The sequence below is a fragment of the Homo sapiens genome, chromosome 7, assembly GCF_000001405.40.
Source record: "Homo sapiens chromosome 7, GRCh38.p14 Primary Assembly".
Taxonomy (NCBI): Eukaryota; Metazoa; Chordata; class Mammalia; order Primates; family Hominidae; genus Homo; species Homo sapiens.
The window spans coordinates 56313164-56455326 of NC_000007.14; the positions used below are offsets into that span (position 1 = coordinate 56313164).

The 142163-nt window shown below is 45.4% G+C and overlaps 1 protein-coding gene, 2 long non-coding RNA genes and 10 pseudogenes across 6 annotated transcripts, besides 8 other annotated features; 1 reads left to right on the top strand and 12 right to left on the bottom strand.

Moving 5' to 3' along the window:
- Window positions 27068-27174, bottom strand: RNU6-1335P (RNA, U6 small nuclear 1335, pseudogene; annotated as a pseudogene).
- SEPTIN14P24 (septin 14 pseudogene 24) lies at window positions 47000-47377 on the bottom strand (annotated as a pseudogene).
- On the top strand, window positions 49253-51080 carry CICP8 (capicua transcriptional repressor pseudogene 8; annotated as a pseudogene).
- Window positions 52945-54186, bottom strand: LOC731631 (putative uncharacterized protein FLJ44672; annotated as a pseudogene).
- Window positions 56951-57558: an enhancer, noted in NCBI's record as "OCT4-H3K27ac-H3K4me1 hESC enhancer chr7:56437807-56438414 (GRCh37/hg19 assembly coordinates)". NCBI's record gives its function as "activates a minimal SCP1, AML or CMV promoter by ChIP-STARR-seq in primed H9 embryonic stem cells {active_cell/tissue: H9 hESC(primed)}" and the evidence as "EXISTENCE:reporter gene assay evidence [ECO:0000049][PMID:30033119]".
- On the bottom strand, window positions 57475-58588 carry LOC100419985 (uncharacterized; annotated as a pseudogene).
- Window positions 57559-58164: an enhancer, noted in NCBI's record as "OCT4-H3K27ac-H3K4me1 hESC enhancer chr7:56438415-56439020 (GRCh37/hg19 assembly coordinates)". NCBI's record gives its function as "activates a minimal SCP1, AML or CMV promoter by ChIP-STARR-seq in primed H9 embryonic stem cells {active_cell/tissue: H9 hESC(primed)}" and the evidence as "EXISTENCE:reporter gene assay evidence [ECO:0000049][PMID:30033119]".
- Window positions 58165-58770: an enhancer, noted in NCBI's record as "OCT4-H3K27ac-H3K4me1 hESC enhancer chr7:56439021-56439626 (GRCh37/hg19 assembly coordinates)". NCBI's record gives its function as "activates a minimal SCP1, AML or CMV promoter by ChIP-STARR-seq in naive and primed H9 embryonic stem cells {active_cell/tissue: H9 hESC(naive and primed)}" and the evidence as "EXISTENCE:reporter gene assay evidence [ECO:0000049][PMID:30033119]".
- Window positions 58771-59376: an enhancer, noted in NCBI's record as "OCT4-H3K27ac-H3K4me1 hESC enhancer chr7:56439627-56440232 (GRCh37/hg19 assembly coordinates)". NCBI's record gives its function as "activates a minimal SCP1, AML or CMV promoter by ChIP-STARR-seq in primed H9 embryonic stem cells {active_cell/tissue: H9 hESC(primed)}" and the evidence as "EXISTENCE:reporter gene assay evidence [ECO:0000049][PMID:30033119]".
- LOC100533648 (uncharacterized) lies at window positions 58773-59886 on the bottom strand (annotated as a pseudogene).
- Window positions 59377-59984: an enhancer, noted in NCBI's record as "OCT4-H3K27ac-H3K4me1 hESC enhancer chr7:56440233-56440840 (GRCh37/hg19 assembly coordinates)". NCBI's record gives its function as "activates a minimal SCP1, AML or CMV promoter by ChIP-STARR-seq in naive and primed H9 embryonic stem cells {active_cell/tissue: H9 hESC(naive and primed)}" and the evidence as "EXISTENCE:reporter gene assay evidence [ECO:0000049][PMID:30033119]".
- Window positions 59985-60590: an enhancer, noted in NCBI's record as "OCT4-H3K27ac-H3K4me1 hESC enhancer chr7:56440841-56441446 (GRCh37/hg19 assembly coordinates)". NCBI's record gives its function as "activates a minimal SCP1, AML or CMV promoter by ChIP-STARR-seq in naive and primed H9 embryonic stem cells {active_cell/tissue: H9 hESC(naive and primed)}" and the evidence as "EXISTENCE:reporter gene assay evidence [ECO:0000049][PMID:30033119]".
- On the bottom strand, window positions 60068-60722 carry LOC100419986 (uncharacterized; annotated as a pseudogene).
- Window positions 60591-61196: an enhancer, noted in NCBI's record as "OCT4-H3K27ac-H3K4me1 hESC enhancer chr7:56441447-56442052 (GRCh37/hg19 assembly coordinates)". NCBI's record gives its function as "activates a minimal SCP1, AML or CMV promoter by ChIP-STARR-seq in naive and primed H9 embryonic stem cells {active_cell/tissue: H9 hESC(naive and primed)}" and the evidence as "EXISTENCE:reporter gene assay evidence [ECO:0000049][PMID:30033119]".
- Window positions 61197-61802: an enhancer, noted in NCBI's record as "OCT4-H3K27ac-H3K4me1 hESC enhancer chr7:56442053-56442658 (GRCh37/hg19 assembly coordinates)". NCBI's record gives its function as "activates a minimal SCP1, AML or CMV promoter by ChIP-STARR-seq in naive and primed H9 embryonic stem cells {active_cell/tissue: H9 hESC(naive and primed)}" and the evidence as "EXISTENCE:reporter gene assay evidence [ECO:0000049][PMID:30033119]".
- Window positions 61364-62490, bottom strand: LOC100533649 (uncharacterized; annotated as a pseudogene).
- LOC107986800 (putative uncharacterized protein FLJ44672) lies at window positions 62517-67662 on the bottom strand. Of its 3 annotated transcripts, none has more exons than XM_017012928.3 (3): window positions 67577-67662; window positions 65466-65523; window positions 62517-65356 (listed from the first exon to the last, which is right to left on the bottom strand). In XM_017012928.3, the coding sequence occupies exons 1-3, from the start codon at window positions 67602-67604 to the stop codon at window positions 64159-64161; spliced, it is 1284 nt and encodes a 427-aa protein (XP_016868417.1). In that variant the 5' UTR covers window positions 67605-67662; the 3' UTR covers window positions 62517-64158. The 3 variants fall into 3 exon arrangements, 2 of the variants coding, with proteins under 2 accessions (XP_016868417.1, XP_016868418.1); XR_001745215.2 differs by lacking the exon at window positions 62517-65356 and adding an exon at window positions 65750-65949 and having other exon boundaries at window positions 65495-65523; window positions 67577-67658; XM_017012929.3 differs by lacking the exon at window positions 67577-67662 and having other exon boundaries at window positions 62518-65373; window positions 65466-65575.
- Window positions 67663-68601: 939 nt separating this feature from the next.
- LOC105375292 (uncharacterized) lies at window positions 68602-75310 on the bottom strand. Its single transcript, XR_927290.2, has 3 exons — window positions 75167-75310; window positions 74244-74308; window positions 68602-68641 (listed from the first exon to the last, which is right to left on the bottom strand). It is a non-coding gene; the product is annotated as an uncharacterized LOC105375292 (long non-coding RNA).
- Window positions 75311-78062: 2752 nt separating this feature from the next.
- LOC101930109 (uncharacterized) lies at window positions 78063-95639 on the bottom strand. Its single transcript, XR_927288.2, has 4 exons — window positions 95531-95639; window positions 89788-89948; window positions 86263-86349; window positions 78063-78103 (listed from the first exon to the last, which is right to left on the bottom strand). It is a non-coding gene; the product is annotated as an uncharacterized LOC101930109 (long non-coding RNA).
- On the bottom strand, window positions 88907-89010 carry RNU6-1052P (RNA, U6 small nuclear 1052, pseudogene; annotated as a pseudogene).
- A 14901-nt stretch (window positions 95640-110540) lies between the features above and the next one.
- On the bottom strand, window positions 110541-135212 carry LOC650226 (ankyrin repeat domain containing 26 pseudogene; annotated as a pseudogene). Its single transcript, NR_029420.1, has 6 exons — window positions 135056-135212; window positions 119325-119538; window positions 115222-115278; window positions 113672-113847; window positions 112972-113100; window positions 110541-111474 (listed from the first exon to the last, which is right to left on the bottom strand). The product of NR_029420.1 is annotated as an ankyrin repeat domain containing 26 pseudogene (transcript).
- Between the last annotated feature and the right edge of the window lie 6951 nt (window positions 135213-142163).

Below are 142163 nucleotides of genomic sequence, written 5' to 3' on the forward strand. Positions count from 1 at the left end.
TGTCACTTTCAGGTACACCAGTCAGACATAGAATTGGTCTTTTCACATAGTCCCATATTTCTTGGAGGCTTTGTTCATTTCTTTTTATTCTTTTTTCTCTAAACTTCTCTTCTTGCTTCATTTCATTCATTTGATCTTCCATCACTGCTACCCTTTCTTCCAGTTGATCAAATCGGCTACTGAGGTTTGTGCATTCGTCACGTAGTTCTCGTGCCATGGTTTTCAGCTCCATCAGGTCCTTTAAGAACTTCTCTGCATTAGTTATTCTAGTTAGCCATTCGTCTAATTTTTTTTCAAGGTTTTAAACTTCTTTGCCATGGGTTCGAACTTCCTCCTTTAGCTCAGCGTAGTTTGATCATCTGAAGACTTCTTCTCTCAACTCATCAAAGTCATTCTCCATCCAGCTTTGTTGCATTGCTGGTGAGGAGCTGCATTCCTTTGGAGGAGGAGAGGCGCTCTGATTTTTAGAGTTTCCAGTTTTTCTGCTCTGTTTTTTCCCCATCTTTGTGGTTTTATCTACCTTTGGTCTTTGATGATGGTGACGTACAGATGGGGTGTTGGTGTGGATGTCCTTTCTGTTTGTTAGTTTTCCTTCTAACAGTCAGGACCCTCCACTGCAGCTCTGTTCGAGTTTGCTGGAGGTCCACTCCAGACCCTGTTTGCCTGGGTATCAGCAGTGGTGGCTGCAGAACTGCGGATATTGGTGAACCACAAATGCTGCTGCCTGATCGTTCCTCTGGAAGTTTTGTCTCAGAGGAGTTCCCAGGCATGTGAGGTGTCAGTCTGCCCCTACTAGGGGTGCCTCCCAGTTAGGCTACTTGGGGGTCAGGGACCCACTTGAGGAGGCAGTCTGCCCATTCTCAGATCTCAAGCTGCGTGCTGGGAGAACCACTACTCTCTTTAAAGCTGTCAGACAGGTACATTTAAGTCTGCAGAGGTTACTGCTGCCTTTTGTTTGTCTGTGCCCTGTCCCCAGAGGTGGAGCCTACAGAGGCAGGCAGGCCTCCTTGAGCTGTGGTGGGCTCCACCCAGTTCGAGATTCCCGGCCGCTTTGTTTACCTACTCAAGCCTCAGCAATGGCGGGCACCCCTCCCCAAGCCTCGCTGCCGCCTTGCAGTTTGATCTCAGACTGCTGTGCTAGCAATGAGCGAGACTGTGGGCATAGGACCAGATGCGGGATATAATCTCCTGGCGTGCTGTTTGTTAAGCCCGTTGGAAAAGCGCAGTATTAGGGTGGGAGTGACCCTATTTTCCAGGTGCTGTCTGTCACCCCTTTCTTTGAGTAGGAAAGGGAATTCCCTGACTCCTTGAGCTTCCCTGGTGAAGCGATGCCTCACCCTGCTTCAGCTCACACATGTTGCGCTGCACCCACTGTCCTGCACCCACTGTCCGGCACTCCCCAGTGAGATGAACCTGGTACCTCAGTTGGAAATGCAGAAATCACCTGTCTTGTGTGTCACTCATGCTGGGAACTGTAGACTGGAGCTGTTCCTATTTGGCCTTCTTGGCTCCTCCCCTGCTCCAGAAGTTTTTTTAAATTTATTTTACTCTAAGTTCTGGGATACATGTGTGGAACATGCAGGTGTGTTACATAGGTATACATGTGCCATGGTGGTTTGCTGCACCTATCAACCCATCATCTAGGTTTTAAGCCCTGCATGCATTAGGTATTTGTCCTAATGCTCTCCCTCACCTTGCCTCCCACCCCCCAACAGGCCCTGATGAATGATGTTCCTCTCCCTGTGTCCATGTGTTCTCATTGTTCAACTCCCACTTATGAGTAAGAACATGCAGTGTTTGGTTTTCTGAGTTCATGTCCTTTACAGGGACATGGATGAAGCTGGAAGCCATCATTCTCAGCAAACTTATCAGAACTTTTTATCTCCTACCTCCTAGTTGCTGATATTTCTTGAGCTCTGAATCCCAAGCTGAAGAATCATTTCTTATTTTTATTCTTTGTTATAGTTATTTGTGCACAAAGCTTATTTAACATTTTGGACTGTAAGCATCTCAAAGCTTAGATTTTATAGCTTTATCATCTCTTCTATTTCTACCACAGAACAAGCTGCAGAGTAGGTCCAGGCTACTAGTTAACATTTAGGGAGCACTTCTTATGTGCTAATGTGCAAGTGGTTTGCAAACATGGTTGTGCTAATTTCCCTCCCTGTATGCATTTTCCTTTGCAGTATGAATCTACAGTGTTTTCCTCAAGTAATGGAGTCAGTTTCCCCAACCATGGCATCTAGGCTGGCCTTGTGGCTTAGTCTGACCAAGAGCATGTGACAGACATTATGCCTAGACCTCAAGAATCCTTGCATATTTATTTTCTTTTTCTTTTCTTTCTTTTTTTTTTTTTTTGAGATGGAGTTAAGCTCTTCTTGCCCAGGTTGGAGTGTGGTTGTGCTATCTCAGTTCACTGCAAACTCTGCCTCCCAGGTACAAGAAATTCTCCTGCCTCGGCCTCCCCAGTAGCTGAGATTACAGGTGCCCACCACCCTGCCTGGCTAATTTTTTATATTTTTAGTAGAGACGGGGTTTCACCATGTTGGCCAGGCTGGTCTCGAACTCCTGATCTCAGGTGATCCACCTGCCTCGGCCTCCCAAAGTGCTGGGATTACAGGCATGAGCCACCATGCCTAGCCCTGAAACCTAGCATATTTCTACACAGTTTCCTGGAGCCCTGTCTGGTCTCCATTTTAGCAAGCCCGAACTAGCCTGCTGGAGGATGAAAGAAACATGGAGCCTAGTCATGTCCTCCCAGCTGAGGTCATCTTAGATTAACCAAACCAGCTGGCCCAGCAGCTGACTTCAGACACATAAGCAAGCCTAGCTGAGCCTCATCCAAATTATAAACCAACAAAAGGCAAATAAATAGTTGTTTTAAGTCAGGAGTTGGCAAACTACGGCCTGTGGACCAAATCTGGTCTGTCTCCTGTTTTGTGAATATTATTTTGTTGGAACACAGCCTCACTCCTTCCTTTATGTATTATCTATAGCTGCTTTCATATGATAACAGAGTTGAATAGTTGCAGCAAACACCGTATGGCCTGCAAAGCTTAAAATATTGCCTCTCTCTCTCTTCACAAAAACAACTTGCAAACCTTGCTTTAAGTCACTAAGTGTGGGAGTGGCTTGTAATATCCATGAACTAAACCATACACCTTAAATTATTATCTGTTTTATTATTATTATTATTATTTTGAGATGGATCTCACTCTGTCTCCTAGGCTGGAGTGCTGTGGAGTGATCTCAGCTCACCACAACCTCTACCTCCCGGGTTCAAGCAATTCTCCTGCCTCTGCCTCTCAAGTAGCTGAGATTATAGGCACATGACACCATGCCCAGCTAATTTTTATGTATTCAGTATGGATAGGGCTTCGCCATGTTGGCAAGGCTGGTCTGGAACTCCTAACCTCAGATGATCCACCCGCCTCGGCCTCCCAAAATGCTGGGATTACAGGCGTGAGCCACCGCACCTACCCTATTATCTGTTTTAATCATCAGTTTAACTCACTGAGGGTTGATCATGCCCATTTTACAGATAGAAAACTGAGGCATAGTGAAGGCAAAAAATTTTTATACAGTGGGATCAGGCGAAAACCCAAATACCCTGCTTACAGTCTTATGACATTGGTATTAATGCTGTGTTAAATAATGTTTAGTAGATGAGTACCTGTCTGAGTGAATATAGAGCTGAATAACCACTCAGGTCAGGTCAGTTCTTATGAGGAAGGAACATGGATAGTAACAATCCTTGAGTCAGTGGCGTGTACTTCTGGATACAAGCCCCCCAAAATCTGGCCATAAACTGGCCCCAAAATTGGCCATAAACAAAATCTCTGCAGCACTGTGACATGTTCATGATGGCCATAAAGCCCATGCTGGAAGGTTGTGGGTTTACCGGAATGAGGGCAAGGAACACCTGGCCCATCAGGGCAGAAAGCCGCTTAAAGGTGTTCTTAAACCACAAACAATAGCATGAGTGATCTGTGCCTTAAGAGCATGTTCCTCTGCAGATAACTAGCCAGACCTACCCCTTTATTTCAGCCCATCCCTTTGTTTCTCATAAGGGATACTTTTAGTTAATCGAATATCTATAGAAACAATGCTAATGACTGGCTTGCTGTTCATAAATACGTGGGTAAATCTCTGTTCGGGGCTCTCAGCTCTGAAGGCTGTGAGACCCCTGATTTCCCACTTTACACCTCTATATTTCTGTGTGTGTCTTTAATTCCTCTAGTGCCGCTGGGTTAGGGTCTCCCCGACTGAGATGGTCTTGGCAAGTGGCGTCCATCGTGGGGGCTCGAATCCAGGTTGAAGGGTCACCAGAGCAACAGTTGGAGAATGTGGAACTAGCTGGAGGACCCCCGAGTACTCTTAAAGCAATCCCTGTGGTGAGTAAGAAGGGGAGCTCGGAAGCATCAGGGTAACAATGGGACAAGTGTGGGGTCTGGTTCGTTCCACGCTGGAACTTTTTCACACTGATGATGAGGAGGAAGGAGAGTATAATGAAGTAACAGAAGAGGTTACAGAGCAGGTTTATTTGCCATCTAAAGCTAAAGCGGCAAAGGGGGGAGAGGTTCATATCTACCCTTCTGCACCACCTCATTATTATTTTGAAGAAAAAGGCCCTCCAGATCTTTCTTTTCCGGAGGACGCTGGGCGAAAATAGTTGCCCCAGTGACTGACTGAGCAGCGCGTTGAGCGACCACTCTCAGTTCTATTCAGGCAGGAATTCAGCAAGCTAGATGAGAGAGTGATTTAGAGGCTTGGCAGTTCCCTGTTAAAATACGCCCCCCAGATCAACAGGGAAATATTATAGCTACATTTGAGCCTTTTCCTTTTAAATTTGAGAAAGCACATTTAGTTGATTATATCAAGGCCTGTGATGGTATCGGAGGTAATCTGCATAAAGCTACCTTGTTGGCACAGGCAATGGCAGGACTGAGAGTGGATGAAGGAAATACTCCATTTCCTGGAGCTTGTTTTAACTGTGGGAAGCATGGTCATACTAAAAAAGAACGTAGAAAAAATCAGCGAGTCAGGCCACCAGATAGGGGAAAAAAGAAAACTGCTGAGCCAGAAATATGTCCAAAATGTAAAAAAGGAAAACACTGAGCTAATCAATGCCACTCTAAGTTTGATAAAGATGGGAACCCCATTTCGAGAAATGCCATGAGGGGCCTGTCGTGGGCCCCATTCCAAACCGAGGCATTTCCGGCTCAGGCCGTTCCCTCACCCCTGTACAATGTCTGTCCTCTGCCACAGCCAGTAGTGCCACAGTAGATTTATGCTGCACAAAAGCTGTGAGCCTTCTGCCTGGGGAATCCCCACAAAAGGTCCCAACAGGAGTCTGTGGACCCTTGCCAGCAGGGACAATAGGATTACTTCTAGGAAGGTCTAGTTTAAATTTAAAAGGGGTGCAAATACATACAGGAGTCATTGATTCAGATTACAATGGGGAAATTCAAATTGTTGTACCTAGTTCTGTTCCCTGGAAAGCAGAGCCAGGAGAGTGCATAGCACAGCTCCTGATTGTGCCGTATGTAGGAATGGGAAAAAGTGAAATTAAACGAACAGGAGGATTTGGAAGCACAAATAAACAAGGCAAAGCAGCTTATTGGGTGAATCGAATTACTGATAAACGTCCTACCTGTGAAATAACTATTCAAGGAAAGAAATTTAAAGGTTTGGTGGATACAGGAGCGGACCTTTCAATCATTTCTCTACAGCACTGGTTGTCCACGTGGCCAATTCAACCCACTCAATTTAACATAGTTGGAGTTGGTAAAGCCCCTGAAGTATATCAAAGTAGTTATATTTTGCATTGTGAAGGGCCCAATGGACAACCTGGGACTATTCAACCAATTATAACTTCTGTACCTATAAATTTATAGGGAAGAGATTTATTATAACAATGGAGAGCACAAGTTCTAATTCCAGAACAATTATATAGCCCTCAAAGTCAACATACAATGCATGAAATGGGGTATGTCCCTGGTATGGGACTAGAAAAAAATTTCCAAGGTTAGAAAAAACCTCTTCAAGTGAAAAGACAAAGTTCCCGCCAAAGATTAGGATATGATTTTTGATGGTGGTCATTGTTAAGCCTCCAGAACCTATACCTTTAAAATGGTTAACAGATAAGCCAATTTGGATAGAACAATGGCCACTAAGTAAAGAGAAACTGGAGGCTTTAGAGGAATTAGTTACTGAACAATTAGAAAATGGGCACATAACTCCAACATTTTCCCCTTGGAATTCTCCAGTTTTCATAATTAAGAAAAAATCAGGTAAATGGAGAACGTTAACTGACTTAAGAGCCATCAATTCAGTTATACAACGTATGGGAGCATTACAGCCAGGATTACCTTCTGCTATAATTCCAAAAATTGGCCTTTAATAGTCATAGATTTAAAAGACTGTTTATTTACTATCCCTTTAGCTGAGTAAGACTGTGAACGGTTTGCATTTACAATTCCTGCAGTAAATAACCTGCAGCCTACTAAGCATTATCACTGGAAAGTATTGCCACGAGGCATGTCAAACAGTCCAACAATTTGCCAGACATATGTAGGGCAAGCAATTGAACCTACTCATAAAAAATTTTCAGTGTTACATTATTCATTATATGGATGATATATTTTGTGTTGTCCCCACTCGAGAAATATTACTCCAATGTTATGATCACTTGCAAAATTCTATTTCTCATGCTGGTTTAATTGTAGCTCCTGACAAAATTCAGACTACTACTCCTTACTCCTACTTGGGGACCTTAGTAAATGACACTACCATTGTGCCACAGAAAGTAACCATGTGTAGGGATCAATTGAAAACATTAAATGACTTTCAAAAATTACTAGGGGACATTAATTGGATATGATCTGCTCTAGGCATTCCTACCTATGCCATGAGTAATCTGTTTTCTATCCTTAGAGGAAATCCTAGTCTCACTAGCCCTCAGCAATTAACAAAGGAGGCTGAGGCAGAGTTACAACTAATTGAGAAGCAAGTCCATAAAGCTCAGATAAATGGAATAGATCCAGAGAAGGCTCTAGATTTGCTAATTTTTTTCAACTCAGCATTCATCTACTGGTGTTATTGTCCAAGAACAGGACTTAGTAGAGTGGCTTTTTCTTCCATATAATAATTCACGGACTCTAACTCCTTATTTAGATAAAATCGCTACTATGATAGGGATTGGGAGAACTCGGATTGTTAAATTACATGGATATGATCCTGGAAAAATTATTGTCCCTCTCACAAAGGCACAAATACAGCAAGCTTTTATAAGTAGTCTTATTTGGCAAACCCATTTAGCTGACTTTCTGGGTATTCTTGATAATCATTTTCCTAAAATGAAACTGTTTCAGTTTTTGAAATTAGCTAATTGGATTCTCCCTAAAATAACTAAATTTAAACCAATTGAAGGTGCTGAGAATGTTTTTACAGATGGGTCTAGTAATGGTAAAGCTTCTTATTCTGGAACAAAAACTAAAGTTTTCCAGATGCCCTATACTTCAGCTCAAAAAGCGGAGCTTGTAGCTGTAATTGAGGTATTGACTGCTTTTAATATACCTATTAATGTGATTTCTGATTCTTCATATGTGGTTCATTCCACACAGTTAATTAAAAATGCTCAGTTACAATGTCAAACAGATGAATAACTGATGACAAAAACAAAAAAGGGGGAGAAACAGGGATTACAGGACAGCCCATACACAACTGAATCTAGCATTATTAACTTTAAATTTTTTGAGCCTGCCGAAAAGCCAGATGTTATCAGCAGCTGAACAGCATCTACAGAAACCAGCTGCAAAGACAGAAGCAGAACAACTGGTTTGGTGGAGAGATCCGATAACAAAAAGTTGGGAAATAGGTAAAATAATAACTTGGGGTACAGGCTATGCTTGTGTTTCTCCAGGCCAGAACCAGCAGCTGATTTGGAGACCATCAAGACACCTGAAACCTTATCATGAACCAGATGCCAAGGAAGAGATTCTGGAAGGATCCTGAGGACCCCCCTGGTTGCAGCCATGTTAAGGCTGATGCTGAGGAGGACCCCAACTGTCACGAGCAACACCCAACAAACACAGCCACCCACCTGGGGACAGACCAAGAAGCTGCCACAGATGGCAGAAGAAAACCTGAAGAAAGCAGGACAACCAGTCACAATGAGTAATTTAATGGTAGCTATGATAGCGGTTATCACCACTGCTGTGAGTATTCCTTCAATAAGGGCTGACACAGGGAACAATTATACTTATTGGGCATATTTATCAATCTTCGCTGGCAATAATGCCTGGATGTAATCACTCTATGATGCAGTTACACATGTTTTCTGATCTCAGTATTTACCATAACAAATCTGCTCCTATAATTGAGGCATACCGCCCTCAAAAACCTATCCGTAAACAGAACTGGACCTGGCCAGAGAAAATGAACGTACTTGTTTAGGAAGATTGCATTGCAGAACATGCAGAGATGCTGCACAATGATTCCTATGGAATCATTATTAATTGATCCCCTAAGGGGATGTTTAGCTTAAATTGCACCTCTCAGTCCATGTGCCACAGCCACACTATATTCAGCTGATCTGAACAAAATGATCAGATGGTAGATATAATAAGTATGGCAAGAGTTCCTATTATCTGGAACCGTGGCAGTATAGTGGCACCTCAACCTCAAATGATATGGCCCACTGTAGGAGCTAAACATTAAGGATTTGTGGAAACTATTAATAGCTCTTAATAAGATCAAAATTTGGGAAAGAATAAAAAAGCATCTAGAAAGACACTCTATGAATTTGTTTTTGGATATTGCAAAATTAAAAGAACAAATATTTAAAGCATCCCAGGCACACCTGACCTTAATGCCAGGAACTGGAGTGCTTAAAGGAGCTGCAGACAGATTAGCAGCTAGTAACCCATTAAAATGGATAAAAACACTTGGAAGCTCTGTGATTTCAATGATGATTGTGCTTTTAATCTGTGTTGTTTGTCTTTGTGTAGTCTGCAGATGTGGATCCTGACTCCTGAGAGAAGTAGCTCACCATGACAAAGCTGCCTTTGCTTGTATTGATTTGCAAATCAAAGAATGGGGACATATTGGGAGCAGGCCCCCCAAAATCTGGCCATAAACTGGCCCCAAAACTGGCCATAAACAAAATCTCTGCAGCACTGTGACATGCTCATGATGGCCATAACGCCCATGCTGGAAGGTTGTGAGTTTACTGGAATGAAAGCAAGGAACACCTGGCCTGCCCAGGACAGAAAACCACTTAAAGGCATTCTTAAACCATAAACAATAGCATGAGTGATCTGTGCCTTAAGGGCATGTTCCTGCTGCAGATAACTAGCCAGACCCATCCCTTTATTTCGGGCCATCCCTTCATTTCCCATAAGGGATACTTTTAGTTAATTGAATATCTATAGAAACAATGCTAATGACTGGTTTGCTGTTAATAAATACATGGGTAAATCTCTGTTCGGGGCTCTCAGCTCTGAAGGCTGTGAGACCCCTGATTTCCCACTTTACACCTCTATATTTCTGTGTGTGTGTCTTTAATTCCTCTAGCACCACTCGGTTAGGGTCTCCCTGACTGAGCTGGTCTCGGCACTTCTCTTTGCCTTGAAAGCAAGTACAGCGGACCTTCCTGGCATCAGAAAAAGGCCTCCAGAAAAAGAGACACAGGTACTAGCAATTGCAAATTATCCAGAGCCCTTCTAAGTTGTAAGATCTGAAGGAAATGTCTGCCATCTATATTCTCAGCCACACTTAGTTTCTTAATCTGCAAGATAGAATTAATAATAGTACTTACTTTATGACGCTGTTGCAGAAATTCATTGAGTTGCTACACGCCAAACACTGAGAACCCAGCTGGGCATATAATAAGCATTCTATTGCATGGCATTATTGCCATCATTTTTACTTCTATTACTGCTACTGCTTGTAACTGCTTGTGCTTTTTTGATATGAAAGTCCACCATCAGGGAGCACTGTAGTGGAAAATGTATTAGGCCAGGCATAGCCTTTAGTTGTCTGGCCTTGGGTCCTTCATCTGTGATATTCAGTTAACAATACCTAGCCAGTAGGGGTGTTAAAGATTAAATAAATGTGAGAATGTGCCTGTTGCTTAATCTTCCTCAAAGGGTTATGGACTCTCAGAGCCAGAAGAAGGTCCTCTCTCCTTTGCTCCTCGTATGCTGGGATCCGCCACATCAACGGCAACAGGTGGGCCTCCAGAATTTGCTCCAGGGTGTTTGGAAGTCCTGACACCCTCCTGATCTTCTCTGTAACATGCACACTTTGGCCTGTGTCAGTTTGCTGGAACCACATCAAGCCGGCCCTCTTCCTGGGACAAAATTCTTTCTTTTTCTCTTTTTCTCTTTTTCTTTCTTTCTTTCTTTCTTTCTTTCTTTCTTTCTTTCTTTCTTTCTTTCTTTCTTTTTCTTTCTTTCTTTCTTTCTTTTTTCTTTCTTTCTTTTTCTCTCTCTTTCTCTTTCTCTCTTTTTTCTTTTTCTCTCTCTCTCTTTCTTTCTCTTTCTCTCTTTCTTTCATTTTTCTTTCTTCCCCTTCCTTCCTTTCCTTCTTTCCTTCCCTTCCTTCCTTCCTTCCCTTCCATCCTTCCTTCTTTCTTTATTTCCCTCCTTCCTTCCTTCCTTCTTTCCTTCTTTCCTTCCTTCCTTCCTTCCTTCCTTCCTTCCTTCCTTCCTTCCTTCCTTCCTCTCACTCCAGTGTCCAGGCTGAAGTGCAGTGCACTGAACATGGCTCACTGCAGCCTTCACCTCTTCAGCTCAAGTGATCCTCCAAACTCAGCCTCCCAGTAGCTGGGACTACAGATGCATGCCACCATGCCCAGCTAATTTGTGTATTTTTTGTAGTAACAGGATTTCACCACATTGCCTAGTCCGGTCTCAAACTCCTGGCCTAAAGTGAGCCTTACACCTTGGCCTCCCAAAGTGCTGGGATTACAGGCATGAGCCACCGCACCTGCCCAGGAACAGAATATTGACCTCCATTTTAAAAGAATTCAAGAAGTTTGCTTGAATTCATGATCAAGCAGCTCACCAGCTGGGAATAATATAATGCCAATTCTTAGAGTAATGGCTAAATAAATCAGGATATAGCCATAGAACAGAATATGATGTAGAAAGCGAGGATGAAGTATTTCTTTATTTCTTCTTAAGAAAATAACTCTAAGCATAACATTGAGAAAGAATGAGGTATTCCTTTATTTCCTATTAAAGAAAGAACTCTAATCATAACTTTGAGTGATAAAAGCAGGTCGTATGCTATAATAACATTTAAATAATGCACACAAAATATAGCATATTTTAATTATATAGGAATGTTTATATGCATTCCATATTGCGACAGTTAATTTTAAATACCGCATGGCTAGGCATGGCCGAAGAGTATCTTAGATGTTTTTGTAAAGGTATTATTTAGGTAAGATTAACATTTAGATCAGTGTACTTTGAATAAAACAGATTACTCTCCATAGCGGGATGGGCCTCACTTAATCAGTTGAAGGCCTTAAAAGAAATAAGGCTGACCTCCCCCAAGGAAGAAGGAATTACGCCTCCAGGCTTTCTTTGGACTCAGGGTGCAACATCACTTCTTCCCTGGGTCTCCACACTGATGGCTGGAGTTACCCTGTCTGCATATTTTGGACTTGCCAGCTTCCACAATTGTGTGACCCAATTCCTTATAATAAATCTCTCTTCTCTCTCTTTCTGTCTCTCTCTCTCTCTCTCTCTCTCTATATATATATATATATACACACACACACAAATATATATAGATATATACACTTATGTATATATACATAAACCTATGTATACATACCTATTCCTTACCAATTCCTTACAATAAATCTCTATTCTCTCTCTTTCATTTTCTCTCTCTCTCTCTATATATATATGCATACACGTGTATAGATATATACGTGTATGTATATATACATAAATATATGTATACATAGATATGTGTACATAGATATGTATGTGTACATAGATATGTGTATATAGATATATATTTGCACATATGTATATGCACACGTATCTATGCATACCTACATATATTTATGTACACATATGCATGTGTATGTACACATATATGTATATATGCATATATACACAGATGCATGTACACATATATGTATATATGCATATATACACAGATGCATGTATACATGTGTACATATACATGCATATACACATGTATACATGTGTACATCATATATACACACATATACATATATGTGTATATATATGCACACACATATATATACACACACACACACATGCAAATGCTCACCCATGCACCTGCTCATACACACACACTTCTGGAATTGGGTAGGGAAGGAAGGACAGTAGGGACAGGGACATTTTAGACTTATCTGAATTGTTTTCATTTTTTAACAAAGAAAACTTATGCAAGCATTAATTTTGCAATTAAAAGGCATTCAAACATTTTGCTGCAGGCACTGACCAATATCCCCTGTGAAATATCACTAATGTCATGTTACTTACCCCTGTTAATGTTACAAAATTACACTATTTCTGTTTTCTGCTTTCCTAGTTTCCTGTTGCACCGTTTTTGATCTCTGCATGGTTTCACTGTCATCTAGCTTTTTGAAAAACTCATTTTGTTTGCTCTCCTTCCAGGTCCTGGCTTCCTGTCCTGGCCATCCAATCATATCCACCGCAAACAGGCCTTGTTTCTCTTTGTCACTGCAGGCCAGCTCTGAACCGTCTATTTTCTTCCACTGACATAGAAAGATGAGATGCGTCAGCGCCCTTGCAAACATGAAAGCCTAGCCAGTGAAGTGCTGAGTGCTGGAAGCTTTGCCTGGGCATGAACAGGTAGAGAAACTGGAGATTCTGTATCAGATGAAGTGACTCAAAGGGACAGAATGGCCATCTTTGGACAGTTTAAGAGCTTTCATAAGGAAGAGGAATCAGAACTCACTTCATGTGGCGCATGGTGCCGAATCAACAAGATAAGTGTTCCCAGGAAGCAGATTTCAGCCCATCTCAGCTCACTTCAACCTCTGCCTCCCGGGTTCAAGTGATTCTCCCACCTCAGCCTCCCGAGTAGCTGGGATTACAGGCATGTGCCACCATACCCAGCTAATTTTTGTATTTTTAGTAGAAATGGGGTTTCACCATATTGCCCAGGCTGATCTTAAACTCCTGAGCTCAAGGGATCCACCCACCTCGGCCTCCCAAAGTGCTGGGATTACAGGCTTGAGCCACAGCGCCTGACCTATATGCGTATTTTATGTCCAAAGAAAAAAGGACTATAAATAAATATGAGAGTCTTGTTATGTGTGCTGAAGTGTTTAGGGGTGAAATGTACTAATGCCGCAATTCATTTTGAAATGCCTCCAAATAGGATGGTTTGAGGGATGGATAGTTGAATAGATTTTATGATAAACTGAGCATAATGAAATGATAATTGTAGACTTCAGAGGTGGGTATGGTTGTTCACTGAAAAATTCTTTCAACTTTTCATTAAGTTTGAACATTTCTTATAAGTGTTAATTCATTTATTTTTTAGAGACAGGGTCTTGCTTTGTTTCCCGGGCTGGAGTGCAGTGATGTGATCCTAGCTCACTGCAGCCTCCAACTCCTGGGCTCAAGGGACGCTCCCTTCTCAGCCTCCCAAGAAGCTGAAACTACAAGTGCACTTCACTGCATTTGGCTAATTACCCAGGCTGGTCTCAAACTCTTGTCCTCAAGTGATCCTCCCACCTCGGCCTCCCAAAGTGTTAGGATTACAGGTGTAAGCCCCACACCCCAAACGTTTTTATAATGAAACACTGAAGAGAAATTCTGATGCTGAGACCCTGGACTTACATCTGTTAATGAGATCTTTCCTCAATTAAATATGCTGCCATTGGAAACTGGTACATTTCTTCATCAAGGGCAACAGTTTGTCAAGGGCAACATACACATATTCCTGGGAGAAGTGACACTGTGGGAGATTGTTGAGCTTTTTTACCCCTGAAAATGAACTTATCGGGGAATACGTTCATGATCTCTCCACAGGTTCTAATAATGAGGGGAGACCTGGGTTCTGCACCTGGCCTTGTTGTCGTGGTTACTGTTGCTTTCAGGTGATGGCACCTGTTCTCCAGGTGTGTCTGGACTTGTACTTGCTTTAGCCATATATGGCCACCAGTGGGCGCAGTTACCCCACAGTTGCCTGGAGCATCCACACTCTTCAAACTCACAGCTTGAAATGTCACCTGCAGCCGTCTGAGGTCATCCACGGTTATTTTCTTTTTCTTTTCTTTCCTTCCTTCCTTCCTTCCTTCCTTCTTCCTTCCTTCCTTCCTTCCTTCCTTTCTTTCTTTCTTTCTTTCTTTCTTTCTTTCTTTCTTTCTTTTCTTTCTTTCTTTCCTTCTTTCTTTCTTTCTCCCTTCTTTTCTTCTCCTTTCTTTCTTTTTTCTTCCTTTTTCTTTTTCTTTCTTTTTCTTTCTTTCTTCTCTCTCTTTCTTCTTTCTCTCTCTCTCACTCCCTTCCTTCCTGCTTTCCGTCTTTCCTTCTATCCTTCCTTCCTTCTCCCCTCCTCTCCCCTCCCCTCTTCTCCCCTTCCCGACAGAGTTTCGCTCTTGTTGCCCAGGCTGGAGTGCTGTGGCGTGCTCTCGGCTCACTGCAACCACTGCCTCCTGGGTTTAAGTGATTCTCCTGCCTCAGCCTCCCAGGTAGCTGGGATTACAGGTGCCCGCCATCATGCCCAGCTAATTTTTGTATTTTTAGTAGAGATGGGGCTTCCCCATGTTGGCCAGGCTAATCTTGAACTCCCGACCTCAGGTGATCCACCCTCCTTGGCCTCCCAAAGTGCTGGGATGACAGGTGTAAGCCACTGCGGCTGGACATCCACGGCTGTTTTCGTCATGCCTCACCTTCCCCTGTTGGTTCAGTGACCTTCAAAGGACAGAGACTCTGTTCAGGACCCCAATTCCGCTGGCACCGTCTGGTGCAGGGAGTCTTTTTTTTCTCCTATACCCCACATACTGCAGAATCTAAAGTAGGGTCTGTATCCTCCATGCTTCCTGTGGTTGCGTCCAAGACATTTCTCTTCCAAAGGCAGCAGAGTCACCTGCTGTCCCTCTCGGTGACTGCTGTCTGCTGGTCTTCCGCTTACACCTCCTCATCCACTGAGGACTTGGGCTGTCAGTTGACAGTGTTCTCCATCATTCTTGTCATCTCGTTAGAGGGGTTGCTGCCTGGCAACCCGTCTACATTCCCCAGGAGGTTTGCAACAGTGATTTCATACAAGACGTTGGCATTGTCACCCACGTGGACATGCCAGGCTACTCCCTGAGGGCGTCATCACCCACGTGGACAGGCCAGGCTACTCCCTGAGGGTGACGTCACCCACGTGGACAGGCCAGGCTACTCCCTGTCTCTCTGGGCACCAGGACTGCTGCAGCTCCAGTGACCTTTTCGAGTGTGCCTCTCAGCCACTTCTCCCTGCCTGTGGTCACACCTGGGACCCTCCATCACCCAGAAAGGAGACTTCAGACAGTTCCCCACTGACCTCTCCTCTCTCGTTCCAGAACTCTCCATTTGGCCTCATCACCTCACTGTCACTCTCTATGTGTCCACTGCCTTCCTTAATCATCGTTCATAATTAAAATCAACTCCTGCAGGGCGAGGTGGTTCACGCCTGTAATCCCAGCACTTTGGGAGGCCGAAGTGGACGGATCACTTGAGGTCAGGAGTTTGAGATCAGCCTGGCCAACATGGCGAAACACCCATCTCTACTGAAAATACAAAAATTAGCCAGGTGTGGCGGTGGGCACCTGTAATCCCAGCTACTGGGGAGGCTGAGGCAGGAGAATCACTTGAATCCGGGAGGTAGAGGTTGCAGTGAGCTGAGATCACACCACTGCCCTCCAGCCTGGGTGACAGAGGGAGACTCCATCTCAAAAAAAAAAAAAATCAACTCCTTTGTCTCTCTCTCTCCTGACATTGTTCCCCTCAACAAGGGTGACATGAACGGGCTAGATGTCTTGCGTCTGCACCTGGACAGCCAAGCATCACTGGGAAAGCACACACTCAGCTGAACTTTTACTTTATTTATTCATCTATTTATTCATTTATTTATTTTAGAGACAGCTTCTCACTCTGTCACACAGGCTGGAGTGCGATGGTGTGATCAGAGCTCGCTGGAGCCTCCACCTCCTGGGCTCAAGCGATCCTCCCACCTCAGCCTCCCTGGGAGCTGGGATTATAGACGTGCACCACACCATGCCCAGCTGACTTTCTAATTTTCTGTAGAGATGAGGTCTCATCATGTTGCCCAGGCTGCTGTTGAGCTCCTGGCCTCAAGCAATCCTCCTCACCTCAACCCCTCAATGTGCCGGGATTACAGGTGTGAGCCACCATGTCTGGCTGTACTGCCCAGGCTGGAGTGCAGTGGAGCGATCTCGGCTCACTGCAATCTCTGCCTCCTGGGTTCAAGCGATTCTCCCACCTCAGCCTTCTGAGTAGCTGGGATTACAGGTGCCCACAACCATGCCTGGCCAGCTTTTATATTTTAAGTAGAGATGGGGTTTCACCATGTTGGTCAGGCTGGTCTCAAATTCCTGGCCTCAGGTGATCCACCTACCTCGGCCTCTCAAAGTGCTGGGATTACAGGAGTAAGCCACTGAGCTCGGCCTGGCCAGACTTTCACTTTAAATTCACAGATTTCAAGTGGGCTGCCTGGCAACCCCTTTACATTCCCCCAGGAGGTTTGCAACAGTGATTTCATACTTCCTCTCTCTCTCCTCAAACCTCCTGTGCTTCCTTCCCTCCCTCTCTTCTGCTCAGCTGATGCTCACTTCTCTAACGTTATTAGAAGCCATCAGAATGAATACTCTTTTTTTTTTCTCTTTTTTGAGACAAAGTCTTGCTCTGTCACCCAGGCTGGAGTGCAGTGGTGCAATCTCCCTCCAAGCTCCGCCTCCTGGGTTCACGCCATTCTCCTGCCTCAGCCTCCCTAGTAGCTGGAACTACAGGCGCCCGCCACCATGCCCGGCTAATTTTTTGTATTTTTAGTAGAGACGGGGTTTCACTGTGTTAGCCAGGATGGTCTCAATATCCTGACCTCGTGATCCGCCCACCTTGGCCTCCCAAAGTGCTGGGATTACAGGCGTGGACCGCGCCTGGCCCAGAGTGAATATTCTTATCTTCCCACCACCCACCGACTGTGTCTCTGTTCCTTCCACTGTCACTGTGTAATAATTGCCCTTCTGGGGCTGGGCATGGTGGCTCATGCCTGTAATCCTAGCACTTTGGGCGGCTGAGGTGAGAGGACTGCTTGAGGCCAAGGGCTTGAGACCAGCCTGGGCAACATAGTGAGACTCTATCTCTACAAAAAGTTTAAAAATTAGCAAGGGTCTGGGTGCGGTGGCTCCCGCCTGTAATCCTAGCACTTTGAGAGGCTGATGCAGGCGGATCACCTGAGGTCAGGAGTTCAAGACCAGCCTGGCCAACATGGTGAATCCCTGTCTCTACAAAAATACAAAAAGTAGCAGGGCCTGGTGGCATGTGTCTGTAATTCCAGCTACTTGGGAGGCTGAGGCAAAAGGATCACTTGAACTCGGGAGGCAGAGGTTGCAGTGGACCGAGATCATGCCATTGCACTCCAGCGTGGGTGACAGAGCAAGACTGCATCTCAAAAAATTAAAAAAAATAAAAATAAAAGTTAGCAAGCCATGGTGGTGTGCACCTGTGGTCCCAGCTACTCAGGAGGAGCTGGGAGGATCGCTTGAGCCCAGGAGTTCAAGGCTGCAGTGAGCTGTGATTGGGTCACTGCACACCAGCCTGGGCGATGGAGTGAGACCTTATCTCTTAAAAAAAAAAAAAAAAAAAGAATTATCCTTTTGATTGATGAAGCCGCGGACCACCCTGAGCTGTGCTTCCTATTCCTTCTGGCTTTCCCAAGCTTTTCTTGTCCACCGGAAGCTTTCACTAGAAGGTAGAGGACTGGCTCTGTAGTTGGGAACTACAGTTGGGAACATTCAAGAATATTCTATTAACATATTTACATTTTTTAAATATTTGGTTTTAAGAATATCAGCCCCCTTGGCCAGGCACAGTGGCTCACGCCTGTAATCCCAGCACTTTGGGAGACTGCGGTGGGCGGATCACCTGAGGTCAGGAGTTCAACGCCAGCCTGACGAACATGGTGAAACCCTGAATCTACTTAAAAAATACAAAAATTAGCCAGGTGTGGTGGTGGGTGCCTGTAATCCCAGCTACTCGAGAGGTTGAGGCAGGAGAATTGCTTGAACCCGGGTGGCAGAGGTTGCAGTGAGCCGAGAGCAAGCCACTGCACTCCAGCCACAGATGCTATCTCCAAAAAAAAAAAAAAAAAAAAAAGAATATTACTATCAGTCACTCCTTGCACTCCTTGATATAACTGGAGATCTGAGATAACATAACAGCTGTGGCACCGCTATGGACCAGAGAGGGGACAGGAGGCTTCCCCAAGGGCAGCTATAGTTCAGTAATCCGTTAACAAAATTCTCCCTTCTAAAGTCTCCACCATTTTTTTTTAAGACAAAGTCTCACTCTGTCACCCAGGCTGGAAATGCAGTGGCGAGATCTCAGCTCACTATAGCCTCTGCCTCCCAGCTTCAAGTGATTCTCCTGCTTCAGCCTCCCAAGTAGCTGGGACTAAAGGCATGTGCCAACACACCCAGCTGATTTTTGTATTTTTGTATATATATATATATTTTTTTTTTCTTTTTTTTTTTTGCAGAGTTGGGGTTTCACCATGTTGGCCAGGCTGGTCTCAAACTCCTGACCTCAGGTGATCCTCCCACCTCGGCCTCCCAAAGTCCTGGGATTACAGGTGTGAGCCACCGTGCCCGGCCTAATTTTTGTATTTTTAATAGAGACGGGGTTTCACCATGTTAGTCAGGCTGATCTTGAACTCCTGACCTCAAGATCCACCCATCTCGGCCTCCCAAAGTGCTGGGATTGCAAGCATGAGCCACCACGCCAGGCCTTATATGTGTTTTTCTAAATGCACTTAGAAATCAATGGGTAGGGCTTGGCTGCTTTAGGAAACCGTTCCAGAACTCTACTCTGCCCATAGACCCAGAAAAACACAAATGAGGACAAACAAGGAAAGCTTAGGTTTTCCCTGGAGAAACAGGAAAGGTAGAAACAGACAGGACCAGACAACCGGCCAGACAAGACCACGTGTAAGTGCCAAAAGAACCACACAGGCCACGCCTTTAATTCCAGCACTTTGGGAGGCCAAGGTACAAAATCACTTGAGGCCAGGAGCTTGAGGACAGTTTGAGAACAGCTTGGGCAATATAGCAAGACCCCATCTCTACAAAAAATTTTTTAAAGTCTGGGTATAGTGGCTCGTACCTATAATGCCAACACTTTGGGAGGCTGAGGTGGAAAATTGATCACTTGAGCCCACAAGTTCAAGATCAGCCTGAGCAACATAGCGAGACTCTGTGTCTATAAATTTTTTTTTTAATTAGGCATGGTGGCCTACATCTGTAGTCCCAGCTACTTAGGAAGCTGAGGCAGGAGGATCCCTTGAACCCAGGTTGATGCTGCAGTGAGCTGTGTTCATGCCACTGCACTCCAGCTTGGGCGACAAAGCGAGACCCTGTCTCTCAAGACAAAAATGTTTTTTTAATTAGCTGGGCATGGTGGCATGCCAAGAGCAGAAATTTGTCAGGGTATTAAGTTGAAACAATAACAGTCCTTTAAAGCTTTTATATGCTTAAAAAAAATGACCTTATGCCCCCACCCACTCCATTCTCTCCTGGTTTAACTGCTGCTTATGTTTTATTTTTATTTTTTTGTTGAGACAGGGTCTCGCTCTGTCGCCCAGGCAGGAGTGCAGTGGCACGATGATAGCTCAATGCAGCCTGGAACTCCTGGGCTCAAGCAGACCATCTGTTTCTGGTCAAAAAAGGAAAAAAAAAAATCGTTTGTTTCTGGTCAGAAGTCAGGTAGCTCAGTCCTTCATGAAGAGGAATGCCTTGCATGAGCTAGATTACTCAAAGGGTCCCAGTATAAAAGATACCCCCTCCCACCTCTTAGAAACCTTCAAATGCTAGAAAGAATGTTCCAAAAGGCCGGCTGTGACTAGGAGCTGAATAGAGGCTGCTCCCTCTGAAAAATAACATCATGTCAAGCTGGGCAAATCTGAGAGCTATGAACCTTCCTAAATGTCAAAATTGCTAAGGTATTTTTAAAACTCAGAGACTTATATTAACAACTGAGAAGAGAAAGCGGTGGAAAACATGAAGAAATCACACTTTTGTTAGGTGTTGAATTACTGGAGACGTATGTGTGTCATGAATTGCGTCTCCCAAATTTGTATGTTAAAGTCCTAACCTCCAGGACCTTAGAATGTGACTATATTTAGAGATAGGGTCTTTAAAGAAGTTAAGTTAGAATGAGGTCATTGGGGTGGGCCCCAACCCAATCTGACTGGTGTCCTTATAAGAAGGGGAGATGGGGCCATGCATGGTGGCTCATGCCTGTAATCCCAGCAATTTGAGAGGCCAAGGCAGGCAGATCACCTGAGGTCGGGAGTTCGAGACCAGCCTAACATGGAGAAACCCCGTCTCTACTAAAAATACAAAATTAGCCGGGTGTCCTGGCGCATGCCTGTAATCCCAGCTACTTGGGAGGCTGAGGCAGGAGAATCGCTTGAACCCGGGAGGTGGAGATCATGCCATTGCACTCCAGCCTGGGCAACAAGAGTGAAACTCCATCTCAAAAAAAAAGTCAGCTAGCTCATGTCTTTTTATTTTTATTTTTGAGACAGGGTCTTGTTCTGTTGATCAGTTTGGAGGGCAGTGGTACAATCATAGTTTACTGCAGCCTTGACCTCCTGGGTTCAAGGGATCCTCCCATCTCAGCCTCCAGAGTAGCTGGGTCCACAGGCATGCACCACCATGCCTGGCTAATTTTTATATTTTTTGTAGAGATGGGGTCTCTTCATGTTTCCTAGGCTGGTCTCCAGCTCCTGGCCTCAAACAATCCTCCTGCCTCAGCCTCCCAAATTGCTGGGATTACAGGCATGAGCCACCACGCCCAGCCTCTTTTTATAATGTACTGAAACACTCTTTCAAAGTACTGGTGAGTGCACAATACAATTTTCCTTTAGGTTCAGTTTTTCTATCCCAGAACTTGCTGAATCTGAATCCCAGCCTTGTGCATTCCTGTACTCTGTTTCTGCCATTCACTCTGAGTGTGGGATGCAGAAACAGCTTTTTAGATACTGGTGCTTAATTAACTCCCAAAGGCATGAAGAAAAAGGTCTTTGGGCCAGGCGCAGTGGCTCACACCTGTAATCCCAGCACTTTGGGAGGCTGAGGCAGGTGGATCACTTGAGGTCAAAAGTTCGAGACCAACCTGGCCAACATGGCAAAACTTCGTCTCTACTAAAAATACAAGAATTAGCCTGGCATGATGGTGGGTGCCTGTAATCCCAGCTATTTGGGAGGCTGAGGCAGGAGAATCTCTGGAACCCAGGAGGCGGAGGTTGCAGTGAGCAGAGATCACACCACTGCAATACAGCCTGGGCGACAGAGTGAGACTGTCTCAAAAAAAAAAAAAAGAAAGAAAAAAGAAAAAGGTATTTGCACATTTCTGATCACAGAGGCCCTGAAGATGGGTCTGCTGGCCTTTTACTCTTCTCAGAAACCTGCTTGGTGTTTGGGAGGAGGGTTGAGAAGGGGGCAAGAGCTGACTTTCCTCGCCCTGCAACTGCACGCGGGGGTGGCTGTTCTGTGTTCAGTGACGCGCTAAACTCCAGACCTGTGAGCCCTCACATGTTTTCCTCCCTTTCTCTGGCCGGGCGCCGGTTGGCCCACATGCCCTTAGCTTTCAGAACATCCAGCTCTGCCAACCTTGCAGGAAGGTCTGGGGGTAGGGGGTTCGGGGAAGAATCTTTATTGGGGCCATACACACTGCAGCCTCATAGGATGGGTGGGGCAGGAGCCAGGGCCCAGTTGACCCTGATGAAAAGCTTAATAGAGATACGTAGCCCAGCTCTGGCCGGGCACAGTGGCTCTCATGCCTGTAATCCCAGCACTTTGGGAGGCTGAGGCGGGTGGATCACTTGAGCCCAGAAATACTAGACTAGCCTAGGCAACATGACAAGACACCCCTCTTTATTTTATTATTTTTTATTTATTTACTTTTTTGAGACAAAGTTTCGCTCGTTTCGCAGACTGGAGTGCAACCGCACGATCTCGGCTCACTGCAACCGCCTCCTGAATTCAAGCGATTCTCCTGCCGCAGCCTCCTGAGTAGCTGGGATTATAGGCATGTGGCACCATGCCCAGCTAATTTTTGTATTTTTAGTAGAAATGGGGTTTCACCATGTTGTCCAGGCTGGTCTGGAACTCCTGACCTTAGGTGATTCACCCGCCTCGGCCCCCCAAAGTGCTGAGATTACCGGCGTAAGCCAGGGTGCCTGGCCAATGCCCCTCTTTATAAAAAAATATATAAAATTTGCAGGGTGTGGTGGCTCTTGCCTGTAATCCCAGCACTTTGGAGGCTGAGGTGGGCGGATCACAAGATCAGGAGACCGAGAGCATCCTGGCTAACATGGTGAAACCCCATCTCTACTAAAAATACAAAAAATTAGTAGTCCCGGCTACTCGGGAGGCTGAGGCAGGAGAATGGTGTGAATCCGGGAGGCGGAGCTTGCAGTGAGCCGAGATTGCGCCACTGCACTCCAACCTGTGCAACCGAGCGAGACTCCGTCTCAAACAAAACAAAACAAAACAAAATACAGAAAAAAAAATTATAAAATTAGCCGGGTGTGATGGTGCATGCCTGTAGTCCCAGCTACCGAGGAGGCTGGGGTGGAGAATTTCTTGAGCCTGGGAGGTTGAGATTGCAGTGAATTGTGATCGTGCCACTGCACTCCAGCCTGGGGGACAGAGCAAGATGAAAGAAAGAAAGAAACAAAGGGGGGGGGGGTGGGAGGGAGGGAGGAAGGAAGGAAAGAAGGAAGGAAGGAAGGAAAGAAGGGAGGAAGGAAGGGAGGGAGGAAGGCAGGGGAGAAAAAAGAGAGAGAGGGAAAGAAAGAAAGAAAGAGAGAGAGAAAGCAATTATTATAATATGATGGTCAAAGTGTTCTTATTCAGTTAGCCTCTCACCGGAGCTTAGCGGAGGGGTCTTCAACTCTAGACTACAAGTTAAGGCAAAGTTTTCAGAATTGAGTTTTTTTCTGTTTTTGTTTTTTTGTTTGTTTTTGAGACAGGATCTTGCTGTGTTCCCGAGGCTGGAGTGCAGTGTTGCAATCATAGATCACTGCAGCCTGGAACTCCTGGGCTCATGTGATCCTCCCATCTCAGCCTCCCAAGTACCTGGGATTACAGTAGAGATGCACCACCATGCCCAGCTAATTTTTAAATTTTTTTGTAGAGACAGGGTCTTGCTATTTGCCCAGGCTGGTCTCAAACTCTTGGGCTCAAGCAATCCTTTCTCCTTGGCCTCCCACAATGTTGAGATTACAGGTGCGAGCCACCATGCCCACCCAGAGTGATCTTTTTCTTTTTGAGATGGAGTTTCACTCTTGTCATCCAGGTTGGAGTGCAGTGGTGCAGTGGTGCAGTGGCATGATCTCAGCTCACTGCAACCTCCACCTCCTGGGTTCAAGTGATTCTCGGGATTACAGGTGTGAGCCACCGTGCCTAGAGTCCATATTTTGGAATATTTTCGATCTGTGGTTGGCTGAATCCATGGATGGGGAACCTGCAGTTATAAGGGTCAACTGTACTGGCCTCGTCAGTCTGGAAGTGCCCCTTCTTCTGTTTTCTGGAGATTACGTGTAATTGGTGTTGCTATTTCTTTAGCTATGAGCAGACTTCTCCAGTGAAACTATCTGGGTCTGGAGATACCTTTTTCAAGAGTGGGAGGAAAGAGTTAACACAACAGGTCTGATTCACTCATTTCTCACTTATTTCTGTAGCCAAAGCGTGGCCATTGGTCAAACTCTGAAAACCAAACTCCTGGAATATTCACATAGCTACCAGGTCAGATGTTATTCTCCACGTCCAAAACAGTGAGCCCAGATGAACCAGGCTGTCAGCAGGTTTAAAGTAAACATACAGATTCATGATGCTTGGCCAGGCACAGTGGCTCACGCCTGTAATCCCAGAATTTGGCGAGGCCAAGGCAGGCGGAATCGCTTGAGGTCAGGAGTTCAAGATCAGCCTGGCCAGCATGGCAAAAACCTGTCTCTACTGAAAATACAAAAAATTAGCTGGATGTGGTGGTGAGTGCCTGTAATCTCAGCTACTTGGGAGGCTGAGGCAGGAGGATCATGTGAACCCAGGAGACAGAGGTCGCAGTGAGCCAAGATCACACCACTGCACTCCAGCCTGGGTGACAGAATGAGACTCTGTCTCAAAAAAAAAAAAAGCCACAGTGAGCTATGATCATGCCACTGCACTCCAGCCTAGGCAACATAGTAAGACCCCATTTTTGAAAAAAAAAAAAGAATAAAAGATTCATGATGCCCAACCTGGTGGTTTAGGGCTGTGTTTGGTCACATGGCAGGAATGTCACCCAGGCTGGAGTGCAATGGTGTGATCTCAGCTCACTGCAACCTCCGCCTCCTGGGTTCAAGTGATCCTCCTGCCTCAGCCTCCCAAGTAGCTGGGATTGCAGGTGTGTGCCACCATAGCCGGCTAATTTTTTTACATTTTTAGTAGAGATGGGGTTTTACCATGTTGGCCAGGCTGCTCTTGACCTCCTGACCGCAGGTGATCCGCCCCCGTCAGCCTCCCAAAGTGCTAGGATTACAGCCATGAGCCAGATGGAGTCTTGCTCTTGTCTCCTAGGCTGGAGTGCAGTGGCATGACCTAGGCTCACTGCAACCTCCGCCTCCCGGGTTCATGCGATTCTCCTGCCTCAGCCTCCAGAGTAGCTGGGATTACAGGTGCCTGCCAACATGCCCAGCTAATATTTTTGTATTTTTGGTAGAGACGGGGTTTCACCATGTTGCCTAGGCTGGTCTTGAACTCCTGACCTCAGGTGATCCGCCCGCCTTGGTCTCCCAAAGTGCTGGGATGACAGGCATGAGCCACCACGCCCAGCCTTTTTTTTTTTTTTTAAATAAAGACGAGATCTCACCGTGCTGCCCAGGCTGGTCTCAAACTCCTGGACTCAAGCAATTCTCCCATCTCGGCCTCCCAAAGTGCTGGGATTACAGGGGTGAGCCACTGTGCCTGGCCTAACCACACAAATTTTGACTCCAGAACTCAAGTGGGATTTCCTGGGCAAGGACATCTCACACAAGTCCTTGCAGTTTGCTCCTGGAAAAGATAAGTCTGTGCTGTCCCTGCAGAGGATAAGTATGCATTTGACCTTCCAGCCTTCATCTATTAATATCCTTTTTCCTGCTGTCTTTGTATTGTATCCTCCACTGTAATAAACCTTCACCTAGAGTATAACTTGATCTAGAGTCACATGGGTCCTTCCAGGGAATCACCAAACTAGTTGTATGCCACCACGAAGACAAGAAATTATTTTATTAAAACTATGAATTCAAGGACAGGCATGGTGGCTCACGCCTGTAATCCTAACACTTTGGGAGGTTGAGGTGGGTGGATCGCATGAGGTCGGGAGTTCGAGACCAGCCTGGCCAACATAGTAAAACTCTGTCTCTTCTGAAAATACAAAAAATTAGCCGGGTGTGGTGGTGGGCACCTGTAGTCCCAGCTACTTGGGAGGCTGAGGCAAAAGAATTGCTTGAACCCAGGAGGCAAAGGTTGCAGTGAGCCAAGATTGTGCCACTGCACTCCAGCCTGGGTGACAGACTGAGACACCATCTCAAAAAAAAAAAAAAAAAAAAAAGGATTCAGCTGGGCCTAGTGGCTCATGCCTGTAATCTTAACACTTTGGGAGGCTGAGGCAGGTGGATTGCTTGAGCCCCAGTAGTTGAAGACCAGCCTGGGCAACTTGGCAAAACCCCGTCTCTACAAAAAATAAAAAACTAGCTGTGTGTGGTGGCGGGCGCCCATAGTCCTAACTACTCAGGAGGCTGAGGTGGGAGGATCACCTGAGCCCAGGAAGTCAAGGCTGCGGTGAGCCGTGATTGTGCCACTGCACTCCAGTATGGGTGACAGAGTGAGATGCAGTGTCACAATAAAATAAAATAAAAATAAAAAACCATGAGTTCAATTTTTAAAATTGTTACAAGATTTTAAAAATTATGTTTCATATTGAGTGTTTTTTGGTAGTTTGTAGTTTTCAAGGAATTGGTCCATTTCATCCAACTTGTTGGATTTATATGGGTAGAGTTGCTTAGTATTCCCTTATTATCCTTTTGTTAGTTTTGTTTTGTTTTTTGAGACGGGGTCTAACTCTGTCACCCAGGCTAGAGTGCAATGGCACAATCTTAGTTCACTGCAACCTCTGCCTCCCTGGTTCAAGTGATTCTAGTGCCTTGGCCTTCCAAGTACCTGGGATTACAGGCGCCCGCCACCACGCCTGGCTAATTTTTCTTTTTTTTTTTTCTTTTGAGACAGAGTCTTGCTCTGTCGCCCAGGCTGGAGTGCAGTGACCTGATCTCAGCTCACTGCAACCTCCACCTCCTGGGTTCAAGCAATTCTCCTGCCTCAGCCTCCTGAGTAGCTGGCACTACAGGCACCCACAACCATGCCCAGCAAATTTTTTGTATTTTTAGTAGAGACAAGGTTTCACCGTGTTAGCCAGGATGGTCTCGATCTCCTGACCTTGTGATCTGCCCACCTCGGCCTCCCAAAGTGCTGGGAATACAGGCATGAGCCACCATGCCTGGCCTAATTTTTGTATTTTTAGTAGAGACGGGGGTTTCACCATGTTGCCCAGGCTGGTCTTGAACCCCTTACCTCAGGTGATCCACCTGCCTCCGCCTCCCAAAGTGCCGGGATTACAGGCATCAGCCACTACACCCGGCCTTGTTTTGTTGTTTTGTTTTGTTTTGAGGTTTTGAGATGGAGTTTCGCTCTTGTTGCCCAGGCTGGAGTGCCCTGGCACGATCTCGGCTCACTGCAACCTCCTTGTCCCAGGTTCAAGCGAATATGGAACGCAACACAAATTTGCACGTCATCTTTGTGCAGAGGCCATGCTAATCTTCTCTGTATCTTTCCAATTTTAGTATACGTGCTACCAAAGCGTGCACAATTTTTGTATTTTTTATAGAGATAGGGTCTTGCCATGTCACCCAGGCTGGTCGCAAACTCCTGAATTGAAGTGATTCGACCACCTCGGGCCTCCCAGAGTGCTGGGATTACAGGTATGAGCCACAACACCTAGCCTCAAATGGAAATTTTAAAACAAAAATACAATAACAAAAATTTAAAACTCACTAGATGGACTCAATTAACAATATGAAGGTGAGGAAGAGTCAGTAGACAAACATGGATTGATAGAAAGCACTCAAACTGGCCAGTCAAGGTGGCTCATGCCTGCAATCCCAGCACTTTGGGAGGCTGAGGTGGTGGATCATTTGAGGTCAGAGTTCAAGACCAGCCTGGCCAACACGGCAAAGCCCCGTCTCTACTAAAAATACAAAATTAGCCAGGCATGGTGGCACACGCCTGTAATCCCAGCTACTCAGGAGGCTGAGGCGGGAAATTGCTTCAACCCGGGAGGCAGAGGTTGCAGTGAGCTGAGATCGTGCCATGGCACTCCAGCCTGGGCAACAAGAGCAAAACTCCATCACAAAAAAAAAAAAAAAAAAAAAGTGCTGAAACTGAGGCCGGGCGTGGTGGCTCATGTCTGTAATCCCAGCACTTTGGGAGGCCAAGGTGGGTGGATCACCTGAGGTCATGAGTTTGAGAGCAGCCTGGCCAGCATGGTGGAACCCTGTCTCTACTAAAAATACAAAAATTAGCCAGGCTTGGTGTTGACTGCCTGTAATTCCAGCTACTCAGGAGGCTGAGGCAGGAGAATCACTTGAACCTGGGAGGCGGAGGTTGCAGTGGAGCCGGGATCGTGTCACTGCACAACAGCTGAAATGACAGAGCAAGATTGCATCTCAGAAAAAAAAAAAAAGAAAAAAAAAGATCAATGGGATTACTTGGTGTGTTTCTGTTTCTTTCAGGGAAATTTATCAGAAGAAAGAGAAAGGATATTTCAGTTTTCTCTGAAAAGCTGATTTTGAAAAGAGCCCTATATCTGATACATAATTTCCCCATGATTCTCCAGAATTCTAAAAAGGGAAGCACATTGTTAATGTTAAAAGTTTTTTTCCTAGGGCTATTTTTGGACTGGACAGAAAAGCAGAATAGTTTGTGTTTTGTGTGGACTTCAGAGTGCATTGAAGGCTGTAAAATAACCAATCTTGTTAAACATCTGTATCCAAAGTCACAGCATTCCAAGCATAGTATAACCCTTGTATATTACTAAAGACTACCCCATTGTTATGTTTTTGCCTTTTTTTTATAAACTGGCTTTACTGAGACATAATTTACGGACAATAAGTTCTACATATTTGAAATATCAAGTAGGTGACTTTTATCAAAGGTATAAAACATTTTCACCTCCTTCATTCCCCTTTACAGTCAATCTCCCTTTCACTCCCCACTCCAGGCAACCACTCATCTGATGGCTCTCTCTATAGGTCAACTTTGCCTGTTCTAGAATTTCATGTAATTAAAATCACGCAGTATGTGCCCTTTTGTGTTTAACACGTCTCACTGAGCAAAATGTGAGATTCACGCACACTGCATGCATCAGTAGGTTCCTTTTTATAGTTGAGTAGAGGTTTTGGTCTGAACATACCACAGTTTATTTATTCTCCTCTTGATTGACAAAAGGGTTGTTTAGGATTTTTTGGCTAAGTAAATCTCTTTTGAATGTTATTGGACTAGAATTTTTTTTTACATTTTATTATTATTATACTTTAAGTTTTAGGGTACATGTGCACAACGTGCAGGTTTGTTACATATGTATACATGTGCCATGTTCGTGTGCTGCACCCATTAACTCGAGATGGAGTTTTGCTCTTGTTGCCCAGGCTGGAGTGCAGTGGCATGATCTTGACTCACTGCAACCTCCACCTTCCAGTTTCAAGCTATTCTCCTGCCTCAGCCTCTCGAGTAGCTAGGATTACAGGCACCCGCCACCACGCCCAGCTAATTTTTGTATTTTTAGTAGAGACGAGGTTTCATCATGTTGGCCAGGCTGGTCTCAAACTCCTGACCTCAGGTGATCCGCCTGCCTCGGCCTCCCAAAGTGCTGGGATTATAGGCGTGAGCCACTGCACCTGGCCATGTTTTTGCTTTTATGAGATATTCATTGGAATTAGAATTTGTTTGATGCCGCTTCAGGATATCAGTAATTATTAAAAGAAAATGTGACTTTTTAACAAAGCAGTCCAGGAATACATTGTAGAGAAAAAAGATGACTGCTTAAAATATGGCTATGGTTAAAATGTTGTCTATATTAAGGAACCTTCGTGAGATCCCCGACATCATTGTGAACACAATCTTTTGTGATTATGTTACATGATTTTCATCTTTTTTTCAATTTATCTAAGTGCTTGGCCATAAAGACACAACTGACCACACTTAACCCCTCTTGAAGACATTTTTAAATCTCTAAATGAACACTAACTCCAACATATCTATCTTGTTTTTACCACAAGCATTTTGAAAAAGCAGAGTAGGCCAGGTGCAGTGGCTCATGCCTGTAATCCCAGCACTTTGGGGGGCCAAGGTGGGTGGATCAGCTCAGGTCAGGAGTTCAAGACCAGCCTGGACAACATGGTGAAACCCCGACTCTATTAAAAATACAAAAATTAGCTGGGCATGGTGGCAGGTGCCTATAATCCCAGCTACTCAGGAGGCTGAGGCAGGAGAATCACTTGAACAATCTGGGAGGCAGAGTTTGCAGTGAGCCAAGATCTCACCATCGCACTCCAGCCTGGGTGACAGAGCAAGACTCTGTCTCAAAATAAAAATTAAACAAAAAAAAGAAAGGAAAAGAAACATCTGATGAATGGGGAAAATCTATATGTATTCTTAAAAAAAAATGCTTTCCAGGGCTGGGTGCGGTGGCTCACGCCTGTAATCCCAGCACTTTGGGAGGCTGAAGTAGGTGGATAACCTGAGTTTAGGAGTTCAAGACCAAACTGACCAACATGGAGAAATCCTGTCTCTACTAAAAATACAAAATTAGCCGGGCATGGTGGCACATGCCTGTAATCCCAGCTACTAGGGAAGGCTGAGGCAAGAGAATCACTTGAACCTGGGAGGTGGATGTTGTGGTGAACCAAGATTGCACCATTGCACTCCAGCCTAGGCAAAAAGAGTGAAACTCCATCTCAAAAGAAAAAGAAAAAAAGCTTTTCAAATTTTTGCATTTCTGACAACTGGATGTCCCCACCTGCCAACCAGTCCTGTGGCCCCCACTCAGGAACTGACTCAGCCCAAGAGGACAGCTTTAATTCTCTGTGATTTCATCTCCTGCACCCAACCAATCAGCAGGCCCCCTATCCTAGCCCCTTGCCCACAACACTATCTTGGAAAAATCCCTAATCTCCAAGATGTTAGCAAGATTGATGTGAGTAATAACTCCATCTCCCACGTGGCATAGCTGGCTTCGCATCAATGAAACTCTTTAATGCCATGGTCTTCAGTGGATTTTGTTTGTGTGGTAGTCAGGAAGAACCCCTTGGGCCATTACAAACATGGGGATATTGTAGAGGACCATTTTAGAGACCACATCCTATTGAGTGCCATGAATACAGAAAAAATCGTGATTCTATTTACATGTTTTAGAAGTGAGAGAAACTCCAAATATGATATGGTCAGGTTGTGCAACAGAATTCAGAATTTATTCAATATTACAGTGTTTATATCACAGAGAACATCTTTGTCATTTATACAGGCAATTTTCCCTGGGGCTCACATGCTATTGAACACTGTAACATTTATTTTGGAGAGAATCCGTGGAGATGGGGGAGGCATCGTCAACATTCCAATGCAGCATCAGCTAATTCACATGCAACAAAGAGTCTATCAATGCAGAAATGTGCAAGAGCTTTTGGAAAAGTATAGCTCATTCAACATCAGAGAATTCACAATGGAGGAAAATCGTATGTGTGTAATGGACGTAAAAATGCTTGAGATGGTGCCCAGAGCTAATCAGATATCTGGGATTTTGTAGCAGAGAGGGGCCTTGTGAGTATAATGGATGAGGAAGAACCTTCAATCAGAGTTCCATACTTAGACAATATCAGCTAATTCAGGTGGGACTTAAAATGGTCATACGTAATGAAGACGGAAAACTCGGGGAAGCATGGGGAATACGGAATGTGAGATCATCCACACTGGAGAGAAGTCTTAGGAGTACAATGAGTGTGGAAAATCACTTGGGGACAAGCTTAGCTTTCTCATCATTGGAGAATTCACACAAAAAAAGGAATGAGCTTGGACGGATCATGGGAGAACTTCCAGGCACCAATCAGGCTAATTCATCCCGGAGAAAAACCCTGATGATAAAGAAGGGGAAAAAGTCTTCCAGTTTTTTCCTTATTGGATTTCAGAGAATCCTCAGTGACATATAGGGAAACTTGCTGGAGGAATTCAGGGTTTATTAAGATTCACATTAAAGCATTAATCCCATTAAAGTAGGAGTTTAAACTTTTTTGCTTCTTTCACCCCAATCAGAGTTTTCATTCCTTATGTCTCTGTTGAGGGAATGAAGCAACAGGCAAAAATCAGTGGTGCACTGGCTTTGCCTTTCAAAACATCACACAATATGTGGGGTGCAGAAGGACAGCATTGAGAGGTGCTGGGTTTGGTACCAGAATCTGGCAGTTGCAAATTCTAATATCATCACAACACACTCATAGGTGGGCCCCATATATCTGATGAACTTCCAGGGCCACATCTCTACAAATGCTGAAGATTATTTGTAGATGGGAAAATGCGGCTGGGGGTGCTTTTTCTCCAGGTCTGAGAAAATGAAATAGTGGGTATTTCTAAGATACATTAGGAGGATGCCAGTTTCTCTTTGTTTCATATTTTCAAAAACAGAGATTTAAAGAGGACGGGCTAGAGCTCTTATGTTCAGTTTCTTATCCCATAAGGGAAGAATCAGGCGTATTTCTTGTGTTGAAGCAACACACACACACACACACACACACACACACACACACACACACACACACACACACACAGTTGTTTGGCAAAAGTCAGACCAGAAGAAAGCTTCTCTCCTACCAACCTCATTCCTTGGCCTTGAACCAGCATTCTAAGTCTTCCAATACATCCTTGTCTCTCCCTACAGTAACTCTCCCATTGAGTTCTGTTTTTGTTAGTTTTTTGAGAAGGATTCTTGCTCTGTAGCTAGGCTGGAGTGCAGTGGCACAATCTCGGCTCACTACAACTTCTGCCTCCCAGGTTCAAGCAATTCTCCTGCCCCAGCCTCCCAAGTAGCTGGGACTACAGGCATGTGCCAACACGCCAGGCTAATTTTTGTAATTTTAGTAGAGACAGGGTTTCAGTATGTTGGTCAGGCTGGTCTCGAACTCCTGACCTCGTGATCCACCCACCTCGGCCTCCCAAAGTGCTGGTATTACAGGCGTGAGCCATCATGCCCGGCCCATTGAGTTCTTAATAGAAGTGAGTTAGGTTTTGTAGATTTTTGGCTCCTAGCTTTGCTTAGAGAAGCCAGAAAGAGGCGCAGTGGCTCACACCTAGAATCCCAGCACTTTGGGAGGCCAAGGCAGGCAGATCACGAGGTCAGGAGTTCAACACCAGCCTGGCCAACATGGTGAAACCCCATCTCTACTAAAAATACAAAAATTAGCCAGGTGTGGTGGCATACGCCTGTAATCCCACCTACTGGGGAGGCTGAGGAAGGAGAATCGCTTGAACCTGGGATGCGCAGGTTGCAGTGAGCCAAGATTGCACCACTGCACTCCAGCCTGGGAGGCAGAGTGAGACTCCATCCCAAGAAAAAAAAAAAAAAGAGAGAAGCCAGAAAGAAAATGTAGGAAAAAAGAGGAGAGGCAGGGGAGATGAGGAATGAACAAAGTTGCGGGGGGCGGGGGGGGCGGTGGCTATGCACATAGAGAATGGCAACTGAGGACACCTTATTCCTGAGAACTAAGGTGGCACTAAGGTTGATGGCTAGAGAGTAACTGAAAGACCTAGTTCCCACTAGGCCAGTTTAGTTCCAGTTGCCATCAACTTTTTCCAGTTAGTTCCCTTGCTCACACTCAAAATCTCAGGCATTAAAGCCCCACTGAGTTACCACAATTCATCGAGTCCTGTTTTAGAAGATGTCTAAGGCCGGGCAAGGTAGCTGATGCCTGTAATCCTAGCACTTTGGGAGGCCAAGGTGGGTGGATCATGAGGTCAGGAGATGGAGACCATCCTGGCCAACATGGTGAAACCCTGTCTCTACTAAGAATACAAAAAAAAAAAAAGTTAGCTGGGCATGGTGGCACTTGCCTGTAATCTCAGCTACTTGGGACCCTGAGGCAAGAGGATTGCTTGAACCAGGGAGTCAGAGGTTGCAATGAGCCGAGATCGCACCACTGCACTCCAGTCTGGCAACAGAGCAACTCAGTCTCAAAATAAAAAAAGAAGATGTCTGGAACTTGCATGAATATCTCTTTCTTTCCTTGTCTATGTCCCCTAGGCCTTGGGGTTAGGACTCTGAGCTGGGATTCCTCTGTAGGCTAAGACCAATCCTGATTCTTATTCCCTCCATATGAGCAATAATTTGATTTCTAATGTCTAAACTTAGGTTGATTTTCCATTGGGAGTTACAGCAACAGTCACGGGGTTCTGAGAAGGGGTGAGGGATGCTTTAGGCTGCAGGTAGCAGAAATCTGCCTAGAAAATAAAGACACATGACTTACAGATCAGTAAGACTGGAAGTGGGGGTTCCAGGATAGATATGGTGGCTCAACACTGTCATGGAGGACATAGGCTCTGCCATCCTCAGTATGTGGGCTTTTCCCCTTGGTCTTGTTGCCTTGTGGTCTCAAGATGGTCCCAGCCATCTCCCCATATGTTTTTGTTTTGTTGTTGTTGTTGTTGAGACAGAGTCTCTCCCTATCACCCAGGCTGGAGTGCAGTAGCATGATCTCGGCTCACTGTAACCTCCGCTTACAGGTTCAAGCGATTCTCCTGCCTCATCCTCCGAAGTAGCTGGGATTACAGGCATGTGCCACGACATCCAGCTAATTTTGCATATTTAATAGAGACCAGGTTTCACTGTGTTAGCCAGGCTGGTCTCAAACTCCCAACCTCAGGTGATCCACCCACCTCGGCCTCCCAAAGTGCTGGGATTACAGGCATGAGCCACCGTGCCTGGCTCTCTCATTCTCTTTAGAATGGCCTTTGCTACCCCCATGGGGATGCCTAGCTTCTCCAATAGCCTTCACCGGTCTTTCTTCCTCCTCTCTTTATTCCTCCTCTCTTTATTCCTCCTCTTTCTCTCCTTCTCTCTCTCTCTCTCTTTCTCTCAGGGTCTTGCTCTGTCACCCAGGCTGGAGTGCAGTGGTATCACAGCTCACTGCCACCTCGAACTCCTGGGCTCAAGCAATCCTCCTACCTCAGCCTCCTGAGTTGCTGGGATTACAGGCATGCTCCACTACACCTGGCTAATTTTTAAATATTATTGTTTGCAGAGACAGGGTCTTGCTATGTTGCCCAGGCTGGTCCAGAACTCCTGGACTCAAGTGATCCTCCTGGTGTGGCCTCCCTAAGTGCTGGGATTACAGGTATGAGCCACCATGTCCAGCCGGGTTATTAATGTCAATCTCCACCACCTCCACCTGTTTTTGTAATTTCTTATCCAATTTGGCCAGGGGATCATCATCAGAGGAGGGATTTGAGAGGGTATTCTTTTTTTTAAATTTGAGATCGAGTCTCACTCTGTTGCTCAAGCTGGAGTGCAGTGGCACAATCTCGGCTCAGTGCAACCTCTGCCTTCCGGGTTCAAGTGATTCTCCTGCCTCAGCCTCCCGAGTAGCTGGAATTACAGGTGCGCACCAGCATGCCTGGCTAATTTTTGTGTTTTTAGTAGAGACAGGGTTTCACCATGTTGCCCAGGCTGGTCTCAAACTCCTGGGCTCAAGCAATCTGTCCACCTTGGCCTCCCAAAGTGCTGGGATTACAGGCATGAGCCTCCGCGCCTGGCTGAGGATATTCTGGAGGCTCACTGTAAATGGCATTCCAGCTATACAATTCCAGGACTTGAGCAATGAAGCCAGCAACCGGCTGTCTCCTGTGGCCTGTAGAGAACTGGGTAAATACACGAGCCTCTGGTAAGCAGACGGAGAGGCAGCTGGCCAGGGAACTCCCTTTCCTTCTCTCCTGAATGCTCAATGACCTGCTGACAAGTTCGGCAAGTCAAAGTTCAGCAGTGTGGAAGACTTGGCTTTCTAGGAAATGCAGTTCTCACAGGCAGCACCAACACTAAGAACTAGTTCTTACTATCTGTATCAAGATACCAACAATTTTAACTTACTAGGTTTTTTTGTTTTTTTGTACGAAGTCTTGCTCTGTCACCCAGGCTGGAGTGCAGTGGTGTGATCTTGGCTCACCGCAACCTCCACCTCCTAGGTTCAAGCAGTTCTTCTGCCGCAGCTTCCCAAGTAGTGGGGATAACAGGTGTGTGCTACCACACCCAGCTAATTTATGTATTTTCAGTAGAGTTGGGGTTTTACCATGTTGGCCAGGCTAGTGTCCAACTCCTGACCTCAGGTGATCTGCCTGCCTCGGCCTCCCAAAGTGCTGGGATTACAGGTGTGAGCCACCGTGCCTGGCTAGTAACTTTTAAAGTTAGAAGAGAGCTCCAAGGCTATATAAAACTCTGGATTTGGCTGGGCGCAGTGGGTCACGCCTGTAATCCCAGCACTTTGGGAGGCCGAGGCAGGTGGATCATGAGGTAAGGAGTTTGAGACCAGCCTGGTCAACCTGGTGAAACCCTGTCTCCACTAAAAATACAAAAATTAGCCGGGCATGGTGGCACTCACCTGTAATCCCAGTTTACTCGAGAGGCTGAGTCAGGAGAATTGCTTGAATCCAGGAGGCAGAGGTTGCAGTGAGCTGAGATCACGCCACTGCACTCCAGCCTTGGCAACAGAGCAAGACTCCATCTCACAAAACAAAAACAAAAAAAACTCTGGACTTGTACACAAATTTGTTCCCTTTCAGGGGAGATTGACATTTCACCACCAACAAAAGGTGAGAGGCCTTTTCTGTCCTGTGTCCTTGAGACCCAGAACTTAGCCATATACCAATGGGATGATGTCCTCCCCAGGGGCAGGAGCAGACCCAGGTGGGACATTTCAGCACAGTCCTTAAGGTCTGTTCTCCTCGCTACCTCCAAGAACTCCTTGGCTGCGTGGGAACCAGAGTGCAACATTCATTCAACAGATACTGAGTGCATACCTACTACAAGCCAGATGCTAAGCTGGGCACTGTGGACACAGAGACAGGCCTAAGGCATAGCCTTGCTTTCAGAGAGCCCCAAGTTCACATCGACGGTGGTCCCTGAGCTGGTCATACTTAACTAGGACTGTGAATGCACAGCTCTGCAGCAATGGTGACTTCTATTTTTTTTTTTTTTTTGAGAGCATTCTTTCTCTGTTACCCAGGCTGGAGTGCAGTAGAATGCTCTCAGCTCACTGCAATCTCCACCTCCCGGGTTCAAGCGATTCTAGTGCCTCAGTCTCCTGAGTAGCTGGGATTACAGGTGTGCACCACCATGCCTGGCTATTTTTTTGTATTTTTAATGGAGATGGGGTTTCACCATGTTGGCCAGGCTGGTCTTGAACTCCTGACCTCAGGTGATCTGCCCAACTTGGCCTCCCAAAGTGCTGGGATTGCAGGTGTAAGCTACCACTGCACCTGGCCAACAACACTGACTTCTTGCTTGTTCCTTGCCTTTCCATCCCCAAAATCGTTCCCAGGGCCTAGTGTAATGCAGGGCAACTAGCAACACCTCTCAGGCAGAGCTGAAGCTGTGGAGACCAAGCATCAACCACCTTGGCTAATGCGGCTGGCCTGCCTGGGGCTGGAGGTTGGGAGGGGAGGAAGAGGTGGCAGTAAGTATAAGATCACCTTCCTCCCTGTGTGACCTTCAAGGGGCAACCACCCTGAAGAAGGCGGGCTACATCTTCAGTGGAAGGTAAATGACCTGAACCACAAACCCATCTGCCTAGATGACATCATCACAGTTATAAGCAGTCTGCCTGTCCACACAGTCCGCCAAGCCACCCTGAGTGTCTCAGGGTTCAAAGGATTATTGGACCATCCAGAGGACAAGGAGTGGCCCCTCTTCAAAGATCTCTCAGTCTGCTTGGGAAGAAAAAGTCATCAAAAGATAATGAAGGGCTAAGTGTGGCATGAGTGTTAAACGGGTTTCACAGGCAGTGCATTCTCATGAAGGGAAGTAGGGGAGCAGGGCTCCAGGCTCACAGCATCCCAGGAAGGCTTCAGGGAACAGGTGGGCTTTGGGCCAGGCTTAAAGGATGGGCAGAATGCGGAGTGGCAGGGGTGGGCACCCCACTGCATTCCAGGGGGTGCTGACCATCAGCAATGACATGGCACTCAGAATAGAGTTTGGGCTAAGCACGGTGGCTCATGCCAGTAATCCCAGTGCTTTGGGAGGCTGAGATGGGAGGACTGCTAGAGCCCAGGAGTTCGAGACCAGCTGGGACAACACAGTGAGACCTCATCTCTATAAAAAATTTAAAAATTAGCCAGGTATGCTGGTGTGTGCCTGTAGTCCCAGCTACTCAGAAAGCTGAGGTGGGAGGATCACTTGAGCCCAGGAGGTCAAGGCTGCAGTAAGCTATAATCATGCCACTGCATTCCAGCCTAGAAATGCAGAGCAAGACCCCACCTCTTCAAAAAAAAAAAAAAAGGTACCACTTTGGGGAAATTGCAGACTCTAAGCCTAAACTCTACTGGCCTGATACACATGGCAAAACACTTGGTCAGGATTTGCAGTAGAATATCAAAGAACTCACAGGGCAGAGGAAAGCTTCAAATATTATGAATGAGGGAAAATTTCCATTCATCTCATAATTCATACTAGAGAGACTCCCAGTGAATGGCACCAGTGGAGGAAAATCCTCAGACGGAGGCGAGCTGTTATTGGAGATGCGAAAATCACAGGGGAGGACAAAGCACAGAAGCGTGTGGAACCATGTCACAGCCTGCACCTGAAAGCGTCACATGGGAGAGAACTTGCATCCTCAATGAATGGCGTTCCAAAAAAGTGCAACTGCATCAAGCATCAGACAAGCCATTCTGAGCTCAGTCTTTGCAATGTAATGAATTGGGGGTGGTAATCATTTTAGAAGAAATCAGCCCTTACTCATCAGCCAATGGTTCCAACTGGAGAGAAGGCAGGTGCTCGTCATGGATGATGAAGCTCTCGGGATGCTCCAATCACATATAACAAAGGAGGCTGCAGAAGGGGCCTGAGGAGGGCTGTCGGGGGGGCCTAAGGGTACACGTGACATAAAATGTTCACAGGAGGAAAACATTTCAGATGAAAGGGGAAAACTTAGAAAGTGATTTCGGGCCGGGCACAGTGGCTTGCACCTGTAATCCCAGCACTATGGGAGGCTGAGGTGGGGCAGGGGGAGGGGAATCACTTGAGGCCAGGAGTTCAAGACAAACCTTAGCAACATAGCAAGACTCCATCTCTACCAAAAATAAAAAATAATAAAAAATTTTTAAAAGCTTTTTTTGGAACTTGTCCTCTTAGAACCAGGAATGGCTGTGGGGAACGCAGATACCCTTCACAGGAGTTTGCTCAGAGGACACAATTGTGCACGTGTGATCCTTGGGGTGACTTGCAGGGATGCCCTTATGCCATGCACAAGAATCCAGCCCAGCAGTTCTCAAAGTTTCCTTTTCCCACAGAGCTATACATTTTCTTTATCTTCCCTCCTCCTTCCTCTTTGTCCTTTGGTAAAGTCCAATGTCAATTTTTCTGTTCCTTGTCGTTGCCTTGGGAGGGTGTCCTGGCACCTGTGTGTTCACATGTGCTCTGCCTGGCCTATCAAGAGGCTGGTGGCAGGCCAGACACAGTGGCTCACCCCTGTAATCCCAGCACTTTGGGAGGCCAAGGTGGGCAGATTGCCTGAGGTCAGGAGATCAAGACCAGCCTGCCCAACATAGCGAAACCCCATCTCTACTAAAAATACAAAAATTAGCTGGGCATGGTGGTGCACGCCTGTAATCCCAGCTATTAAGGAGGCTGAGGCAGGAGAATCACTTGAACCAGGGAGTTGGAGGTTGCAGTGAACTGGGATTGCACCACTGCACTCCAGCCTGGTGATGGAGTGAGGCTCCGTCTCAAAAAACAAAACAAAAAAACCCAGACATGGTGGTGGGTGCCTGTAATCCCAGCTACTTGGGAGGCTGAGGCAGGAGAATCACTTGAACCCAGGAGGCAGAAGCGGAGGTTGCAGTGAGCCGAGATCACACTACTGCATTCTGGCCTGGGTGACAGAGTAACTCTGGCTCACAAAAAAAAAAAAAAAAAAAAAAAAGGAGGCTGGTGGCCACTGGGGAACATGCCCCCAGGGGATACTGTGATGGCTGCTTCATTCCTTCCTTCATTCTTTTCATATCTTTGGAGCATCTATTCCGTGCCTGGCACTACTCTTTGTCAGGGGATAGAGGAAAGGGCAACCTTGGGGAGGACAGAGGTGGGTCAGGAAGTAGCGGCTGCTACTTGAGATTACAGGAGTGTGTGTGTGTCCCAAGGCTCCAGAGGTGAGGGAGCTTAGGCAGGGGCACTGGGAAAGAGGGAGGAAGACCCTGATCTAATGACTGCCTACCATGTGTCAGGCTGGCGAGCAATGTGTCAGGCTGGCGAGCAATGTGTCACAGCAACCCTGCAAGCTTGGTCCCGTTTTCTCACTTTGCAAATGGAGAAAATAAGGTACGTGCACAGCTGGTAAGTGGTAGAGCCAGTTCTGAGGCTGGGTCAGCCTTCCTCCAGATCCCATTTCTTTTATTTATTTATTTTTATTTTTATTTTTTTCTGAGACAGAGTCTTGCTCTGTCACTCAGGTTAGAGTGCAGTGGCACTATCTCGGCTCACTGCAACCTCCACCTTCTGGGTTCAAGCGATTCTCCTGCCTCAGCCTCCCGAGTAGCTGGGATTACAGGTGCGGGCCACCACACCTGGCTAATTTTTGTATTTTTAGTAGAGACAGGGTTTCACCATGTTGGGCTGGTCTTGAACTCCTGACCTCGTGGTCTGCCCACTTCGGCCCCCCAAAGTGCTGGGATTACATAGGCCTGAGCCATTGCACCTCTTTCTGGCTTCTCTAAGCAAAGCTAGAGGTTTCACCATGTTAGCCAGGCTGATCTCAAACTCTCAACCTCAGGTGATCTGCCCGCTTCGGCCTCCCAAAGTGTTGGGATTACAGGCGTGAGCCACCCCACTCGGCAAATGGGATGGTGTGCTGCATGGGGTGGGAATCCCCATACGTTTTACCAGCACAGCTAAGTCACCCGCCCGCTATGCCCGGCTAATTTTTGTATTTTTAGTAGAGATGGGGTTTCACCATGTTAGCCAGGCTGGTCTCAAACCCCTGACCTGAGGTGATCCACCCGCCTTGGCCTCCCAAAGTGCTGGAATTACAGATGTGAGCCACCATGCCTGGCCTCTTTTTTTTATTTTTTAGAGACAGGGTACACCTGTCACCCAGGCTGTAGTGCACCGGCGTGATCATGGCTCACTGCAGCCTCAAGCTTCTGGGCTCAAGCTATCATCCTGCCTCAGCCTCCCGAGCAGCTGGGATTACAGGCATGCACCACCACACCTGGCTAATCTTTGTTTTTTCTAGAGATGGGGGTCTTACTATGTTGCCCAGGCTGGCCTCAAACAATCCTCTTGCCTTGGCCTCCCAAAGTGCTGGGATTACAGGTGTGAGCCACTGCGCCCAGCCCAAATCCCATTTCTTTCCACCATCACAAGGAACAGAACTAGTCCTTCAGCAGCACTGTTCCTTGGGATGTGTCTGCAGAGGCTTGGGAGACAATGAGAGGCACCTGGTGAACAGGTAGGGAAGGGGATGGAAGGAAGTGCACTGGCTTTTGCAGACCCCTCTCAGGGAACAGGGAAGAACACACTCATTCATTCCTTCATTCACACATTTAGTCAATTTTTTTTAGAGACAGGATCTCATTCTGCCAGCCTGGCTGGAGTGCAGTGGCACAATCATTGCTCACTGCACCCTTGAGCTCCTGGGTTCAAGCGACTATCCCACCTTGGCCTCCTGAGTAGCTGGGACTACAGGTGCACGCCACCACACTTGGCCAAGCTTTTAATATTTTGAAGAGATGGGGTCTCAGTATGCTGCCCAGGCTGGTCTCAAACTTTTGGTTTCAAGTGATCCTCCCACCTTGGCCTCCCAAATTGCTGAGATTACAGGTAAGAGCCACTGTACCTGGCCATATTTAGTAAAATCCTTACTGAGCCCTGTGGTGTGCAAAGCACGGTATCGAGGTGCTGGGCATATGTGTGCATGAGGCTGACACGTGCTCACCCTCATGGAGCTCCCATCTGAGAAGGCAGGCAGACACTCCAGTGTGCTAAGTGGTGTGACGGGCTCATTGGGCCCAATGAGAAGCTCAGAGAATTACACAGACTCACAGGGTGGAGGAAGACTTCTGGGAAGAGGTAACTGTTTATGAAATACTGGGAAGGCTGGGCGCAGTGGCTCACACCTGTAATACCAACACTTTGGGAGGCTGAGGTGGGAGGATCACAAGGTCAAGAGATTGAAACCAGCCTGGCCAACATGGGGGAACCCCGTCTCTACTAAAAATATAAAAATTAGCTGGGTGTGGTGTCGTGTGCCTGTAATCCCAGCTACCTGGGAGGCTGAGGCAGGAGAATCTCTTGAACCCAGGAGGTGGAGGTTGCAGTGAGCCAAGATCATGCCACTGCACTCTAGCCTGGGCCACAGAGTGAGACTCCATCTCAAAAAATAAAAAAAATAAAAAAAATAAAGAAATGCTATAAAGACCCTTCCAGAAAGGTGCATACAGGAGGGTCTGCTGGTGGCAGAGATGAGTGATAGCAATTGCAGCTGACATGAGCCCAGTGCTGTCTGGTAACAGCATGTGGGGGTGACTGTGGCAGGGAAAAAGGCCAGAAGCAGGGCCAGGGCCTCGGGGCCTGACAGGCCTTATAAGGAGTTCACAACTGGGTCCTGGGCAATGATGGGAAACCAGTGAAGAGCATGAAGCTGGGGGAGATGACCTGCGAAGCCTGAGGCTACAACACAAGGGGAGAGCTGTCCAAAGGTTCACCAAATTCAGGCCGGGTGTGGTGGCTCATGCCTGTAATCCCAGCACTTTGGGAAGCCGAGGCTTGGTGGATCACCTGAGATCAGGAGTTCAAGACCAGCCTGGCCAACATGGTGAAACCTTGTCTCTGCTAAAAACACAAAAAACTGTCCGGGCATGGTGGTGGGTGCCTGTAGTCCCAGCTACTTGGGAGGCTGAGGAACGAGAATCGCTTGAACCCGGGAGGCGGAGGTTGCCATGAGTTAAGATCGCACCACTGCACTCCAGCCTGGGCAACAGAGCAAGACTCTATCTCAAAAAAAAAAAAGAAAAAAAAAAAAAAAAGGAAAAAAGCAGCATGCAGGAAGTTCTGCCGGTGGCTGAGGTGAGTGATCGCAATTGCACCTGACATAAGGCCACTGCTGTCCAAAAACAGAGAGTGTGGGGTGGCAGGTGACAGGGAAGGAGGCCGGAAGCTGGACCAGGACATCCTGGGCCCGACAGGCCTTATGGGTCCTGGGCAATGATGGGACATTGGTGAAGGGTGTGAGGCTGGCGGCGATGACCTGCAAAGCCCAAGGCTGCAACATGAGGGTAGACAAATTTGGGCAGAATGGTGCAAGAGTGAGCATGTGAGTTCTTTTTTTTCCCTCATGAACCAAGGTTTCCAAGAGGCACGCTGAGCAGTAAGCAATAAAGCTAGGAGTGACTAAGGGTGATCTGAGTGAGAGCTGCCAGCACCAGGTGCCAGGGCTGAGATTTCCAGTTTTGGGGATGATGTTCCTGAGCACATATCCCCCTTTTGTGGCTGAGAGCACTGTTGCTGCTGAAGAGACAGGCTGAGGACCCCCTCCAGCCTCTCATTCTGAAAACCACAAGATATGGTCCAGGGGCCGAATCTACCTTGGGGACCCCAGATTTCCCACTTGGTTTTTAGAAAAATCTGATTAAGGCTGGGTGCAGTGGCTCACGTCTGTAATCCCAGCACTTTGGGAGGCCGAGGTGGGAGGATAATCTAAGGTCGGGAGGTCAAGACCAGCCTGACCAATATGGAGAAATTCCATCTCTACTAAAAATACAAAATTAGCCGGGCGTGGTGGCACATGCCTGTAATCCCAGCTACTCCAGAGGCTGAGGCAGGAGAATCGCTTGAACTCGGGAGGCAGAGGTTGCCATGGGCTGAGATCGTGCCATTGCACTCTGGCCTGTGCAACAAGAGCGAAACTCCATCTCAAAAAACAAACAAACAAACAAACAAAAACAAAGAGAAGGCAATGTGGGGACAGAGCAGAGACTGGATAAAGAGAGTACATGTGCAGGTTTGTTACATGAGTGTATCATGTGATGCTGAGGTTGGGGGTATGAATGATCCCATCACCCAGATAGTGAGCATAGTACCCAATAGGTGGCTTTTCTGCCCTTGCCTTCCCCCTCTGTTCCCTCTGCCCCCTCCAGTAGTACCTTGTGTCTGCTGTCCCCGTCTTTATGTCCATATGTACCCAATGTATGTCCATATGTCCCACTTGTAAGTAAGAACATGCAGCATTTGGTTTTCTGTTTCTATGTTAATTCTCTTAGGATCATGGCCTCTAGCTGCGTCCATGTTGCTGCAAAAGTCACATTCTTTTTTATGGCTGTGTAGTATTTTACAGTGTATATGTACCACATTTTCTTTATCCAGTCCACCATTGATGGGCATCTAAGTTGACTCCATGTCTTTACTATTGTGAACAGTGCTGTGATAAACATACAAGTGCATGTGCATTTTTGGTAAAATGATTTATTTTCTTTTGGGTCTATATCAAGTAATGAGATTGCTGGGTAAATGGTAATCCTGGGCAGATTCCTTGAGGCCAGGAGTTTGTGACCAGCCTGGGCAACATGACAAAACCCCATCTCTACTAAAAATACAAAGAAATTAGCTGGGCATGGTGGCACATGCCTGTAGCCCCAGCTACTTGGGAGGCTTAGATGGGAGAATCACTTGAACCCAGGAGACAGAGGTTTCAGTGAGCTGAGATCACACCACTGCACTCCAGCCTGGGTGACAGGGCAGGACTTTGTCTCAAAAAACAAACAAACAAAAAGACAATGTGAGAATGTTGAAAACTCAGAGAGAAGAGCAACTCTCACAGATAGGGATCCAGATAACATTAGCAGCTGATTTCTTGGCAGAAACCTTGAAGGCCAGTAGGCAGTGGATTATATATTTAAAATAATGAAGAAACCTGTCAATTGAGAAATCTACAGCTGGAAAACTTATCCTTCAAAAATGAGGGAGAAATTAAGACATTTCCAGATTTTTTTTTAAAAACTGAAAAAAATCCATTTATCCCTGAATTTGCCATTCAAGAAATGTTAAGTCCTTCAAGTTGAAATAAATGAACTCTAGGCAATAACTATATAAGTAACTAAGCAAGCTGTATGAATATACAAAGCTCTCTGGTAAAGGTAAATACATAAACAAACATAAAAACAGTCCTATTGTAATTTTGGTTTGTAACTCTGCTTTTTTATTTTCTACATAATTTAAAAGGCAAATGCATAAAATGTAATTGTAAATCTGTTAGCTGGTATACAATGAATAAAGATATAATTTGTTACATCAATAACATAAAAAGAGTAGAGCTATATATATAGCAGTATAATTTTGGTATGTGATTGAACTTAAGTTGAAATAAATTCAAATTAAAATGTTATAACTCTAGGATGTTATATATAATTCTCATAGTAACCAAAAATGAAATATACATAGAATATAAACAAAAGGAAATGAGACTAGAAACAAAATGTGTCACTACAAAAAAATCAACTAAAGATAAAAAAGAAATAAATAATTGAGAAAATGATTGGCAAAAATCAGTAACTCTGACGTATTAAAACTTTCCATGCTACATAAATCTGAAAACTCTATTTCACATAAAACTGGAGCTGAAAGAGACAAATATTTACCTATAAAGTTAAAAGTTATATAGGGAACAAACACTAATATTTTTTTAGAAAAAATTATAAAAAGAGTAAAAATATGCCTTATACTATCATAATTTCATGTTTTACAGCTCTGGGAAAATAGAAAATAAAATGTTCTGTTAGCATGACTCCTTCTGTGCCCCCAAAAAACCCTATGGATTGCATCATTATTACCTAAAAAGTCTATTCTCAAATTCAGCAGAGTGATATTTTTTACAAGGTAGATATTAATTTTAGATATGGAATAATATTGGTGATTTCAATTTTATAACATTGGGTTAAGATGAAAGAATGAGAAGATAAAGGTCCCTCAGCAATATAACTCACAAACATGTTCAGAAGCAGTAAGAAGTTACATTAATTATCTTTTGAAAGTCAATAATCTACATCTTTAATGTATGCATATAGCATAGCTAATGTTCTATCACTGGGTCCATTTATTCAATGAATAATTGCTGCTATGTGTCAGACATTTTTCTAGGCCTAGGAATGGATACATAAGTGAACAAAGCAAAGATTCTGGTTCTTGTAGAGTTTCCATTAAAACACCATTTAGTAAAACTTTTCTTCCCCCAAATTATAAAATCTGTAAGATGATTTAACAACACGTATAAAAGTCATTGTGGGTCAGGCACGGTGGCTCATACCAGGTGTGGTGACTCACAGCACTCTGTCACACAGGCTGGCGTGCAGTGGCGCAATCTCTGCTCACTGCAACCTCTGCCTCCTGGGTACAAGCGATTCTCCTGCCTCAGCTTTCTGAGTAGCAAGGACTACAGGTGCACACCGTCACGCCTGGCTAATTTTTGTACTATTAGTACAAACGGAGTTTCACCATGTTGGCCGGGCTGGTCTCAAACTCCTGACCTCAAAAGATCTGCCCACCTCGGCCTCCCAAAGTGCTGGAATTACAGATGTGAGCCACAATGACCGGACTTATTTTCTACAACTTTGATAACTTTAGCATATATCCCAAATCTGTAAGACATAATATTATAATTCAAATGCAACTCATGGCTTCTCACTGTACTCGTTCTCTAGCTTTTGAATTATTTATTCTAATATCAGTTTTAATTCTGACACAAAAGCATGGGAGTTCTAATCAAAATCCAACATTTTATCATAAAATTTATGAAGAAATTATGAGTAGAATTTAAAAAGGAAAATAGGCCTATTAATTAGATTTGTCTTTGTGGCATTTAACTCTATAATAAATAACATAATATTTTATGCCTATGAGTCCCCAACAAAGCCTCCAGCTTCTATTTAGATATAAAATGTAAAAGTCATTACTGGATCCACAAGCAAGACTATGGTAAAGAAATTTCTCCACCTAACCAGCTCCTTTTACATGATGTTACATGTTTCTTTTGTTTTTTCATTTTGGCAAATATTGATTGTCATCTTCGTGTTTGTCTATGTCCTAAGTGCTGGGATACAGAATCTGAAAAGATGGACACAGGACCTGCCTTCAAGGAGTTCACCCTTTTTTTTTTTTCTTTTTGAGATGGAGTTTTGCTCTTGTTGCCCAGGCTGGAGTGTAATGGTGAGATCTCAGCTCACTGCAACCTCCACCTCTGGGGTTCAAGTGATTCTCCTGCCTCAGCCTCCCAAGTAGCTGGGATTACAGGTCCCGGCCACCACGCCTGGCTAATTTTTGTATTTTTAGTAGAGACAGCATTTCATCATGTTGGTCAGGCTGGTCTCAAACTCCTAACCTCAGGTAGTCGACCCACCTCGGCCTCCCACAGTGCTGAGATTACAGGCATGAGCCACCACACCCTGCTAGGAGTTCACGCTTTAGTTGGGGAAAATATACAATAAGCAAGCCAATTTTTAAAATGACAACTGCAATTAGAGTTAAATGCTACAAAGACAATCTCACAGGAAGATGGGATGTAGAATGATAAGGCTTTCAGAATAGTAAGAGAAACTATTGCTTCTTACGATGTCTGTCTTTCTTTGTATCAGTGCTCAGCTGAGTCTGCAGTGCTTCAGAGGCAGATTTCATTTTATAAAAATCTATGATTTCTCCTTCCAGTTGTTTTTTCTCTTCCTCGAGCTCCCTTATCTCCTCCTGTTGAATCATTTTAAGATGCTCGAACTTGTCCTGCAGCTGTGAAACCAATGTGCAGTTGTGACACCAAAGCACAGTGTGGTTGAACACCCAAAAGAATATGCTTTTTTTCTGATTATCAAACAAACCCAAATCATCACAGTAGAGCATGATCTTAATAACAATCTCAAAAACTCAGGAGTAAACACTCAGATATGGAACTTTTCTTTTCTTTTTTTCCTTTTATAAGATGGAGTCTCACTCTGTTGCCCAGGCTGGAGTGCACTGGTGTGATCTCGGCTCACTGCAACCTCCATCTCCCAGTTCAAGTGATTCTCCTGCCTCAGCCTCTTGAGTAGCTGGGACTACAGGCATGCACCACCACTACAGGCATGTGCCACCACACCTGGCTAATTTTTGTATTTTTAGTAGAGATGGGGTTTTGCCATGTTGGCCAGGCTGCTCTCAAAATCCTGACCTCAGGTGATCCTCCCGCTTTGGCCTCCCAAAGACTTTTTTTTTTTTTTTAAATATAGAGACAAGGTCTCAGTATGTTGCCCAGGCTGGTCTCAAACTCCTGAGCTCAAGTGATCCTCCCACCTCAGCTTCCCAAAGTGCTGGGACTGACTGGATGCAGTGGCTCATGCTTGTAAACTCAGCACTTTGGGAGGCCAAGGTGGGAGGATCGCTTGAGCCCAGGAGTTCAAGACCAGACTGGGTGATATAACACAACAGTAAACTTCAACAGGAGAGAGAATCTGTAAGCTTGAATATAGATCTTCTGAAATTATCTAGTCAGAGGACAAAAAAAAAAAAAAAGAATAAAAAAGAGAAAAGAAGGCTGGACGTGGTGGCTCAAGCCTGTAATCTCAACACTTTGGGAGGCCAAGGCAGGCAGATTAAGAGGTCAGGAGTTCAAGACCAGCCTGGTCAACACGACAAAACCCCATCTCTACAAAAAATACAAAAATTAGCCGGGTGTGGTGGCACACACCTTTAGTCCCAGCTACCTGGGAGGCTGAGGCAGGAGAATCACTTGAACCCAGGAGGCGGAGGTTGGAGTGCAATGTGAGCCGAGACCACACATTGCACTACAGCCTGGGTGACAGAGCACGACTCTGTCTCAAAAAAAAAAAAAAAAAAAAAAAAGAAAGAAAGAAAAAAAAAAGAGAAAGAGAAAAGAAAGCCAACAAGATACCATTAGGCAAACCATTGTCAGGTTATGGGAGTTTGAGAAGGAAAGTAGAGAAAGGAGAAGAAAGCTTATTTAAAGAATGGCTGAAAACTGCCTAAACCATGGGAAAGATTTAGACATCTAAATCCATGAAGCTTAAAGATTCCTAAAGAGGTTCAAACCAAATAGATACTCAACAAGTCACAATATAATCAAATAGTCAAAAGTTAAAGAAACTTTGCAGGTCAGGACAGAATCGAATAATACATTCAAAGTGCTGAAAGAAAAAAACTGCCAGCAACTAATACTATGTCTGACAAAGCTGTCCTTCAGAAAGAAAGAAGAAATAACGTGTTTCCTCGACAAACAAAGCTGAGGGCATTCAGGACCACTAGGTCTACTTTAAAAAAATGCTTAAGGGAGTTTTTCAAGTAAAAATGAATGAAGTTGGGAGTGGTGGCTCATGCCTGTAATCCCATTTTGGGAGGCCGAGGTGGGTGGATCACTTGAGGTCAGGAGGTCAAGACCAGCCTGGCCTACATGGTGAAACCCCACCTCTAGTAAAAATACAAAAAATTAGCCAGTTATGAAGGCCACTGAGATCATGCCACTGCACTCCAGCCTGGGTGACAAAAGTCCAACTACATTTCAAAAACAAAAAACAAAACAACAAAAAAAAAACAAAACATGAGGCCTGGCCTTCTGCTCCTCTCCAACCCTTCCTTCTCTGGGCCCAAGCCACCTTGGCTGAGGAGGGGGCTGAGGAGGTGTGAGCCCCTGCCAGGAACCCCCTGCCCAGACCAAGTACTTGGCCCACAGGCCTGCGTCCAGCGAGGCCTCCCGTGGCGTCAGCATGTTCATGTGGAGGAATGTGGAACCTCGCTCTGTGGCTGTGTTCCCCTGGTACTCTGTCCCCTTCCTGACCCCTCCCTGCAGCCACACGAGGCCCGGCAACCTGCCAGTCACTCAGTGGCCTCCAACCAGAGCAAACAACCTGCCAAGTTGGCAGCTGTTGCTCATGAGCGTCCACCAGGTGGGACAGGGAGTGTTGACCCTGGGCGGCCCCCTGGAGCCACCTGCCCTGAAAGCCCAGGGCCCGGAACCCCACACACTTTGGGGGTGGTGGAACCTGGTAAAAGCCCACCTCCCACCATGGAGGAGGAGCCCTGGGCCCCTAAGGGGAGTCCCTGCTGGACAGTGAGACAGAGAATGACCACGATGATGCTTTCCTCTCCGTCATGTCTCCTGACACCCAGTTGCCTCTACCACTCAGATGATGTCAGGCCCAGTCCCTCAGTGCACTGCGCAAGGAACAGGACTCATCTTCTAAGAAGGATGGACACAGCCCCAACAAATGGGACAAGGACCACATCCGGTGGCCCATGAGTGGTGGTCATGAGCTTCAGCAAGCGGCACCAGGCTCTGGCAGAGCGCACCAGGGTCACCCCAACCAGGATAACTGGACCGTCAGCCAGATCCTGAGCAAGCGGTGGTACACCCTGGGGCCCAATGAGACACAGAAGTACCACGACCTGGCCTTCCAAGTGAAGGTGGCCCACTTGCAACAAGGACCGAAAGAAGTCCAGCTCAGAGGCCAAGCCCACAAGCCAGGGGCTAGCAGGACTGTACAAGGGCTCGTGGGAGCGGAGCATATCAGAGACGGGCACTGCCACTGCCCCTGGGGTGTCCTCTGAACTCCTGTCAGTTGCAGCCCAGACATTCCAGAGCTCGGATACCAAGGAGCAGCTTCTGTGGGGCAGGACAGCTGCACACAGTCAGGGAACCTGGCTCAGCCTGGCCCAAGCCTTCTCCCACGGGGGGTACACAGCCTGGACGGCAGGGAAATAGACCATCAGGCACTACAGGAACTGACACAAGTGGTGTCTGGCACTGCATCATACTCTGGCCCAAAGCCTTCTACTCAGCATGGAGCTCCAGGCCACTTTGCAGCCCCTGGTGAGGGAGGTGACCAGTGGGCAGCCCTGCTGCTGCCCACCTGAGCTGCTCATTCCCAGCACATGGCCAGTGAGGACACAGCGAGTGACGAGGAGCCCATGGTCATCCATGAGGAGGAGGGGGTGACGATGTCATTGCTGATGATGGCTTTAGCACCACTGACACTGATCTCAAGTTCAAGGAGTGGGTGACCGACTGAGAGTGGGGACGACTCTGGGGAGGAGCCAGAGGGCAACAAGGGCTTTGGTGGGAAGGTATCTGCACCTGTCATTCCTTCTTCCTTTACTCCTGCCGCCCCTTGCTGGATCCTGAGCCCCCAGGGTCCCCCGATCCACCTGCAGTTTTTGGCAAAGTCTATGGTCCCACCCCGTCCTCCTCCTACACACTCCTATGCTTCCTCCTCAACCTTGGCACCCACCTCCTTACTGGGCCCAGGAGCCTTCAAAGCCCAGGAGTCTGGTCAGGGCAGCAGAGCCGGCCCCCTGTGGCCCCTACCCCTGGGGACGGGGGCCCAGGGATGCCTTCCAAGGCGACCTGTTTCCTCCCAATGGATCCTGCCACCTTCTGGTGCAAGAGACCTGAAAGTGTGGGCGACCTGGAGCTACCAGGCCCCTCAGTCATCACGGTCCCTCCCAACACTAAGGCTTTCCTAGGCAGGAGCTGGGCTGAGCCACCCAGGGGGCAGAGCCTGAAGAGGAGAAACTGACTGGGCTTTGGGGGTCGGGGCAGAGGGAACCCCACGGACATGGATCCCGCACTGGAGGACCCCACCACGCTCAAATGCAAGATGAGAAGATGCTCCAGCTGCAGCCCAAAGCCCAACACCCCCAAGTGTGCCATGTGTGATGGGAACAGCTTCCCCTTTGCCTGTACAGGTGGGAGAAGCTGAGGACGGGCTCAGGGAACTGGAGACCGAGAAGGCGGTGTCCTCTTCACTGCATGTGCCCTGGACCAGTGCCGGCCCTGATCATGCAGCTCTTCCAGGCCCACTGCTTCTTCCTGTCCACTAGGCCACAGCCGCCCTCCAGGCCCACTATGCACACATCCTCCCCTCCAAGGTTTCTTCTGCCCCTGCCCTGACTCCCAGCCCTGTGGGGGTCCTGACCCCACCTCACCTGGCTCAGACTCTGACGCTGCCCTGGATGCCCCACCACTGCCTCTGCCCGAGAGTCACGTGAGGCTGAGAGTAGGGGCAGGGGCAGCAGTGGTGCCAGTTGGGGGGCAGTCCAGTGGGAGGAGCCTCAGCCTCGCAGGCTGCTCCGTGGGACTGATGACTGCATGATCTTCTGGGCACCTCACGGATCTTCAACTGCAGGTGAAACGGATGCTGGTGGTGGGTGCAGGGCCGCTGGGAGCCGCTGCATGGGTCCCAGAGGCTAGACTGGGGCAGGGGCCAACTGAAGCTGTTGGGGCAGCATGAGCAGGATGTTCTACACACAAACCTTGGAGAAGATGTGTGCATAGCGGGTCCACTGCTGCTGCCCCTGCCCTGACTCCCAGCCCTGTCTGACCCCACCTCACCCTGCTCAGGCTCTGGTGCAACCCTGGCTGCCCTGCCACTGCCTCTGCCCCAGAGTTGGGACCTTGACAGCCTGGCTGGAAGGGGACACCCCAGCCCTGCCTCAACACCTGGGGGTCTCCATAACTACGACAGGCAGGTGAGCGACCCCAAAGAAGATCCCAGGACTCACAGTACCCCCTGAGAACATGGACACTATGTGGGGGTAGCAATGGAGGGCAGGATGGTTATCTTCTCCTGGGTAAAGCCATTTAATCCTTTCAGTTTGGGACGGAATAAGGCCTGCCTCTCTTTTTTCTTTTGAGACGGAGTCTTGCTCTGTCGCCCAGGCTGGAGTGCAGTGGTGCAATCTTGGCTCACTGCAACCTATTCCTGCCGGGTTCACGCCATTCTCCTGCCTCAGCCTTCCGGGTAGCTGGGATTACAGGTGCATGCTACCACGTCCGGCTAATTTTTGTATTTTTAGTACAGACGGGGCTTCATCATCTTGGCCAGGCTGATTTCGATCTCCTGACATCGTGATCCACCTGCCTCCACCTCCCAAAGTGCTGGGATTACAGGCGTGAGCCACCACACCTGGCCAAAGCCTGCTCCTCTTATATATACCCCCTAGCCCTGCAGCTGTGCCGGGGGAAAGCTGGGCAGTTTCCCTCCTCCGAGCCCCTGTACATACCATGAAGTGTGGGACCTTCAGAGCTTTTCACTTTTTGGAAAATAGCTCCTGCTGGGGCTACAAGATGGAGTGTGAGGAGGGCCTTGGGCCACAGGGAGGTGCCTGTGGACTAGGGGGAGTTCATGTACCCCTTCTTTCCCCAGAGGGGCTGGACTCAGGTGAGTATGGGGGTGGGGGCTCCTGCACTTCGACACAGGCAGCGGGAGGGTTTTCTCACCATTCCCTCTGCACTCCCAACTTGAGCTGTACTTTTTAAGAAAGTGATTCACCCTGCCTTTGCTCCCTTCCCCAGAACAGAACACGTTGATCATGGGCGGTATTTTTCATTGTGCCAAAAAGTTGCCATGACCATCATTAAACCTGTTTTAACACCAAATAATAAGGAAAATAAATAAAAAATTCGAACTTGGTGCAGAAACTCACTCCAAATAAATTACCTTCGAAAATATTTATATAATGGTAGAAATATTCCAAAATTCCATATTTTGGGATTTATACACAAAAGATAAACAAATTAGAGGCCAAGAGGCTGCCAGAAGGGAAAAACGGGGCCTGGAAAGGCCATTGTGAGGAATGAGCTGGGCCTAAAGAGGCCACTGGCAGGCAGGAGCTGGGACTGCCAAAGCCACCGAAAGGCAGGAGCTTTGGACTGGGGAGGCTACAGTGAGGCGAGAGCTAGCTGGGCGTGGAGAGTCCACTGTGAAGCCGAGGCCGGGCACGTGCAGGCCTTCAAGAGGCAGGAAGCCGGGCCTGCAAAGGCCGACTGGAGGTCAAGTTCTGGGCCTGAAGAGGCCACCAAAAGTCAAAAGCGGGGCCTAGGAAGGCCGCTGAGAGCCATGAGCTGGGCTGGGCCGAAAGAGGCCACTGGGAGGCAGGAGAGGCTGGGCCTGGAGAGGCTGACTCGAGGAAGTTTTGCACCTGGAGAGGCCGCCGAGAGGACGGAGCTGGGCCCGGGGAGGCCAACTTGCAGCTCTTCCAGGCCCACTTCCAGGATGACTTGAGTACGACTTAGGCATGCAGAGGCCGCCGGGAGGCTGGAGCTGGGCCTGGAGAGGCCGACTTCAGGACGATTTGGGCCTGCAGAGGCCGCCGGGAGGCGCAAGATGGGCCTAGAGGAACCCACCGACCGGAGGCCGTTGGGGGCCTGGAGACGCCGTCGGAGGGCAGGAGCTGAGCCTGGAGAGGCCACCGTGAGGCCTGACCTGGGCCTGGGGAGCTTGGCTTCAGGAAGTTGTGGGCCTACCAGGGCCACTGGGAGCTGGGCGGGAGCTGAGTCCAAAGAAGTTGTTGGGAGGCCGGAGTCGGGCGTGGAGACGCAGCTGGGAGGAAGAGCTGGGCCCGGAGAGGATGCCGGGAGGCTGCAAGTGGGTCTGGAGAGGCCGACTTGAGGAGGCCCGGCCTCTGCCTCCCGCATGGCGGCCTCTGCAGGCCCAGCTGTTCCTCCTGGCTGCATCTCTCGGCCCACATCCTGCCTCACAGCAAGCAAGCTCTTTTGGCTCAGCTCCCACCGGCGTTTGTAGACCCTGAAGTTTCTGCAGCCAAGCTCTTCAGGCCCACATCCTGCCTCCCGGTGGCCTGTACAGTCCCAGCTCTGGCAGCAGAAGAGCGTCTGCAAGCCCCGCTGTGGCCTCCCAGGGGCATATCCAGGCCCAGCTCTCCCCCCACTGCGGCCTCCCGGGGCCAAGTCCCTGCCTGCTCCCGGCAGCCTGCGTGCGGCCCTGCTCCTCCCTCACGGGGGCCTGTTGAGGCAGGGGCTCACGCGGACCTCTCTCGGCGTGGGAGGGGCCGGTGTGAGGCAAGGGGCTCACGCTGACCTCTCTCGGCGTGGGAGGGGCCGGTGTGAGGCAAGGGGCTCACACCGACCTCTCAGCATGGGAGGGGCCGGTGTGAGGCAAGGGGTCACGCTGACCTCTCTCTGCATGGGAGGCGCCGGCGTGAGCCAAGGGGTCAGCGTGGGAGGGGCCAGTGTGAGGCAAGGGGCTCACACCGACCTCTCTCAGGGTGGGAGGGGCCAGTGTGAGGCAAGGGGCTGACGCCGACCTCTCTCAGCGTGGGAGGGGCCAGTGTGAGGCAAGGGGCTCATGCCGACATTTCTCAGCGTGGGAGGGGCCAGTGTGAGGCAAGGGGCTCACGCTGACCTCTCGGCGTGGGAGGGGCCAGTGTGAGGCAAGGGGCTCACGCTGACCTCTCTCTGCGTGGGAGGGGCCGGTGTGAGGCAAGGGGTCAGCGTGGGAGGGGCCAGTGTGAGGCAAGGGGCTCACGCCGACCTCTCAGCGTGGGAGCGGCAGGTGTGAGGCAAGGGGACACGCTGACCTCTCTGCGTGGGAGGGGCCGGTGTGAGCCAAGGGGTCAGCGTGGGAGGGACCAGTGTGAGGCAAGGGGCTCACACCCACCTCTGTCAGGGAGGGAGGGGCCAGTGTGAGGCAAGGGGCTCATGCCGACCTCTCTCAGCATGGGAGGGGCCAGTGTGAGGCAAGGGGCTCACGCTGACCTCTCTGCGTGGGAGGGGCCGGTGTGAGGCAAGGGCTCACGCTGACCTCTCTCGGCCTGGGAGGGGCCGGTGTGAGGCAAGGGGTCAGCGTGGGAGGGGCCGGTGTGAGGCAAGGGGCTCACACCAACCTCTGTCAGCGTGGGAGTGGCCAGTGTGAGGCAAAGGGCTCATGCGGACCTCTCTCAGTGTGGGAGGGTCCGGTGTGAGGCAAGGGGTCAGCATGGGAGGGGCTGGTGTGAGGCAAGGGGCTCACACCAACCTCTGTCAGGGTGGGAGGGGCCAGTGTGAGGCAAGGGGCTCATGCGGGCCTCTCTCAGCGTGAGAGGGGCCGGTGTGAGGCAAGGGGCTCACGCCGACGTCTCTCAGCGTGGCAGGGGCCAGTGTGAGGCAAGGGCTCACGCTGACCTCTCTCAGCGTGAGAGGGGCCGGTGTGAGGCAAGGGGCTCATGCGGCCCTCTCTCAGCGTGGGAGGGGACGGTGTGAGTCAAGGGGCTCACGCCGACCTCTCAGCATGGGAGGGGCCGGTGTGAGGCACGGGGTCACGCTGACCTCTCTCTGCGTGGGATGTGCCGGCGTGAGCCAAGGGGTCAGCGTGGGAGGGGACAGTGTGAGGGAAGGGGCTCACACCTTCCTCTCTCAGGGTGGGAGGGGCCAGTGTGAGGCAAGGGGCTCACGCCGACCTCTCTCAGCATGGGAGGGGCCAGTGTGAGGCAAGGGGCTCATGGCGACCTCTCTCAGCGTGGGAGGGGCCTGTGTGAGGCAAGGGGCTCACGCTGACCTCTCGGCGTGGGAGGGGCCGGTGTGAGGCAAGGGGCTCACGCCAACGTCTCTCAGCGTGGCAGGGGCCAGTGTGAGGCAAGGGCTCACGCTGACCTCTCTCAGCGTGGGAGGGGCCACTGGGAGGCAAGGGCTCATGCTGACCTCTCTCGGCGTGGGAGGGGCCGGTGTGAGGCAAGGGATCAGCGTGGGAGGGGCCAGTGTGAGGCAAGGGGCTCACGCCGACCTCTCTCAGTGTGGGAGGGGCCGGTGTGAGGCAAGGGCTCATGCCGACCTCACTCAGCGTGGGAGGAGCCAGTGTGAGGTAGCGACTCGCGCCTCTGGGCAGGGTGCCAGAGGCATGAGTTGGGCATCAACAGGCCACCGTGAGGGAGGAAGTGGCCCGCACGCGGGCTGCCGGGAGGCAGGCAGGGATTTGGCCCCAGGAGGCCGCCGTGGGGGTGAGAGATGGGCCTGGAGAGGCCCCTGGGAGGCAAGAGCGGGTCCTGCAGAGGCTGTTCTACAGCCAGAGCTGGGCCTGTACAGGCCACCGAGAGGCAGTAGGTGGGCCCGAAGAGCTTGGCTTGAGAAAGTTCGGGGCCTACAAAGGCGGCTGGGAGCTGGGCAGGAGTTGAGCCAAAAGAGCTTGCTTACTTGCTGGGAGGCAGGGCCGGGAGAAGCTGACTTCAGGACGACTTGGGCCTGCAGAGGTCGCCAGGAGGCCCAAGCTGGGAGTGGAGGAGCCCACCGACCAGAGACCATTTGGGGCCTGGAGACGCCATCGGAGGGCAGGAGCTGATCCTGGAGAGGCCACCGTGAGGCCTGACCTGGGCCTGGGGAGCTTGGCTTGAGGAAGCTGTGGGCGGACCAAGGCCGCCAGGAGATGGGCAGGCGCTGAGTCCAAAGAGGTTGTTGGGAGGCAGCAGTCGGGCCTGGAGACGGAGCCGGGAGGAAGAGCTGGGCCCGGCGAGGACACCGGGAGGCTGCAAGTGGTTCTGGAGAGGCCGACTTGAGGAGGCCCGGCCTCTGCCTCAAGCATGGCGGCCTCTGCAGGCCCAGCTGTTCCTCCTGCCTCCCAGCAAGCAAGCACTTTTGGCTCAGCTCCCGCCGGCGTTTGTAGACCCCGAAGTTTCTGCAGCAAAGCTCTTCAGGCCCACATCCTGCCTCCCAGTGGCCTGCACCCAGAGTCCCAGCTCTGGCAGCAGAAGAGCGTCAGCAGGCCCCGCTGTTGCCTCCCAGGGGCGTCTCCAGGCCCAGCTCTCGCCCCACCACGGCCTCCCGCGGCCAAGTCCCTGCCTGCTCCCGGCAGCCTGCGTACGGCCCTGCTTCTCCCTCACGGTGGCCTGTTGAGGCAGGGGCTCACGCTGACCTCTCTCGGCGTGGGAGGGGCCAGTGTGAGGCAAGGGGCTCACGCTGACCTCTCTCGGCGTGAGAGGGGCCGGTGTGAGGCAAGGGGCTCACGCTGACCTCTCTCTGCGTGGGAGGGGCCGGTGTGAGCCAAGGGGTCAGTGTGGGAGGGGCCGGTGTGAGGCAAGGGGCTCACGCCGACCTCTCTCAGCGTGGGAGGAGCCAGTGTGAGGCAGGGACTCACGCCTCTGCGCAGGGTGCCAGCGGCATGAGTTGGGCATCAACAGGCCACCGTGAGGGAGGAACTGGGCCGCACGCGGGCTGCCGGGAGGCCGCCGTGGGGGCGAGAGCTGGGCCTGGAGAGGCCCCTGGGAGGCAAGAGCGGGACCTGCAGAGGCTGTTCTACCGCCAGAGCTGGGCCTGTACAGGCCACCGAGAGGCAGTAGGCGGGCGCGAAGAGCTTGGCTCGAGAAAGTTCGGGGCCTACAAAGGCGGTTTTGAGCTGGGCAGGAGTTGAGCCCAAAGAGCTTGCTTACTTGCTGGGAGGCAGGGCCGGGAGACGCCGACTTCAGGACGACTTGGGCCTGCAGAGGTCGCCAGGAGGCCCAAGCTGGGCGCGGAGGAGCCCACCGACCGGAGACCGTTTGGGGCCTGGAGACGCCATCGGAGGGCAGGAGCTGATCCTGGAGAGGCCACCGTGAGGCCTGACCTGGGCCTGGGGAGCTTGGCTTGAGGAAGCTGTGGGCCGACCAAGGCCGCCAGGAGATGGGCAGGCGCTGAGTCCAAAGAGGTTGTTGGGAGGCAGCAGTCGGGCCTGGAGACGCAGCCGGGAGGAAGAGCTGGGCCCGGAGAGGACGCCGGGAGGCTGCATGTGGGTCTGGAGAGGCCGACTTGAGGAGGCCCGGCCTCTGCCTCCCTCATGGCGGCCTCTGCAGGCCCAGCTGTTCCTCCTGGCTGCATCTCTCGGCCCAGCTCCTGCCTCCCAGCAGGCAAGCTCTTTTGGCTCAGCTCCCTCCAGCGTTTGTAGACCCCGAAGTTTCTGCAGCCAAGCTCTTCAGGCCCACATCCTGCCTCCCGGTGGCCTGTACAGTCCCAGCTCTGGCAGCAGAAGAGCGTCAGCAGGCCCCGCTGTTGCCTCCCAGGGGCGTCTCCAGGCCCAGCTCTCGCCCCACCACGGCCTCCCGCGGCCAAGTCCCTGCCTGCTCCCGGCAGCCTGCGTACGGCCCTGCTCCTCCCTCACGGTGGCCTGTTGAGGCAGGGGCTCACGCTGACCTCTCTCGGCGTGGGAGGGGCCGGTGTGAGGCAAGGGCTCACGCTGACCTCTCTCGGCGTGGGAGGGGCCGGTGTGAGGCAAGGGGCTCACGCTGACCTCTCTCGGCGTGAGAGGGGCCGGTGTGAGGCAAGGGGCTCACGCTGACCTCTCTCTGCGTGGGAGGGGCCGGTGTGAGCCAAGGGGTCAGTGTGGGAGGGGCCGGTGTGAGGCAAGGGGCTCACGCCGACCTCTCTCAGCGTGGGAGGAGCCAGTGTGAGGCAGGGACTCACGCCTCTGCGCAGGGTGCCAGCGGCATGAGTTGGGCATCAACAGGCCACCGTGAGGGAGGCACTGGGCCGCACGCGGGCTGCCGGGAGGCCGCCGTGGGGGCGAGAGCTGGGCCTGGAGAGGCCCCTGGGAGGCAAGAGCGGGACCTGCAGAGGCTGTTCTACCGCCAGAGCTGGGCCTGTACAGGCCACCGAGAGGCAGTAGGCGGGCGCGAAGAGCTTGGCTCGAGAAAGTTCGGGGCCTACAAAGGCGGTTTTGAGCTGGGCAGGAGTTGAGCCCAAAGAGCTTGCTTACTTGCTGGGAGGCAGGGCCGGGAGACGCCGACTTCAGGACGACTTGGGCCTGCAGAGGTCGCCAGGAGGCCCAAGCTGGGCGCGGAGGAGCCCACCGACCGGAGACCGTTTGGGGCCTGGAGACGCCATCGGAGGGCAGGAGCTGATCCTGGAGAGGCCACCGTGAGGCCTGACCTGGGCCTGGGGAGCTTGGCTTGAGGAAGCTGTGGGCCGACCAAGGCCGCCAGGAGATGGGCAGGCGCTGAGTCCAAAGAGGTTGTTGGGAGGCAGCAGTCGGGCCTGGAGACGCAGCCGGGAGGAAGAGCTGGGCCCGGAGAGGACGCCGGGAGGCTGCATGTGGGTCTGGAGAGGCCGACTTGAGGAGGCCCGGCCTCTGCCTCCCTCATGGCGGCCTCTGCAGGCCCAGCTGTTCCTCCTGGCTGCATCTCTCGGCCCAGCTCCTGCCTCCCAGCAGGCAAGCTCTTTTGGCTCAGCTCCCTCCAGCGTTTGTAGACCCCGAAGTTTCTGCAGCCAAGCTCTTCAGGCCCACATCCTGCCTCCCGGTGGCCTGTACAGTCCCAGCTCTGGCAGCAGAAGAGCGTCAGCAGGCCCCGCTGTTGCCTCCCAGGGGCGTCTCCAGGCCCAGCTCTCGCCCCACCACGGCCTCCCGCGGCCAAGTCCCTGCCTGCTCCCGGCAGCCTGCGTACGGCCCTGCTCCTCCCTCACGGTGGCCTGTTGAGGCAGGGGCTCACGCTGACCTCTCTCGGCGTGGGAGGGGCCGGTGTGAGGCAAGGGCTCACGCTGACCTCTCTCGGCGTGGGAGGGGCCGGTGTGAGGCAAGGGGCTCACGCTGACCTCTCTCGGCGTGAGAGGGGCCGGTGTGAGGCAAGGGGCTCACGGTGACCTCTCTCTGCGTGGGAGGGGCCGGTGTGAGCCAAGGGGTCAGTGTGGGAGGGGCCGGTGTGAGGCAAGGGGCTCACGCCGACTCTCTCAGCGTGGAGGAGCCAGTGTGAGGCAGGACTCACGCCTCTGCGCAGGGTGCCAGCGGCATGCTTGGGCATCAACAGGCCCCCGTGAGGGAGGAACTGGTCCGCACGCGGGCTGCCGGGAGGCCGCCGTGGGGGCGAGAGCTGGGCCTGGAGAGGCCCCTGGGAGGCAAGAGCGGGACCTGCAGAGGCTGTTCTTCCGCCAGAGCTGGGCCTGTACAGGCCACCGAGAGGCAGTAGGCGGGCGCGAAGAGCTTGGCTCGAGAAAGTTCGGGGCCTACAAAGGCGGTTTTGAGCTGGGCAGGAGTTGAGCCCAAAGAGCTTGCTTACTTGCTGGGAGGCAGGGCCGGGAGACGCTGACTTCAGGACGACTTGGGCCTGCAGAGGTCGCCAGGAGGCCCAAGCTGGGCGCGGAGGAGCCCACCGACCGGAGACCGTTTGGGGCCTGGAGACGCCATCGGAGGGCAGGAGCTGATCCTGGAGAGGCCACCGTGAGGCCTGACCTGGGCCTGGGGAGCTTGGCTTGAGGAAGCTGTGGGCCGACCAAGGCCGCCAGGAGATGGGCAGGCGCTGAGTCCAAAGAGGTTGTTGGGAGGCAGCAGTCGGGCCTGGAGACGCAGCCGGGAGGAAGAGCTGGGCCCGGAGAGGACGCCGGGAGGCTGCATGTGGGTCTGGAGAGGCCGACTTGAGGAGGCCCGGCCTCTGCCTCCCTCATGGCGGCCTCTGCAGGCCCAGCTGTTCCTCCTGGCTGCATCTCTCGGCTCAGCTCCTGCCTCCCAGCAGGCAAGCTCTTTTGGCTCAGCTCCCTCCAGCGTTTGTAGACCCCGAAGTTTCTGCAGCCAAGCTCTTCAGGCCCACATCCTGCCTCCCGGTGGCCTGTACAGTCCCAGCTCTGGCAGCAGAAGAGCGTCAGCAGGCCCCGCTGTTGCCTCCCAGGGGCGTCTCCAGGCCCAGCTCTCGCCCCACCACGGCCTCCCGCGGCCAAGTCCCTGCCTGCTCCCGGCAGCCTGCGTACGGCCTGCTCCTCCCTCACGGTGGCCTGTTGAGGCAGGGGCTCACGCTGACCTCTCTCGGCGTGGGAGGGGCCGGTGTGAGGCAAGGGCTCACGCTGACCTCTCTCGGCGTGGGAGGGGCCGGTGAGAGGCAAGGGGCTCACGCTGACCTCTCTCGGCGTGAGAGGGGCCGGTGTGAGGCAAGGGGCTCACGCTGACCTCTCTCTGCGTGGGAGGGGCCGGTGTGAGCCAAGGGGTCAGTGTGGGAGGGGCCGGTGTGAGGCAAGGGGCTCACGCCGACCTCTCTCAGCGTGGGAGGAGCCAGTGTGAGGCAGGGACTCACGCCTCTGCGCAGGGTGCCAGCGGCATGAGTTGGGCATCAACAGGCCACCGTGAGGGAGGAACTGGGCCGCACGCGGGCTGCCGGGAGGCCGCCGTGGGGGCGAGAGCTGGGCCTGGAGAGGCCCCTGGGAGGCAAGAGCGGGACCTGCAGAGGCTGTTCTACCGCCAGAGCTGGGCCTGTACAGGCCACCGAGAGGCAGTAGGCGGGCGCGAAGAGCTTGGCTCGAGAAAGTTCGGGGCCTACAAAGGCGGCTGGGAGCTGGGCAGGAGTTGAGCCCAAAGAGCTTGCTTACTTGCTGGGAGGCAGGGCCGGGCGACGCCGACTTCAGGACGACTTGGGCCTGCAGAGGTCGCCGGGAGGCCCAAGCTGGGCGTGGAGGAGCCCACCGACCGGAGACCATTTCGGGTCTGGAGACGCCATTGGAGGGCAGGAGGTGATCCTGGAGGCCACCGTGAGGCCTGACCTGGGCCTGGGGAGCTTGGCTTGAGGAAGCTGTGGGCCGACCAAGGCCGCCAGGAGATGGGCAGGCGCTGAGTCCAAAGAGGTTGTTGGGAGGCAGCAGTCGGGCCTGGAGACGCAGCCGGGAGGAAGAGCTGGGCCCGGAGAGGACGCCGGGAGGCTGCAAGTGGGTCTTTAGAGGCCGACTTGAGGAGGTTCTGGGCCCGGAGAGGCCGCCGGAAGGGAAAAACTGGGCCTGGAAAGGCCGTTTTGAGGAATGAGCCCCATGGGCCTGAAGAGGCCACTGGCAGTTGGGAGCTGGGCCTGCGGAAGTGGCGGAGAGGCAGGAGTTTTGGACTCGGGAGGCCGCAGTGAGGCGAGAGGTAGCTGGGCGTGGAGAGTCCGCTGTGAGGCCGATGGTGGGCCTGTGCAGGCCTTTGCGAGGCAGGAGCTGGCCCTGGACAGGCCGACTTGATGACAGTCTGGGCCTGGAGAGGCCGCCGGGAGGAAGAGCTGGGCCTGGAGAGGCCGACTGGAGGAAGTCCAGAGCCTGAAGAGGATGCAAAGCAGCAAACACTAGGCCTGGAAAGGCTGCCCTGAGGCACGGGCTTGGCCTAGAGAGGCCACTGGGAGGCAGGAGCTGGGCCCGCAGAGGTTCCCGAGAGCGGGGAGCATTGCCCCAGGAGGCCACGGTGAGAAAGATGTGGGCCTGGAGAGCCCACTGTGAGGTAGAGGCCGGGCCTGTAGAGGCCGCCGACAGGCAGGGGCTGGGCCCGTTGAGGCCACGAGAGGCATGAGCTGGGCCTCAACAGGCCAGTGTGAGGCAGGAGCTGACACTTGGGCAGGTTGCAAGAGGCATGAGTTGGGCGAAAAGAGGCCACCGTGAGGGAGGAGTTGGGCCTGTACAAGTTGCCGAAAGGCAGGAGCAGCTTTGGACTGGAGAGGCAGCAGACAGGGAAGAGCTGGGCGTGGAGAGTCTGCTGTGAGGCAGAGGCTGGGCCTGTACATGCCCTCGGGAAGCAGGAGGCTGGGCCTGGAGAGGCCGACTTGAGGAAGTTTTGCTCCTGGAAAGGCCACTTAGAGACAAGAGCTGGGTGTGAAGAGGCTGACTTGAGGTCGATTTTGGCCTACAGAAGCCACCGGTAGCTAGGAGTTGGCCCTGGAGAGGCTGACTTGAGGACAGTTTTGGCCTGTAGAGGCCACTGGGAGGGAGAGCTTGGTCTGGAGAGGCCAACTGGAGTAAGTTCAGGGCTTGGAGAGGATGCACAAAAGGAAACGCTCAGCCTGGAAAGTGTGCTGTGAGGCATTAGCTTGGCCTACACAGCACTTGGAGGCAGGAGCTGGGCCTGCAGAGGGTGACTTCAGGACGATTTTGGCCTGCAGAAGCCTTTGGGAGGAAGAGCTTGGCCTGGACCGGCTGACTGGAGGAAGTTTTGGGACAGGAGTATGCGTCAAAAAGCAAAAGTTAGGCTAGGAAAGGCCACTTCGCGGCATGATCTTGGCCTACAAAGGCAATTGCGAGGCAGAAGCTGGGCCTGTAGAAGCTGCCAAAAGGCAGGAGCTTGGCCTTAGGAGGCTATGCTCAGGCAAGTGGTGGGCCTGGAGGGTCTACTGTGTGGTAAGAGTCTGGGCCTGTGTAGGCCGACATGAGGCAGAAGCTGAGTTAGGAGAGGCCAACTTTTGGAGAATTTGGGCCTGCAGAGGCTGCCAGGAGGCAAGAGCTGTGCCTGGAGAGTCTGTCTTTTAGCATGAGCTGGGCCTAAAGAGACCATTGTGAGACAGCAGCTGCCTGGGAGGCAGGCAGATTCGTGGCCTGGGGAGGCCACCGTGAGGCAAATGCTCAGTTTTCGGAGGATGCCGTGAGGCAGGGAGAAACTTGGCTTTCGGTGGCCGCAGTAAGGGAATAGTTTGATTGCTGAGGCTGCTGGGAGGCCGAAGGTGGGCCTGGAAAGCTTTACTTTAAGAACTCTGTGGCCTACAGAGGCTGCCAAGCAGCTCAGCAGGAGTTGGGCCAAAGGAGGTTGTTGTGAGGCAGGAGACGGGCCTGTAGACGCACTGGGAGGATGAGCTCGTCCTGGAGATGCCGAGTTAAGGACATTCTGGGCCTGGACAGGCTGCAAAAGGCAAAAGCTGTGCCTGGAAAAGTCACCGTGGGGCATGAGCTTGGCCTAAAGAGGCCATTGCAAGGCAGGAGCTGGGCCCGTAGAGGCTGCCAAAAGGCAGGAGCTTCGCCTGAGGATGCCACAGTGAGACACCATCTGGGTCTGGAGGGTCCACTGTGAGGCAGAGGCTGGCCTGTAGAGTCCGACAGTAGACAGAAGTTGGGCAAAAGGCTGATTTGAGGAAGTTTTGGGCTTCAAGAGTCAGCCAGGAGGCAGGCACTAGGCCTGGAAATGGCCCGACAGTCATGAGTTGGGCCTAAATGGGCCACTGTGAGGGAGGAGCTGTGCCTGTTGAGGCTGCTGGCAGGCAGGCAGAAACTTGGCCTGGGGCAGCCGCCATGAGGCAAGAGCTGGGCCTGGAGAAGCCCCTGGGAGGCAAGAGCACGGCCTGCAGAGGCTGTTCTCAAGTCAAAGCTGGGCCTGTTCATGCCACCGGGAAGCAGAAGGCGGGCCTGGGGAGTTTGACTTGAGGAAGTTTTGGGCCTACATTGGCCGCTGTGAGCTGGACAGGAACTGGGCCAAAAAAGGCTGTTGTGAAGCAGCAGTTGTGCCTGTAGACTCAGCCCAGAGGAAGAGCTGGGCCTGGAGAAGCCCCCATGAGGCAGAGGTTGGGCCTGTAGATGCTGACAGGAGGCAGGAGCTGGGCCTGGAGAGGTCAACTTGAGGAGATTTTGGGCCTTCATAGGCCACCAGGAGGCAGCAGTTGGGACTAGAGAGGCTGACTTGAGGAAGTTTTGGGCCTGGAGATGACGTCCTGGGACAGGAGCTGGGCCTGGAGAGGCCACCGTGAGGCAAGAGCTGGATGTAGACAGGCCAGTGTGAGGCAAGACCTGGGCCTGTCTAGGCTGCTGGGAGACAGGCAGGAATCTGGCCAGGGAAGGTTGCCATGAGACAAAAGTTGGGCCTGGAAAGGCCCTTGTGAGGCATGAGCTTGGCCTAAAGAGGCCACTGGGTGGCAGGAGCTGGGTGTGTAGAAGCTGCTGAAAGGTTGGGAGCTTGGCTTGGGTGGTCCACAGTGAGGCAGATGCTGGGCCTGAAGAATCTGCTGTGAGGCAGATGTTGGGACTGTAGAGGCTGACGGGAGGCAGAGGCTGGGCCTGGAGAGGCTGCCAAGATGCAGGAGCTGGGCCTGGAGAGGCTGCCAAGAAGCATGAGCTGGGCCTGGTGAGGTCGACTTGAGGAAGTTCAGGGCCTGGAGAGAAGGCTGGGAGGCAGGAGCTGGGTCTAAAGAGGCCATTGTAACGGTGGAGCTGTGCCTGTGGAGGCTGTTGTGAGGCAGTAGCCTCATCTGCGGAGACTGCCGTGAGGTAGGGTATGGGCCTAAATAGGCCATTGTGAGTCATGAGCTTGGTCTGCGGAGGCTGACTGGAGAAAGTTCTGGGCCTGGAGAGGCTGCCGGGAGGTAGGAGCTGGGCCAAAAGATTTAAGCACATTACATTTATTAGGCACTTTATTTCCATTATTACACTGTAATATATAATAAAATAATTATACAACTCACCATAATGTAGAATCAGTGGGCGTGTTAAGCTTGTTTTCCTGCAACTGGATGGTCCCACCTGAGCGTGATGGGAGAAAGTGACAGATCAATAGGTTTAGATTCTCATAAGGACAGCGCAACCTAGATCCCTCACATGCACGGTTCACAACAGGGTGCGTTCTCCTATGAGAATCTAATGCTGCTGCTCATCTGAGAAGGTGGAGCTCAGGCGGGAATGTGAGCAAAGGGGAGTGGCTGTAAATACAGACGAAGCTTCCCTCACTCCCTCACTCGACACCACTCACCTCCTGCTGTGTGGCTCCTTACGGCTCCATGGCTCAGGGGTTGGGGACCCCTGCTCAAGTGCATCCAAAACGACCCTTCCCACACCAGTCTTCACAGTGGTCAAGTGCAGCAACCACTTAGCTCCCAAGGCATGTGCCTCAGCTGGCATTTCGTCACAATCAACAGTAAGTGGTAGCTTGAGTCATTGTGAGGTCACTTCCTGGAAATCACCAGCATCCCATTTCCCACTGGCAAAGAGCTCAGCACTGCCCCCTGGGAAACCAAACCTATGCCCAAATCCCATCTGTGTGGGTTTATCTCCTGGGACCCTTCCTAACATATTAGTCAGAGTCCAATCAGGAAGCATAAACCGCTCAAAAGTTTAAAGTGGTAAAATTTAATACAGAGAATTATTCATTATAACAGGTAAACAGCATAATGAGAGATTGGCTAGCACAAAGTAAAGAGAACTCTAGAGAATATAGGACTAGCCCAGGCCAGGCATGGTGGCTCATGCCTGAAATTCCAGCAATTTGAGAAGCTAATGCAGGAGGATTGCTTAAGGCCAGGAGCTAGAGACCGGTCTGGGCAACACAGTGAGACCCTGTCTCTATCCAAAAAAAGAAAAAAATTAGCTGGGAGTGGTGGTGCACACTTGTAGTCCCAGCTACTCGGAATGCTGAAGTTTGAGCCTGGGAGGTCAAGGCTGCGGTGAGGCATGATTATGCCACTACAGTCCAGCCTGGTGACAGAGCAAGACCCTGTCTCAAAGAACAAAACAACAACAACCATTTACAGACAGAAAAGAAACAGAGCTAATAAGCTAAGGGAAGATGTTGAAATGTGACAAGTAAAGTAATATGAGGTCTTTTATCTATTTAAAATAATCAAACAAAAAATGACTTACTAAATTATAATACCCTGTGCTGGCAAAGGTGCAGTGAAATGGGCACTTTCTTATACTATGAGGGGTGTTTAAATTGTGTATAAGCCTTCCAGGGTAAAGCTTGTCAATTTTTTAAAATAATAGAGACAGGGTCTCACCGTACTGCCATACTGCCTCCTCCAACTCTTGGCCTCAAGCAATCCTCCTGTCTTAGCCTCCCAAAGTGCTAAGATTATAGCTGGGAGGCACCCAAAACCTTGACCATTTACATCAAGGGTAAGGAGAATGTCTATTCACCATGACTCACAGTAATCTTACTTCTGGGGAGACAATTCAATCTCAACAAAAGGTCATCTGTACAAACACAGTAAAAATCTGGGGAGTAACTGAAGACAGAGTTGGTAAGTGAAATAAGAAACAGTTATAAGAAATTAAACTATGGTATCAATAGGCACCTGGTAAAAGGTCAGTTGATGTTAGCTGCTACTTTTTTGTTGTTCTGAGACAGGGTCTCACTCTGTCACTGAGGCTGGAGTGCAGAGGCCTGATCATGACTCACTGCAGTCTCAGCCTCCCTGGGCTCAAGTGATCCTCCCAGCTCAGCCTCCCAAGTAGCTGGGACTACAGGAACATGCCACCACACTAGGCTAATTCATGTATTTTTCTGTAGGGATGGTGACTCCCTTTGTTTCCAAGGCCTATCGCAAACTCTTGGCCTCAAGCCATCCTCCTGCCTCAGCCTCCCAAAGTGTTGCGATTACCAGTGTGAGCCACCACACCTGGCCAGCTGCTACTTTTATCATTATTATTATTCCACTCAATTAAAAATTATTATTTTCAAGGCTATGCAACAGTATGTATCCTACAGCGTAATTGTAAAAACATATACCGTCGTCCCTCAGTATACAGAATTAGTTCCAGCCCCCCATCTCTGCATATACCAAAATCCATGCTTACTCACGTTTTGCTGTCACCCCTCTGGAATCCATGTATAGGAAAATTCCAAATATTAGTTGGGCATAGTGGCAAGCACCTATAGTCTCAGCCACGTGGGAGGTTGAGATGGGAGGATCGCTTCAGCCTGGAAGGTTGAGGCTGCAGTCAGCTGTGATAGCACTACTACACTCCAGCCTTGGAAAAGAGAGGGAGACCCTGTCTCAGAAAAAAAAAAAAACAAAATAAAACAGGTTAGAAATTGTAATGAGGTCTGTTGGGCAAAATTCCATATAAGCAAAGTATAAATTAATAAAGCAAATGGTGATAAATTAGTACGATTGACTTTCTGGAGTTTCTGACAATAAAAGTAAGGAAAATGCAAAACACAAAGACAGAGAGTAAAAAGAGAAATTAGGAAAGCATTCTACATGTTTAATAGGAAGACACTGGCCATGTTCGTGCAGCGGCAGTATGTCATGATATGACATACCTTGGAGAGAAGTTAACAGATGAGGAAGTTGATAAAAATGATCAGAGAAGCAAAATACTGGTAGCGACACTCAAGTAAACCACGAAATTTCCATAACTTATGTCAGCAAAGTGGGAATATTGTACAGTGTGTGTTGAAGTTCCTATACAACATTGTTTATCTGCCTTTTGTTTGTTTGTAAGGAATGTATATACTAAAAGTTCTTCTTGCTGTCAAAAGAATATGTGTGAATAAGTCATTTTAACTTATGCTTCTGTTTTTCTTTTATCTTCCTGCCATCATCCCACAGCCTTACTTTAGAAATTTTTTTTTTAGAAAATTGAACAAGTGCTCCTTGTGGTGGCACATACCTCTAGGATGGGAGGCAGGGGTGGAAGGGTCACTTGAGGCCATGAGTTTGACACCAGCCTGGCTAACAAAGTGAGACCCCATGTCTACAAAACAATTTAAAAATTAGCCAAGTATCGTCATGTATACCTACAGTCCCAGCTACTCAGGAGGCTCAAGTAGGAGGATCCTTAGCCCAGGAGTTCAAGGCTGCAGTGAGCTGTGATAGCACTACTGTACTCAAGCCTGGGTGACAGGGTGAGACCCCATCTCCTAAAATAAAAAACAAAGAAAAAAAATAGTTCAAGTAGCAAGTTGTATGTGGCTTACTCTGAATATTTCTAAACTAGAAATTCTCAATCTTTTGGGGTCTAACATCCCTTTACATTTTTTAACTTTATTGAAGATCTCTAAGACTATTTCTTTCTGTAAATAATTATATTAAAACTAGAAAATAAAAATTTTTAAATATTATTCATCACATATTAAAGCCATTACATGTTGATATAATACAAGATTTTAAAAATATTTAATATTCATCACATATTAATAATAAAACCATTACATGTTGATATAATACTTTTGTTTTTTTCTTTGAGACAAAGTCTTGTTCTTTTGCCCAGGCTGGAGTGAAGTGGCGCAATCTCAGCTCATTGCAACCTCCACCCCGCAGGTTCAAGCGATTCTCCAACCTCAGCCTCCCAAATAGCTGGGATTACAGGCGCCCACTACCATGTCCGGCTAATTATTGTATTTTCTTAGTAGAGAAGGCTGGTCTTGAACTCTTGACCTCAGGTGATCCACCCACCTGGGTCTCCCTAAGTGCTGGGATTACAGGTGTGAGCCACCGCGCCCACCCCGATTAATATATGTTTTAAAACACTGATTAGACAGGCAACAACACCGGGCAGGGGTCTCCTCATTCCCAGCGACACAAACCCCACTGCACGGCTGAGGGGTTGCAAGGGCTGCAGAGACAAAAGGCTCTGACTTGAGATGTCATTATTTTACTTGTATTTTTATTTGTATTGTGAGACAGGTCCTGCTCTGTCACCCAGACTGGAGTGCAGCTGTGCACTTAAAGCTCACTGCAGCCTCGACCTCCTGGGCTCAAGCCATCTTCCTGCCTCAGCTCCCCAGTAGCTGGTAGTACAGTTGAGTGCCACCATGCCTGGTTATTTTTTTAATTTTTTTTGTAGAGTGAGGGGTCTTGCTATGTTGCCCAAGCTGGCCTCAAACTCCTGACCTCAAGAGATCTGCCCACTTCAGCCTCCTGAGTAGCTGAAACTACAAGTACACATCACCATGCCTAGCTACATTTATTTCATTTTGAAAAATATTTTTGTAAAGAGCAGATCTTGCTGTGTTGTCCAGGCTGGTCTTGAACACCTGCCCTTAAAAGATACTCCCACCTCTGCTTACCAAACAGCTGGGACTACAGGCATGAGCCACTGCAATGAGCCTGAAGAGATTTCTTTAATCTAGCATCCCATACTTGGTAGGATTGGGAAAGGCAGTAGTGTTTTTTAAAATTACTTAATAATTTCAGTAACAATCAAACTCAACCTTGACCCCTGCCTTCTCTCACACCCCATATCCAGTCTGTCAGGAAATCCTGTTGACTGTCTTCGACATGTACTAAAGATCCCCACCCAGCAACTCCCTGGCCTCCTCCCCTACTTCTCCCCTCTGACCATCTCTCAACACCACCACGACCCTGGTCAGGACCACCATCATCTCCCGCCTGGATGCTGCCAAAGCTTGGCCCCCATGCTTCTACCCACATCTTCCCATAGTCTTTCTCAACTCAGCAGCCAGAGAACGCTTTTAAAATGGGAGACAGATCATGTCGCCTCTCTGCTCAGAACCTTCCCGCAGTTCCCATCTGAGTCAGAGTAAAAGCCAAAGCCCCAGCAATAACCTCCCAGGGCTTATGTGATCTGTACTGATCCCCACCCAGCAACTCCCTGGCCCCCTCCCCTAATTCTCTCCCTCTCTCTGTCTGCTCCATGGGCCTCCTTCCAGAGCCTCAGACACACCTCAGACACTTTATTCTATTGTTTCTGCCTACAATCCTCTTCCCTCAGCACCTTGGCCAGCTCCTTCCCCTCCTTCAAGTCTTTACTCAATTTTCACTTAGGAGGCCACCCCTGACCATTCTATTTAACATTGCCATCTGTCCCCATGCCCACCATGCTCATTTCTTCTTTCTTTACTTTCTTCTTTCTTTTTTTCAAGATCTCACTGTCACCAAGGCTGGAGTGCAGTGGCGCAATCACAGCTCACTGCAACCTCAAATTTCCAGGCTCAAGCGATCCTCCCACCTCAGCCTCCCGAGTAGCTGGGACTCCAGGTTCATGCCATCATGCCTGGCTAAATTTTTTAGTATTTTATTTTATTTTATTTTGAGACAGAGTTTCACTCTTCTTGCCCAGGCTGTAGTGTAATGGTGCAATCCCAGCTCACTGCAACCTCCACCTCCCAGATTCAAGTGATTCTCCTGCCTCAGCCTTCCAAGTAGCTGGGATTACAGGTGCGTGCCCCCACGCCCAGCTAATTTTTCTATTTTTAGTAGAGCCGGGGTTTTGCAATGTTGGCCAGGCTGGTCTCGAACTCCTGACCTCAGGTAATCTGCCCGCTTCGGCCTCCCAAAGTGCTGGAATTACAGGCGTGAGCCACGATGCCTGGCCAATTTTTTCATTTTTTGTAGAGACAAGGTCTTACTATGTTGCCCAGACTGGTCTTGAACTCCTGGCCTCAAGTGATCCTCCTGCCTAAATTCCTAAAGTGCTGGGATTACCGGCATGAGCCATCATGCCTGGCTTCATGTTCATTTCTTCTTGCTGCTGCAACATAGTTTGCAGTTTCCTACATTTAGTGGCTTAAAACACCACAAATCTACCATCTTACAGTTCTAGGGGCCAGAAACCCAAACTAGGTCTATTAAGGCTAAAGTCAAGGTGTCAGCAGGGCGGCATTCCTTCTAGAGACTCTAAAGTGTTCCCTTGGCTTTTCTAGCTTCTAGAAGCCACCCCCATTCCTTGGATCATGGCCCCTGACTCCATCTTCAAAGCCAGAAATGAAGCATCTTCAAATCTCCCTCTCTTACCTCTGCTTTCATCACTACATCTCCTGCTCCAATTCTGAATCTCCTACTCTCTTTCTTTTATAAAGACCCTTGTAATTGCTGGGCATGGGGGCTCCCACCCAGAATCCCAACACTTTGGGAGGTCAAGGCAGGAGGAACACTTGAGGCCCGAAGTTTGAAACTAGCATGAACAACATAGTGAGACCCCCGCCTCTAGAAAAAAATAAAAATAAATATTAGCCCAACATGGTGGTATGCGCCTGTAGTCCCAGCTACTTGAGAGGCTGAGGTGAGACAATCGATTTAGCCCAGGAGTTTGAGATCAGCCTGGATGACATAACTAAATCTCATCTCTACAAGGATGAGGTGGGATGATCACTTGAGCCCAGGAATTTGTGGCCAGCCTGGGCAACAAAAGAAGACCCCATCTGGCCAACATGGTGAAACTCCGACTCTACAAAAATGAGCTGGGCATGGATGACATGCATGTGTAGTCCTAGCTACTTGGGAGGTTGAGATGGGAGGATCACTTGATCTCAGAAGGCCAAAGCTATAGTGAGCTATGATCACATCACTGCACTCCAGCCTGGATGACACAGGGAGATTCTGTCTCAAAAAAAAGAAAAGAAATATATATTTCATCTCTGTCCCTGGTTCCTGGCACAGAGCTTCTAAAGCTCTTACAAAGACCTCAGTGATAGATGTGACAGGAACATCTTTTGTTTTAGTATTTGGTCTTGGTCCCAGGTTTCTAACACAAGAGCCTCTAAGAATTTTGGAATCTCCAGCACGGTAAGAATGCATTTGGGGATGTTGTTGAGATGACTGGGTGACTGCAAGCTCCTAGATTTCTTCAGGAGGAGGGCTGATTGCCAATGGAAGCAACCACATGATTAGACGCTTGGAACTTTCAGCCTCATGCACTCAACTCCAGGAGGAAGAGGGGCTGGAGACTGCCTTAATCACTAATGGCCAAAGATTTTATCAATCATGCTTGCATAATAAAGCCTCCATAAACACCCTGAACAGGGTTTGCGGAGCTTCTGGGGTTGCTGAACACAGGAGATGCTGGGAGGGTGGCATGTTCAACAGAGGGCATGGGAACTCTGTGCCCCTCCTAACTTACCTTGCCCTGGGCATCTTTCTTTTTTTTGAGATAGGGTCTGGCTCTTTAGTCCAAGCTAGAGTGGAGTGGCACAATCTCAGCTCACTGTAACCTAAGCCTCCCCAGTCCCCAGCTCAAGGTGTCCTCTCACCTCAGCATCCCTAGTAGTTGGAACTCTAGGTGCACACCACCACACCCGGTTATTATTATTTTTTTGTTTTTTGTAGAGACAGGTTTTCACCATGTTGCCCAGGCTGGTCTCAAACTCCTCAGTTTAAGCGATGCTCCCACCTTGGCCTCCCAAAGTTCTGAGATTACAGGCGTGAGCCACTGCATCCAGCATGTACGTCTCTTTCATTGGCTGTTTCTGAAATGTATCCTTTGCAATGAACCAGCAATAGGAGATGAACTGGCCAGATGTGGTGGCTGACATCTGTAATCCTAGCACTTTAAGAGGCAGAGGTGGGAGGATCACTTGAGACCAGGAATTTGTGGCCAGCCTGGGCAACACAACAAGACCCCATCTATACAAAAAATAAATTAGCCAGATGTGGTGGTGCAGGCATGTAGTCTCAGCTACTAGGGAGGATGAGGTGGGAGAACCACTGGAGCCCAGGCAGTCAAGCCTGCAGTGAGCTATGACTGCACCATTGCACACCAGCCTGGGCAAAAAAATAAGACCCTCTCTCTCAGAAAAAAAGAAAATAAACTGTTCTTCTGAGTTCTGTAAACTGTTCTAGCAAATAATTAAACCCAAGAATGGAGTTATGGGAACCCCCGATTTGTAACAGGTTGGTCAAAAGTACAGGTGACAACCTAGGACTTGCCATTGGCATCTGAAGTGAGGATGGTCTCGTGGGACTGAGCCCCTAACTTGTGGGGTCTGTGCTAACTCCAGGCAGTGTCAGAATAAAATCATGGGATACCCAGTTAATATCCAGAGCACTGGAGAATTTGGTGTAGAAACTCCATACATACATTCAGTCGGAAGTGTGTGAGCAGAGACAGACACGGGCTTTTCTTTCACCTGTCTACCTGCTTAACTGCATAGGAGAGGCAATACGTGGTGCTCATGAACAAAGCAAGCATTAAAGTCAGACCAGACATTCGACTCAGTCTTAATATCCAGGTGAGCTTGGGCAAATCACTCATTATTGCTAAGTCTTCATCACTTCATTCGTAAAATGGGGATAACTGTGGCACCTACCTGTGATTCTGTGAGAATTAACGAAATATTATGCTTGGTGTTATTGTGATCATTATACCTATTCCAAACTATTTGACAAGGACAGTGATGGATGACAACATCAAAAAATTAGAAACTGTAGTGAGATCTCTCAGGCAAAATTCCATACAAGCAAATTACTGTCTCCACAAAGCATTCCTGCCACACCTAATTCACCATTCCCTGAACAAAATGTGCCCTCTTCATTGTCCAGGTCTGTGCAGTGCTGGTTTCCCTGCCTGCACAGCTCACTCCAGCCCATTCCAGCCCATTCCCCATCCCTCCACCTCCCCCTTCCCTCCCCACTCTCATACAACTCTTCCTCATCTTTCAGGACTTAGCTTCAATGTCACCTTAACTGGAAACTTCTCTCAGCCTCCAAAAGAGCTTCCCATTGCATTTGATGCATGCACTATTATTTGATCATTTCTGAGTTATAGTCCAAGTCTTTTTGTACCTGAATAACATGTTACCCAGTCAGTCTCTTTTCCTGGATTCAGAAGTCTTTCATGGTAGATCCAGCTGGAAGTGACAAATACATTCTTTTGAAATAAAGGGATGACACAAACAGACATAAGTTCTTAAACGTCTTAAATGGTATGTGAAAATTAAACAAAATTCAAAGACTTGTGGGAATACTTGGAAAGTTACTGGGAATGTCATAAAGGGTTAATTTGTATTTTATTTTTTGAGACATTATTTTTATTTGATTTTTTATTTTCTGTCACCTAGGCTGAAGTGCAGTGGTGCAATCAGGGCTCACTGCAGCCTCGACCACCTGGGCTCAAGTAATCTCACTTAATTTTTATTTGGTTTAAGAAACAGTCTTGGTTGAGGGTGGTGGCTTATGCCTGTAATCTCAGCACTTTGGGAGGCTGAAAGAGGTATATTACTTGAGGCCAGGAGTTTGAGATCAGTCTGGGCAATATATTAAGACCTTGTCTCTACCAAAAAACAGAGTGAATGTGTGGAAGACAATTTTTCCACAGACTGGGAGTGGAGGGAATAATTTCAGGATGATTCAAGTGCATTACAAATACTGTGCACTTTATTTCCATTATTATTACATTGTAATATATAATGAAGTAATTCTACAACTCACTATAATGTAGAATCAGTGGGATCTCTGAGCTTGTTTTCCTGCAACTAGACTGTCCATCTGCGGTGATGGGAGACAGTGACAGAACATCAGGCATCAGATTCTCGTAAGGAGCGCACAACCTAGATCCCTCGCATGCACACTTCACAACAGGGTTCGTGCTCCTATGAGAATCTAATGCTGCTGCTGATCTGACAGGACATGGAGCTAGGGTGGTCATGCAAGCGATGGGAGGGGCTAGAAATACAGATGAAGTTTCCCTTCACTCGCCTGCTGCTCACCTCTGGCTCTGTGGCCCTGTGGTTGGGAGACTGCTGCTCAAGTGCATTCGAAAGGATCCATCCCATGCCATTCTTCAGTCATCTTTACTGCTGCAGTGGTCAACTGCAGCACCCCTAAGCTTGCAGGGCATATGCTTCACCTGGTATTTCTTTTTTTTTTTTTTTTTGAGACGGAGTCTCACTCTGTCGCCCAGGCTGGAGTGCAGTGGCACGATCTCAGCTCACTGCAAGCTCCGCCTCCCAGGTTCCCGTCATTCTCCTGCCTCAGCCTCCCGAGTAGCTGGGACTATAGGTGCCCGCCACCACGCCCGGCTAATTTTGTGTATTTTTAGTAGAGACGGGGTTTCACCGTGTTAGCCAGGATGGTCTTGATCTTCTGACCTCGTGATCCGCCCACCTTGGCCTCCCAAAGTGCTGGGATTACAGGGGTGAGCCGCTGCACCCGGCCTTCACCTGGTGTTTCATCACAATCAACAGTAAGTGGTAGCTTGAGTCATTGTGAGGTCACTTCCTGGAAATCACCAGCATCCCATATCCCACTGGCAAGGAGCTCAGCACTGCTCCTTGGATAACCAAACTTATTCCCAAATCCCATCTGTGTGGGTCTATCTCCTGGTACCCTTCCTACCATCAATTCTGTATTTGTAGGAGTCCAATCAGGAGACAGAAACCACTCAAAAGTTTAAACTAGAATGAGCAAGGTGGCTCACACCTGTAATCCCAGCACTTTGGGAGGCCAAGGTGGGTGAATTGCTTTGAGCTCAGGAGTTTGAGACCAGTCTGGGAAACATGGCAAAACCCCATCTCTACAAAAAACACAAAAATTAGCTCGGTGTGGTGGCACTTACCGGTAATCCCAGCTACTCGGGAGGCTAAGTCAGGAGAATTGCTTGAGCCTGGCAGGTGGAGGCTGCAGTGAGCAGAGGTTGTGCCACTGTACTCCAGCCTGAGTGACAGTGTGAGACCCGGTATCAAAAAGAAAAAAAATATATATATATATGTAAATTTAATATAGAAAGTATTAATTTTGGCCAGGCACCATGGCTCATGCCTGTAATCTCAGCACTTTGGGAGGCCAAGGCAGGCGGATCACCTGAGGTCAGAAGTTCAAGACCAGCCTGACCAACATGGAGAAACCCCATCTCTACTAAAAATACAAAATTAGCTTGGCATGGTGGCACATGCCTGTAATCAGACCTACTCGGGAGGCTGAGGCAGGAGAATCGCTTGAATCCGGCAGGCGGAGGTTGCGGTGAGCCAAGATAGCGCCACTGCACTCCAGCCTGGGCAATCCAGCCTGGGAAACAAGAGTGAAACTCCATCTCAAAAAAAAAAAAAGTATTAATTTTAGCAGAGGATCAGCATAACGAGGGACACACTAGCACCAAGTAAAGACAACTCTAGAGAATACAGAACTAGCAGAGGCCAGGCACTGTGGCTCATGCCTGTAATCCCAGCAATTTGGGAAGCCTAGGCAGGAGGATCACTTGAGGCCAGGAGTTGGAGACCTGTCAGCGCAACATAATGAGACTATATGTCTACCAAAAAAAAGAAAAATATTAGCCAGGCGTGGTGGTGGTGCACACCTGTAATTCCAGCTACTTGGGAGTCTGGGGTGGGAGGATCCCTTGAGGCTGGGAAGTCTACACTACAGTGAGCCAAGATCATGCCACTGCACTCCAGCCTGGGCGACAGAGTGAGACCCTGTCTTAGAAAGAAAAAGAAAAGAAAGTGTTAATCCCCCTAAGGGAATCTCCTCTTATCCTTCCCTCTCTGGAACCTCACTTGTCAGTTCTTCCTCCCACTTTCCTGTATCTTTAACCTATCCCCCACTTTTAGCGCCTTCCCACCATCATTTAAATTACTCAAACTTCTTCTGTTTTAAAAACCTCTCCCTCAACTCAGTGAGAGGTCTCCTGCACACCCACTGAACCACCTGCTCCCCCTGGTGACTTCTCTACAGAAGCCTGAGCCATGTCTCTAATGCATGAATCTCATCATGTTACTCCCCCATTTACATCACTTCTCCTTGCCTCGGGGATTAAGTCCAAACTCCTTAACAGCCCCCGCTCTGCCCTGCCTTGCAAGGCAGCCTCACTGCTTGCCCCTCTCCATTTCACCTGCTATGGAGTCCAACTGAGCCTCATCTACCCCCTGAATGCACACTCTTTCTCCTCTGGGAGTCTCTGAAGTGGGTGATATCCTCTGCTTATAATATGCTTCCCCTTAAACCTCTACTCTCTTCCTGGCTAGCTTCGGCTCCTCTGTCACTTGTCCGCTTTGGCATCACCTCCTCATGGAAGACTTCCTTGACTCCTCAGATTCTCAGGAGCATGGCAGGTGAGGTGCTCCTCCCATGAATGGATGGAGATTACAGAGTGTGTGTTATTCATGCTTAATTCACCAGTGCTTAGCTCAGTACCTGGCACAAGTTACTGTGGTGGCCAAAGTAATAACCCCCCACCCTGCCAACTAATTGCTCACGTCCTCTGTTACACAGCACAATTACATAGGAAGGGGGAATTAAGAGTGCAGATAAAATTAACGTTGCTCATCAGCTGACCTTAAAACAAGATTATCCTGGAGTATCTAGGAGAGCCCATGTAATTACAAGCATTCTTTAAAAGTGGAAGAGGGAGGCAGAAGGTTAAGAACCAGAGACAGTGGGCACAACGACTCATGCCTGTAATACCAATACTTTGGGAGGCCAAGGCAGGAAAATCCCTTGAGTGCAGGAGTTCAAGGTCAGCCATGGCAACATACTGTGGCCCCATTTCTACAAAAAAATAAAAACAAGATTCACTGAGTGTCATGGTGCTTACCAGCTACTGGGAAGGCTGACATGGTAGGATTGCTTGAGCCTGGGAGTTTGAGGCTACAATGAGCCATGATTGGACAACTGAACTCCATCCTGAGTGACAGGGCAAGGTCCTGTTCCTAAAGAAAAAAAGGACATTGGAATCAGGGTCCCCTCCATCCTAAGGTGGCTACAAGGCATCTCTCTCTGCAAATGAGTAAACATCATCCTCCAACTCCTCACAGAGTGAAGCAGCAGGAAAACTCCCTCACCTCATTTCTGTGCTACTTGGGAGGCCTGGACACCCAATAACCAGCACCTTGCTGATGAAACAATTAGGAAATGGCTCGAGTTGAGCTAAGGAGAATTTGGATCCTTCTTTTGGTTCTCAATAGGCAGGGTAGGGGCCAGGCATGGTGGCTCATACCTGTAATCCTTGCACTGTGGGGGGCCAAGGTGAGAGGACTGCTTGAGGCCAGCTCAAGACCAGCCTGGGCAACATAGCAAGACCTGGGTGGCATACACCTGTGGTCCCTACTACTTGGTAGGATGAGGTAGAAGGATTGATCACTTGATCCCAGGAGTTTCAGGCTGCAGTGAGCCATGATCACACCACTGCACTTCAGCCTGGGTGACAGAGCCAGACCATGTCTCAAAAAGTAAAAAAAAAAAAAAAAAAAAGAGAGAGAGAGAGGGAGAGAGACTATAGGCAGGTACCCCCATATTTGGCTAATTTTTAAATATTCTGTAGAGAGAAGGTCTTGCTAGGTTGCCCAGGCTGGTCTAAAACTCCTGGCATCAGGCTGGGCATGGTGGCTCATGCTTGTTATCCCAGCACTTTGGGAGGCTGAGGCAGGCAAATCACCTGAAGTCAGGAGTTCAAGACCAGCCTGGCCAACATGGTGAAACTCTGACTCTACTAAAAATATAAAAATAAGCCGGGCAGTAGTGGCATGTACCTGTAGTCTAAGCTACTCAGGAGGCTGAGGCAGAGGTTGCAGTGGGCCAAGATCGCACCACTGCACTCCACCCTGGGCAACAGAGTGAGACTCTGTCTTAAAAACAAAACAAAACACAACAAAACAAAAAACAAAAAAACTCCTGGCATCAAGACATCTTCCTGTCTTAGCTTCCCAATGCCCTGGGATTATATTGTTTCCTATAATTGAAGACACTCGTTCTTATACTGCTTTAAGGTATAAAGAAAAAAAAACCATATTGACAAATGTTGGTGAAGGCCGGGCATGGTGGCTCAGCCTGTAATTCCAGAACTTTGGAAGGCTGAAGTGGGCAGATCACTTGAGGCCAGGAGTATGAGACCAGCCTGGGCAACATGGTAAAATCCCATCTATAAAAATTAGCCAAGCATGGTGGCATACACCTGTAATTTTCAGCTACTCAGGAGGCTGAGATGAGAGAATCACTTGTGCCTGGGAGGTCAGGGCTGCAATGAACTGTGATGGCATCACTGTGCTGCAGCCTGAGAGACAGAGCAAGCCCCTATCTAGAAAAAAAAAAAATGTCAGTGAAGATGTGGAGGAGTTGGAACTCACATACATTACTGATGGGAACATTAAATCGTGTAACCACTTTGGGTAGTTCTGTTCTTGTCATTTTAATTGGATTTTTTTTTTTTAAATCAAGACAGGGTTTCACTATCTTGCCCAGGCTGGTCTTGAATTCATGGGCTCAATTCCTCCCAACTGAGCCTCCTGAGTAGCTGGGATTATAGGTGTGAGCCATTGCACCCAACTGGTGTAGCCACTTTAGAAAACAGTGTGGCAGTTTCTCAAAAGGCTAAATGTACAGTCATCATATAATGCAACAATTTCACTCCTAGGCATATATCCCAGAGAAATAAAAATATATGTCCACACAAAAACTTGTACAACAGTCTTCATAGCAGCATTATTCATAATGGCCAATACATGGAAACAACCCAAATGTCCACCAACTGTTGAACAGATAAAACACAGTGTGTCTCTGCCACGGAATATTGCCATAGAAGGAATGAAATATTGATACACACTATGACATAAAGGAACTTTGAAAACACTGTGCTAAGAGGGAAAAAAAGCCACAAAAGATCACATATTGTACAATTCTATTTGTCCAGATTAGGCAAATATATAGTGACGAAAAATCAATCAATGGCTGCCTAAGGCTGGGGGCCAAGGCAGGTTGGGGGAGTAGGAGGTAGTGGCTAAGGGGTATGGATATGGATTTCTCTACAGGGTAATGAAAGGTTCTAAAAGTGACTGTGGTGATTGATGCACAGCTCTGTGAATATTCTAAAACCTACTGAATTGCAGATTTCAATAAATAAAGTGAATGGTATGTGAATCATATTTTAATAAAGCTATTATTTAAAATAATAATAATGGGGGGCTGGGCACAGGTGGTCATGCCTGCCTGTAATCCCAGCACTTTGGGAGGCTGAGGCAGGAGGATCACTTGAAGTCAGGAGTTTTGAGCCCAGTCTGAGCAACCTGGCAAGATCCTGTCTCTATGATAAAAAATGAAAAAATTAGCTGGACATGGTGGCACACGTCTGTAGTCCCAGCTACTTGGGAGACTGAAGTGGGAGAACTGCTTGAGCTCAGGAGTTTGAGGCTCAGTGAACCATGATCGTGTCACTGTACTGCAGCCTGAGCAACAGAGCAAGACCCTGTCTCTGAAAAGGAAAGAAAACAAATGCAAGTTTTTACCACTTGTGAGTGTAGCCAAGTTGGAGGAGAAATAGACAAGAATAAAAGAGCACTGAATAACGAGGGTGAGTGGCTGATTAGGCTCAGTTGCTAGCTAAGTGGCTTCTAAAAAATTCATTAGTAAAGTTATAGCTCTGGGGACAGTCATGTAGTCAAAGAATGAATGCTAAATTCATTACAAAGGCCCGTGGTCTTTCTTTACATGCCTTCTAGTGAAAAATTCCTAAGTGCCTAAATAGCAAGTCTGCAACGATAGCAGCTGTTTATTAAAGACTACAAAAAAGAAATGGAGGCCCGGAGTGGTGGCTCATGTCTGTAATCCCTGCACTTTGGGAGGCTGAGGCAGGCAGATCACTTGAGTTCAGGAGTTCGAGATGAGCCTGGCCAACATGGTGAAACCCCATCTCTACTAAAAATACAAAAATCATCTGGGTGGCGGGCACCTGTAATCCCAGCTACTCAGGAGGCTGAGGCAGGAGAATTGTTTGAACCCAGAAGGCAAGGGTTGCAGTGAGCCAAAATCGCACCACTGCACTCCAGCCTGGGCGACAAGAGCAAGACTCTATCTTAAAAAAAAAAAAAAAAAAAAGGCATCTTCTTAAAGAATGACATAGTGTTTCATGATAAAGAAGCTCTAATTTTGCATTTGTTCAAGTATTGATTAGATTTAGCCAATATGACACCAATCTTGGATAAAGCGCAAACAACACAATTTCATTTTCTCACTAAAAACTGATTAGGTAGTCTAATATCAATTCTGACCTTATTAAAAACTGATCAGATTAAAAAAATTATGGAATGATGGAGCCAATAAGATGTTACAACCTGTTCCAAGGGGAATTCCAAAACCCACACATATTTGAGACCATCAAATATGATGAAATATATTTGATTACTATATTGAAAAATAAACTGATTATATAGCCAATAACAATTGGCAGGGGTCTCCTCATCCACAGCCACACAAACCCGATCACGCAGCTATGTGGTTGCAAGGCCTACATAGCCTAGAAGGGACTGGTCTGACTTGAGAATTCATTCCATTTGTATTTGTATTTTGAGACAGGGTCCCACTCTGTCACCCAGGATGGACTGCAGTGGTATAATCATAGCTCACTGCAGCCTTGACCAACTGGGCTCAAGAGATGCTCCTGCCTCAGCCGCCCCAATACCTGGGAATACAGGCAAGTACCACCATGTCAGGCTTTTTTTTTTTTTTCAATTTTTGTATAGAGAGAAGTCTTGATATGTTGCCCAAGCTGGCCTCAAACTCCTAGAATCAAGAGATCTGCCCATCTCAGCCTCCTGAGTAACTGGGGCCACAGATACACACCATCATGCCTGGCTATATTTTATTAAATTTATTTCTTTTATTTTTGTAGAGCGGTCTTGCTATGTTGCCCAGGCTGCTCTCAAACTCATGGCCTTAAAACATACTCCCATCTCTGCCTCTCAAACTGTTGGAACTATAGGTGTGAGCGACTGCACCTGGCCTGACTTGAGATTTCTTTTATCTAGCATCCTTTACTTGGTAGGATTGGGAAAGGCAGTAGTGTTTTTTAAAATTACTTAATCATTCAATTAGAATCAAACTCAACCTTGACCCCTGCCTTCTCTCACAGCTTTGGGTAATGTCAGGAAATCCTACTGACTGACTTCAATATCTATCCAGGCTCTGACCATCTCTCACCACCACCGTGCACCCGGTCAGGATCACTATCCTCTCCCACCGGGATGTTGCCACAGCTTGGCCCCCAGGCTTCTACCCAAATCTTCCCATAGTCTTCTCAACTTGGCAGCCAGGGCGTGCTTTTAAATCAGGAGACAGATCATGTCGCCTCTCGGCTCAGAAGCCCTCGGTGGTTCCCATTTTAGTCAGAGTAAAAGCCAAAGCCCCAGCAACAGTGTCCCAGGGCTTACATGATCTGTACCGATCCCAGCCCAGCAACTCCCTGGCCTCCTCACCGACTTCGCTCCCTCTATCTCTTTGCTCCACTGGCCTCCTTCCAGAGCCTCAGACACACCAGGGAATTTCCTCCTAATGCCTTTATCCTGTTGACTCAGCCTACAATGCTTTTCCCTCAGCACTTTGGCCAGCTCCATCACCTGCTTCAAACTTTTGCTCAATATTCACTTATGAGGCCAACCCTGACCACTCTACTTAACATTGCCATCTGTCCCCATTCCCACCATGCTCATTTCTTTCTTTCTTTTTGAAACAAGGTCTTGCTCTATTGCCCAGGCTGGAGTACAGTGGTGCAATCATAGCTCACAGCAACTTCAACCTCCCAGGCTTAAACAATTCTCCCACCTCAGCTTCCCTAGGAACTGAGACTACAGCTGCATGCCACAACACCTGGCTAATTTTTTTTTTTTTTTTTTGAGACAGAGTCTCGGTCGCCCAGGCTGAAGTGCAACAGCACGATCTCAGCTCACTGCAATGTCTGCCTTTCAGGTTCAAGTGATTCTCTGCCTCACCCTCCCGAGTAGCTGGGATTACACCCACCACCACACCTGGCTAATTTTTGTATTTTTAGTAGAGATGGGGTTTCACCATCTTGACCAGGCTGGTCTTGAACTTCTGACCTCGTGATCCACCTGCCTCCGCCTCCCAAAGTGCTGGGATTACAAATGTTAGCCACTGCGCCCGGCCTTTTTAAAAAAATTCTTTTAGACATGACGTCTCATTATGTTGCCCAGGCTGGCCTTAAGCTCCTGGGCTCAAGCAATCCTCCTACCTCAGCCTCCTAAAGTCCTGGGATTACAGGCATGAGCAACTGTTAACATGAAGCCCTGGCTTCATGTTCATTTTTTACTTGCTGCTACAACAAACTACCCTACATTTAGTGGCTTGAAACACCATAAATCTACCACCTTACAGTTCTAGGGGCCAGAAGCCTAACTAGGTCTATTAAGGCTAAAGTCAAGGTGTCAGAGGGGCTGCATTCCTTCTGGAAACTCTAGAGAGAATGAGCTCCTTTGCCTTTTCCAGCTTCTAGAAGCCACCCCCATTCCTTGACTCACCTTGAAGATGGCCCCTGACTCCATATTCGAGGCCAGAAGTGCAGCATCTTCAAATCTCCCTCTCTGACCTCTTCTTCCTTCACCACATCTCCTTCTCTAATTCTGACTCTCTTACCTCCTTGTTTCTCTTATAAAGATCCTTGTGATTGGTGGGCATGGGGGCTCCCATCTGTAATCCCAACACTTTGGGAGGCCAAAAATGAAGGATTGCTTGAGGCCAAGAGTTAGAGATCAGCCTGGGGAACATAGGAAGACCCCGCCTTTACAAAATTAAAATTAAAATCAGCTGGACATGGTGATGCAAGCCTGTAGTTCCAGCTACTGGAGAGGCTAAGGTGGGAGGATCACTTTAGCCTAGGAGGTCAAGGCTGCAGTGAGCTATGATCACATCACGGCACTCCAGCCTTGGTGGCAGAGTGAGACTCTGTCTCAAATATAAGAAAAGAAATACACATTTGGTCTCTGCCCCTGGTTCCTGGCATAGAGCTTCTAAAGCTCTTATGAAGTCCTTAGTGACAAAGGTAATACGAGCACTTTCTGTTTTAATATTTAGTCTTAGTCCCAGGTTCCTGACACAAGGGCCTCTAAGGTCTTTCAGATCTGTAGCATGGTAAGAATGCAAGTGGGATGCTGTTGAGCTGACAGGGTGGCTGCAAGCTCCTAGACTGCTTCAGGAGGAAGGCTGGCTGCCAGAGGAACCAACCACATTTTTTTTAAATGGAGTTTGGCTCTTGTAGCCCAAGCTGGAGTGCAATGGCACAATCTCAGCTCACTGCAACCTCCGCCTCCCATGTTCAAGCAATTCTCCTGCCTCCGCCTCCTGAGTAGCTGGAATTATAGGGATGCACCACAATGCCCAGCTAGTTTTTGTTATTTTTAGTAGAGACGGGGTTTCACCATGTTGGTCAGGCTGGTCTCAAACTCCTGACCTCAAGTGATCCACATGCCTCGGCCTCCCGAAGTGCTAGGATTACAGGCATGAGCCACCGCGCCCGGCCCCAACCACATTTTTTGAGGCTTGGAACTTTCAGCCTCACCTGCTGAACTCCAGGAGGCAAAAGGTACTGGAGATTGACTTAACTACCAATGGCCAATCAATCATGCCTCCATAAAAACCCAAATAACAGGGTTTGGAGAACCCTTGTGTTGCTGAACACAAGGAGGTGCTGGGAGGGTAGCGTGCCCAACAGAGGGCATGGAAGCTCTGTGCCCCTCCCCACTTACCTCGTCCTGTGCATCTCTTTCATTGGCTGTTCCTGAGATGGAGCCTTTACATTGAGCCAGTAATAGAAAATAAGCTGGCCAGATGCGGTGGCTCATGCCTGTAATCCCAGCACTTTGGGAGGCAGAGGTGGGCGGAATCACTTGAGCCTAGGAATTTGAGACCATCCTGGGCAACATAAGAAGACCCCATCTATACAAAAATTAAAAGAAATTAGCCAGATGTGGTGGTGGGAACCCTGTAATTCCAGCTACTTGAGAGGCTGAAGCAGGAGAATCACTTGAGCCCTGGAGGCTGAGGCTTCAATGAGCTATGACTGCACCACTGCACACCAGCCTGGACAACAGAGTGAGGCCCTGTCTCTTAAAAGAAAAGAAAAAAACCTGTTTTTCTAAGTTCTGTGAGTTGTTCTAGTAAATAATTAAACTCAAGAAGAGGGTCATGGGAAACCCTGATTTCTAACTGGTTGGTCAAAATACAAGTGACAACCTAGGACTTCCAATTGGCATCTGAAGTGAGGGTGGTCTTGTGGGACTGAGCCCCTAATCTGTGGGGTCTGCACTAACTCCAGGTATTGTCAGAATGGACTTGTGGGATACGCAGTTGGTATCCAGACAGTTGGAGAATTGGTGTAGAAACTCCACACACATATTTGGTCAGTAGTGTGTGAGTAGAGAGAAACATGAGTTCTTCTCTCACCTGTCTACCTGCTTAACTGCATAGGAAAGGCAATGTATGGTGCTCATGAACAAGGCAAGCATTAAAGTCAGACCAGACCTAACATGTGACTCAGTCTTAATACCCAGGTGAGGTTGGGCAAATCGCTCATTAACCCCAAGTCTTCATCATTTTGTGCATATAACGGGGATAACTGTGGCCCCCACCTGTTTTTGTGAGAATCAATGAAATAATATGCTTGATGTTATCGTGATCATCATACTATTTGACAAGGGCAGTGATGCATGATAACATCAAAAAATTAGAAACTGTAATGAGGTCTCTTGGGCAAAATTCCATACAAGCAAATGACCGTCTCTCCAAAGCATTCTTGCCACACTTAATTCACCATTCCCTGAACAAAATGTGCCATCTTCATTGTTCGGGTCTGTACAGTGCTGGTTTCCCTGCCTGGGCAGCTCACTCCATCCCATCCCAGCCCATTGCCCATCCCTCCACCTCCTCTTTCCCTCCCCACTCTCATACAACTCTTCCTCATCTTTCAGGACCTGGTTTCAATGTCACTTTAACTGGAAGCTTCTCTCACTCTCCAGAAGAGCTTCCACTGCACTTGATGCATGCAGTATTATTTGATCATTTTTGAGTTATAGTCCAAGTCTTTTCGTACCTGAATAACATGTTGCCCAGTCAGTCTCTCTTCCTGGATTCAGAAATCTTTCATGGTAGATCGAGCCGGAAGTGACAAAAAGACATTCTTTAAAAGAAAAAAAAAAAAGAGGGTTGACACAGACAGACGTCAGTACTTGAAAGTTTTAAATGGTATGTGAAAAACAAACAAAATTCAAGGGCTTCTAGGAGAAACGTAGGAGGGAAGGTGCTACTGGGAAATATGATGGAAGGTTAAATTTTATTTTATTTTATTTTTAGAGAAAGGGTCTTGCTCTATCGCCTAGGCTGGACTGCAGTGGTGCAATCACAGTTAACTGCAGCCTCAACCTCCAGGGCTCGAGCAATATTCCCATCTAATGTTTATTTTATTTAAGAAACACAGTCTTGCTCTTACCAAAGCTAAAGTGCAGTAGTATGATCATAGCTTACTGCAGCCTCAACCTTCTAGGCTCAAGTGATCCTTCAGTCTTAGCCTCCCCAGTAGCTGGGACTACAGGTGTGCACTGCAATGTGTAGCTCTTTTTATTTTTTAATTTTTAGTAGAGACGAAGTGTCGCTATGTTGACCAGGCTGGTGGTGATCTCCTACACTCAGGCAGTTCTCCCACCTCAGCCTTCCAAAGTGCTGGGATTACAGGTGTGAGCTGCCACACCTGGCTGAGGGGGTTAATTTTTAATTATAAAGAGCTCAAAGCAAATATTAGAAGGAGCCTAAATGCCTACAGCAGCTAACTGGTAAATTGTGATACATCCATATAATCAAATACTATGTAACCATGAAAAGGATTAAGATAGATCAATAGGTATTGGCACAAATGTCCACGAAATATGAAAATGTGAAGTGATGTTCAATCAGCCTGTATGTATCTTGAAGGATATGACCCGTTTTCTCAATAGCAATTATTTCCTGAGATAAGATTATGGGTCTAAAGAGTGAAGGAAATTTTTCACTTCTTTATTTAAAAGTATTTACTATTTTTATAATTTAATAAAAGACTAAACAGATCATTGAATTAGCACAAATTAACTCTATAAATAAATGGAAAAGACACGGACAGCCCAGGCATGGTGGCTCACGCTTATAATACCAGTACTTTGGGACGGGGCGTTGGGGGGATTGCTTGAGGCCAGGAGTTCCAGACCAGCCTAAGAAACAAAGCAAGACCTCGTCTCTACTAAAAATTAAAAAAATATTGGCCAGGCATGGTGGCATATGCCTATAGTCCCAACTACTGAGGTGGAAGGATCACCTGAGCCCAGGAGGTCAAGGCTGCAGTGAGTTGAGACTGTGCCACTACACTCAAGCCTGGGAGACAGAGCGAGACTTCATCTCAAAAAAAAAAAAAAAAAAAAAGACAATAAAGAAATAAAGCTAATAAGCTAACATAAGGAAAGATAAAACATGTGACAAATAGGCCGGGCGCGTGGCTCACGCTTGTAATCCAGCACTTTGGGAGGCTGAGGTGGGTAGATCACGAGGTCAGGAGTTCGAGACCAGCCTGATCAACATGGTGAAACCCCGTCTGTACTAAAAATACAAAAATTAGCATGCTGCTATAAAGACATATGCACATGTATGTTTACTGTGGCACTATTCACAATAGCAAAGACTTGGAACCAACCCAAATGTCCAACAATGACAGACTGGATTAAGAAAATGTGGCACATATACACCATGGAATACTATGCAGCCATAAAAAATGATGAGTTCATGTCCTTTGTAGGGACATGGATGAAGCTGGAAACCATCATTCTCAGCAAACTATTGCAAGGACAAAAAACCAAACACTTCATGTTCTCACTCATAGGTGGGAATTGAACAATGAGAACACATGGACACAGGAAGGAGAACATCACACACCGGGGACTGTTGTGGGGTTGGGGAAGGGGGAGGGATACCATTAGGAGATATACCTAATGCTAAATGACAAGTTAATGGGTGCAGCACACCAACATGGCACACATATACATATGTTAACAAACCTGCACATTGTGCACATGTACCCTAAAACTTAAAGTATAAAAAAAAAAAATTAGCTGGGCGTGGTGCTGTGCACCTGTAATCCCAGCTACTCAGGAGGCTGAGGCAGGAGAATCACTTGAACCTGGGAGGCAGAGGTTGCAGTAAGCTGAGATCACACCACTGCACTCCAGCCTGGGTGACACAGCGAGACTGTCTCTCAAAAAGGAAAAAAAAAAAGTGACAAAGTAATATGAGGTCTTTTATTTATCACACAGAAAATAACTTGTTAAATTATAATACCTGTGCCAGCGAAGGTGCAGTGAAATGGCCATTTTCTTGTAGTATTAGTGGTGTTTAAATTGTATACAAGCCTTCCAGGATAAAGCTTGGAAATTTTTTTTAAATAACACAGACAGTGACTGATTATACTGCCTCCTCCACCTCCTGGCCTCAAGCAATCCTCCCACCTCAGCCTCCCAAAGTGCTGGAATTACAGGCTGACAGCCACCATGCCTGAAAGCTCGGCAATTTACATCAAGGGTAGTAAGAATGCTCATACCCTGCGACTCACAGTAATCTCACTTCTGAAAATATCATCTTTGGATATAATTCAACCTAAACAAAAGGTCATATGCACAAATACAGTGAAAATCTGGGAGTAATTTTTTTCTCTTTTTAAAAAAAATATGGAATGCTTCACAAATTTGCATGTCATTCTTTCAGAGAGGCCATGCCAATCTCTCTATTGTTCCAACTTAAGTATGTGTGCTACTGGAGCAAGCATGAGTAATTTAAGATAGAGTGGTTAAGTGAAATAAGGAAGAGTTACAGAGAATTTAAAAATCTATGGTATTTATAGGCACCTAGTAACAGCTCAGTAAATATTAGCTGCTACTATTGTTATTTTTATGGTAATTTCACTAAATTAAAAATTGTTTTTAAAAGCTACCATTGTCATGGAATGTAATGTATCCTACAGTATAATTGTAAAAATAGATACAATTTGTCCCTTGGTATATGGGGGGATTAATTCCAGCTCCCCCATTTCTGTGTATACCAAAATCCACGCATACTCAAGTTTTTGAAGTCAGTCCTGTGGAATCCACATGTAAAAAAAAATGCGAAAATTAGTGAGGTGTGGTGACAAGTACCTGTAGTCCCAGCTACTTGTGAGGCTGAGGAAGGAGGACTGCTTGAGCCCAGGAGGTTGAGGCTGCAGTGAGCCATAACTGCACCACTGCAGTCCAGTCTGGGGAACAGAGTGAGACAGAAGGTTGACTTTTTAATCAAATTTTTCTGTTCACTTGAAGATATGGTCAGGACTGTGGCATACGAAAATTCTTCATAAAATAACTGTCTAATCCAATTAATGCTGGAATTAGGGACAGAAAATGTTTTGCTGACTATTTATTCCTTCACTTGCTGTTATATAAACTATTGCCAGTGGGCACTTACCAACCAGAAGTGTCATCTCAGAGCTACTCACAATGAAAGGTGATCTCTGGGGCTCAGATGTGTTGAGGTCCCCATGCCTGGGCTATGGGTGCTGAGTGGGACTTACTTGTCTATCCATTTTATATATTCCAGCACTGGGAAACTAGGGTTTATCCATCTTGATAAGATGTCATTTAAATTCCACTTGGCAAGAACCACAAATGGAAGAAAGGCCATGAAACCACAGTACAGTACTTGTTCTCAAGGGAATCTTCAGCTTAGGTGACTCTGTAAAAGAGAAATTACACTGTTGAAAAATCATCGCAGGTCAGTTGAGGTGGCTCATACCTATAATCCCAGCCCACTGGGAGACTAAGGCAGGAGGATCCCCTGAGGCCAGGAGTTCCAGACCAGCCTGGGCAACACAGTGAAACCTCAAAAAATCTCTACAAAAAATTAGAAAATGAGCTGGGTGTGGTAACACATTCCTATAGTCCCAGCTACTCTGGAGTCTGCAATAGGAGGATCGCTTGAGCCCAGGAAGTGGAAGCTGCAGTGAGCTCTGATCTCACCACTGCACTCCAGCCTGGGTGACAGAGTGAGACCCTGTCTCAACATACACACACCCACACACACCCTCATCTCAGTCTGTCCAGCCTTGACTAATCAAAAGGGTCTTCTGGTTACAGAAGAGGTATGCTCTTTTGTAGGACAGGGAGAGACCAGCAAGCTTGTTCACAGACTTTTCCTCATCCTTTGCTTAGTTTTCCAAGAACCCTCATAGTGGAAACAGAGTCCCTGGGAAAACGACCTAAATCTTTAGGTTACCAGAAGAGAAATATGCCTCCTTTGTCAATTAATAAATGGAACACTTGCCTTAAAATCCGGGGAGTTCTGCTAGAATGAATCACTCCCTAAGACCCTGACCTATGCAGGGAACATGAAAAACTGGAGTTTAACTGGGCACAGTGGATCACGCCTGTAATCCCAGCACTTTGGGAGGCCGAGGCAGGTGGATCACCAGAGGTCAAACCTGGCCAACATGGTGAAACCCCGTCTCTACTAAAAATACAAAAATTAGCTGGGCGTGGTGGTGGACGCCTGTAATCCCAGCTACTTGGGAGGCTGAGGCAGGAAAATTGCTTGAATCTGGAAGGCAGAGATTGCAGTTACTTCTAGAAGAATTTCCATTAGCCATTTGAAATCCTTCAACATTCATTAAGGCCAAAGAGTTTTCACCTAATTTAATCTGATGGGTATGTGACCAGAGTCTTTCTAGGGAATAGAGACTCCCAAACTGTTCAGCTGGGAAGTGAGGAGAGAATTTATTACTCAAAATCAAAGGGAAATGAAAAGAGGCCAATCTAGAATGTCATTATTCTTTTTTCGGGGGGAATGGATTCCAGAGTCATTTTGTGACCTTTACATGACCTCCTTATTAGCACCTAAAAGCTTCCAGTATAGGATGCAGCCAGCTAGGTTCTCTTCTAATGTAATAAAATCTGCTTCAGCAAAGCTTATGCAGAGCCATCTCCAGACTCCAGAAATAATAAGCTATAAATTACTGGATCTCCCATTTGATATAATGAAGTATAAGCACAGTCCTGAATGACTCCTCTACATACTACTCTGGGTGGCTTGAAGTGAATTTGATACAAGAACTGGAGTGAGCGCAAAGCAGAGCTAGATCTAGGATTAATGCTCTTGGGCCCAGCTGCTCACTACTCACCGATGAGTCCAGTTCCAGAACCCAAGTAGAGGGTGGGGAAACAAGGCTCCTGGCATTTCCTAATGTCTGCATCTCTTTCACATTTCTTGTCTCCTTGCAAAGAAACTAAACAGGCTCAACTGAAATAACTAAATGATTAAACCCTATGCAGAGAATCTCCAAAGATTCACAAAATATCATTCAAGACTGTTACACAGACAACCATGAGGATGACTTGATGTACCAGTGATCTACAATATTTGGGATCATTCCAAATTCCCATCAAGGATCTGCCTATATCAACACGGGAGCCAAGGACCAACCACTCAAATGGGCCCTGCTGCCAAGCCTTTTTTTTTTTTTTTTTTTAACAATGCCATCTCTTCATATTGTTCTGTTTAACAAAACTGCAGCCTGTCACCCATCCTTAAATCCCTTGGCCAGTGGCACAGAGCCAGAGTATGCTACTCCCTAGCAGGAAATCAACAGGATGACCTACTAAACACCATTCAGAAGATGCTAAGACCCATGAATTGCAACAGGAAAGAGAATTAGTCAGGCAGGTACATGCTGTGCCAAAAATGCACTACAACCCCCACCCAATTCTGCCTAATCCTAGCTAGGCTGACACCAACCTGATGAGACAGGCCTATAAGATCTCAAACTAAAACAGAAACTCTTGAACCGGGTTCTTGCGAACCCAGAAAGCAGCAGTAAACCATTAAAGAACAGATAAGTTCTTGAGGTGAAGGAGAGTTTCAGATAAATGGAATGCTGGTAGAACACAGGGCTCAAAGGAGCAAAAGTTAACTTAAGCCTAGGTAGAACCTTGTTTACTAGAGTATTAGGCATGGGTTGTGACAACTATTCTAACCAAAGAGGCTCCACTGAGGGCGGGTTGGCAATCCAAGGTATAGCATGCATAGGGCTGGTGAAATTCAGGGTGACTGAAACAAAAGCTTCAGAACCAGGAAGACCACATCTGGGGGTAGAGCACAAAACTCTGAAGAGATGAATCTTTGTAAGAGTGAAGCAAACTATATAGCAGTTTTAGGAGATCTGTTGGTGCCCAGCAAGAGCTCCAAACAGGCTATATGCAGGGATGCAGGCTGTAGTTTCAGGAGAGAAGGTTCACAAAAGTCATTCAGTCCAAGATCCCAAACTGCGTTCTCTACTAAAAGGAATCAAGGTCCCCTAGAGAAATGGCTGACTCCATGTATGGTACAGTATATTGATCCTGGAACATCTTTTTTGCCAGAAAGCAAGGAAGCCATCAAAGTCCAACAGGATCACATCAAAAAGACGTAAGAGTCAACTTGAAGAGATAATTATTAACCTAGATGAGACAACGTAAGCATCCAAAACAATAAAGACTGCAATGGCCTGAAATACATCAAATGCAAACAATAATCTATGAGTTCATAATGGCATTCAGAAAAAAAAAACTATTGGTCACTAGAATGAAGGTTAGTAGGTCACCAACTTATTACTCTGAAAAGTGACTTAAAATGAGAGGTAAGGTGGAGAATTAGCTATTTATTCAGTTTTTTCTGTACAAACATAAATTTTTAGGGAGATTGAAGCAGATGAAACAAATCTGGAAAAATGGAGATAACTGCTTAATCTGCGGGTTGGGTACATGAAGGTTCATCATATTTCTTTTGTGTATATTTGAACTCCCTACAAAAAAAAAGCACAAGACAGAATGTGAGCCAAGCAGCTTAGGGTTTAGGCAAGGCTTCTGCCTACAAGAGACACTAGGATATGAGGGGTAGTTTTAGCCCTGATGGGCTGAGCCAACTGGAGGTATATAAGGAGGTGCTAAATTGCAGAGGTATCATGTTGCCCAGCACTTGATCAAATCCTAGATCCTAGGTCTGCTTGGTAGTATGCTTCCTAGATGGTGGATCTGAGGCTACCTACAGAACTTCCTTTGCAGTCATAATTCACTCAGAAACTACAAAAGTGCTTGCTCTTGAAAATGGAGCCTGTCTTTGTCCATTTCATGCTGCTATAAAAGAATGCTGCAGACTGCATAATTTACAAGAAAGAAAAAAGGAAGGAGGGAAGGAGGGTAGGAGGAAAGGAAGGGAATGAATGGAAGGAAGGGAAGGAAAGGAAGGAAGGAAGGGAAGGAAGGGAAAGAGGGAAAGAGGGAAGGAGGAAGGGAGGGAAGGAGGTAGGGAGAGAGAGAGGGAGGGAGGGGAAGGGAAGGGAGGAGCAGGGAAAGGAGGAAGAAAAGGAAAGGAAAGAAAAGAAAAGGTAAGGAACAAATTTTATTTCTTACAGTTCTGGATGTTAGGAAGTCCAAGGTTGAGAGGCCTGCATCTGGCAGGGATCTTCTTGCTGTGTAGAGGAAGACTATCTTCCTCTACACATCATCTCACGACAGAAGGCAGGACAAGAGAGTGCAAGAAAGCAAGAGGGCAAAAGGGGCTGAACTCTCTTTTATAATAAGCCCACTCTGTGATTACTAATCTGTTACCACAATAACAACATTAACTCATTCATGAGGGCTCTCTTATTAGGCCTCACATCCCAACTGTTGCATTGAGGACTGAGTTTCCAGCACATAAACTTTGGGGGACACATTTAAACCATAGCAGAGCACTTATGTTAATTCAACCAAGAGGAGCTGGGAAAATCAAAGGCATGAGAAAGACAACAAATGCTGGCAGAGAAATACGTGCAGGTTAAGGAAAAAAGTCACAATGAATCCTGTAGTGCAGGCTACTTCATCAAAAGCACCTAAAAAGGATCTCATTAACTCCCCCAACTCACCTCCACCCACGTCTAAAGGGCCACACACAGCACTACCAAAGGCAGTACAATGAGAACAGCATTCTCCTCAACAGACTGTTGAGGAGTACCCAGACACCTGACCTCAACAGCTCCAGAACAGCCCTAAAACAGCTCCTCCCTAACCACCACTCAAGTCACCAGCTGGGAAAATATTCAGAAAACCCAAATCCTGACACACCACTATGAAACAACTTAAACAGCAAATAACAACCCATTTAAACAGCAATGTCAGCAGCTGGGAAAAAAAGGAACAATGAGTAGAGGAAAAGCAGACCTCTTGGGGTCCAATAAGACCCAGTCTCTCAGCTTCAGCACTTTCAAATACAGAATCCATACACCTCTGGGGCCTGTGGAGCTCCACGAGGCATGTTGTCCTCAAAGATAAATGAGCAGGCAAGCTGGCTAGAAAACCACTAAGGGTATTATTCTTTAAAGAATCTTTATAGGGTCAAAGAGTAATGGGTCTTACAGGTGTTGTGTATTCCCCACAGATTCTGAGGATGATGTCAGTATCCCTTTCCAGATGTGTTTAACACTTTGTGGTCGCTTGTATTCCTGCCACTGAGTGCCAGTGCTTTGCTAATTTGAACTGATTCCAACTCACGCTGACCCTGGCTCCCTGGATCTGGTTACCATTAGCCAAGACTGTCATCCATACTGTACCCTTTTAAAGAGTCCTAAAAACAACTCTTCACCTACTCTTCCAAGACAAGTAAAAACGTCTACCAAAGAAATGGGGAAAAAAGATTGAGAGAGAGAAAACAATTAACATACTAACAAGACAGTAGAAAGAGAAGCGGGAGGAGAAACTAGGAAAATCATATGTGGGCTCACACCTATTTCCAAAGCTGGACTAACATCCTTTTGCTTGTGTCTGAATAAGGCATAAATTTTAAGCTGCTAATGAAAAAAAAGAAAAAGAGAAAGAAGCAGGCCCAGGCCGGGCGTGGTGGCTCACGCCTGTAATCCTAGCACTTTGGGAGGTCGAGGCGGGTGGATCACCCAAGGTCAGGAGTTCGAGACAAGCCTGGTCAACATGGTGAAACACCATCTCTACTAAAAATACAAAAAATTAGCTGGGCATGGTGGCGCATGCCTGTAAATCCAGCTACTCGGGAGGCTGAGCAGGAGAATAGCTTGAACCCGGAAGGCAGAGAGAATGTGATGACCTGAGATCACGCCATTGCCCTCAAGCCAGGGCAATGACAGCAAAATTCAGTCAAAAAAAAAAAAAAAACATAAAATAACTCAGACTTCATTAAATACAACCCTAGTGGCAAATGACTATTGGTCAACAGTAAAAAAAGATGGATTACTCAGAACAGAGATTAAGAGTCCAATAAGAATCCAAGAATCTTACCTTTAAATAACGAAATAAATCCTTTCCTTTGAAAGTAATATCCTCTTAAGGCCAGGAATTCCATTAGTAGACAGCCTTCTTAAAAAAAAAATTCCTGGCCGGGCATGGGTTCACACTTGTAATCCCAGTACTTTGGGAAGGTGAGGCAGGAGGATCACCTGAGGTCAGGAGTTCGAGACCAGCCTGGCCAACATGGTGAAACCCCATCTCCACTAAAAATACAAAAATTAGCCTGATGTGGTGGTGGGCACCTATAATCCCAGCAACCTGGGAGGCTAAGGCAGGAGAATCGCTTGAACCCAGGAGGCAGAGGTTGCAGTGAGCCAAGGTCGTGCCATTGCACTCCAGCCTGGGCGACAAGAGTAAAAACTCTGTCTCAAAAAAAAAACAAAACAAAAAAAACAAAACAAAAAAAACAACCTCCTTTGGGAAGAGCTTCTACGTAAAAATCTTCAACATGAGACTGGAAAAAAGGGTATGGGACCATCCCTGGACCTTTGGCTTTTACAGCTGGAGCTGTAAGAACAAAAAGAAAAAGGGATATCATTTAACCACAATATATAGAAAAGAATAATTATTGGTCTTTAACTTTTACGCTTTGATCTTTAATTCTGTTATTGTAATTGAGTGCAAAGAAAAATAGTATGAGTGAAGTAGAACACCAAAAATGCTAATATTCTGTTTATCAAAGTCTGTAGTGAAATATCCCATTAAATCCAAGTGCAGTGACTCACACCCATAATCCCAGCACTTTGGGGAGGCTGAGGCAGGTGAATCTCCTGAGGTCAGGAGTTCGAGGCCAGCCTGGTCAACATGGTGAAACCCCAATCTACTACAAATACAAAAATTAGGCAGGCGTGGTGGCAGGGGCCTGTAATCCCAGCTACTTAGGAGGCTGAGGCAGGGAGAATTGCTTTGAACCCAGGAGGTAAGCTTGCCATGAGCTGAGATCACACCTGCACTCCAGTGTGGGCGACAGAACAAAACTCCATCTTACCAAAAAAAAAAAAAAAAAAAAAAGAACAGCTAGTAGGTGACATTTGCTATGGGGAGACTAGGAGTGATATGATCTTGTTGCAATCCTTCCATTTTAGTAAATCTAAACAGTGTGAATCCATTCTGTTTCATCCCCACTCCACTCCAGAGCCAAAACAAGAAAATCAATTATGTTTATATTTCTTTAAAAACATATCTAACTAAATCATCTAATTAAAAGACAATATGCATGGCTCCATACTCTAAAAGAAAACTTACGTCCTGCGTATCATGGACATTTGATGAATACTTGTTCAGTTGACTGGTGTAGACTTCAATAATAACCTGTTCGATGCATTATGCCAGATAAATCTTGCGTCTCAAAAGTAGGACAAATATTGTTCTTTCAGTTTTGTCTACCCAAAATGCAATATTTACATGTATTTATAATAGGTTAATAAAAAGAAAATGAGTTTATTGTTCTAGAGAGTATGAGAATTTGAAAACATGAATTCTCCTGTCCTGGCACATAATTAACACTTAGAGGTATATTATTTCATGTGGAGGGTACCATTAAAAGAATTCAATGTTAAACCTTAAATAATTATTTCACATAATCTTCTAATCTGACTTAAGACTGAAGACCTATCTCCTGAAGCTGTTTCATCAAGTTGTAAATTTTCACCTGTTGAATTCACAAGTTCATGTCTGAAAGGTGAGAATACTTAATATTCACTAGGCAATATTCACCAAATAATATCTACTAGTACATATTTAACATTTCATCACCAAGGGTGGTTGTGCTAAGAAAAGACAGGCTGGGCACGGTGGCTGACACCTTTAATCCCAGCACTTTGGAAGGCCGAGGCAGGCAGATTACGAGGTCAGGAGTTCGAGGCCAGCCTGGCCAACATGGTGAAAGCCTGTCTCTACCAAAAATAGAAAAATTAGCCAGGCATGGTGGCAGGCACCTGTAATCCCAGCTACTCAGGAGGCTGAGGCAGGAGAATTGCCTAAATCCAGGAGGTGGAGGTTGCAGAAACCACAATCACGCCACTGCATTCCAGCCTGGGCGAAAGAGCAAGATTCTGTCTCAATCAATCAATCAATCAACCAATCAATCAATAAAAATATAAGGAGAAAGCATTTACTGTGTATTTATATGCCCAGTATTACGTGAAGCACTTTACTATCTTATCAAATCTTCGGGATAGATCTTCAGTTCTCCTGACCACAAAAGAGGACACTAAAGTTCAGACATGAGAAGAGACATGGCCAACCTGTGTCCCCAGGGCCTACAGTCTTACCACTAGGTTACAGTGTTTCCAGTTATCACATGTTGTGAGATTTTTGCTTTAAAATAAAACAAAAAGAACCAAAGGCGAAAAAGGCATAAGCTATTAAAAAGTGGGAGAAACACTAAGAGAACCTTAAGCACATTACTAAAAATATTATGGAAATGTTATTGAATTCATTAGCAAATTTAATTCTAGATTTTCACTGAGGAGTAGGTTATATTACTCATGATGAAGAAAAAATGTTCAATATGGTTTATCATGCTTAAACGTTCACTTAAAGCAATTCAGTTAAAATTCTGCAAATCATACAATTTTATAGTTTGCTAGTAGGTTACAAGTAAATAGTCATCCAAATAAAAACAGTAAAACACATGATGTTTTCCACTGGTTGTTGCTCTTTTTAGGTGAGCATTTGATATATACCAATAGACAAAGGATAATAACAAATTGCTAATTTCTTTCATCATTATATAAAGGTGGCTTAAGGACAGAATAGTATAAGGGCAATGATGAATTTGAAATCTAACGTCAACTCAGTAATGCATCAAGATAAAAGTAGAGACGACAGGGGCACCTTGGTGCACTGAATTTTTATTTATTTATTTATTTATTTATTTTGAGATGGAGTTTTGCTCTTTTTGCCCAAGCTAGAGTGCAATGGTGCAATCTCGGCTCACTGCAACCTCTGCCTCCCAAGTTCAAGTGATTCTCCTGCCTCAGCCTCCCGAGTAGCTGGGATTACAGACATGCGCCACCATGCCCGTCTAATTTTGTATTTTTAGTAGAGATGGGGTTTCTCCATGTTGGTCAGGCTGGTCTCGAACCCCCGACCTAGATATCTGCCTGCCTCGGCCTCCCAAAGTGCTGGGATTACAGGCGTGAGCCACTGCACCCAGCGTATTTTAAGTATTTTTATCTTCCACTTTTTAATTTATCTGGGTCCAACGAATTCCAAATTTAACAAAGCAGACTAAGAGAAACAATTCATTAAAAAAAATAATATTTGGCCAGGCACAGTGGCTCACGCCTGTAATCTCAGCACTTTGGGAGGCCAAGGCGGGTGGATCAGGAGGTCAGGAGTTCAAGACCAGCCTGGCCAAGATCGTGATACCCTGTCTCTACTGAAAATATAAAAATCAGCCAGGCGTGGTGGCTGGCGCCTGTAATTCCAGGTGCTCAGGACCCGGGAGGCTGAGGTTGCGGTGAGCCGAGATCGTGCCACTGCACTCCAGCCTGGGCAACAGAGCAAGGCTCTGTCTCAAAAAAAAAAAAAAAAAAAAAAAAAATTCTTAAGGGAGTTACAAACACAAAAATGAAGGAAAGAATAGCTGCTATCACAAAACCAGATTTAAGTCCATAGCCCACAGATCCTACACAGCAATTACACAATGGAGAACACAGAGCAACCAGCTAACAATATCGCGACAGGATCAAAATCTCATATACCAGTGTTAATCTCAAATTAAATGGTCTAAATGCTCCACTCAGAAGTCAGGGTGGTTAAGTTGAATACAAAAACGAAAACCAGCCACTGCTTGTCTTCAAAACCCATCTCACATGTAATACCATGCAAAGGCTCAGTGTAAAGGAATGAAGAAGGATCCATCATGCAAATAAAATGGAAGAGTAAAGGTTGCCATTCTTTTCTTCTTTCTTTCTTTCTTTTTTTTGAGATGCAGTCTTGCTCTGTCGCCCAGGCTGGAGTGCAGCGGTGTGATCTCGGCTCACTGTAAGCTCTGCCTCCGGGTTCAAGTGATTCTCCTGCCTCAGCCTCCCAAGTAGCTACTTTTTGTATTTTTAGTAGAGACGGGCTTTCACCGTGTTAGCCAGGATGGTCTCAATCTCCTGACCTCACGATCCGCCCACCTCGGCCTCCCAAAGTGCTGGGATTACAGGCGTGAGCCACCAAGCCCAGCCGCTATTCTTATATCAGATAAAACAGACTTTAAATCAACAACAGTAAAAAAAGACAAAGACGAGCATTACATAATGATAAAAGACTCAATTCAACAGGAAGACTTCATTATCTTAAATATATACACACCCAACATTGGAGCACTCAGATTCATAAAACAGTACTTCTAGACCCATGAAAAAGTTTAGACAGCCACATAATAATAGGCAACTTCAACACCTCGCTGACAGCATTAGACAAACCACTGAGACAAAACCTACAAAGAAATTCTGGACTTAAATTTGACTCTTGATCAATCAGGCCTAATAGACATCTATAGAATACTCTATCCCAAAATCACAGAACATACTTTCTTCTCATGTGCACATGGAACATACTCTAAGGTCAACCACATGCTTGGCCATAAGCAAGTCTCCATAAATTTAAAAATAAAATAAAATCATACCAAGCACACTCTTGGATTACACTGCAATAAAAACATATCAATACTGAGATATCTCAAAACTACAGAATTACATGGAAGTTAAAAAATGTGCTCCTGAATGACTTTTGGGTAAACAATGAAATTAAATCAGAAACAAAAAATCTTCAAAATAAATAAAAACAGAGACACAACATATCAAAACCTCTGGGATATTGCAAAAGCAGTGTTAAGAGGAAAGTTTACAGTGTTAAGTGCACATGCCAATAAGTTAGAATGATCTGAAATTAACAATCTGACATTACGCTTGGAGGAACCAAAAAACAAGAAAATAACCCCAAAGCTAGCAGAGGAAAAGAATTAACTAAAATCAGAGCAGAAATGAATGACACTGAAACCCCAAAACCCACACAAAGGATAAACAAAAATTGATTCCTTGAAAGAATAAAAAAGATTGATAGACTTCTAATTGGATTAACCAAAAGTGAGAATATTTAAATAAGCACCATCAGATATGACACAGATGACATTACAACCGATCCAACAGAAATAAAATAGATCCTCAGAGACTTTTATGAACACCTCCATGCACACAAATTAGAATTTCTACAGGAAAACAGATAAATTCCTGGAAACACAAAAATTTTCAAGACTGAACCAGGAAGAAACTGAAATCATGAACAGACCAGTAACAAGTTCTGAAATTGAAGCAATAATAAAAAACCTACTAACCAAAATAAGGCCTGGACCAGATGGATTCACAGCTGAATCAGAACCAAAGCTGTTCTCAATCCTATGGAAACTCTTCCAAAATATTGACGAGGAGGGACCCCTCCCTAATTCAGGAGTTGGAGACCACCTGGACAACATGGCAAAACCCTGTCTCTACAAAAAAATACAAAAATTAGCTAGGCGTGCTAGCATACACATGTTGTCCCAGCTACTTGGGGGGCTGAGGCAGGAGGATCACTTGAGCCCAAGAGGTTGAGGCTGCAGTGAGTTGTGTTTGCACCACTGCACTCTAGCCTGAGAAACAAAGTAAGACCCTGTCTCAAAAAACAAAACAAAACACAAAGCTAAAATTGACAAATGGAACTTAATTAAAGAGCTTCTGTACATCAAAAGAAACTATTAACAGAATAAAAAGACAACCTACAGATGGGAGATTTTTGCAAAGTATGCCTCTGACAAAGGACTAATGATAAGGAACAAACAAATTTACAAGAAAAAAACAACCCCATAAAACAGTGGGCCAAGGACATGAACAGATATTCCTCAAAAGAAGACATACATGCATCTAGTAAGCACATTTTTAAAAAAGATTCCTATCATTAATCATTAGAGAAATGCAAATCAAAACCATGAGAGACTAACCCACACCAGTTGGAATGGCAATTAGTCAAAAATATTTAGTAACAGATGCTGGTGAGGTTGTACAGAAAAGGGAACACTTATACACTGCTGGTGGGAATGTAAATTAGTTCAGCCACTGTGAAAAGACGTTTGGTGATTTCCCAAACAACTTAAAACTGAACTACCATTCTACCCAGAAATCTCAATATTGGGTATATACCCAAAGGAATATAAATCATTCTACCAAAAAGACACATGCACTTGTATGTTTATCGCCACACTATTCACAATAGCAAAGACATGGAGTCAACCAGGAGCCCATCAAAGGTGGATTGGATAAAGGAAACATGGTACGTTCACACCATGTTACACTATATAGCCACAAAAAGAACAAAATCATGTACTTCGCAGCAACATGGATTTAGCTGGAAGCCATTATCCTACACAAACTAATGCAGGAACAGAAAACCAAATACTACATGTTCTCACTTAGAACTGGGAGCCAACCACTGGGTACACATGGACAAAAAGATGAGAACAGCAGACACTGAAGACTACAAGAAGGGGAAGGATGGGAGGCGAACCAGTGTCAAAAATGACCTATTGAGTAGTAAATACTTGCTACCTGGGTGACAGGGTCAATCATACCCCAAACCTCAGCATTATGCAATATACCTTTGTAAAAACATCTGCACATGTACCCCCTGAATCTAAAATAAAAGAAAGAAAAAGAATAAACAAAATGCTTTTTAAAACTTGCCAAAGAAGCCGGGCGCAGTGGCACACTTCTGTAATCCCAGCACTTTGGGAGGCGGGGCGGGCGGATCACGAGGTCAGGACATTGAGACCATCCTGGCTAACACGGTGAAACCCTGTCTCTATTAAAAATACAAAAAAGTTAGCCAGGAGTGGTGGCGGGCGCCTGTAGTCCCAACTACTCGGGAGGCTGAGGCAGGAGAATGGCGTGAATCCGGCAGGTGGAGCTTGCAGTGAGCGGAGATCGCGCCACTGCACTCCAGCCTAGGCAACACAGAGAGGCTCCGTTTCCAAAGCAAAACAAACAAAAAAAAAACTTGCCAAAAAATAGAAAAACAATCCTAAAATTCACATGGAAGCAAAAAAAAAAAAAAAAAAAACCCAGACTAGTCCGCCTACTCATGAGGAAAAAGAGCAAAGCTGGAGGCATCACTTCTACCTGACTTCAAAATACATTAGGAGGGGCCGGGTGCGGTGGCTCACACCTGTAATCCCAGTACTGTGGGAGGCCAAGGCGGGCAGATCACGAGGTCAGGAGATCGAGGCCATCTTGGCTAACACGGTGAAACCCTGTCTCTATTAAAATACAAAAAAATTAGCCGGGCGTGGTGGCGGGCGCCCATAGTCCCAGCTACTCGGGAGTCTGAGGCAGGAGAATGGCGTGAACCCGGGAGGCGGAGCTTGCACTCAGTAAGCAGAGATCGCGCCACTGCACTCCAGCCCGGGTGACAGAGCGAGACTCCCTCTCAACAACAACAACAACAATAACAAAAAATTACAAGGTATAGTGACTAAAACATGGATTGTTATAAAAACAGATACACAGACCAATGGAACAGAATAGAGAACCCAGAAATAAATCTACATATTTACAGGCACATGATTCTTGACAAAGGTGTCAAAGGTGTCAACAACATAACATTGGCAAAGAACACTCTCTTCAACAAATTGGGCTGGGGAAACTGGATATCAGTAGGATGAAGAATGAAAGCAGATCCTTATCTTTCACCATAAAATCAACTCAAAATCCATTAAAGACTTAAACATAAGACCCCAAATTATGAAACTACTAGAAGAAAATATAGGGAAAATACTTCAAGACATTGGTCTAAGCAATGATTTTATGGCTAAGACATCAAAAAAAAAACAGGTAAAAAATAAAAAGAAAGATCAAAAATAGATAAATGAGACTATATATATTAAAAGTTTCATTACAGCAAGGAAAACAACCAAATGGAGTGAAGAAAATCCATAGAATGAGAGAAAATACTTGCAAGCTGTTCACCTGACAAAGGTCTAAATCCAGAACATATGGGAAAGCAAACACCTTAACAGTGAAAAAGTTAGTAGTCCAACTAATAAGTAGGTAAAGGCTCTGAGTAGATTATTTCTCAAAGGAAGACATACAAATGGCCAATATATGAAAAAGTACTCAATATCATCTCACCACAGTTAGAATGGCTACTATCAGGAAGACAAAAAGTAAAAAATGCTGGTGAGGTTGGGGAGAAAAAGGGAACTCTTATGCACTGGTGTAGGAAATAGCAAATTACTATAACCGTTATGAAAAACAGTGTGGAAGCTTCTGTAAAAACTAAAAACAGAACTGTGGTATGATCCAGCAATCCTACTATTGAGTATTTATCCAAAAGAAAGAAAATCAATGTATCAAAGGACACCAGCACCCCCATTCACAATAACTAAGATGTGGAATTAACCTTAATGTTTATCAACAGATGATTGTGGTTGATGAATAAAGAAAATAGGGCATACATACACAGTGGAATACTATTTAGCCAAAAAATAAATTCATGTCATTTGCAACAACATGAATGAGCCTGGAGGACATTATGTTAAGTGAAATAAGGCATGAAACCGTAAGTACTGCATGTTCTCACTCATGGGAACTAAAGTAAAAAATTTGAGGTCATGGAAGTAGAGAGTAGAACTGTGGGTATTACAGGGTGGGAAAGGTAGGGGGAGTGGAGGATGGGGAGAGGTTGGTTAATGGATACAAAATTACAGCTACATAGGAGGAATTAACTCTAGTGTTCCGTGGCATTGTAGGGTCACTATGATTATGATTTATAGTGTATTTTTAAAAAGGTAGAGGAGAGGATTTTCAATGTTCAAAGCACAAAGAAATAGTAAATGTTTGAGGTGATGGCTTTGCTAATAGCCTGATTTGACCATTATACACTGGCTACACTTATCAAAATATCACTGTGAATCCCATAAATATGTACAATTATACATGTCCACAAAAATAAAAAGGAAATTGGGTATGATGTAATACACCTGTAGTCCCAGCTATTCACGAGGCTGAGGCAGGAGGACCCCTTGAGCCCAAGAGTACAAGGTCAGCGTGGGCAATGTAGTGAGTGGGACACTATCAATCAAAAATAAATAAATAAATAAACAAACAAACAATTCATCCTATAAATAGACTATGGGCCACACTTAGTGACTTCCTTCTAATGAATAGAATGTGGTACAAGTGATACCGTGTGGCCTCCAACATTAGGTTAGAAGAGGCTCTCTACCTCAGACTGCTTGCCCTTAGAACCGAGCCCCCATGTTGTGAGGAAGCTCAGGTCACAAAAAGCACACAGGAGTTCCAGTGCAAGTATTTGGGCTGCCTGCCCCAACTAAAGTTCCAATCAACAGCCACTGTCAACAACCAGACATATCAGTGACCAGACCTTCAGATGATTCCAGTCCCCTAACATTTGATTGACTGCAAGTGAAGCTGAGGGGAGCAGAGAAGGTTGTCCTGGACAAGGATTTTCCAAACCACAGATTGGTGAACTAAATACATGCTGCTGTTAAGCCACTCACCTTTGGGTAGCTTGTTAGGGAAAAATAAACAGGAAAATGGACTTAAACAAAAAGACAGTAAGAAATATAATAGCTTACACAGTAGTAATTAGTCTCCTTTAAAGTAGGATCTACTAAATGTTGAGGTTAATTTATTAATGACAAACAATGCTAATGAGAAGCAGCAGACAACCAGGAGACAGACGTATGAACTATTGAGGAGGATGTTTAGAAAAAGTTCCCTTCAGTTACAAATTCTCATAACTAAGCAAATGAGGCTCTTTAGCATTTGCCCCTCAAGTTATGGGATAAGGAAGATGAGGAAGGAAGGATATATAATTTGAAGTATGAAAGTTGAAAAAAAACAGAAGTATTTGATATAACCCAAATCAGACATTTTACCTGATTTCAATGAACTGAAATTCTAAAAGTGATAAGCAGCTGAGTAATTATTAATCAATCTAGTATTTGATCTTCATTTCCATTTCCTCAATGAGAAAATAAAGAGAATACTAGGGAATCAGTTTTAACCTTCTCTGTAGTAAAACAAATGTAGTGTCCTTTACATGTTAAAAAATTAAATACAATTTCCCTTCAAGCTGAGAAGGTAAGACCATCTCATCTTTACATTGTACCAAAATGCTGCTCCATATCATACAAATTGGCTCTGAAATTTTGAAATTCATACAACTAATTTGACTATTTGTCTCTGATAAATACCTGGACATCACCTGATTTTTAGGTGCTGCATGCCTGAAAATTTTTATTTGAATGGGTTGAACTACTAATTTGATTATGTACTGAGCTATAAAGCATAGCTAGGCACCTCTGTTAAGTAAAAGCAGTTAAATACAGAAAACTGTAATTTCTGAGAATGTAGGATCTGTGCCAAGAAAAGGATCAGCTCCAGTGTTATACAAAGAACCAGGTACCAGGTCAACAGAGGATCTATTTGTGAGCTGTAAGATGATGAATTAGCTCAATTTCCAAAGAGGAAAGCAACAGCCCAGACTTAATCTTCTCCTTCCTACATGGCAAAAATCTACACAATTCTATGACTTATTATGAGTTAGTAAATATAATGCAGTAAATAGTAGACTGAGTCAGCAGATCCTCTAACCAAGATTTGATGAAAATCGGAGTGAAGAGGTAGGGACTGAGTGAGAGAAAAATGGTTTGAACGGAGAAAAAGAAATGAATACGCTCTGTCTTTGTAAGCCTGACTTCCCATTGTGTCACAGGAGTCAGCAAGATATTAATATAAGCTGGCCACATGTTCCTTCAGGAAGCAAACAGTGAAATTAAAGGCATCCTACTACCTGAATTTCTATTCTTACTTAGGACAATTGGGAATAATAAGCAACATGACTGAAAAATAAGTATCCTAAAATTAGATTCGGTACTGGCATGATGATAGACATAGATCAACATATTAGAATTGAGAATCCCAAAATAAACCCACATATTTATGGTCAATTGATTTTCAACAAGGGTAAAAAAACAACAACTGAGACTATTAATTTGTTAAAAAGAATAGCCTTTTCAACAAATGGTAATGGGGCAACTGGATATCCACATGCAAAAGAATAAAGATGGACTCCTAACATACGCCACATCTAAAATTAACTCAAAATAGAACTGCTAACTATAAGAGCTAAAACTATAAAATTCTTTTATCAAAATTTGAAATGTCTGCACTTGAAAAGACATCATCAATAAGGTAAAAATAAAAGCCACTGAGTGAAATAAAATATTTGAAAATCATATCTGTTAAGGGTCTTACACCTAAGATTTATAAAAAACTTAAAATTCAGAAAAAAAAGGGAAGGTGATTTTAAAATGGGCATAGAATTTAAATAGACATTTTCCCAAAGATACACAAGTGGCTCATAAGCACATAAAAAGATGCTTAACATCATTACTCATTAGGGAAACGCAAATCAAAACAAAAATGAAGTATCGCTTTACGGGGCGCGGTGGCTCACGCCTGCAATCCCAGCACTTTGGGAGGCCAAGGCGGGTGGATCACGAGGTTAGGAGATCAAGACCACCCTGGCTAACACGGTGAAACCCCGTCTCTACAAAGATACAAAAAATTAGTTGGGCATGGTGGTGGGTGCCTGTAACCCCAGCTACCTGGGAGGCTGAGGCAGGAGAACGGCTTGAACCTGGTGCAGGGGAGGTTGCAGTGAGCCGAGATTGTGCCACTGCACTCCAGCCTGGGCGACAGAGCGAGACTCCATCTCAAAAAAAAAAAAAAAAAAAAAAAAAAAGAATGAGGTATCACTTCACACCACTAGGATGGAATCTTCAATCAAAAATGTGAAAGATGTTGGAAAGATACAGAGAAATTAGAATCCCCATACAATTCTGACAGAAATGTAAAATGGTGTAGCCACTTTGGAAAACAGACTGGCAGCTCCTCAAATTCCACTTGTAAGTATACACCAGCAATTCCACTTCTAAGTATACACCCATGAGAAATGAAAACATATGCAAACACAAAAACTTGTACATAAAACTTCATAGCAGTATGATTAATAGCCAAAACATGGAAACAACCCAAAGGTCCATAACTGATGAATGGGCAAATAAAATGACTGGTATATCCACAGAGGGGAATGTTACTCAGCAATTAGAGGAAGTTGAGTACTGATACATGTTACAATGCGGATGAGCCTTAAAAATGTTATGCTAAGTGAAAGAAGCCAATCACAAAAGACCACCACATGTTTTGTGATTCAATTGATATGAAATGTCCAGAATGGGCAACTCTATAGAAACAAAGTAGGCTGGTGGTTCCCTAGAGCTGAGGAAGGGCAAACTGACGGATGATGGCTAAATGATGCAGGGTTTCTTTTCAGGGTCGTGAAGATGTTCTCAAATTGATGTTGCTGATGACTACACAACTCCATGAATATACTAAGAGACTTGTACATTTTCAATGGGTGAACTGTATGTTATGCAAATTATATACCAACACAGTTGCTTTAAAAAATCCAGTGGCAGGATCTAGATACATTTCTTAATTCTCTACTTTGGATGTATATACTCTACAGGATCTGAGTATTTCCATGCTTTTACAATATACTTAAAATGAAATGAAAATGAAGGAAATGCCTAACATTTCAAGTACTTTGTAAATTAATCTAAAACATTTGCATTTTGGAGAAGAGTTTAATGGCCTTTCCATACAAGTTATCCTGAAATTCATGCAATAAACAGACACACATTCTATACCCATTCATGAAAGTAAAGACAAGAAATAAGACACTTCTTTGGAACACTATATTAAACATTATCCTCTGATTTAATCTGGCTTGCCTTACCATGACAGTAGAGAAATAGCTAAAAAATAATGGTTTGCAGAAAAAACTCTCTCAACTGCTGTGAGGAATGAGGTATAATTCCCAAATTTCATAAAGGTAAATATTATTTTTAAAATGTATATACTTATGAGAAAAACATGACAGAATGAAAGTCAGAGGTTAAGAAATAACTGCATGATAAAGATAATAAAATTAATTATAATAAAAATAAAAAACTATCCAATGCAATTAGTATCCTAAAACATTAGATATTATTCCACTACCTATAGATTAACCATTGACATGTTATGTTTCATATATACTTGACTTCCGATTTTACCTAATTCCTTCTTTGAATCTTGGGTCTCTTCTAAATTAATATGACAATGTGGTGTAGCCTCTAGGTAAGGCTCTGACATAGGTTGCATTTTTAGGGTATCAGCCAGTTCTTGTTGAAGTTGTCTCATAACTACCTGTTCAGATATTTTTGTTACTGATTTTACATGTTACCTTATTAGTAAATCATGGTAATAAGATTTAACATGTACTTTGAAAAATAGTACCACATACATGAATTTACCTTCTTTTCCTATGTGTATACATGCTTGTTTATTACTGAATTCAGTTAAGGACACAGAAGGTATTATTTTCCTGCCAAGTCAGTATTCCGCTTACATTCAGTTCACTATTCACTCACCCCTGATACATTTGCAATGCTTAACTTCCTACTTAAGTCACAAAAACAAATCCATATGTGGGTGGGACTGGTGGTAGAAAATGCAACATTGTAAAATGTTTTTCCTCTTTTTTATTAGAAGCTCAAAGAAACCCCACCACTCCTGACATCCTCAATTGCCTGCTCAGATCCTTCCAATAGATTTCTATCTCAGAATACAAGTAAAATTCCAATTGCCTTCCAGGCCCTAGGTAACCACCTGGCCTTCACCTCCCTCCCTGACCTCAGCTCCTACAAATCTCTTTCCTACTCACTGCTTTCTCACTGTATGTGAATCCTACCACCTCCCATTAGATTGAAAATGGGGACCTAATGTCAAACAAAGCAATTGCAGATAGCCACAATTATCTTTGTGTGGGACAAAGTCATATCCAAATGATAGCCACTGAGCCTTGAAATAAAAATTATGGGCAAATTATTTTTAAGAACATTCAAAGTATAAATATCAGTGGTAAGATTAATCAAATATGGTTTTGCTGGAAATTCACATCTGTCCCAAATTATGATTTAATAAAAAGTAAATGCTTTTAAATAATTGAGATGTCATAACAACACTGTGATATTGAAATAGTCTCAGATTAAAGTCTAATTGATACAAATAAAAATAAAATTATACAAATGTAAATACATAAAAAGCCCCTGAAGGAAAAGTATTGAGATACAACAGTATACTTCAGTTCACCTGGGAAATCTTGAATTAACAGTCAAAAGTAACCCACCTAATCGAATCTTAATTTCAAAAGACTTATTTCAGATATAAGGCATTTCTATTTATCTGCTTCATCATGGTCTTAAAATGTGGCCACATACAAATATTAAAATTATTTTAGCAGTATGTCTACATCATAAATATTAGTCTATATCTACTAACAACTTGTAACTTAACCTCTTAAAATTTCAAAGGTGATATAATTTATTTACTCAAAGTAAAGTGTACTTCAGGTCTTTCTTTTGCTGGTATGTTTCTAGGCTAACACAGCAAATACACTTTTATTCTAAGTTTATTTGTACATACTTTTTTATTTTTTTGAGACGGAGTTTAGCTTTTGTTGCCCAAGCTGGAGTGTAATGGCGCGATCTCGGCTCAATGCAACCTCCGCCTCCCGGGTTCAAGTGATTCTCCTGCCTCAGCCTCCTGAGTAGCTGGGATTACAGGTACCCGCCACTGCGCCCGGCTGATTTTGTATTTTTAGTTGAGATGGGGTTTCTCCATGTTGGTCAGGCTGGTCTCGAACTCCCGACCTCAGGTGATCCGCCCGCCTTGGCCTCCCAAAGTGCTGGGATTACAGGCATGAGCCACTGCACCCAGCCTATTCTACATACTTTTATATTCAACTATATATAACATTTAGCATAACCAAATATTACTTTAAATTTTCTTTCTTTCAGTTTGAAAAATATCTTTCTTGGTACTTACTTTTTTTTCTTTCTCTTTTTCACATTGATATATTCTTTCTTTCAAATTATTACATACATTGATTAAGTCTTTGTTTTTCTCTTCTAGCAGAAGACTCTGCATTTCACTCCCAGCTAGATTTTTTTACAACGGCATGGATTTGGTCTTGGATAGTACTGATTGTCTTTTCTTGATTGTCAGCTTTCTTGTGGGCATCATCCAGTTGCTGTTGAAGCAACCTATTTTCACTTTGTAGTTGAGCACATCTGTCCTCTATAGATTCCTGCTTCTTCAGCGTATTTATTTACTTTGCTTTGTTCATTTTTATACATTCGTTCAATTTCTTTCTTTTGACACTGTGTTTGGCCAAGGTCTCTTTGGAAACATTCTAAAACTGACGTCTTTTCTCTGAGTGTTTCTCTTGCATGATGAAACTTAATTTTTAGGCTGTTAATTTTACTGTCAGCATTAGAGAGTTTTTTCAGAAACAATCTGTTATCTTTTAGGTTAGACATATCAGAATTCATTTTCTCCTGTAAATGAACCCATTCATGTCCTGTTCTCTGGAAAGCAAGTTCTAGGTTTTCTTATGCTGTCTGACTTTGATCACAATCATGTACGGCAGCAGCCAGCCTGCATCGATATGACTGAATTTCCATTTCCAGTCTTTCCATGTTGTGTTTTACATTCTCAAGTTGAGAACTGAGTTTTATTCTTAGCTGTCAAAATGCTAAGCTGTCCACTGTACTGAAATACTATTTTTGTTGATGTTTCCTCATTCAGTTTTATCATATTTTGAAGGTTGTCATTCTTTTATTTCACACTTTCAACATCCTTCAAATATTTCTTTTCTTTCAGCTGGTTCTGATGTTTTATTGTGTCTAGTTCCAGTCTTAGCATGGCAATTTCTTCCTGCAACATACTATTTTTATGCAACAGGTCTTCTTCTTTCTCATGGCTTTGAGAAATCTAAGTAAACAAAGGAAACTTAGCACTCAATAGAATGACATATCATGGTTTCTTCTGAAATTAAAGAATAACCTGTATATTTGTACAATGAAAGGATTCCCATAAGTGGATATTTAACTGAAAAAAATATTAAATCAAAATTTCAAACCTCAGAGTGTAAATTCCCAAAAGTTAAAAAAATCTATTTGAAGACAATGAATCAATAAAAGTAAAAAATAAACCACTAGAGGATTTTTAAGACTCTCAGAATTGACAAAGCCTTTCTCTGAATTACAAAAAACCCAGCGGCATAAAATATGAGATTGATACATTTGACTACATTTTTAAAATTTAAAAATTTTAAAATCTGATATCTAACCTATACACCACCCCATTGTAAGACTCTTAGTTCTGCATTTATTTGGACTGAAGAAATTTCTCAAAGTTCTCTAAGTTCCTTTTTCCTGATAATGTTCTATAGATATTCTACTTTTCTAACAATTTTATTGTAAGTTATAAAGATTACACTTATTCATAAATGTTAAATCTAAGCATTGTACATTTCTACATTTTACACTTCTACATCTAAGCATTGCACTTTTACATACATTACTGAACTCATTTAAGGTCGCAATTCTGAAGAGGAGAGACTGAAATATATGCAAGATGCAGGATTTTCCCCAGGTCTTCTGATTCTACTTCTAGTCCTCCTCCATCAAATTGCAGTTACTTCTGTGGTGTAAATATATAAATACAAAAGAAGCCTCTTATATAAAAATACCAATGGTAAAATTTATAGAGATCTTCTTAAAAAATCATGAGATTATTTGCTATTGTAATAACTTTTATTTCCTCTTTATAATGTTTGAAACAGTAATGTGTGAAATAGGGGGAAATACACTGAACTATTTTTCCAGAAACAAAACACTTACCAATAAATTATCACTAAATGTATATTATTCTACATCATTGTTTTCAAAGCCCTTTGCATTGAAATTAGATACTACTTGGAGAAAACTTTTAAGTTCTTCAAAAGTAAGAAGAATGACATCCATAATATGGCCTCTAAACTGGCTATACATTTCCTCCTTATCTATCAGTGAAAATAATAAACTGACTTCTCCATTAATATTTTGAGAAGATAAAACAATGTCCAAAAACTAGAATGTCTGTTGTTAGTACCAAAAATTTTGAGATTATGGAAAGATCATCAATTCTTATAAAAAATATCAAATGCTTCTTCTTTGGATTGAGGCCATTGTGAATGTCACTACTTCACTGCTGCAGACTAATGGAGCTGAATTAAGAATATGGCTTTATCCTACACACACACACACAAGTGTATATTCTATATATAGATACACAAACACATAGGATGTGTGTGTGTGTGTGTGTGTGTGTGTATATATATATATATATATAATTTAAAAATACTTTATATTTTCCAAGGTACATAGAGTTGGTTTTTCAAATATATACACATACAAAAACATATTTGAAAATGACTAAAGAAAATACCTCAGAATTCATTTTCTTTTGAGCCCCTTCGACCTCCTTTTGCTTACTGGTCAGAATCTCATCTTGTAATATTCTGGCATTCTGCTCTTCAGAAAGTTGCTTGTGGGTATCGCTTCGCTTCTGCACAACCTAGACATACATTACATTTTTGGTCTAATAGCATTGAAAAAGAAAATCTAAAAGAACAGAACCTTTTTTGTAAAACTGTTAAAAAAAAAAAAGTAGCCTATTAAAACACAAGGACTTTTATCCCTCAGGAATTACTCAAACTTTAATTGCATACATGACAGCTAAATTTCTCAAAGAGGAAAAACAGTTCTTACCTACAGAAAAATACAGTATTGTGTAATAAAATTTCTTTCAAAACATTTAACTAGCTTTGTTATAGTCTCAAAGCTATAGAGCCTGTATTTTAACATAAAAAATACACAAATATTTATGTGATTAAACTCAATTTATCCTCCATTCCTTCATCCAGAAAACATAAGAGATAGTTTGAGCATCTAAGACCGAACATCACAGGCAGAGATGCCAAGGTTTACAATAAATAGCTATAAATGTCATACTTCCTTTTTAAGATTAAATAAGTCTTGGTATGTTTTGAAACTAAATTATATACATTACATCAAAGGAATATTATAAGTAATACTGATGAAATATAAAGTTAGAAATATAAAGTTTTCACCAAAAATTAATTTACCTGATCCAAATTCTTTCCTAATGTCCTCAATTCTGTGACCAGTGATTTCAGAGTCTGTTTGAGTTGTTGTTTCAACTTCTTTCCCACATTCCTTTTCTTTTCTTTTTAACTGTTCACTGTCTTTTTTAGGCAATATATCAGCATTTCTTCCCTTTTCTTCTTCTTTTAAGGTCATTCTACAGTAAAACATATTAAAATTTGTTTTCTTAAAAAATAAAAAGTTTATTTTGTTATCTGGCTCTTCCTACGCAGTGTTTATTATTCAAATAAAATTTCTATGTTCTTGACTATTTTTCCTTTCTAGTTCTCATGTTTTTAATTTCTCACTTCAGTCTCTTCCAAGGGATAAATATACTTGAAAGGTAGTGAAGAAAAAACATCCTGCTAATTGGTGAGTTTCTGTTATTAGCAATTCTGATAAATGTTATGGAAAAGAATATTGGAAATTATTTAGTATAGTTACACGTTGCAAATTACTTCTTTTTGGCAGGGCGCCGTGGCTCACGCCTGTAATCTCAGCACTTTGGGAGGCTGAGGTGGGCGGATCACAGGGTCAGGAGATTGGGACCATCCTGGCTAACACGGTGAAACCTCATCTCTACTAAAAATACAAAAAAAAATTAGCTGGGTGTGGTGGAGGGTGCCTGTGATCCCAGCTACTCGGCAGGCTGAGGCAGGAGAATGGCGTGAACCTGGGAGGCGGAGCTTGCAGTGAGCTGAGATGGCACCAATGCACTCCAGCCTGGACGACAGAGCGAGACTCCCTCTCAAAAAAAAAAAAAAAAAAAAAAGAAAAAGAAAATTACCTATTTTTCACATAGTCATAATAACTCAATTAGGACAGATCATTTCAAATTAACTAATTAAAAAGAACATACTACTTATAAACAACTTTGTAAATTCACTAGAAATAAATTTTAATTTTCATGAAATACTGCAGGTATCCCTAAAATGATTTACAGTGCAAGATGGCTCCATCGGGCCGGGCGCGGTGGCTCAAGCCTGTAATCCCAGCACTTTGGGAAGCCAAGGCGGGTAGATCACCCAAGGTCAGGAGTTCGAGACCAGCCTGACCAACAAGGTGAAACCCCATCATTACTAAAAATACAAAAATTAGCCAGGGCTGGTGGCAGGCATCTGTAGTCACAGTTACTTGGGAGGCTGAGACAGGTGAATTGCTTGAACCTGGGAGGTGGAGGTTGCAGTGAGCCGAGATCAGGCTGCTGCACTCAGGCAGCCTGGGTGACTGAGTGAGACTCCGTCTCAAAAAAAAAAAAAAAAAGATGGCACCAACGGATGTCAGTCACACAATATATATCTGCAGATTACTATAATCCAATACAAGGCAATGGGGTCTAATATCTGTTAACCCAGCTGTCCCCGGTCTTTTTGGCACCAGGGACTGATTTTGTGGAAGACAATTTTTCCATGGACCTGGGGGAGAGGGGGCTGGTTTAGGGATGATTCAAGCACATTACATTTATTGTGCACTTTATTTATATTATTATTACATTGTAACATATAATGAAATAATTAATTATATAACTCACATGATGTAGAATCAGTGAAAGTCCTGAGCTTGTTTTCCTTCAACTAGACAGCTCCATCTGGGGGTGATGGGAGACAGGGACATATCATCAGGCATTAGATTCTCATAAGGAGAGCACAACCTAGATCTCCAATGTGTGCAGCTTACAGTAGGATTTGGTTCACGCTCCTATGAGAATCTAATGGTGCTGCTGACCTAACAGGAGGCAGAGGTCAGGTGGTAATGTAAGTGATGGGGGGCGGCTGTAAATACAGATGAAGCTTTGCTTGCTCACTTGCCGCTCACCTCCTGCTGTGTGGCCTGGTTCCTAATAGGCCATGGACTGGTACTGGTCCGTGGCCTGGGGGTTGGGGACCCTTGTGTTAACCAATACTTTTTATGTTTATTTTTTGGTAACACTTTCCACTTATCTTCTTGATTCTTATGTATTTTATAAACAATTTTAAAATTCCTTTTGTGACAAGATAGGATCTAATATTTAAACAATAAAGAATAACGTGTTTTTTTTTTGTTGTTGTTTTTTTTGAGACTGAGTCTCCCTCTGTCGCCCAGGCTGGAGTGCAGTGGCGCGATCTCGGCTCACTGCAAGCTCCGCCTCCCGGGTTCACGCCATTCTCCTGCCTCAGCCTCCTGAGTAGCTGGGACCACAGGCACCTGCCACCATGCCTGGCTAATTTTTTATATTTCTAGTAGAGACGGGGTTTCACCGTGTTAGCCAGGATGGTCTCAATCTCCTGACCTCGTGATCCGCCCACCTTGGCCTCCCAAAGTGCTGGGATTACAGGCGTGAGCCACCGCGCCCAGCCAACATGTGTTTTCAACATAGAACTTTGAATTAATTGTATCTGTATAGGAGAGAGAGATGTGAAATAAACTAATCATTACTCACTTTCCGTTTTAGTTTTTATTTCACGTATATTAATAAAACTGGGAAGTCCCAGCTGGGCATGGTGGCTCACACCTGTAATCCCAGCACTTTGGGAGGCCAAGTCGGGTAGATCACAAGGTCAGGAGATCGAGACCATCCTGGCTAACACAGTGAAACCCCATCTCTACTAAAAAAGAAATACAAAAAATTAGCCAGGCATGGTGGCACGCAGCTGTGTCCCCAGCTGCCAGGGAGGCTGAGGCAGGAGAATCGCTTGAACCCAGAAGGCGGAGGTTGCAGCGAGCTGCGATCACGCCACTGCACTCCAGCCTGGGTGACACAGTGAGGCTCCATCTCAAAAATAATAATAATAAAAAAATAAAATAAAAAATAAAACTTGGAAATCCTAGGCAGAGCAATTGGGCAAGAGAAATAAAGGAATTCCAAATTGGAAAGGAGAAAGTTAAGCTATCTCTGCCAATGACACGATCTTATACCTAGAAAGCCCTAAAGATGCCTACAAAACACTCCTAGATTTGATAAATGAATGCAGTGAAGTCTGAGGTTACAAAATCAATGAATCCAAATCAGTAGCACCCATATACACCAACTATGACCAAGCTGAGAGTCAAATCAAGAACCCAATCCCTTTTACAATGGCTGCAAAAATGTAAAATACCTAGAAATATACTAATGAAGGAGATGAATGATCTATATAAAGATAACTAGAAAACACTGCTGAAGGAAATCACAGATGACACGAAGTGAAATACATCCTATGATCATGGACTGCAAGAATTGATATTGTGAAAATGACCCTAATGCCCAAAGGAGCCTACAGATTCAAGGCATTTCCCATCATAATACCGATGTCACTCTTTACAGAATTAGAAAAAAAAAATGCTGAAATTCATGTAAAACCACAAAAGAGCCTGAACAGCAAAAGACATACTAAGCAAAACAACAACAACAACAACGAAAAGTCTGGAGGCATCAAATTACCTGACTTCAAATTATACTATAAGGCCACAGTAACAAAAACAGCATGGTACTAGTATAAGAGTAGATACATACATCAATGGAACAGAATAGACAACCCACAGATAAAGCCATTTACAACCAAATATTCTTTGACAAAGTATACAAAAACATGAACTGGAGAAAGGACACCTTATTCAATAAATGGTGCTGGGAAAATAGGATAGCCACATGTAGAAGAATGAAACTAGATCCCTATCTCTCACCATATATAAAATAAAAATTAATTCAAGATGGACTAAAGGCCTAAATCTGATACCTGAAAACATTGGCCTAAGCAAAAGATTTACGATGAAGAATCTAAAAGCAAATGTGACAAATAATTTAACTAATTAATTAATAATTAAACTGAAAAGTTTCTGCACAGCAAAAGAAATAATCATCTGAGTAAACTAACAACCTATAGAATGGGGGGAAATATTTGCAAATCACGAACTAGATAAAGGACTAATATCTAGAATCTACAAGAAACTCAAACAAATAAGCAGGAAAATACAAATAATTCCATTAAAAAGTGGGCAAATGACATGAATAGACATTTCTCAAAAGAAGATGTACAAATGGTCAACAAGCATATAAAAATATGGTCAATATCACTAATCATCAGGGAAATGCAAAATAAAACAACAATGATATATCACCTCACTGCAGCTAGAATGGCCATTATTAAAAATCAGAAGCAATAGATGTTGGTGTGGATGTGGTGAAAAGAGAACACTTATACAGTGGTGGTGAGAATGCAAATTAGTACAACCTCTATGGAAAACAGTATGGAGATTTCTCAAAGAACTAAAAGTAGATCCTACTATTCAATTCAGCATTCCCACTTCTGGGTATCTACTCAAAGGAAAAGAAACCATTATGTCAAAAAAACACCTGCATGCATATGTTTATTGCAGGACAATTCACAATATGCAAAGATGTGGAATCAACCTGTGTGCATTAGCTGATGAGTGGAATATATATACATATATATATCACAGAATATTACTCAGCCACAAAAAAGAATGAAAGAATGTCTTTTGCAGCAACTTGATGGAGCTGGAGGCCATTATTCTAAGTGAAGTAACTCAGGAACGGAACAACAAATACCACGTGTTCTCACTTACAAGTGGGAGCTATGCTACGCATATGTGAAAGCTGACAGAGTGGTATAATGACATTGGAGGCTCAGAAGGGAGAAAAGCATAAGAGCATTGAGAGACAAAAACTACCTATTGGGCTACAATGTATACTATTTGGGTGATGGGTACACTAAAATCTCAGACTTCACCAGTACACAATTCATCCATGTAACCAAAAACCACTTGTACTCCTAAAGGTATTGAAATAAAAAAAATTAAAGGGAGAGTAAAAAGAAGAATAAAACTGTATAACGTTTTTAAAAAGTATTCTGGGTTGAGACAAGTGGCCATTTTATGCTCTGTTGGTTGAACTGTAAAATAATACAAACATCCTTGAGGACAATTTAGAAATATTAATCCAAGGCCTTTTATAAAAAAGTTCTTGTATTTTAACCAAAATATTCTGTATTGAAGACTTGATTCAAAGTAAATAATTAGAAATGTAGAAAGTGACTTAGATAAAAGACGTTCTGGGCTGTATATCATGGCTCACGCCTGTAATCCCAATGTTTTGGGAGGCCGAAGCAGGAGGATTATTTGAAGCCATGACTTAGAGATCATCCTGGACAAGACAGTGAGACCTTGTCTCAATGAAAAACTTAAAAAGTTAGTAGGGCATGGGGGCGTGTGTCTGTAGTGCCAGCTACTTAGGAGGTTGAGGCAGGATCCCTTGAGCACAAAAGTTCAAAGTTGCAGTGAGCTATGATCACACTACTGCACTCCAGCCTCAGCGACAGAGCAAAACCCTGTGTCTAAAAATAGTAAGAATAAAAGATGTTCCTCACAGCATTAATTCTAACACAAAATAATTTCAAACCCCAAATTCAATTTGTTAAATATTGAGGTTCCCATATGGTAGACTTCCATACAGCCATTAAAATCACGATTTAAAATATACAATTATTAGAAGAATTCACAGTTAAAAATTTGTTACCTTATTTCCAAGAATTTCATATTCCACAAGTGCAAGACATTTTCTCCCCATTAAGCCCCAGAGAGTCAGCAATTGCAAAAATTCTTACATATCTTTAGTATAGACAGTTAAAATATTTATTTAAAACTCAAATGTCATACCTCAAACTGTAGCGTTCTTGTTCCCATTGACCTTTTTCATGCTCTAACTGTAATTGTGTTTCTTTTGCTTCACATAGCTCCTTTTGTAGTACACCAACCATATTTTCCATTTGTTTAATATTTACTGTAAGTTGTTCACAATGATTATTCTTAAGTTCTAATAAGTGTTCCCATGAAAGAACTGCATCTTGCATTTTCGATAGGCTAACAGAATCTACATGAGGGAGAAAACAGGGTGGAAATAAAATATGAGTACTTTTTGCATAAAAAGGACTGTGCATTTTAAGTCACCCATCCATACACCTAACAAATATGGACTAAGTTCCTAACATGTGGTCTGCTGAGCTTTGCAGATACAACAGACAATACCTCTGCTCTTGCTCAGCTTTCAGTGTAGTGAAGAACAAAGACAATAAAAGTGAAAATTACAAATTCAGATAGATACTGGAAGAAAACAGTTCTATGGTACATACAATCTGATGTATACTGGGCTCAGGGAAGATTTCCTTGATGAAAAGACGGCTACACTGAGAAATAAAGGATGAGAAGGAAGCAGTTAAGTAAAGGGGGTAGAAGAGCATTCTAGCCAGTCTGTGGTAAGTGCTGAAGCTCTCCTGCAATCTGCTTCTGGCCATGATGGAGAAACAGGTACTGATTTACCTTCTTGTCTGAAACAATCAAAAACAAAAAAGACAAAATATATTATACAATGATTTTCAAGAAAGTGGAGTTCAGGTACACTTTGGAAGGCCGAGGCAGGCGGATCACCTGAGGTCAGGAGTTCGAGACTATCCTGGCCAACATGGTGAAACCCCATATCTACTAAAAATACAAAAATTAGCTGGGTGTAGTGGCGCAAACCCATAGTCCCAGTTGCTCGGGAGGCTGAGGCAGAAGGATCACTTGAACCCAGGAGGTGAAGGTTGTAGTGAGCCGAGATCGTGCCGCTGCATTCCAGCCTGGGCAACAGAGCAAGACTCTCCAGAAAAAAAGAAAGTGACTTCAGGTAACAAAGATAATGATCCCTGTAAGAGAAAACAAATGAAGTAAGCCTTACAAACAACCCAGCTCCCTGACTTGACAAAGTTTCCATGCCATGACACAGGGAGAAAAAAAACTGAGGTAGAGTCCACCAGATTCTCTGAGTTGGAATGATGAAGCACAAAAAACCAATAGCAGAGTGATGAACAGTACATGTGTGCTAGGAAACTACCTGAGACCAGGGGAAAAAAATCTTTAAAAAATTAGAAACAGTGAAAAATAGTGCCTGTTGCTCACAATGTGTAAGGAAGAGTGTCCATTCCTATGAGCAATACTGGAAAAACTCGGGCTTCACAGGGCAATGAACAGAGTTATTGGAAACACCTTGCCTCAGAAGTGGAAAATTAGACCAAACCATAAAGCAAGACCAGAAATATCAAGCTGTGTATAAGTAACTCAACTGTGTCCCAAAATAAATCTCAAGCAGAGACATGGGAGATATTTTCTGAAAGCAAACTGTATGTGTAGAGATTCAAATTAAAATGTCAGAAATGAAAACTATACTGGATGGAAATGAATACAGACTAGACATCACAAAAGAGAAGATTCATAAATTTGAGACATCAGAGAACTACGAGAAAACTTTAAGCAGTAATATACAGGTCCCCAAAGAGAAAGGGAGAGAGACAGACAAAATATAGAGAGCAGGTGGCCAGAAATTTTCTAAACTTAATGAAAACTATAATCCCACAAATCCAGGAAGGATCTGGCTGGGAAAGAGGAAATGAAATTATACTATTCTAATTTTCTTATGCCATATACGATATGGTATAATACTGCCTGAAGGTGGACTGTGATAAGATAAAATCATATAGTACAAATTGTAATGAAATCACAAAGATAGCAAAAACAGACTTATAGCTAATAAGCCAAAAGAGAGAGATAAAACAATCATAAAATTACATGACTGGCCAGGTGCAGTGGCTCACGCCTGTAATCCCAGCACTTCGGGAGGCCAAGTGGGGGCAGATCACCTGAGGTCAGGCGTTCGAGACCAGCCTGGCCAATGTGGTGAAAACCCATCTCTACTAAAAATACAAAAAATTAGCCAGGTGTGGTGACAGGCGTCTGTAATTCCAGCTACTTGGGAGGCTGAGGCAGGAGAATCGCTTGAACCCAGGAGGCCGAGGTTGCAGTGAACAGAGATCATGCCGTTGCACTGCAGCCTGGGTGGCAGAGTGAGACTGCATCTCAAAAAAAAAAAAAACATGGCTAATTGAAAAGAAAGCAGAAAAAGAAGAAAAGAAAACAAAGAACAGCTGGGACTAATGGAAATGAAACTGTATGATAACAGATAAACTTAACTATATCAGTAATCACATTATAAATGAAACCAGCCTAATAACCTAAATTAAAAGGCAGATTGTCAAACTGTATAAAAAAGCAAGATCCTACTCCCTGCTACCTATAAGAAATACTTTAAATGTAGGCCAGGTGCAGTGGCTCACGCCTGTAATCCCAGCACTTTGGGAGGCTGAGGCAGACGGATCACGAGGTCAGGAGATTGAAATCATCCTGACTAACACGGTGAAACCCTGTCTCTACTGAAAATACAAAAAATTAGCTGGGCGTGGTGGCAGGTGCCTGTAGTCCCAGCTACTCAGGAGGCTGAGGCAGGAGAATGGCGTGAACCCAGGAGGCAGAGCTTCCAATGAGCCAAGATCCCGCCACTGCACTCAAGCCTGGGTGACAGAGTGAGACTCCATCTCAAAAAAAAAAAATAATAATAATAATACTTTAAATGTAAAGATGCAAATTAGTTAAAAGGATGGAAAAATATACACCATGCTAACAGTTAACAAATAAAGCCTAGCAGAAATGGTTATATTAATACCAAAGTAGATTTCAGAGCAAAAAATATTACTAGCTATCAACAAAATTATTTCATAATGATAAATGGTTCAATTAATCAAGAGCACATAATCCTAAATGTTTATGTACCTACTAACGTAACAGCTTCAAAATACATGAGGCAAAAACTGATAGAAGAAATTGACAAATTCACAGGTATAGTCTGAGATTTCAATATCGCTTACTCAATACATGACAGAACAAGGAGGCAGAAAATCAGTAAGACTAGAGTAGACTTGAAGAGCACTATGCTTCTCAAGGACCCATGGAACACTTAGCAAAACAGATCATATTCTAGGCCATACAGTAAATCTTCATAAAAGAATTAAGTCAAAAGGATTTAAGTCATACAAAGTATGGTCCCTGACCACAGAGCAATCAAATTAGAAATCAGTAATAAATAAACCCGACAGTAAGTCTAGGCCATAAGGACTGCAACTACTAGGCAAGTCCTGGCGCTGTGCTGGGCTCAGAGCCAGTAAATATGGGATCATGTGACCTATTGAGACACCAGCTAAGGGAGTACTTGTGCTACCCCTCCCCTAACCCCAGACAGTGCAGCCTACCACTCTGAAAGAGACTACTTCCTTCCACTTGAGAATAGAGAGAAAAAGAGAACTTTGTCTTGCAACATGGATACAAGCTCAGCCACGGTAGGATAGGGCACTGGGCAGAGTCGTGAGGTCCCCATTCCAGGTCCTGGATCCTGTATGACATTTCTAGACACAACCAGGGCCAGAAGAAATCCCACTCCCTTGAATGGAAAGACCCAGTCCTGGCAGGATTCACCACCTGGTGACTAAAGACCTCTTGGGCCCTGAATAATTAGTAGCAGTAGGCCGAGCGCAGTGGCTCACGCCTGTAATCCCAGCACTTTGGGAGGCCAAGGCGGGCGGATCACGAGGTCAGGAGATCGAGACCATCCTGGCTCACACGGTGAAACACCATCTCTACTAAAAATATAAAAAATTAGCCAGGCGCTGTGGCGGGCGCCTGTAGTCCCAGCTACTTGGGAGGCTGAGGCAGGAGAATGGCGTGAATCCAGGAGGCGGAGCTTGCAGTGAGCCGAGACAGCACCACTGCACTCCAGCCTGGGCGAAAGAGCGAGACTCCGTCTCAAAAAAAAAAAAAAAAATTACATGCCATGGGGCTTGGAAGAGATGCTGAGATGAGCTGGCTCAAGTGTGACCCAGCACACTCCCAGCTAGGGTGGCTACTAGCAGAGATTCCTGCTTCAGAAAGGCAGAGGAAGGGTTAAAAGGACTTGGTCTCGCAGCTTAGGTACCAGTTCAACCACAGTGGGGTAAAGCACCTAGCAGGCTCTTGGGGTCTCGTCAGTGGCATTTCTGGACCTGCCCTAGGTAAAGAGGAGCCCACACTCTGAAGGGTGAGTTCCAGGCCCAGCAGCATTCACCACAAGCTGACTGAGGAGCCCTTGGGCTTTACATGAACATTGGTGGTAGCCTGATAGTATTCCCGTGGGCCTGTGAGTGCTGAATATGAGAGACTCTTCTGCCTGTGGAAAGGGGAGGGAAGAGTAGGAAGGACATTGTCTTGTGGTTTGGATGCCAGCTCAGCCACAGTAGAATACAGCACCAAGTAGATTTCTAATGTTTCCAACTCTAGGCCTTGGTTCCCAGAAGGCATCTCTGGACTAAATCGGGACCTAGGGGAACTTGCTCCTCTGAAGTGAAGGACACAAGCTTGGCTGGCTTCACCACCTGTGGACTGTATGACCCTAGGGACTTGAATAAACATAGGCAGTAGCCAGGTAGTGGTTACAGCAGTTCTTGGGTGAGACCCAGTGCTGTGCTGGCTTTAGGTCTGACCCAGCATAGTCCCAGTGGTAGGGGTCCTAGGGGTCCTTGTGTTACCCATCCAATAGCTCCAGGAAGCTCAGCACAGAGAGAGAGAGAGACTCCATTTCTTTGGAAAAATAATGGAAGACAACAAGAGTCTGTGCTTGCTGATCCAGAGCATCCTTCCAGATCTTATTCAAGACTACCATGCCTCTATGAGTCTGCCAAAAATACAGTGTTACTAGGCTTGGAGTGCCCAACCATGCAGATATACCTGCAGTGACCAAAAGCAGATCACAACACCCCAGTCCTTTCAAATACTTGGAAAATCTTCCTAAGGAAGATGGGTATAAGCAAGCATAAACTGAGAAGACTACAATAAATACCCATTCTTTTCAATGTCCAGACACAAATGAACATCCACAAGACTGTCCACAAAAACATGACTTCACCAAATGAACTAAATAAAGCATGAGAGATCAATCCCAGATAAACAGAGCTATGTGACCTTTCAGATAATTCAAAATAGCTGTTTTGAGGAAACTCAAAGAAATTCAAGATAACACACACACAAAGAATTCAGAATTCTATCAGATAAATTTCAGAAAGAAATTGAAATAGTAAGAATCAGGGAGAAAATCTGGATTTGAAAAATGCAATTGACATACAGAAGAATACCTCAGTCTCTTAATAGGAGAATTGATTAAGCAGAAGGAAGAATTAGTAAGCTTGAAGACAGGCCATTTGAAAATAGTCAGAGAAGGCAAGAAAACAAAAAAGGAAATTAAGCATACCTACAAGATCTAGAAAGCAGCCTCAAAAGGGCAAATCTAAGAGTTATTAACCTTAAAGAAGAGGCAGAGACAAGGATGGGGTAGAAAGTTTATTCAGGCTGGGCGCGGTGGCTCACGCCTGTAATCCCAGCACTTTGGGAGGCTGAGGCGGGCGGATCACGAGGTCAGGAGATCGAAACTATCCTGGCTAACACGGTGAAACCCCACCTCTAATAAAAATACAAAAAATTAGCTGGGCGCGGTAGCGGGCACCTGTAGTCCCAGCTACTCGGGAGGCTGAGGCAGGAGAATGGCGTGAACCCGGGAGGTGGAGCTTGCAGTGAGCTGAGATAGCGCCACTGCAGTCCGGGCCTTGGTGAAAGAGTGAGACTCCATTTCCAAAAAAAAAAAAAAAAAAAAAAAAGTTTATTCAAAGGGATAATACCAGATAATGCCCCAAACCTAGAAAAATATATCAGTATCCAACCTCAAGGCATTTAATAATCACACACGCAAAGGTCAAAGATAAAGAAAAGATCCTAAAAGCAGCAAGAGAAAAGAAACAACATACAATGGAGCTCTAATATGTCTGGCAGCAGACTTTTCAGTGGAAACCCTACAGGCCACGAGAGCGGCACAGCATAGTCAAAGTGCTGAAGGGGGCTGGGCGCGGTGACTCACACCTGTAATCCCAGCACTTTGGGAGGCCGAGGTGGACGGATCACAAGGTCAAGAGATGGAGACCATCCTAGCCAACATGGTGAAACTCCGTCTCTACTAAAAATACAAAAATTAGCTGGGTGTGGTGGTGTGTGCCTGTAGTCCCAGCTACTCGGGAGGCTGAGGCAGGAGAATTGCTTAAACCTGGGAGGCAGAGGCTGCAGTGAGCTGAGATTGTGCCATCGCACTCCTGCCCGATGACAGAGCGACTCCATCGAGAAAGAGAAGAAAGAAAAGACAAAAGATGATAGGATGAACTGACCAAAAATAATAACGATAACTTTTCAAGACATAGTACAATCAGATATAATAGAAACAAAAAGTTAAGAAGCAGAAGAATAAAGTTAAAATGTAGAGACTTCATTACTTTTCTTTTTGCTTGTTTATGCAATCAGTGTTGTCAACAGTTTAAAATAATGGGTTATAAGATATTGTTTGCAAGCCTCATGGTAACCTTATATATGAAAACATACAATAGATATGCAAAAAATAAAAAGCAAGAAATTAAAACATACCACTGGAGAAATCACCTTCACTAAAAGGAAGACAGGAAGGAGGGAATTAAGGAAGAAAGACCGCAAACCAGAAAACAAACAAAATGCAGGAACAAGTCCTTACTTATCAATAACTTTGACTATAAATGGACTAAACTCTCCAATCAAAAGACATAGAGTAACTGAACTGAAAAAGAAAAAAAAGGCCCAATTGTTGCCTACAAATAACACACTTCACCTGTAAAGACACACACAGTTTGAGAATTAAGGGATGGAAAAAGGCATTCTGTGCAAATGGAAACCAAAAATGGGCTGAAGTAGCTATACTTGTATCAGACAAAATAGATTTCAAGACAGAATTGGCTGGGTGCAGGTGCTCACACGTGTAATCCCAGCACTTTGAGAGGCTAAGGCGGGCAAATCACTTGAGGTCAGGAGTTCAAGACCAGCCTAGCCAACATGGTGAAACGTCCTCTGTCAGCAAACAAAAATTGGCTGGGCGTGTAGTCCCAAGCTACTCGGGAGGCTGCAAAAGGAGAATCGCTTGAACCCAGGAGGCAGATGTTGCAGTGAGCTGAGATTGTGCCACTGCACTCCAGCCTGGGGAACAGAGCGAGACTCTGTCTTAAAAAAAAAAAAAAAAAAGAAACTAACTTCAACAGTGGGTCAATGAAGAAATTAAGAAGGAAATTTTAAACTTTCTTGAAACAAATGATAATGGAAACACAATATATCAAACAAATGAGATACAGTGAGAGCAGTACTAACAGGCAAGTTTATACCCATGAGCTTCTACGTCAAAAAAGTAGAAAAACTTCAAATAAATAACATAATGCTGTACCTTAAAGAACTAAAAAGTGGCTGGGCACGGTGGCTCATGCCTGTAATCCCAGCACTTTGGGAAGCTGAGGTGGGTGGATCACCTGAGGTCAGGAGTTCAAGACCAGCCTGGGCAACATCGTGAAACCCTGTCTCTATAAAAAATGCAAAAATTAGCTGGGTGTAGTGGTGTGTGCCTCTAATCCCAGCTGTTCGGGAGGTTGAGGCAGGAGAATTGCTTGAGGTGGAGCCAAGATTGCGCCAATGCCTGGGTGACAGAGCAAGACTCCGTCTAAAAAAAAAAACTGAAAAGCAAGAGCACACCAGACACAGAGTTAGTAGAAGAAAAGAAATAACAACAGTCAGAGCAGCAATAAATGAAATTGAAATAAAGAAAATACAAAAAGTCAATAAAACAAAAGTTGGTTTCTGGATAATATAAAGAAAATTGAAAAATGTTTAGCCAGGGTAAATAAGAAAAAGAGAAAATCCAAATGAATAAAATGAAAGATGAAAAAGGACGCATTATAACTGATACCACAGAAATTCAAAGAATCATTAGAGGTTACTATGAGCAACTATAGTCCAATAAAGCTGGGAAATCTAGAAGAAATGAACAAATTCTTAGATACATATAACCTACCAAGATTGAACCATGAAGAAATCCAAAACCTGAATAGACCAATAACAAATGATGAGATGGAAGCTGTAATAAAAAGTCTCCCAGCAAAGGAAAGTCTGGGACCCCACAGCTTCACTGCTGAATTTTGCCAGCCATTTAAAGAAGAATTTGTACCAATCCTTCTCAAACTATTCTGAAAAACAGAGGAGGAGGGAATACTTCCAAACTCGTTCTACAAGGCCCATCTTACCCTGATACCAAAAGTAGACAAAAGCACAACAAAAAAAAAGACAATTACAGGCCAATATCCCTGATGAACATTGATGCTAAACTCCTCCACAAAATACTAGCAAACCAAATGCAAAATTAGATTTAAAAGATCACTCATCGTGACCAAGTGGGACTTATCCCTGGGACCCAAGGATGGTTGAATACATGCAAATCAATGTGTAATCATTATCAGCTGAATGAAGGACAAGAACCATATGATCATTTAAATTGATGCTGAAAAAAACATTCGATGGAATTTAACATTACTTCATGATACAAACCCTCAAAAAACTGGAGATAGAAAGAATATACCTCAGCACAATAAGAGCTGTATGTGACAAACCCACAGCTAGTATCATACTGAATGAGGAAACACTGAAAGCCTTTCCTCTAAGATCTGGAACACGACAAGGATGCCCACTTTCACTACTGTTATTCAGCATAGTACTGGAAGTTTTAGCTAGAGCAATCAGATAAGAGAAAGAAATAAAGGGCATCCAAATTGGAAAAGAAGTCAAATTATCCTTGTTTGCTGATGATATAATCTTATATTTGGAAAAATCCTAACAACTCCACCAAAAATCTATTAGGACTGACAAATTCAGTAAAATTGCAGGATACAAAATCAACCTACAAATATCTGTAGCATTTCTATATGCCAACAGCACACAATCTGAAAAATCAAGAAAGTAATCCCAGTTACAACAGTTTCAAATAAAATAAAATACCCAGAAATTAACCAAGTGAAAGACCTCTACAATGAAAATATAAAACACTGATACAAGCAGACTGGGCGTGGTGGCTCATGCCTGTAATCCCAGCACCTTGGGAGGCCGAGGTGTGCAGATCACAAGGTCAGGAGATCAAGACCATCCTAGTCAACATGGTGAAACCCCGTCTCTACTAAAAATACAAAAAAATTAGCTGGGTGTGGTGGCGTGTGCCTGTAATCCCAGCTACTCGGCAGGCTGAGGCAGAAGGATCCGCCTTGAACCTGGGAGGCGGAGATTGCAGTGAACCGAGATTATGCCACTGCACTCCAGCCTGGCGATAGAGACTCCGTCTCAAAAAAAAAAAAAAGAAGAAGAAGAAGAAGAAAAAACATTGATACAAGCAATTGAAGAGGGCACACACAAAAAATGGAGATTTCATGTTTACATACTGGAAGAATCAGTATCATTAAAATGTATATATTACACCCAAAACTATGGATTCAATGCAGTCCCTATCAAAATACCAATGATATTCTTCATAGAAATAGAAAATATAGGCTGGGCATGGTGGCTAACGCCTGTAATCTCAGCACTTTGGGAGGCTGAGGTGGGCGGATCACCTGAGGTTGGGAGCTCGAGACCAGCCTGACCAACATGGAGAAACCCAGTCTCTACTAAAAATACAAAATTAGCCGAGTGTGGTGGCTCATGCCTATAATCCCAGCTATTTGGGAGGCTGAGGCGGGAGAATCACTTGAACCTGGGAGGCAGAGGTTGCACTGAGCCGAGATCATGCCATTGCACTCCAGCCTGGGCAACAAGAGTGAAACTACATCTCAAAAAAGAAAAGAAAAGAAACAGAAAATATAATCCTAAAATGTATATGGAACCACAAAAAACTCAGAATAGCTAAAGATTTCCTAAGCAAAATAACTGGAGGAATCACATTACCTGACCTCAAATTATACTACAGAGCTATGGTAACCGAAACAGCATGGTACTGGCATAAAAACAGGCATATAGACGAGTGAAGCAGAATAGAGAACCCAGAAACAAATCCATGCACCTACAGTAAACTCATTTTCAACAAAGGTGTCAACAATATATACTGGAGAAAGGACAGCCTCTTCAATAAGTGGTGCTAAGAAAACTGGACATCCACATGCAAAAGAATGAAACTAGATCCCTGTTTCTTGCCATATTCAACAATCAAATAAAAATGGGTTAAAGACTTAAATCTAAGTCTTCAAACTATAAACCTACTACATGAAAAACTTGCAGAAACTCTCTAGGACACCGCACTGGGCAAAGATTTCTTGAGCAATCAATACCCAATAAGCAGGGGCAACCAAAGTAAAAATGGACAAATGAGATCACATCAAGTTAAAAAGCTTCTGCACAGCAAAAAAGTGAAAAGACAATCCACAGAATGGGAAAAGTCTTTGCAAACTATCCATCTGATAAGGGATTAATAACCAGAATATATAAGGAGCTCAAACAACTCTATAGGGAAATCTAATAATCCAATTAAAAAATGGGCCAAAGATCTGAATGGCTATTTCTCCAAAGAAGATGTACAAATAGCAAACACATATATAAAAAGGTGCTCAATCAATATCATTGATCATAAGAGAAATGCAAATCAAAACTACAATGAGATATCATCTCACCCCAGTTAAAATAGCTTTTATCCAAAAGACAGGCAATAAATGCTGACATGCAAGTGAAGAAGAGGGAACCCCTGTACACTGTTAGTGGGAATGTAAATTAGTACAACCACTATGAAGAACAGTTTGCAGCTTCTTCAAAGAACTAAAAATAGAGCTACCATATGATCCAGCAATCCCACTGCTAGATATATACCACCCCCCAAAAAAGGAAATTATTATATCAAAGAGATATCTGCACTCTCATGTTTATTACAGCACTATTCATAATAGCAAAGATTTGGAAGCAACCTATGTGTCCATCAAGAAACAAATGGATAAACAGGATGTGGCAAGCATACACAATGGGGTACTATTTAGTTATGAGAAAGAATGAGATCCTGTAATTTCCAGCAGCATAGATGGAACTGGAGGTCATCATGTTCAGTGAAATAAGGCAGGTACAGAAAGACAAACATCATATGTTCTCACTTATTTGTGGGAGCTAAAAATGAAAACAATTGAACTTATGAACATAGAGAGTAAAATGATAGTTACTAGAGACTGGGAAGGGTACTGTGAGTGTGTGTCAGGGGAGTGAGGATAGGTAATGGATACAAAAAATAGAAAAAATAGGATCTAATATTTGATAGTGTAACAGGGTGAGTATAATCAATAATTATTTAGTTGTACATTTAAAAATAAAGAGTGTTAAGTGGATTGTTTGTAACACAAAGGATAAATCTTTGTGGTCATAGATACCACATTTACCCTGATGGTGATTATTACACAAACTATGCCCATATCAAAATATGTCATATATTCCATAAATATATATATATATACACCTACTATGTAACTATAAAAATTAAAAAAAAGAAAACTGGTGTCAATTTACAAGACTGGACACTAATAACACTGCAAAAAGTGTCGGGTTTTTTTTTTTGGACATGCCTACATCTCAACCAAAGATTAAAATGTATACAAAGCATCAGGGTAGCATGACCCAATCAATAAAAGAAAACAAACATCCAGAAATCAAACCCAAAGAAACCAAGATATGGCTGGGTGCTGTGGGTGGTTCACGCCTGTAAGCCCAACACTTTGGGAGGTCAAGTCAGGCACATCCCTTGAATCCTGGGAATTTGAGACCAGCCTGGGCAAAATAGCAAAATCCTGTCTCTACTAAAAATACAAAAAATTGGCTAGGCATGGTGGGGCATGCCTGTAGTCTCAGCTACTCAGGAGGCTGTGGTAGGAGAAACAGCTGAGACTGGGAAGTTGAGGCTACAGTGAGCCGTGATCATGCCACTGAACTCCAGCCTGGGTGATAGCAGTGAGACCCTGTCTCAAAAAAAAAAAAATGTATAAATTGCCTGAAAAAATTTAAAGTAACCATCTTAATGGCACTTGATGAGTAAATCACAACATAGACAACAAAATAAAATCAGGAAAATGAAATGATCAACAAAGATAGAAACTATAAGGCAAACAAATTGTAGAGCTGCAGAATACAAAAATGATTGAGAAATTATCAAACTTAAGGAAGGAAAAAGACCTTAAAACTTAAAGAACTCAACAAACTCCAACTAAACACAAAGAAACCCACTATGAGAAACATCATAAGCCAAGTTTCAAAAGCCACAAAGAGAGAATCTTGAAAGAAGCAAGAGAAAGGTGATAAATTATCTGTAAGAGTGCTTCAGTAAGATTACTCGTAGATTTCTGAACAGAATCCTCACAGGCTAGAAAAGAGTTGGATAATATAATCAAAGAGCTGAAAGAAGAAAAACTTCCAAGCAAGAATACTATAACCAGCAATACCGTCCTCCAAATGAGGGAAAAATACAGATTTTCTAAGGCTAACAGAGATTAAAAAGTATATCACTAATAGACTTGCCCTACAAGAAATGCTAAAGGGAGTCTCTTCCATTGAAAATGAAATGATGCTACAAAACAACACAAAATCAGATAAAAATAGGTGACTCTCAGGAAAGATAGGCACATACACAAAAATAAAATTTTGTAGGATAATAATACTGCAGAAAACACTTTTAATTATGCTCTAAAAGTTGTACGTCAAAAGCATAAAAATAGAAATAAACATCTGTTAATGTAAATATAAAATAGAAAGTTGTAATTAGTGACAATAATAACAAAGTTGAGGGTAGAAAATAATGAGAAAAACTATTTGTATACAACTGAAGTTAAGTTAAGATGTTATCAGCTTAAGATGCACTGCTATAACATTAAGAAGTTTAATATAGCCGGGCGCGGTGACTCATGCCTGTAATCCCAGCACTTTGGGAGGCCGAGGTGGGCGGATGGCCTGAGGTTGGGAGTTCGAGACCAGCCTGACCAACATGAAGAAAGCCATCTCTACTAAAAATACAAAATTAGCCGGGCATGGTTGTGCATGCCTGTAACCCCACCTACTGGGGAGGCTGAGGCAGGAGAATCGCCTGAACCTGGGAGGCAGAGGGTGCGGTGAGCCAAGATCACACCATTGCCCTCCAGCCTGGGCAACAAGAGCAAAACTCTGTCTCAAAAAAAAAAAAGAAAAAAAGGTTTAAGATAACCCCCATGGCAACCATGAATAAAATACTCAGATATAAAATAAGAAAGGAGTCAAAGCATGTCACTACAAAGATGAACAAGATGCAAAGACAGAAGAGGGACAAACTGGGTACAAAAATTAAATAAAAGAAGTAAGAAAATGGCAACAGTAAGGCCTTCCCTTTCAGGAAATTATTTAAATATTCATGGACTAAACTTTCCTATCAAAGGACATATATTAAATAGAGATTAAAAAATAAAAACTCGAGGAAACTATATCCTGTCTCTAAGACAAACACGTTAGATCCAATACCAAAAATAGACAAACTGGCAGGATGGAAGACATTACATGCAAATATGAATGAAACAAGAGCAGGAGAGGTCACAATTATATTAGGCAAAATACCTTGCAAGTAAAAAATTACTATTTTTTTTCACTTTAGCATGCTCTACTGGATATTTAATATACATTTTTTTGTATTCATTATAAAGTACTCTTCAATAGTGAAACAGAGGTTAGTATGTTTTTAATCAGGAAATACAAGTACAAGTCTCTAATTTATATTTAGATGGTCTGATTCACTCAAATCCTGAAGTGGCAGGCTGCCAGATGCCTGGAACCTCTTAACAGTAAAAGTGACATCAGAAATATATAGTAATGTTCTTACCAAAATTAATAAATGCTTAGATATAAGAACGACTACTTAAAACTTCTAAGTCACAAAACACCGTGCTAAAGGTTTTTAGCAACCTCTTCTTTACAGAACATAATTACTTCTCTTATGTGGGGGTAGATTTGTGAATAGGCCAAAATTTCATAGGAAGGTGGGACATGGACCTTCCCCCTCCTCATTAGAAGTCATTTCGTCAGGACTTATGGTGGCCATATGGTGTTCCAAATGCTAACAGGAAACAAATGAGTCAACTTATGCACATGAAAAGCAAACTATGAATAACGAATAAGGAAGGGGGGAAACAGTTCAATAAGTTCAGATACAACTTGATACTGTCACAGGCTGTCACAGACCTCAGTATCTTCTTTATGGCCTAAGGAAACTGAGCCACCAACAGGAAAAAAGGTCACCTCACAGAGAATGCTGTGAGATTCTTAAGTTGCTAGACTCCTTTCCATCTTCTTCTCCTCAGGTCGATACTGCCGTCAAATTCTACACAATTCAACATCCATCTTCACATAACAATTAGTGTGACCCAAATTCACCCAAGATGTTAAAAGAAGGGAAGACAATCTACTAGGATTAGCCATAACTGTCCACAGTTGCAGGATGGAAAAGATATGACATGCAAATATGAACCAAACGAGAGCAGGAGAGATCACAATTATATTAGGCAAAATACCTTTTAAGTAAAAAATTACTATTTGTAGTAAAATATACCTTACGTCAAAACTGTCAGAAGAGACAAAGAACATTAAATAATAATAAAAGGTTTCTATTCACTGGGAACCTATGAAACATACAGACGTACATAGGTAAACAAATAAAAATCAGGGTTCCCTCATATATAAAGCAAACACTGACAGAATTTAAGAAATAGACAGTAATATAATAATAGCAGGATACTTCAATACTCTACTTTCAGTAATGAATAACAAAGCAAAACCAAATATAAACAAGGGAACAAAGGACTTGAAAGCACTATAAAACAATTACACCTAATAGACACATAGAAAGCATTACACTCAACAAAGGTAGAATTCACAACCTTTTTTTTTTTTTTTTTTTTTTTTTGAGACAGAGTTTCGCTCTGGTTGCCCAGGCTGGAGTGCAATGGTGTGATCTCGGCTCACTGCAACCTCCGCCTCCCAGGTTCAAGCGATTCTCCTGCCTCAGCCTCCGGAGCAGCTGGGATTACAGACGCGCGCCACCACCCCCGGCTAATTTTGTATTTTTAGTAGAGACGGGGTTTCTCCTTGTTGGTCAGGCTGGTCTCGAACTCCCGACCTCAGGTGATCCGCCCGCCTCGGCCTCCCAAAATGCTGAGTTTACAGGCGTGAGCCACCGCGCCCGTCCCAGTTTATTTTTTCCACAGGAAAAAGGAGGGACTGAGGACCCCACGGACCACAGCTCCTCCCACCCAGGAACGCGGCACCCCGAGGCGGGATTCTCCACTGAAGATCCCCAGGAGGTCACCGCACAACCTGAGGAAATGCATGGTTGCGGGCGTGGAGCTGCCCCAGGAGGGCTAGAGCCAAGCCGAAGTCACCGAGCAGGCACGGGTAGAGATGGGATGCCCAGGCTCCCGGCTGCCGCCCAGCCCCACCCTGCGCCGAAGGAGACTGAGAGCCGAGCTGCGCCGGCGGAGACTCAAATCCTGGTCCCTGCAGCGGACCGCGAGAAGGCCCGGGTCCCCCCAGAGCTCGTTCCAACCACAGGTCTACCCCCCAGGACAGTCTTTCCGCACACTCACTGGTTCTTGTCTTCTGTGGTGTCCCGACATCTTCCCAATGGACCTTCCAGTACCTGCAGGTCCCAGGGCCATGGAGGCAATGGCGGAGTCACTTGGAGCCTCGCGGAGAAAACCGGACAGAGCAATGGACACCAAACACGCAACGGACACACAACACTGAGCTCCGCGGGTCCGGAAACAAACACCCAGCCAGGTGGTGGAAGGCCGCCCCTTCCTCCGAGGCTGGCACCTGATTGGACAGTTCCACACAAGCGCCTCTGATTGGCTAGGGATCCTGACCCCGCCCTGCAGGGCCCTGATTGACAGAAGCTGTGTTCCTGCCTGGGACAGGCGGCCCGAAGGACGTGTGTTTGGCTGGCTCAGCCCTTTGCTTCAGGGCTTCCTTGCGGTGCTGGCACGTGGCCCCTCCAGGGGAACATCTGCATTTAAGCAGAACTTGGTTGTGCCTTTCCAGTGTTCCACTGTTGGCCTCCTGCACTTCCTGAGTTCTTTCTGACCTTTGGATTTTTGAGGCGGCAGCCTGAGCTTTCACAAGAGAGGCAGTGCTTTAAGGCAGCCATTTCCAATAGAAAGAAAAAAAATGTGAGCCATGCGTGTCATTTAAATTTTTCTAGTAGCTGCTTAAAGGAAAAGGAAACAGGCTGGACATGGTGGCTCACGCCTGTAATCCTAGCGTTTGGGAGGCCGAGGCAGGTGGATCACCTGAGGTCAGGAGTTCGAGACTAGCCTGACCAACATGGCAAAACCCGGTCTCTACTAAAAATACAAAAAGTAGCCCAGCGTGGTGGCAGGCGCCTGTAATCCCAGCTACTCGGGAGGCTGAGGCAGGAGAATCGCTTGAACCCGGGAAGTGGAGGTTGCAGTGAGCCAACATCCCACCATTGCACTCCAGCCTGGGCAACAAAGCGAGAATCCATCTAAATAAAAAAAAAAAAACCAAAAAGGTGAAATTGACTGCAATAACTGATTTTACTCAATAGATCCAAAATATTATTTTGATTTGTGATCTACATAAAATTATTATTATTATTATTCATTTTAAAAATAGAGACAGAGTCTCTCTCTATCGCCCAGGCTGTAGCGCAGTGAGGTGAGCATAGCTCACTGCAACCTGGGACTCCTGGGTTCAAGTGACCCTCCCTCTCCAGCCTCTCGAGTAGCTGGGACTACAGGTGGGCACCACCATGCCCAGCTAATATTTTTATGTTTGTAGAGACGTGTCACCGTCTTGCCCAGGCTGGTGTCCAACTCCTGCTTCAAGGGAAGCTCCGGCCTTGGCCTCCCAAAGTGCTGGGATTACAGGCGTGAGCCACTGAAGGGGGCCTTTGGTAGGAAATCTTAGAAACTCACTCTATATTTTAAGCTTCCAGCACATCTCACTTAAGACCAGCCACATTCCAGGTGCCCTACATGGTCAGCGGCTGCCACATTGAAGTGGAGCTCTGGGAGCATTGGCTCCCCTGACTTCAGGGGAAGTGAAGGCCTGAACTCTCTCCTTTTCTGCCACGGGCAAAGGAACACCCCCTTCCTACCAGCATCTCCCCTCAGGCTGATAGGTGGGAGAGGTGGTGCCCTGAAAGAGAGCAGGGGGCTCACAAGCAGAAAGTGTCCACAGGTAAACAACTGTTACCCACCTGCTGCTTGAGGGTGGGGTGGGGCATCCTCCTTCTAGAAACCAGACAGTAAAAAAAGAATGATGAGGCCTCAGGAGGATGAAACCCCATGTCTTCAGATGTGTCCACAGCCCTGACCTCCAGGGTTTAGATGTGGAGGGAATAGATTAAAGACAAATTTCTTTCTTTCTTTCTTCTCCCTCCCCTCCCCTCCCCTCCCCTCCCCTTCCCTCCCCTCCCCCCCCTTCCCTCCCCTTCTCTTCCCTTCCCCTTGTTTTTTGGAGGCAGGTCTCAATCTGTCACCCAGGCTGGAGTGCCCTGGCACAATCATGGCTCACTGCAGACTCAACCTTCCAGGTTCAAACGATCCTCCCATCTCAGCCTCTCAAGTAGCTGGGACCACAGGTGCATACCACCGCATAAATAAGTGATATAGAAAATCAGTACATGTAATGTGCTGTTTGTCAGGGAACTTGTAATCAACCTGTTCTTGAATCCTGGCATCCCATCTGTAATGAGGGTATGTATTAGTTAACTATCCCTACATTTAAAAAAAAACAAAAAACAAAAAACACCCCAAGGCTGGGCGTGGTGTTCACACCTGTAATCCCAGCACTTTAGGAGGCTAAGGCTGGCGGATCACCTGAGGTCAGGAGTTCGAGACCAGCCTGGCCAACATGGTGAAACCTTGTCTCTACTAAAAATGCAAAAAAACAAAATTAGCTGGGTGTGGTGGCGGGTGCCTGTAATCCTGGCTACTTGGGAAGCTGAGGCAGGATAATCTCTTGAACCCAGGAGGTGGAGGTTTCAGTGAGCGGAGACCACGCCATTGCACTCAAGCCTGGGCAACAAGAATGAAACTCCGTCTCGAAAAAAACTAAATAATAATAAAAAAAAACCCAAGCCTGGGCGCTGTGGCTCATGCCCGTAACGCCAGCACTCTGGGAGGCCGGGGCGGATCACAAGATCAGGAGATCGAGACCATCCTGGCTAACACAGTGAAACCCCGTGTCTACTAAAAATACAAAAAATTAGCCAGGCATGGTGGCACACACCTGTAGCCCCAGATAACCAGGAGGCTGAGGCAGGAGAATTGCTTGAACCTGGGAGATGGAGATTGCAGTGAGCCGAGATCATGCCACTGCACTCCAGCCTGGGCAACAGAGCAAGACTCCATCTCAAAAAAAAAAACAACCAAATTTGTTTTAGTTTATATTTCAGCTGCTAAGCCATTTAGGCTGAATTCAGCTGGGCCATTCTTCTGGTTTCATCTGGGATCTTTCAGGCATATGTGGTCAGCTGCTGGTTGACGAGGCAGCTCTCTTTCTGAGAGTGAGCTGGCTGTCAATGGGGACACCTTGATTCTACTCCTTCCCTTGGTATCTCATCCTCCATTGTGGGCCTCTTCTCATGGTAATGGCAGGATTCCAAAAGAAAAGGCAGAAGTATTTAAAATCTTTTCAGCCTAGGCCCAAAGGTGGTACATTGTCATATTCACAGCTTTCTATTGGCCAGAACAAATAAGGATGGACAGATTTAAGTTTTGAGAAACACACTTTACCTATTGATGGGAGTAGCTGAAAAGGCACATTCCAAAGGGCGTAGATATAGCGAAGGATGAATAATAGCTGTCATTTTTGCAATCAGTATCACTTTGCCTTTTCTTGTAGACAACGTTTATATACATGTTCCAAGTCAAGAGACTTGTCCAAAACTGCACAACTACTAAACTGCTGGGCTGGGACTTAGGATCACCCTCACCTAATTTCAAAGCTCATGCACCTCCATAGGCCATGCTACTTATGCAGCATCCCCGGGCTCTCAAGGTTCTAGATAGTGAGTCTTCTGAAAAAGAAGCGGGATTCCATTGAGATTCTCATGCATCTAGTACCCTTCGCTCCTGGGAATAATCCCCTCCAGAAAATACTTCTGAAGACCCTTGAAAGGACTTGAAATAATCTGGGGAAAAGGCTGAGTTTAGGAAATCAAGGCTCAATATTATATTTTTCATTTCTCACCATAGGAGAAATTTATTTATTTATTTATTATTTATTTATGTATTCTTATACTTTAAGTTCTAGGGTACATGTTCACAACGTGCAGGTTTGTTACATAGGTATATGTGTGCCATGTTGGTTTGCAGCACCCATCAACTTATCATTTACATTAGGTATTTCTCCTAATGCCATCCTTACCCCAGCACCCCACCCACTGGCAGGCCCTGGTGTGTGATGTTCCCTGCCCCGTGTCCAAGTGTTCTTGTTGTTCAGTTCCCACCTATGAGTGAGAACATGCGGTGTTTGGTTTTCTGTCCTTGTGATATTTTGCTGAGAATGATGGTATCCAGCTTCATCCATATCCCTGCAAAGGACACGAACTCATTGTTTTTTATGGCTGCATAGTATTCCATGGTGTATATGTGCCACATTTTCTTAATCCAGTCTATCATTGATGGACATTTGGGTTGGTTCCAAGTCTTTGCTACTGTGAATACTACCACAATAAACATATGTGTTCATGTGTCTTTATAGTAGCATGATTTATAATCCTTTGGGTATATACCCAGTAATGGGATCGCTGGGTCAAATGGTATATCTAGTTCTAGATCCTTGAGGAATCGCCACACTGTCTTCCACAATGGTTGAACTAATTTACACTCCCACTAACAGTGTAAAAGCATTCTTATTGCTCCACATCCTCTCCAGCATCTGTTGTTTCCTGACTTTTTAATGATCGCCATTCTAACTGGTGTGAGATGGTATCTCATTGTGGTTTTGATTTGCATTTCTCTGATGACCAGTGATGATGAGCATTTGTTCATGTGTCTGTTGGCTGCATAAATATCTTTTTTTGAGAGATGTCTTTTCATATCCTTTGCCCACTTTTTAAGTTCTTAAGGTTGTTTTTTTCTTGTAAATTTGTTTAAGTTCTTTGTAGATTCTGGATATTAGCCCTTTGTCAGATGGGTAGATTGCAAAAATTTTCTCCCATTCTGTAGCTTGCCTGTTCACTCTGATGGTAGTTTCTTCTGCTGTGCAGAAGCTCTTTAGTTTAATTAGATCCCATTTGTCTATTTTGGCTTTTGTTGCCATTGCTTTTGGTGTTTTAGTCATGAAGTCCTTGCACATGCCTATGTCCTGAATGGTATTACCTAGGTTTTATTCTAGGATTTTTATGGTTTTAGGTCTAACATTTAAGTCTTTAATCCATCTTGAATTAATTTTTGTATAAGGTGTAAGGAAGGGATCCAGTTTCAGCTTTCTACATATGGCTAGCCAGTTTTCCCAGCACCATTTATTAAATAGAGAATCATTTCCCCATTTCTTGTTTTTGTCAGGTTTGTCAAAGATCAGATAGTTGTAGATGTGTGGTGTTATTTCTGAGACTTCTGTTCTGTTCTATTGGTCTACATATCTGTTTTGGTACCAGTACCATGCTGTTTTGGTTACTGTAGCCTTGTAGTATAGTTTGGAGTCAGGTAGCGTGATGCCTCCAGCTTTGTTCTTTTTGCTTATGATCATCTTGGTAATGCGAGCTCTTTTTTGGTTCCATATGAACTTTAAAGTAGTTTTTTCCAATTCTGTGAAGAAAGTCATTGGTAGCTTGATGGGGATGGCATTGAATCTATAAATTACCTTGGGCAGTATGGCCATTTTCACAATATTGATTCTTCCTACCCATGAGCATGGAATGTTCTTCCATTTGTTTGTGTCTTCTTTTATTTCACTGGGCAGTGGTTTGTAGTTCTCCTTGAAGAGGTCCTTCACATCCCTTGTAAGTTCGATTCCTAGGTATTTTATTCCCTTTGTAGCAATTGTGAATGGGACTTCACTCATGATTTATCTCTCTGTTCGTCTGTTATTGGTGTACAGGAATGCTTGTGATTTTTGCACATTGATTTTGTATCCTAAGACTTTGCTGAAGTTGCTTATCAGTTTAAGGAAATTTTGGGCTGAGATGATGGGGTTTTCTAAATATACAATCATGTCATCTGCAAACAGGCACAATTTGACTTCCTCTTTCACCACCATAGGAAAAATTTAAAAGCATGTATAATGCACTCTATGTGTCTGCAAATTCTTGTCATCCCTTTGTGGTATCTGTAGGCTATTTACGACTTTCAATACAGACTAAATCAAAATACCGTAACAGAAACAATCTGTTACTCTGAAAACAAGTGACATAAAAATAGAGCTGCCAAGAGGACATTTTCCCTTGCTGCAGTTTAGCCCAGACAACTGCTGAGTACATCTTCAAGTCATCTTTTTTTTTTTTTTTTTTTTTTTGAGGTGGAGTCTCACTCTGTTACCCAGGCTGGAGCACAGTGGTACAATTTTGGCTCACTGCAACCTCTGCCTCCCGGGTTCAAGTGATTCTCCTGCCTCGGCCTCCAGAGTAGCTGGGATTACAGGTACGCACCACCACACCCAACTAATTTTTGTAGTTTTAGTAAAGACAGGGTTTCACAATGTTGGCCAGGCTGGTCTCGAACTCCCGACCGCAGGTGATCCCAAAGTGCAGGGATTACAGGCATGAGCCACAGTGCCTGGCCCATCTTTTGATTTTAACAGGGCAGAACTGTTTTCCAAAAGCCAAAACTCAGGAGCATCCATGGGGGCAAATACCAGCAGTCCACATGGAAAACACATATATTTAATTCATCCTTCACACCGAACCAATGAACATTACCCTTGGTTTAACATCAGAATTGCCAGAGGGTGATAGGTGGGCCAAAAATCTCCCAAGGCCAAGTTGCAAAAGACCAGTAAATCAGAATCTCTGAGTGAGTCCCAGGCAACAATTTTTTTTCTTTTTTCTTTTTCTTTTCTTTGTGTGTGTGTGTGTGTGTGTGTGTGTGTGTGTGTGTGTGTGTGTGTGTGTGTTTCCCAGGCTGGAGTGCAATGGTGTGATCAAGGCTCATTGCAACCTCTGCATCCTGAGTTCAAGCGATTCTCCTGCCTCAGCCTCCCGAGTAGCTGGGATTACAGGTGCCTGCCACCACCAGGCAACAGTGTTTTTAAAATTCTCCAGATGATTACAGTATGCAACCAAGTCCCCAAAACGTTGCCTTACACCAACATCTTCTGGTGAACTAGTTGTAAATGTTTTCTCAAATTAATGCAAAAATGTTGACTGTTGGAATTTGGTTTTCCAGCCATACCTGCATTACCTACTTAGTACCTTGGTTGGAATTGACTTCTACTACTTGTTTTGTTTTGGATTCAACCAAGTTCCACAAGCACCTTACTGTATGCACAGGGCACTGTACTAGATTCCCTAACCTTGGTGAGCATCATTATTGGAGAGGACTTTGCTGGGGAGAAATGCATCCCCCAAAATCAACACCATACCACTTACCAAATGCAGGCAAAAATGGAAAGACCCAGGAGGTCACTTGAATGTTAGAACATTAATAGATACTTGAAAATATTAAAATCCATCTCGTGGTTACCTGAGCAAATGTGTTCCACTTTAAAACAAAACAAATGAATAAA

What these genes read in the sequence shown, in the direction of transcription:
- LOC107986800 (XM_017012928.3), bottom strand. Translation starts at nt 67,604, where the DNA reads ATGGATTCCAGAGGGGTGACAGCAAAAC. An exon ending in CAGAGGGGTGACAGCAAAAC is followed by an intron (nt 65,524 to 67,576) that starts GTGAGTAAGCAT and finishes CATCACGCTCAG; the next exon opens with GTGGGACCATCCAGTTGCAG. An exon ending in CCCACTGATTCTACATTATG is followed by an intron (nt 65,357 to 65,465) that starts GTGAGTTGTATA and finishes ACCTCCCGGCAG; the next exon opens with CCTCTCCAGGCCCAGAACTT.